The following is a 143,422-nucleotide window of genomic DNA, read 5'->3' as shown; positions in this document are numbered from 1 at the left end:
TTTTTAGGGTTGTGTGGTATTTTTCCATAAATGCACTCGACTATAGGTCTATCAGATTCATGCTCTCTTCTTCCACTTGTAAACTTATCTCCATTGCTTCTTTTTCTGCATTGTTTGTCAGAATCTGTTGCTCCAAAGTCCTATTCTTATTTTCCATGTCCTGTAACGTCTTCTCCATTTGTAACTTGTAAGTATTGTTTCGGCTTATTAGGTACTTTTGATTTTTGACCAGATACTCAATCTTTATGCTCAACAGGTCATTTTGTATCTGGAGGTCCCATTTCGTTTTGTTTTTGCTTTTGCTTTGTAAACGCTCTATTTCTTTGCGAAGGCTTTCAATCAATCCTCTTTGTTCCTGAAACGTTTTCTCCATTGCTTCTTTTTCTGCATTGTTTGTCAGAATCGGTTGCTTCAAAGTCCTGTTCTTATTTTCCATGTCCTGTAACGTCTTCTCCATTACTTCTTTTTCTGCATTGTTTGTCAGAATCTGTTGCTCCAAAGTCCTATTCTTATTTTCCATGTCCTGTAACGTCTTCTCCATTTGTAACTTGTAAGTATTGTTTCGGCTTATTAGGTACTTTTTATCTTTGACCAGGTACTCAATCTTTATGCTCAACAGGTCATTTTGTATCTGGAGGTCCCTTTTCGTTTTGTTTTTGCTTTTGCTTTGTAAATGCTCTATTTCTTTGCGAAGGCTTTCAATCAATCTTCTTTGTTCCTGAAACGTCTTCTCCATTGCTTCTTTTTCTGTATTTTTTGTCAGAATCGGTTGCTCCAAAGTCCTATTCTTATTTTTCATGTCCTGTAACGTCTTCTCCATTGCTTCTTTTAATTCATTGTTTGTCTTGGACAAATCCTTGTTTTCTTTCTGAAGGATTTGATTATCGCTGTTGAGGGTTTTCCTCTCTTGACGAAGAGTCTCATTCTCTTTTGAAAGAGCCTGGAGAGAATCTGACTGCCTGCACTTAAACATTTTTCACTTTCTGTAAAAACAAAAACATCTCTATCAACTAACAACTGTGTTTTTGTTGTTCCAAACACTGAGATTTATGATCTTTGTGTATTTGCTGTTAACTTGTCCAGATGTGTCCGTCTCACGATCCGCCTCCGTCGCTGGGGAATTAAAACACGAGTTGGTTAAGAATTTGGCTGGAGTAGCAAACATTCAAACAGTCATGACATCATTAATGATGTCATGTTTGCTGACATCACACTGATGTGTCTGATCTCATTATGACATCACACTGTGTGTCTGATCTCATTATGACATCACACTGATGTGTCTGATCTCATTATGACATCACACTGTGTGTCTGATCTCATTATGACATCACACTGATGTGTCTGATCTCATTATGACATCACACTGTGTGTCTGATCTCATTATGACATCACAGTGATGTGTCTGATCTCATTATGACATCACACTGTGTGTCTGATCTCATTATGACATCACACTGATGTGTCTGATCTCATTATGACATTACAGTGATGTGTCTGATCTCATTATGACATCACACTGTGTGTCTGATCTCATTATGACATCACACTGGCCCTCATTTATCAAACTTGCGTAAGACGAAAAACGTGCGTAGGTCGTGTGTACGTTCTTTTCTGCGCAAAGGTTGGCATTTATCAAATCCATCGTGAGCGCAGGAAAGATGAAATCGCCACGACAGGTCTGAGGCCGGTGTACGCACTTTTCCATTTTGACTTGCGGTGACTGCAATACAGCAGCGTCACTAGTGCGTGCTCAGGAGTCGCAACAAATCTCTAGGTTAAAATTACAGACTTATCACTTTGAAGAAGGCCCATGTTTTATTTGACTTCAACATAAATATAAACATAAACGCAAATTAAATAAATTAAACAAGTACAACTCCGTAATTGGAAGAGTGATGGCTCATTATTCAACCGTGCACCCTCACACCGAACAGGAGAGGCGCTTTAACACTGCGCATTCGCGCACGCGTGCCACTGTGGAGAGGTGTATAGGACTCCTAAAGCTGGATCTGTCTCTCGGCTGCGGGGGGAACCCTATACGCCCGAAAAGGTATGCAATATTATTATTGCATGCGGGGATCTCCATAACATTGCCCAAAAAAATGGAGTGCCATTTCCAGATGTACATCCAGAGGACCCCGTACCCAGAGATCCCTTCCACCAGCCTGCACAGCCAAGAGCGCTCAGGAGGAGAGAGGAACGTATTCAGCGATTCTGACTTTTGGTAAGCATTCTGTTATTCAAGGAAAAAAGAAAGGAGAACAACGATTTCTTTCAGCATTTATTCTGTGACTTCAGTGTTTCATTTATGTCTTTCAATGTACTGTCGATAGATTGCATGGTGTGTGTTAAAGCCATCATCCACTTCACGATCTCTGTTTGTCTTTCTAGGACCTCTGTGGTTAACACGGCTGGCCGGTGTGACGCTGCAGACCGGGGGGCAGAGGCAGAGGCAGAGGCTTCGGATGTTGACGGGCCGCGTATACAACTGTTTTATTTAAACGTCTTGGGTGTGCAGTCATTCTTACCATTCTCGAGCTCTAGCATGGGCGCATCAGTGTCAAGTTTCCCTGGCACACCGATGAGGACGTCGTTCCGATCACGCCAGCCACCCTCTCCTCCTCCTCCTCCTCCTCCCCCCCCCCCCCCCCCCGTTTGTGACATGCTGAGCGTAGGAGAGCTGCGACCTTCTTTTTCATATCGGACAACTTCTTCCTGATCTTACTGGAGAAACAGTAAAACATCGCTCAATTTTAGATTTAATTTAATCTGGAGTTTATCACATTTTATTGACCATCACAGTAGGGGAAAATACATACCTCGTCCGGTCTGCGATTTACATCGCCAACGCTGTTGACAGCCCTCCCAGCTGTCAACGCTGTTGACAGCGTTTCTTTGCCGCCTTTCGTCTATCCATGTCGCAAATTCTAGAGGTGCGGCCTCTCAGCCCCCTTTTGTAGAAGGCGTGGTTAGGATCATTACGATGGATTTCAGCCACCGGATTTATCAACAGCCGCTCGGTTTTACGATGGGATTGGTGTGGTACGCATGTTCTGTAAATCTCACTTGAGCCTCTGCGTACGACGAGTTCTCCGCTCATATCAACGATGCTTTCTACGACGGCTTGATAAATGAGGGCCATTGTGTGTCTGATCTCATTATGACATCACACTGTGTGTCTGATCTCATTATGACATCACAGTGATGACATTCTTTTGATGACTGTTCTATCATTTTTGGCTACATCACAGTATGTGGGCGTGGCTAAGCTTTAAAGTCTGACCTTTCGCCATCAAACATCATGATGGAATAACTTCAAGGTCGTGGGTTAATGAAACTTTCTGTGTTTATTAACAGACCAGCTGTAATCACATTCACGTCTTTGCTGACGTCACTAAGCCCCGCCCCCTTTGAACAGAACTGTGTTTTACATTACTCCTAAATTCGCTACTTGCACAAACACTTCCGCGTTCAACTTATTACGACTTATTACTACTCAGATGTTTCCGGTTTAAAAATGGCGACATTCTACACCCGGTGTTTACAAGAGCTCCCAAAGTTGAACATCACTGATGTTCACCGGATTTGTAGGACGACCAAAGCCCCAACAAGCAAGTTGGATAAAGGTTTTAAATTATATGCGGCGTCATACATACACAACTATGAAGGTAAGAAAACTACTATCTGACTGACTAACGTTAACTAGCTAACGTCGAATGTCTAACAGTAATGTCGTAAGTGAAAGATGTGTTGGCGTGAGTAATATAAATGTAACGCTAACGACACTTATCTGTTATTTTTATTCAGTGTCCAATAAAGACAGGCTGTCAGGGCAGGTCAGCGTGAGAGCCTTGTGTTACAGGACAATGAGGAAGAGTGAGACACAACACAGTTTAAGTGTTAGCAGGAAGCTGTGTAACTTTGTTCATTCCCTTTCAGTGGTGCTCAGTTCAGTGGAGCATTACTGTATAGCTAAGTTTATTCCTAAAGGCTCACCAACTTGAATGTTTTGCCTGTCTCCCTGCACATTGGTCAGGTAATTTGATGAAGTTAATAAGGATAAGGTGGAAACATGTTTGGGCAATCAGAAACATATTTACTTAAGTTAACACTGCTAATATACACCATCTCTAGGGCATAATAGTTATCAAGGAAGGCTTTTCAAGTTTCTTTGAGTAGGGAGAGTATGTAACGCTAAGCATTCAGGAGGGTAAGCATCTTCTAGGAGCATGGTTCAGTAACAATAACAATAACTGTTCTACTAATAATAACCTAATTGCTCTTCTCCAGAGGTTATATTTCTAATTTTCTTCTCTTTCTTCTTAGATTGTGCTTTGCGATTCATCGCCAGTGGTGTTGACGCACAGCCAATGCTCCTGTGTGGCAGGCACTGTTTTGTGCAATCATATAGTGGCATTGCTGTTCCAAACAGCACATTATTCACAACTAAACATGCCAGTTGTGCCCCCTTTGCATAGCTGCACAGAATCCGAACAGCAATGGCACAAGCCGCGAACAATGGTAATTTAAATTATGTTCAGGTTTTTTTTTTTATATATCTGTTTTGATTAGAAGTGACTCCATCCACAGTAAATGCTTTTTCCATTAGGATGTGAAGCCAGGACCTATTAACTCCATGGTCTTTACCAAGCCGGAACCAAATGGGATGGTACAGACTGGAGTAAGGTAATTTGAGTTGTAACGTTTTGATTCCTGTGTTACAAAAACATATTGCTATTTCTTCATTTGCTGTATTCCTCACCTTATTATGCTTTATCAATGTGCTGTGTTTTACCTTAACAATTCTTTATAGGAGTGGATTGTACAGAGGCATGGTGGGTCCATTACCAGATCCCTGCATGTTCAGAGTAACGGAGGCGTATGCAAACTTTAGTGTTGAGGACAAGCCACTTGTGACCACAATGAACATGAGACCTGACAAACCCCTTGTGGAAAGTGCTTTTGGGTTAGTGCAGAAGGGTAGTGCTCTGTCATATCAGCAGCCTGCTTTGACATCCCAGCACATCACACTACATTATGACACACCACCAACACCACACTTGCCTCTGGAAGGGTACGATGTCTTGCCATCTGATTGCATGTTTGTGTGCTCAGAAGAGGAACTACTACATCTGAGCAGTATGGCTTTAACTTTAGAAATGGCTCACAAAATTGAGGAGGCAACACGTGAGCAAAGCTGTTGCTCTGAATGGCATCTGCTCCGCAGACCCAGGGTGACCGCCTCTAGGTTTCGAGAGGTGTGTCATGTCAGGGGCCAGAGCTCTGCAGAGTCACTTGCAGAGCGCTTCATGAAGGGAACAAGGCAGGCAGCAGACATGAGGAGAGGTGCTGAGATGGAGCCTGTAGGAGCAGCTGAGTACAGTAGGCTACTTAATGTTATTTACTCACCCTGTGGTCTTGTCATTCATCCCACTACACCCTGGCTCGCTGCCTCCCCCGATGGCTTGATTTTGACCCCACTGAATACCCCCAATTTGGCCTTATCGAATTCAAATGTCCCAATGTGCAAAACTTTGTTGCCTGCAAATATCTGCAAATGGAATGTGGTTCCCCTGAACTAAAGAAGAGTCATGCATATTACTGGCAAGTGCAAGGACAACTGCTCATCACTGGAATGCAGTGGTGCGATTTTGTTGTTTGGGCGCAGGAGGACTACCTTGTGCAACGAATACACACGGATCCCCAAGTGCAAAGATCAATTGGAGAAAAAGCTGACCATTTCTTTTTCTACGAATACATGCCAAGATACCTGTCATTGAGAAAAGAACTATAAAAACATGAGCAAACCCAGGTTCTTCAATGAAAGATTGGAATGACAAAAATATGTCAGGAAATATTTTATTACAGTTCATTTTTCATTCATATATTTTTTTCAGCCAATATGTTAAAATGTTCATTTCATTCAACAGTTTGCTTACATTAATGTTTGTGTACATATGATTTACAGAATGTTTAACAAAATTATCTGCCACTGGAATAAACAAAATTCACTAAATGAAATTACAAGAACCTGGTGTTGAATCTATGCTTTACTTAACCCATGCCTTAACTAATGCCTTATTTTGGTAGTTTGACAGCAGGCATGCCACTGTAAACGTTTGGCTAATGTTTCCTGCATGGGAAAGGGGGATGACGCAATCGAACAATTTGTTTTGTTTAATTCTCCTAATGACTCGTTCCACATGTACTCTGAGTCGTGCTATTGATTGAGTTTCAGTAACCTGGTATGCAGGCATCTGATTTTGCTTTGACAAAAATGGTGGGCAGTATATTTTGCACTTTACACAACCACTAATGAGGAAGCCCTTGTCAACCATCACTGCCATTTCTTCCATGAGCAACTTGGCCAACCCTGACTGTTTGAACAGCTCTTTGTCACTCACTGACCCAGCGTAAAGTGAGGAGACAAATGTGGGCTATGCCAATCGGGCCTTTCATGGTGCAGTGAGATTTGTAGGTGGAGTACATCTCACTTTGCAGGAGTGGTGAGGATGGTGTCTGACACTTGAGCTCAGTGCAGTCCAAGATGACCTGGGTGTCTGAGAAATCTCTGAATTCCTCAGGGAGGTAAGCTTGCACTTCTGCAGGTGTGAGCCAGATGCATTGAGACCCCAGTGCAGTGGCAAGAAAACTTGTCCATGTTGCAATAATGCGGCTCACTGTGGACTGATGTATGTTGAACCGATGCGCCAGGTCCCTCTCCTTTAAACCAACAGACAGGAAGACGAGGAAAAGAAAGAACTCGTCGATAGGCTTGAGCAGCTGTCTCTGGAAGGTAAAAAAAAAAAGGTTACTCCTTTAAGTTATAAACTAGTAAGGCTGTGCTATTGTTTGACAACATGTTTTATAATGGTTATGTGTGTCATACCATGGCGGAAACAGTGAGTTGATGTAGTGCACTGGTGTATTTAAAGGAGGCTGAGTACTTTAGTGTAGCCTTCTGTAAATGCAATGGCATCCCACCCCTGGCTCTGTTACCACAAAGCACGCTCAAACCATAACCTACCGTTGATGGTCGTGCAGGTGTGGCCACTTCTTCCTTTCGCCTGGCAGCCGATTGGGCTCTTGAGACCCGAACCATTTTGTAAATGGAAGGCTCAATCAAACCCCAAAACGCCATCAGGTGGTCATAGCTTGGAAATCTATTCACAAAAGACACGTACATCATGTCAGTCATACATTAACATTGTATTTGCTATCATACACGGTCACCAAAATAATGTTAGCTTTAACAACTAAGCCAGTGTCTCATCTCGTATGCTACTTAACATTCAGATAAACTGATTAAGACGCTATTTGTGCTGTATTTTTACTGTAACGTTAGGCAACTTTTTAAACTTTGGTCAAAGTCAGACAGTTAATATTTGCGATAATGGCATACTGCGCACGTTCCAAGACCTCCAACACCAATATGATCTCCCAGGCTCATCCTATTTCCTTTATCTCCAGCTCAGATCTTCGATGAAGGCGTATGGAGTGCCTTGGCAACCATTATGTTCACATCCCCTATCTAATCTTGTCTGTCCTAGTAGCCTTTCGCGAGGCCTGGTAGCAAAACTGTACAACCTTCTGATAAGGAACTCCATGAAACCTCTTTCTGTTGTGTCAATATGGGATAGGGAACTTAAGGCAATGGGTGTTTATCCAGACTGGGAGAAGATATGGGACAATCTACCACTAACATCTAAGTGCCTGGCACATCAATTAATTCATTATAAGATGATCCACAAGGCACATACAACACCATACATACGTTTCAAAATGAATATCTCTCAAAATCCACAATGCATGCTTTGCCAGAACGCCACGGGTAACTTCCTCCATATGTTTTGGGAATGTCCCATTATAAGTATATTTTGGAAATATGTTATTGAGATGTTATCCAAGTTTCTTGACATTACTCTTGTGTTAGACCCCTGTTTTTGTTTATTAAATGATGATTCCACACTTGAGCTCTCTCTAAAAACGTCTGGTGTTTGCTGGCTTCACAGCTGCCAAAAAGTCAATATTCCAGCTGTGGTTCAAACCTGATATTAGTGCAAAATGTTACTGGATCAGATCCTTACTGGACATTGCATCATTGGAGGAGACCACAGCTCGACTGAACAACGCCAGTTTATCTACAGTAAATGCATGGAAAGGACTTTGCTCAAGAATTAAGGACGTTCTAACCAGTTGAAATCTATTGGTATGATGTCCCTGCTAGTTTTTTTTTTTTTTTTCCTCCCTTTCATTTGATCTGCCTTTGTTTTGTTTTTGTTTATTCTTGTGTGCACTATTAAGCCATATCTTGCTTGTACGTATTCTTCTAACAGTGCAAATAAAAAATTATAACAATAAAAAAAAAAAAAAAAAGTCAGACAGTTAGTTAGCTGAATAGCACTACTTAGATCTAACGTTACCATGTATAGAATCGGATGTCCGCGTCGGAGCCAGCAAACCGCTGTAAACCAAACTCTCGGTGGGCACGTAACTCCTGTATCTCCCTTCTCAGATCCTCTACTTCTTTGGACATGTCTTCCGTAACTGATGCAGACATGTCCAGTGCAGACGGTTCAGGGAGGGAGCAGTAGTCGTGATCCTTAAAGGCTCTAGCATGGTTGCCGCGTCTGCTCGCGCGAGCGGTGTTGATGACGTCATGAGTTCGTGCCCGCCATAGGACCCTATATAGTGGCGCAAGTCGTTGCGCGCCAGTAGTTGCAATTTTCTCCGTCACAGAGGTGGCGCTGCTACGTGAAGGTTACCTCTACTCTACAACCACGAAAGTGGAGAAGAAAACAATGCCGCTGTCAAGAGCAAGAATACTGTAATTAATGATACTGCTGCAGTTTTCGGATCATTTTAATTTTTTAATTCAGTTAATAGAGGTGAAGGTTTGAAGCCCCCGGCATCAACAGAGTCTCTGCCCTCTTCTTTGCCTTCACGTATGTGTCCCGTAGCTTCTTCCACACATTCTTACAGAACTCTCCCTCTTTCCCCAAAGTTCTGCCAATCTCTGTGCACCAGTTTGGGGAGTTTACGTGCTCCCTGTGCTGTTTCACTGCAGTTTCGTACAGCTGCCTGTACAAACGCATCTCCTCACTGAGCCTGGTCTCACATCGGTCCATCCGGTTCGTTGTGCTCGGCGCCGCCAAGTTACAAAAATCGACTGGTGCACGACAACGCGCTGCGCCGTCTTTTCAAGGGAAGCGCCAGGCCTGAAACGTCATTTTGACGTCACGGTCCACCACCGCCGTGACAGACGCGGCAACCATGCTACCGCCTTTAGCGATGTCGTGCTCTTCTTGCTCCTCAGGAGGGACTTCATCAATGGGCCGCTCGGTTCTTTCCCACACACTACGGCGTGATATTTCGACGACATAGCCATTCCACTCAAAAAGCATGGGTACAGCCCCTCTAACAAGCCTTCGTCGGCCATCAAGGCTCGTTGGCTCTATCAGCTGAAAGGCAGCAAAGTGTCTGCTGCATACCTTTGAGTGAGAGGTGCTGGTGAAACTGTCCCGGCGTATGTTAACCAGCCACTGTCTTCTAAGGTCGGGATGGGTTGGAAAACCGTGGAAACTTAATATGCCATTAAATTTTGAAGAAGCCGAACAAAGCAGAACACAACAATGTTCAGTGTATTTTTTTTCTTGTTTTTGAAAACGCATTTTCTTATTCATATTGTTAGTGAAAATGAAGTCTTTATTTGTAGTCACACGTCAAAGCATATCAGCGCTGGGCTCAGTGGGAAAGAGTCCCCTCAGGAAGTCTGTCAGACTGCGCCTCGATTTCCGGGTAACATTTGCATTTATAGCCTCATAGGTTGGACTCACACTCGACCGAGTATGATTGGACATGAGTAGGTTCAACATGCTTCGTCATATTCTCTGGATCAGCCCAAAACAATGTGTGTGTGTGAATCTGCCCTCGCTTTCCAAGGCTTTCCCAATTGTTTTGTCTTTCTACTCCTGGATCACTTTAGGTCATAATGGAAAAGTACTGAGACTTATTTCATTCATAATGTCTAAGAACAAAGCCAATTTTTACAATATTCATCGTCAAATTTTACCTCAGTATCTAGCTAGCTAGAGGGTTCCGGCAAGATGGCGACTTGAACAGTCGCATCCGTCTGAGCTCCAACTAAAGTCCTGATGTAACAGTCTTTGAACTTATACAATCCACTTTATTTCCAGTTAAAACGAAAAAATCAGCCCGAACATGGAAAAAAACAACAGTGAGAAACCTTCGGCAGCGAAAAACCTCCAACTCGCAGTCAGTAATGAACATGACTATTCAGCTCCGATGGAAACAGCTAGCGCTGGCGCTAGCAAGAACAAACGTGATAGAAACTCGACAACCCCCGACACTCCAGAAAAAGCACAAATGGAGAAGAAGGCGAAAGGTACGTCTCAGGAAAAGGATGGAAGTACAGACAAGCAATGTGGCCCAGAATCGACCAGACAAGGAAGGAAGGCAAAGCTGCGGGCTTCAGGGGTCCATTTGGTTTCATAGAAGGCAAGCGCATTACGGTTGAGACTCCCGATGTGGGCTGATATATGAAGGTGAATTGAATACAATGTGGATCATTCCTGAAAATGGGACTTTAATCTCAAGGTTTTTCTACTCCACCTCCCTAAACTTTTCTTAAACTTTGTTCATGTGTTCTGTGTTCCAGTTGAAAACTGACATTTCTTTTTTTTCTTTCAATACAAGGGGACTTATAGACTCAATTAAGCGTAAAGCTGTTTTTTTGTTCTGCAAGGGGCAACAAGCAAACTGCATCTTTCTCCAGGAAACTCATTCTAATGAATCTGATGTCAAGTTTTGGTCACAACAATGGGGTGACAAAATCCTCTTCAGTCATGGCACAAACCATTCAGCTGGAGTGGCCATTTGTTTCAACAGATGCCCTGGTAAGATCCTGTGGAACAAGGTGGATAAGGATGGACATTGGGTTGCTTGTGTTTTGAATATTGATAACATTCTCATTATTCTGATTAATATTTATGGGTACAATAGTGATCAAAATAATAAGTGTTTGTTACATGAGATATCAACAGTCATAAGAGAACTTAATACAAAATTTCCTATTGATCATATAGTGGTTGGAGGTGATTTTAATCTAACCCCTGATGAATGGATGGATAGATGGCCTTCAAGACTTTTAAGAGAGTGTAAAAACCCTATCATAGAAAACTTTACTAACAGCAACAATTTGATAGATATCTGGAGAACCTTGAATAAAGATATCAAACAATTTACTTGGTACAAACCCAATGGTCAAATTAGATCACGCATCGATTATTAGTTGATATCTCATTCAATTTCACAGACTGTTACAGAGACGGTGATCTCTAATTGTCCTTTGAGTGATCATTGTACTGTTAATCTGAGACTAAAAAACAAAGATCCAAGTAATAAATTTAAAGATTATTGGAAATTTAATTCCCAATTGCTAAGGAATCTGGAACACTGGAACTCTATTAAAAAACTAATTTTGGATATTAAAAATTATGACATTATTAGCACATCAATATCTAAATGGGAATTTCTCAAATTTAGTATTCGAAAATTCTCAATTTCATTTAGTAAAAAACTAAACAAGCAAAAGAGAGAAGAAGAAACAAATGTGGTTAAAGAACTTATGACTCTTTATAGCAAGTTAGATTGGACTGAGGAAGAAAAAGAAAGAATTAATAACCTGCAATGCCAATTAGATGGGATGTACTTGAATAAAGCCAAGGGTGCTTATGTGAGGTCCAGAGCCAGATGGATAGAAGAAGGAGAAAAAAACACAGCCTATTTTTGCAACCTTGAAAAACGCAGACAAGAACATAATTCAATCTGTAGTTTATTGATCAATGGAGAAGAATGCACAGACTCTAAACGCATTTCAAATGAAGTTTTTAAGTTTTATAGTAACCTTTACAAATCCTCGTACTCAGAGCAAAATGTCACATCCTTTTTTGACAAAATCAAGAATTTATATCCGTTAATTGATGATAACTTTAAAGCTATTTGTGACGAAAATTTGACTATCAATGAATTTGATCTTGCTATTAAAAACATGGCTTCTGAGCGTTCACCAGGGCCGGATGGAATAACAACAAACTTCTATAAACACTTTTGGGAAGATATCAAATTCTTACTGTCTCAAGCTTTAGTTGAATACATTAATCAAAAAGAGCTCATGGAAACAATTAAACAAGGGGTAATAAAATTGATTCCAAAACCTGGAAAAGATAAAAAAAAATGTAAACAATCTTAGACCTATAACACTATTAAATACGGACTACAAGATATTTACAAAAGTTTTGGCTACAGGATTAAAAACCGGTATCTCTAAAATAATTAGCCTAACACAATCAGGATTTCTCAAAGGAAGGTCGATCCATAATAATATCCGTCTGGTTCTGGATCTTATTGATTACAATCATCTAATTAAGGATGATGGTTTTATGATGTTCCTGGACTTCCGCAAAGCATTTGACTCAATTGAACATGCTTTCATTATTAACACACTTAAACATTTTGGGTTTGGTAAAGTATTTCTTGATATGATTACAATGTTACACACTGATGTTAACAGCTGTGTTTCTCTCTCAGAAGGTACATGTTCCAGATTCAGGGTAGAAAGAGGCATCAGGCAGGGTTGCAGTATTTCACCTCTTTTATTTATTATAGCCACTGAACTACTAGCTATTACTGTTTTAAATTCAAACATTGAAGGGTTAGACATTAACAACCACAAATTGATTATAAGTCAGCTTGCTGATGATACAACTATATTTCTAAGAAATAAGGATCAAATTCCATTAGCCTTAGAAACAATAAAGTTTGTTCGTCAGGCCTCAGGTTTGCACCTGAATCTTGACAAATGTGAACTCATGAGTATCCATGACTGTTCTGATTCTTCGTTGTATGATATGCCTGTCAAAAAGGAGACCAGATATCTAGGGATTTGGATAACTAAATGTGAAGAAGGTAGTGAAAAAAAGAAAATGCAAAATACTATTGACAAGTGCAAAAAAACTTTAAATAATTGGCTACAAAGAGACTTAACGCTAGTCGGTAGAACCATGTTAACCAAGGTTGAATCATTGTCCAGATTAATTTATCAAGCATACTCCCTCGCCATCCCACCTAGAATTATAAAAGAAATCAATAGAATAAACTTTAATTTCATGTGGAAAAATAAGCATCACTACATCAAAAATGGAGATTTGATAAAGGATTATGAGGATGGTGGTTTAAAAGCAATTGATTTTGAAATTATGAATGGTATATTGAAGATCCAATGGCTTCGTTCTTTTTTAAGAAATCCTGATGAGATACGGTTCTCGCTACCTTCTCTTGTTTTTAACAAAGTTGGAGGCATTGATTTTCTCTTAGTATGTGAAATCTCAAAACTGCCTATAAAATTATCCAAATTTCATCAACAGCTTTTGTTAAATTGGAAACTGATGTTCAAGCATAATTTCAGCCCTCATAATGGACCATTGTGGAATAATCGGGTAATATTGAGTGGAAGGAAGACTGGATGACTAAACAAATTTGGTCTGTTAGACACATAATGGATGATAATGGAAACATTCTTGAATTGAATTATTTTAATGCTAAATATAGCATGAGTTGTTCCAGTGAGACTTATAGGAAAGTTATACATAATATCCCACAAGTCCTTATCCAATCAATAAAGAACAATATCTTGATCATTCCAACTCCAAATTTACATAAAATAAAATTAGATGATTTGGACCTAGTAAGTGATAAATGTAACAATAAATTTTTAAGACAGTATTCAGTAAACACCTTATACCCAGGTATAGCAAGAAGCTCATTCATTCTTAGAAATTATAACAAATGTGAAAAATCAAATATTCGGACAAAATACTTAAAATTCCCAGTTCCCCCAAAATGTAAAGAAGTTCATTTCAAAAATATAAACAACATCTATCCCTCAAATGAATTTTTAAAAAGAAGATTTAAATTTGTTGTAGAAAACTGTTATAACTGGAAAACAAATTTGGAAACAACAGAACACCTATTTTATGAATGTGAGACTGTCCAAAATTTGTGGAAATCTCTACATGACTTATTATCATCCAGTTCCATAAACACAGATTTTTGGTCTTTTCAAAATATCCAAGTAGGCGTAATCCTCAAAGATAAGAAAACAAAGTTCTTGATAAATAACCTCATCATCATCACTAAATTTTATATTCACAAGTGTCGATATGCCAAATCCCCACCTTCATGGCTTGCATTAAAAAATAATATATCCTCATTACAAAAATGTCTGAAACATATAAATAATCCCCATGCAAATAAATTATACACACTCATAGAAAATCTTAACCTGTCCTAACCTCTTGTAACTGTTTAGAAGTTATTTATTTTATTTTATTAATTTATTTTTATTATTATTATTTATTATCCCCCTTTTTATTTTTTCATCTTGGACATTTAAGATCCTTCAATTTTTTTTTCTATATGTGGAGGTGTGAATATGTAAAGTTAAAAAAATAATAATAACTGTTTACTTCTGAGTATGTCATTGTTTTGTCTATGTGATGTGTTTGAATAAAAAAAAAATAAAAAAATCTAGCTAGCTAGGTTCGAAGTAAACAAATAGACCGGAAATGGCCGAGCAGTATTTATCGGAGTTCTCAGTTCGCAGTTCAGCTGTTTCAAAGGTTCAAGTTCAGTTTGTGCACTTCTGTTTCACCCAACTGGGTATTTTCTGTCGCTTTGCTTCCAACGCTTTGCTTATGCTCAGCTTCTCCAAACACTGCTTAAGCTGTTGAAGCTTTTTGCGCATGTTTTGTTGTGTTGTGTACAGCGTGTCCCAATAATGTATTCACATTTTAAAGCATTACAGTGTAGATGCCTGACAAATCCTGCAGGGAGTGGTAAACCTGCTAATAGATAGGCCAGAGGTGTCATTCAGGTAAGAAAATGACTCCAGGCTGTTCTGTTAGATGATTTAACACTACCTCAGGTTAACATACCCTGCTTTGCTACCAAGATGAATACTCCCCGGTCTCGTAGTGTAGACTTTAGATACAAGCTTGAGAGTAGGTGGTGACAAAACTATAGAACGAGATCTGTAAATTCTGTGACACTAAAATACAGAAATGTAAATAACGTCTGCTTAACATCTTTTAAAAATGTGAATACATATGTGGCACAAAACTGTACCCTATATGCTTCACAGACCTTGCTGCTCCTAGTTGAACACCACTTTTTATGATTCCTTTGAAGAAAGATATCCATGCCAACAAGTCAGTGAGCGCTGTGTTTACATGTGTGGAACAGTGTTCTACAACCAGAGTTAATACTGACACCATTACATTTAAAATCAGAATATTCCTTGCATGTAACAGCGCTCACTGACTGTGTCAACAACTGACAATAACTGACTGGACATTACCATAATAATAACTGACAATGTTGTATTGACAGATGGTGCTCCGGGACACATCACCGGTCGTTTTGGTGCGGTGCAGGTGTTCCTGTGTTGCAGGTGCAGCATTATGCAATCATACTGTGGCCCTTCTCTTCCAAACGGCACATTATTCTCAACATCGAGGACCAGTTGTCCCCCCGTACACAGCTGTACCGAGTGAGAGCAGCAGTGGCACAAACCCAGGACAGCAGTAAGTTTCACAGCAATACATGTTTTGCATATACTCTTTCATATGGATGTACCATACAGTCTATCTACAACTTAAAACTAAGGCCTCAGTGTAATAAATTCTACAGAATTAGTATTTTCAGTAATTTTAAGCCTAGACTCTTGCATCATGTACTTTCACAGGGTATAAAACCTAGTCCAATTTCAGACCTGAACCTGGTAAAGGCTGTTCAGAGTCGAAAGGGGAGAGGAGGATTACGGTAAGTGTAAATAACTAACATATTTCGGTGTGTACCTAGTGAAGGGGGGAGTGTTGGTAGTGGTGTGTGTATAACATACATTTTTATGTGTAATTGCAGGAGCACCTTTTACCGAGGAATGAAAGGCCTGCTGCCCGATGTCAAGTCTCCGCGTGGATGAAGTGTATGGTGTCTTGCCTCCAGAGGATAGGCCCCTTATAACCAAAATGGGGATTGGCACAGACAAGCGACTTGTTGAGTCAGGGTTTGGACTTGTTCAGAGGGGAAGTGTAATGTCCTACCAACAGCCAAAACGTGACTCCCGATCCACAGAGGTGCATCAACATGCTCCATCTCCTCCAGTTTCAAGCTGCCAAAGAGTATGTGCAGTGCAACAATGTCAATTACGCGCCTTGTGGGCTTGTACTCCATCCTCAGGCTCCATGGCTAGGAGCCTCGCCAGACGGCCTTGTTTATGATCCGACTGCCTCACCATGTTACAGTTTAGTTGAGATAAAATGCCCAAACGTGAAGAGCTACATTGACTGCAAATTCTTACACATGTCCAATGGCAGGTTTACACTGAAGAAAAGCCATGCTTACTTTTGGCAAGTACAAGGCCAGCTCCTCATTACCGGACTGGAGTGGTGAGACTTTTTTGTTTGGGCAGAGGAGGATTACTTTTTTCAGCGACTGGAACCCGACAAAGATGTACAAGGCATCATAAGGCAGAAGTGTGATCATTTCTTCTTTAGCATCCACATGCCTAAGTATCTCTCAATGAGACGAGCACAGCAGATTGGCAAATAATAATTCAGATGTTTTATTGTACAGTCACATTTCAAATTTTTTATATAATCAAATAACATATTTTTCAATATCATAAACACAACATCTCTTAATAAAAAAAAAATCATTGTCAAATCACTGTTGAGTTTTCTCTCTATGTAGGAATACATTTGTCAGCATTACTTAGCCCATCTCTTGACAAGGTGTTTGTTTTGATAGTTTGATAGTAGGCAAGCCACTGCAAAAATTTCATTAATGCTGCCTACAATGGACAAAGGTTTGTTCTCTTTAACCCGTCGAATAACACGCTCAACGTGCACTCTTAGACTGGCTATTTTCTGTGTATTGAGGACGCTGGGTGCTGACATCTGCCTAGACTTCTTGAGAAAAGGTGGACAGTACACCTTGCATTTAACTAAATCATTGATGAGAAAGCCTTTGTCGACCATAATAGCCACATCCTCTGTATCCCTGACTTCCTAAAAACCTCTTTGTCACTTATTGACCCCTCATACAGAGAAGAGATGAAGGTGATGGGGCCATGGGGGGCAACCCCAATAAGTGCCTTCATCGTGCAATGAGATTTGTAGGGCGAGTACATCTCACTTTGAATGACAGGAGAGGATGGGGTTTGGCATTTTAGCTCTGTACAGTCCACTATTATCTGAGTATCAGAAAACTCCTTGAAGTCATCAGGAAGGTAAGCTTTCACATCCTCAGCCTCCATCCAGAGGGATGCTGAGCCCAGGAGGGTGTACAGGAAGTTGGTCCAGGAACAGATAATGCGACTTACGGTGGAGGTGGAGATGAGGAATCGGTTTGCCAAGTCCAGCTCCGTGTAACCAGCAGACACGTACATCAGGAAAAGGAAGAGTTCATCATGTTCATGATGTAATGGGTGTGACAATGTATTGACAATGTGTGTGCATTAAAATAAATGAATAATAATTAATGCAACAGGCCTCCCATAAGTACAGGGCTACAATTTTAGGTGCATTTAATTAATAAACCAATGTCAACAATGATAAGACCAAGAACACAATTGCATACCATGTGGGCAGGACGGACAGATGTTACTTCTTCATTCCTCCTCTCAGCAGCTTTGGCCCTGGATGCACGAACCATTTTATGCACAGATGGTTCAATCAGTTCCCAAAAAAGCAGGAACTCTCGATAATTGGGAAATCTAAAAAAGGATAGCAGAAAAGTATTAGTTTACAAAAAGGTTGCAATTTGACCACAAAATCATATTATATACTAATGGGCGGCTTATTTGTTTACCTTGTGTAGAGTCGGATGTTGGCGTCGGATTGGATGAATCTTTCAAACACAAATGTATAGCTTATCTTCCAATTCCTGGATCCTGTTGAGGGCCATATCCAGGAATGCTGCTTCTGGGGCTTTATGGTGGTCGTGATCATCATCTGGGATGGGTGTGCAGTCCATTGCTTGCTCGTCACCTGTTGGCTCTGGCGTGTTGACCTGCACTCTATCCCAAACACTCAACCTCGGTGGTGTAATTATGAAATTGTTCCACTGAAACAGTACCGTGCCAGCACATTTTTGTTTTGTGGGATGATGTCATGTTTTCTGTTGTGTCGATGTATTTTTGTCTGTTCTCAGTTCTCTAATTACTCAGATTAATTTGTTATGAAAGTCCTGAAATGTTACCTCTCAGAAGCGTTATGACTTGAATCAAAAGCATTCAAATCCACCAAACATCTGATTCCAGGCTTAAACCTTTTGTGGACAAATAACAATTTGTCCATATTTAATGATAAATCTTGTCAGTGAAAGTGTTTCCATTTTCTCATGCACAGACAATAATCAGATTGAAACGCATCTTCTGTACATTACAGCAAACATTTGGCTCATATTCCTCCTAAGTGCCTCATTACTCATTACTGCAGCATTTCTCCTAATTTTGTGGTTGGAAACCAGAAGGCTGGAGGTAAATATGACATGCCAGATGGTGGAGCTTTAATGCTTCAGCTCCTGTCACATTGTAGACTCCCAAACCTCCGCAGAAATATTTATTTGAGGCACCATGAAACATCTCAGCCCGTACAACATCATCTCAACTGTACAACAGACCAAATCCAGGCAGTAGAATCAGAAATGCCGATGTCCGTCATCGTCCTTATTCGCATAATTTTGTGCCTCAGAGGATGTCCATTCATATAATAAAATTATAAATCACAGATATCTAGTTGACATGTCCTCCTTTTCTGAGTGACGAGACTAAATATCATCCTGAATAATGACCTTAGCATCACCAGACTGCCTTCTTATTTGTGGAATGGGAAAGGTTTTGGAAACTGTACATTTACAGCAGAGGTAATGATTCCACCTGCATCACACTGAAGTTTCTTTGTCCAATGCAAACTGGTGATTGATAACTGAATATCACTATCATCCAACCATCTGCAGTCCATGACTACTTCTCTTTAGCCCACTGTAACCATTTTATTATGTTTAGATGTCAGAGGTGGTTTACGTTCGAATTTTCTTGATGTAAATCCCATTTCTTTTAGCTGATTTCTTACAATTTGTTCACAAATATTGACTCCCGTTTCTCCTCATTTGTTTCTCATTTCTTTTGTCGAGCATTTTCGATTTGTAAGACATATTTCTTAGAGTTTCTGTCCTGACATTTTCCCTTTTTTTTTTTTTTTACAACCTTCCCATTTCCCATTATGAATTTAGACACAGCTGACTGTGAATAAACAACATCTTTTGCCACACTCGGAGTTGAAATGAAGTTTTATAATTTGTCCATTGTTTCAACTGCCAGCTCTCCTGTTGGGGCCATGTTTCTTGCCAGTCAGTTGTGTCATTTGTTTCAGAAATGCAAATTACAGGGGGATTTCATAAGCTTTTCCTTTACGTCATCTGAAAAACAAAAACAAGACCAAAAGTCAAAGATTATAGCCATTTTACATGATTTTTTTAGGTATGTTTTACAAGCCAGAAGCTGTTAGATTAAATGGTTTGCCACATGTGTTATGTTTATATATATATATATTTTTTTAAAAGCCGAATGAGCGTCCTCAAAGAGTGGTGATTCCATAACTTTTGTCAGTGTTTGTATCTCTGCTCCTCAGATCAGCCTTGAAGACGTCTGTCACATTTTCTTTCCCTTTTTTCTGCTACATTCAGTGTTAGATGAAAATCTAATCAGATTAATGGTGACTGCTTCTGCTGCCGTAATAGGCAGTTTATGTTCTCAGTTTTCAATTCTCAATTGAGCTCAATCACAGTGATGTTTGTAATTGATGATCAGGAAATGGCTGTTGTCCATCACAAAAATAGACCTTTTCGCAATTTCTAGTCATCTATGTTTACACTGTACAGCTCATTTCATACAGTAATAATCCATTTAAATGGATGTAGGTCTGTCAAATCACATTTGAAAATTTTAAATCATACTAGTCCACCATTTTTCACCTTAAGAGTTACATGACTCGTACCATTTTCTGAAAGTAATCCAATACTTTTCTCAGTCTTTAAAATGAACTCCAGTTGACTTACCCATTGATCAGATACTACTTTATCTGAATTATAATCTAAATGCATAATTTGGTCTTTCATGGAGGTAAAGCTGTCGAAGACAAAACCGAAAGTAACCTTGAAGGCAGCCAGGTGTACTCCTTTGATATAAAAACACAACAGTCAGTTATGTCTTGCGGTGCATAGCCATTTAATGATGCTGACAATGTTTGAGCATGGACAAAGCTGTGCAAGAACCAAAGCAGCAAAGGCAATTTTCGTTAAGAAAGTAAGTTGCACGAGGAAATTCAGACTTAAAGGCATTTCAGACTGCAAGTCCAGTATCGACTGCTGGTCCTTAATCACAAGAAGATTGAGGGATTCTGGGTTAAAGTGAAGTTAAATACCACACTCAAGTAACAACACTCTGCTGTCATAAAACATCCGTGAAGAAATCAAGGCTGAAACTTATCAACAGAAGAGCTTGCTCAGTCGAACGTTCAAGGATAGTTCGTTGGTAATGTGGTTTAAATACAGATTTACAGTTTTTACAGCTGAACTCAAGTATCAGAAGTCTTATTTCTGCTCAGACTGCCCTGAAATTAATTTTAAATAATAAAAAAAAACAACTGGTGTGACGGGAGGGAATCTGGACAAATGAAACCAGCACCCAACCAGCAGCATCATCATTTTCATCCTGTTGAAAGAGTTCACACATAAAAATCTTCAGTACGGTCTTTTAATATAGTTTACTGTTCAAGGTGTGCATTAGAGCCTGAAAGATACAGGTCAGGCTCTAATGCAGACAGATACAATCATGACAGATATAACTTGTTTGCACATCATTACTAAAAAGTTATCCAACTGTCCTTTGAAACATGATCGTAAAGGAGTTGTGAACATTAAACAGGACTGTAATAAGAAGGACATTTTGCCTTGTGGTTCTTAATGTAGGACATCAGTATTTCTTTTGCATTTTGGAAAAATATGTCGTTAATATATCAGTTGGGCGTGCCAGACGGTGTATTAGCTGTGAGGTTTGCCTCATGAGATTATGAATATAAAGGCTTTAATGCACATGCTCAGACTGGCAGCTAACTCCTCATACCAGTGCAGCACAGAGAGGGCAACGCGACATTTCACCGAACATCTCTAATGCAACCTGCGCTCCAGGTAATGCACCTGAAAAAACAGCTGGCTGCTGGTCAGAGTGCAAAACACTGCGCACAGAGAGACATCTAAGAGGATTACTTTTTTAAAAACAAGCTGTTGTACAAAGAGGGTACAAGAGTGACAACAATTCCATAGGAATTTAAGATGATTTAGACACATCTCTGCCCCCACACACGTCTATCTGAGCGGACATTTCACCTCCCAGCACCACAAACTGGGCGAGGGGAAGCAGGGTTGCCCCTGTTAATGATTCCTGCATGTAAAAAAGATCCCAGGATCCACAGGTTAGAGTGGAAATCCTGCATCTCTGGGCTTCGATGGAGGCCTGAGTGGTTAGTTTTTGGACGTTTGTGTGGATTCGAGAAGCTCTCTTGCTGCAGACGACAGATTTTGCACCAGCTGTCTGACCACACCCTCCTGCTCTTTGGCCCAGGATAGGCTGTCATCGACTGCAATGTTGATCGGCACACAGATGGCTTGCTTCTGCATGTCGGTCAGCCGGCAGGCGGCGGCGACTCCGGCCAAACCCAGCATCAGCAGGAAGAAGAGCTTGAACATCAGGCCAATGAGAGAACGCCGTGGTTTTGGCAGCGGTTCCGTGACGACCTTTTTATCTGCAGAGATAAAACAAACGGGACATTATAATGATCTTTAAAGATGAAGTCGGGAAGAAAGCATAAAACAGGTTAAAAACTCCCAACGTGGTGTTATTCGTTTATTTCAAACGTTAACTTAAATCCCACCTGCTGCCTGTCCGTTCTTTTTCTTCCTCTCCTCATTCTTCTTCTTTTGTTGCTCCTGTGCTGCCAAGGCTGCCATCTGAGCATTGTACTCTTTCCTCCTCTTTTCCTTCTCTTCCGCCTTCTCCCGTTTACGAGCCTCCCTCTCGCGGGCCTCTCGCTCTCTCTGCTTCGCCTCCCTCTTCTTCTCCAGCTCTGATTGAAGGGTGAAGAAATGGGTTTAAAAGACAGACGTGTTTCGATCACATCTGTTCAGACGCTGCTCATAACTCTGAGCTTTTTTTTAAGGTCACCTTTGATATATAAAACTCAATGCATCCCCTTTTCTACTCATTACAGCAAGTCTTCCTCCGATGATACATTTTGAGAAAACTAAAAAGAATTTTAAGACCGATCAAACTCTTTTGGGTCACAACGCTCACATCTTTCAGTCTTCACTATTAACTTAGCAAACTTTAACCCATCAGGCTGAAAATTACATATAAAAAGGCATCAAATCACCTGTGATGCTAAGCATTCGTGTGAACTGAAGGCGTCTTCATACACACAAATGTATTAATAAAAGCTAAAAAGCCATCTTTCCATCTCTAAACTTTGGACAGGTGTTATGGAGTCGCCCTAAAAACGCAGTGTTTCCTGTCCAAATAATAGATCTTTACACTTGCATGCAAATTCACTTAGAGGTCACATCAAGTCTGAACAGGTTAGTGATCACAAAATACCCGCTCTGATCTTCTGAAGGGAGCCCAAAAGCAAAGACTGATAGTCACCTTTTTCCTTTAGAAGTCGCTTCTCTCGTGCACGATCGACCTCACCCTGAATGGCTCTCATGTGCTGTAGAACCTGAAAAACACCACCTTTAGTTTAGGATGTTTCGCTTTTAATGCTAGCGTGAACCAGCTAACTGATAAATGCGTCTCGACCACCTTGGAGGCACATTGTTTGCACTGCTTCTCATCCAGACAGTCTCCTGCCGCCTTGGCCAGGGTGGGCTCCAGCGGGTTGTCCTTCAGGTCCAACCACTTCAGACTCTGAGCACAGACACACAAAGACTCATTAAGGGACAACAGTTAAAGTACAACGACATGTGTATACAAATGATCACTCACCCTGAGCTGAGAGAAGCTGACAGGCAGCACTATCAGCTTGTTGTTGTACAGGTCCAGATGTTGGAGGTTGACCAGGTTCCCCAGGTCATCTGGCAGGCAGGTAAGCTGGTTTTTACTCAAATCCAGCTTCACTAAGTGGGTCAGGCTGCAGAACTCTGGCTGCATGAAAGGAATCCCAACAGAGGCCAGCAGGGGATTTTAATATCGCTGAATATTACAGTTTGCAAAACACTTTTAAAGAGGATTTGAAAAGGTAGAACCTTGATGTAAATGGACAGGACAGCCTTCACTTTTTACTGAAGTAAAAGACAGACTGTAGGTGGCTTAAAATACCAACATAAAATGATTAGTAATGGCAATTTTATTTATATAGCACATCATTACATGTAAACCCAATGTGCCGAAACAAAGACCAAGTATGAGCAAACCACACACATAACAAAATTACACAGGAAAATACAGTAGCACTCGCACACACACAGAGATCTGCACCACAGTAACTGAAAGCACCTTTGGTAAATTTGGATTTGATTCTCAGAACAAATTAAAAAGTTGCATCTGTCAACCTGAGACACCTGATCGGGTTATACACAGAGAGCGAGTCAGAGATGAGCTGAAGGGCCAATCCATTTAGTGCTTTATGGACGAGTAAGAGGATTTTAAAGGTAATTCTGTATTAAACAGGTAGCCAGTGGAGGGGCTTTAGTATCGACGTGATAAGCTCCAATTTCCGTGTTTGTTTCAGAACTCCGGCATTCAGAATGAGATTTAGTCATCCTTAAATGTTTAGAAAGTGCTGTATAAATAATGAGTATTATCGTTATCTCAATTTTCAAACCCTCTAGTTTAGATTTAAATACAAAGGGCATTAACTGGACACAAACACTGTCTGCATTCATTATGATCATCAAGTAGGATTTGTGTGCGATACTCACAGGAAGGGAGACAAGGTTGTTGCATGACAAGTCCACGACAGTTGCTTTGGGGAATAAGGCCTGTTGGAAAAAAAAAAACAAGAAAGAGTCTGACCTATATTTCATACATTTAGTAATTATTTTATCCCAGAAAATGCAGACATAAACAACCTGAAATGATAGGAAATCACCCTTGGGTTTAAACTGGAAGTACACGTGTATTGCGTAGTGAATGTTGGATATTTTTGAGAGGGTGAGTAACTTACGAGCTCTCTGACTGGCACCTCAGTGAGGTTAGACAGGCTCAGGTCCATTTCATTCCCACTGATTTTATCCTTCATGTTCAGCACTTTGCTGTTTTTACTCATCCTGCAGTCTGTGGATAGAAAACACACCTCGGAGTGACTGTGACAAATAAACATGAGGTGATTTAAACGGTCTTACTGCAGATACTTTTGATTAGCAGACACCAGGAAACCCTGAAACTTTAGCGGTTTGTGTGACTGCTCACCTGTTACGGAAGCTGTAGCAAAACTGCGTTCAAAGTTTGACAGTTGACGTCCAGAAACTGAGCGGTCTGACTGGTAAATGTGGAAAAACTTGGTGAAAAAGCTCCGAAACGTTGTGCTTTTGGCAGCACAGATTGCCTCTCAATGAAAATCCACGTCATTGATAGAGTAACAGCTGGGAGACGCTGAAGTGAGCAGCGCCCCCTGCAGCAGCGGAGGAGACACCGCACTTAAAAAAACTACTCTTACAGTGTCAACATTGTGAAATAAGATATTAAACAAGTCTTTTTGAATTTGAAACTTCATAGGATGGGCATTCTACCTAGAGATCTATCAGACAGACACAGGAACATTTTTGCGTGTACTCTGAAGAACATTTTAGGGAAAAGTTGTAGAACATATTGAGAAATAACAATCACTGAGACTGTGTTTACTGAGGGATCAAGCAGAACTTCCAAATTTATCTTACAGTAATAAATGTTGCTGCTGCCAGAGCGATTTTCAGATTATGTAAAAATACATCACCCCCAGACCTAAAAAAATGGCTGGATTCTATGTTAGAAATAGTAGTTTACGGGCAAATGTTAGCCAAAACTGACGATGATGAAAGCTTAAGGAGGGTCTGTAGTTTGCATTATGTATTGTGACATACTGTCGATGTGCTTTTGTGGTTGCAGAATTTATTGTCAAAACCTGTACAACTCTAATGGCTGGAGTCACTTCTATTTTTCCAAAGATTTTTTTTTTTCCTTTTTTTTTGGGGGGGTAACCATTTTGTGACAACTCAGGGTAAATCGGGGGAATCTGGAGCAAAAGGGGTAAAGAGGCATGTAAAGTGATTTTTTTTCCTTTTTTTTTCCAAATAAATGAGTATAATCTCAAACACAAGATGAATTCTTCATCAACGTGGCATCAACATTCAAAATGTGTACACTTATTTCCAGACTTTGGACATATAATAATGTTGTAAGGGTACTGTCTGTTTTGTTTTATCAATTCAATGTTAAAATGCAATAAAATCTAAATTACAAAGTCATTTTGGATTTAGAGAAGATACTCCAACACTCTGTCTTTGTTTTGACACTTTCTCTCATTGGACAATTTAACCCTTTAGGTAATTTGGGGGCATGTGGAAACAGTTTATACAAAATCCTTTTGGAGCAGCTCTTACAGGAGAGTTTGTGAAAGAACTGCACACATCTTAACATTTCTAATGTTTTTATGTCTTTTTTTTTACATTGAACCAACTGTCAAAACAGACTTAGACTATTACTGTATGACACATTTTAAGTGAAACCTTAAAAAAATGACACCTCGGGATAACAAAGTGCCAATAATGACATATAAATAAAACAAATAAGACTGGTGTAACTGGATATTTCCCTGCCATCTTATGCCTTTAATGAATACTTTAAACTCTGAAATACACATTTCTCCATATATGAAGACGTGAATATCTACATTCATAAGTAACACTTCAAATTACTGCCCATCTGGTCACTGTAACAGAATATTAATTATTTTGACTCAATTGTCCCATTCTTCTTGGAAACCTTTGAAAATCAAGCTCAATGACACTGATCCACAGATTTAAACATAACTTCAAATTGCTATATTTTTGTTGGGACAGTAAAAATCTGTACTTTGAGACATCCAAACAAGCTTGTGATGCAACAGTTCAGTTACAAATATTTCCAAGCCTTTACTCCTCAAGTATTTTAGCAAATAGTAGATAGTTCCTAAGGACTGTACGCTTCTAAAAAGGGATTGTGCAGCCAGCTTTATGTCAGAACACATGCTACAGGCTGGTTTGGGAGTTCTTGTATGTGACAATTACAAAGGAAAATGCATCTCTGTTTGTTGTGGAGTCTCATTCTTCTTCATTTGTCCAGATGGAAAACATACAGATTATGAACAGACTAGCTGCTGTAACATAAAATATAAAGTAAGCTCTGTTGATGGTTTTAGTCGTTTTGGTCCAGTAGCCAGGCTTCCCCTCATTCTTGCTGTTGTTGAGGAGCAGAGTCAGTATCCTCACCACCTCCTTCAGCTCATATGAGAGCTTTTCAAAGGCATGTGGCTCCTCTGTCGATTGGCTGATTCCACCCTGAAAAAGCGATGTAGCTGTTAAATAGCATGATAAAACAAGTGACACAACTAGGTCAAACATGTGATGTGCAGGTTTTTCTGCACAGTCCACTTAAAGTGATGAGGTATAGCCGACTGTTGTGAACTGAGCTCACTTTGCCATCAAACTAAGATGTTTAGAAGTCTGAAAACTCTAACAAAAGCTACTCAAACTATATTCAATCTTTCTTATATCATGATTATTGTAAATACCACCCTGACCTGGTTTCATATTTTTATGTAATTTATAAAGTGAGGAAATGCCTTATTTTTCCACTTTGCAGTGTAATCCCACCTGTAGCAGTTCAGTGGGCGTTTGTTCAGCAGACACACCACAGATGCATGCACATGGAGTCCATTTTTTCTCTTCTGTAGGAAAAGATTCAGCACATGAGTTAAAGGTTTTACTTTTTTTTCTTTTTTTTTTACAAAAAAAGTCAAAAATGACTACTTTTAAAGCGCACGTGTGAGAGCACGTTGGAAAAACAAAACAAATGTCCTACTTAAATACATTACTTTTAAAATGATAACTCTCAGTATCAAACGAAAAGAAAAGCAATTTGTGTCCATCAGCACCAATATAAACATTTATATGCTATGAACAACATTAACAAGTCACTTTTAAATGAAGCCTCCATCATTTTCATTGTAAAATGGCATTTTCTGCAAAACGTTGGATAAAATACATATTCTCATTTTAATCTAACGGTTACTGATGAAGATGTGATCAAACTTGTGTTCAGCTGATGTAAAATATGTCAAACATCTCACTTTATCTTTGGGGATTACGTTGCAAATAATTACATTATATGGTATTCCCCATATCTTTTCTCCGCGGTGAATCTCACCTCCTTCACAGCTGCGGAGGTTTATTGCTCTGCCTCGTTTGCCTCCACTACTCTCTCCCACACTTTGGTTTATGTCGGTCGCATCTTCTTGGGATGCAGAGTCTTTCTCCATCAGATACATCACCAAAATTGTCTCCAGCAAGCTGAGCATCATCAGAGCAAAAATCCCAATGCAGTAGACCGCTGAAGAAAGGGTGAATACAAAGGAAACAATGCGGATTAATGCATAAATCATAAATATGCTGTTATTTTTTTAATGACTTTTGATGTCTTAAGGAGTATGTTTTTTGATCTGGGTTCTTTTCTCTTTTTTTTCACGAGTGCTTCTTTGTCTGTGTACAAGTGAGTGGTCACTCTTCTCTGAGGATCTTTGAATGTCCATCTTCAGGTTGCCTCCTGATCAAGAGACTGAGTGGATTTGAACTGGCAAGGTTTATGCTGCTAGTTGGTTCCTCTGCAGCATTTTGCTTCTTTTCCAGAATTTTTCGAATGACATGTGTCACCATCAGTAGTACCAAGATGCTGTGAAGTTTTAACTGAAATAGCTCAGTAACTACAGGATGGATATATACAATGTGCATCTGTTCTTGTCCCCACAGGATTGATGATTATACCTTTGATGATCCCTTGGGTTTTCTTTTCTCAGATAAAAATATATATCCTATTCACATTTTAGTTCATGAATCTTTTTTTCTTTTTGCATACATCATTCAGGTTTGTTAGGGTAAGTTATTTAAAATTGTTACGTGAATCATGTTGCACTGGTCAGTATATTATGTATCCTTTTGCCTCAAACTGTGACTGGTTGGTTTTCAGACATTTTGCCACTTAGGATTCTGTGGGCAATTGGGATTTGGTTGTTCGAGAGGAAAATTCCCAAACTATCCGACAGTAAACACGTCTAGACAAGAATTTTGAAAAATCACTGACAGGTTTCACCACCTTTCTCTCACAGTGGTCACCTTTCAAGTTTGCTCTCAGACTGCTGAAATCTGGACAGTACAAAGGGGCCTTTTATCACTTTACCTATGAGCGGGACCTTGTCTGATGAAGAAGGTAGAATCTCATTGAGAATAAGTTGCATCACAGTGACGGCAAGCAGCACGGTAACCTTGAAGCTGAGCTTCTCGCCGCCTCTGTCTGATATCAGGAAGGAAGTGAGGTCAAGACACAAGAAGAAGAGGACAGGCACCAGGAAGTTCACGATGTAGAGTACAGATCTCCTTTTCATGGAGATCTGTGAAGAAATGTTAACACAGCAGATGGTTGACATACATCCTCCTGCACGTCGACACCCTTAAATAATAAATAATAAATTAATTATTTCTTACTGTATAAATGATTGTATCTTGCTCATCTCCAAAAGGTACAACGGTTTTGTTGGTGACGGTCATGTCTACAAACAACCACTCGTACTGGGTCCGCATCAGTTCACGCGACCACTCGGCGGTCACTGAAGAGTTCAAGTTGTGAAAAAGCTTTATTTCGTTGGCTAAAAAGAGAGGCAAAGATATAACAGACGTTTCAAAGGATGAATGTATTGACTAGAGCAAGCCTTGTTTTTCAGATTTCTATCACATCCACAGTCTCCTATTCAGAAATATACATTTTATTGGTGCGGATTGTTTCTAAAATACCCACAATGATAGATGTCCACATTATTTATACAGATTTTCCTTGTAAAACTACAGTTATACCTTTCCAAAATTGCATTTTAACAAGCCAAAATCTATTTTTGATATACAAAAATTAGAGTTTTGGGATCATTTTCACATTTTGGTGAAATTCAACGGGCTCACCTGAGTGAATGACAGATTTGAACGAGAGGGTGCAGCTCTGAACGTCAAATGGGAATTTGTAAACCTGCATCCTGCAGGTGCTGACGAGCACCTGGTCGTTCTGAACATAGACTTTACCGTCGTTGTCAATGGTGAGATGAGGACTTGGAGGTGCTTTGTCTCTTTCTGTCCTGTGTGATATCAGAGATATTCACAAACCCGATGGTCACATTAAAGCTCAATTTAATTACTTAAAAGGAAACCAGCACTAGAACTAATGTATTCCAACAAAACAGGACTATAATCACAATAGATAATGTAGATACTGCTATTTTCTTCAAATGTTTTTCTTTCTTCATTCATTCCCTCCTTTCACCTACAATTAGGAACCGAAATTACATATAAAAGATTAGGAAAAGCTCACAATTATTTCATGATCCAGCTCATTGGGTAATGAGAGATAAATACACCATTTAACTCTGTTTATCTTTTGCTGTGATACCAGGCAAACTGCCAACATTACAGAATATTTTGCAGGCAGAGCCAAAACACTGGCTGGCTTTACTTTATACCATATACTATACAATGCTTTCTATATTTGCTTAAGTTTATTGACAGTCCAGCAGGTGGGGAATTTTAAAATCATTTTAAAAATAAGACCGCATACTAAACCACATGGAAAGCTTTAGTTAGACAATATCTCATCCCTTCTCTGTTTTAAAAAGGGAAAAAAAAATTACTAGACCTGCAGGGATCACAACATCTAGTTCTGCAATAAATATATTATTATATTTCATATTTATAATTAATATTTCTTTTTATGCAATATTAAAACCAAGTGGATTGGATGGGTTTATGTGCATATTGTCTTTACAAATAATTTAAATTCAAACTAAGTCAAAGATTTCTTATGGGAAAATGTAATATTATTATTTTTCTCGCCTCCAGTTTCATAATTACTTGTCATTCTCAAAGTAAAATCAAAAGCAAAAGAAGTTAACTGATTTCTGTTGTACTATTCATGTTTAAAGGATAAGATCGTTTTTTTGACTTTGGGCCCTTGATTTCACATTATAACATGATGTTCTACTCACCCCTGCTTGTTGTTGAACATTTGGAGCTGTTCCGAAGATATTCGAGAGGCGTCTGGCTGCTCTCTTGAGATATTCGGCCATGAAACGGTTTCCTATGGGCAAGCTTATACAGGCACAAATTATGCTGTTTATAATTTATTAATTACTGTACACTAGCACTGATAACGTGGAGGTGCGTCGCTTACTTAAAAAAATCCGGGTTACTGTAATTTTGATTTTTTTGTCGTAAAGTGGGTGTTACTGACGTCATCGTCGTGCTACTGCCACAGACAGCCCACAGACCTGCTGCCTATTTATTCATTCGGCTAAAATTCAAAATTAGTAACCCGGATTTTTTTAAGTAAGCGACGCACCTCCACGTTATCAGTGCTAGTGTAGAGTAATTAATAAATTATAAACAGCATAGTTTGTCCCTGTATAAGCTTGCCCATAGGAAACCGTTTCATGGCCGAATATCTCAAGAGAGCAGCCAGACGCCTCGCGAAAATCTTCGGAACAGCTCCGAATGACCAACAACAAGCAGGGGTGAGTAGAACATCATGTTATAATGTGAAATCAAGGGCCCAATGTCAAAAAAACGGTCTTATCCTTTAAATGCTGTTCTATAGCCATTTGGCAACATGTAGCAGTCACCAAGCACTCGCTTCAAATAATTAAAAATATAAAAGATAAGTAGATTCTCCAGCTCCACCTTGTACAGCTACGTTTATCATTTAGTCACATGCTATGGTCTGTGCCTGTCAGGTGAGTAAATATACATTTACACTTACATTTCTTCAATGGTCAGATCTGGTTTCCACAGAATTTCAGTTGGAAGGGTAACACGCTCAATTCCACAAAAATCACTGGGATTCCAGTGAATGTAATCATTCTGCCATATCTACAGAAAACAAAGAGTCTAATTTGAAATTATATTAGAGTTTAAAGGTGATTAAAAGTAAAAAATGCCTGAATAAAGACAAAATGATTCCATGTTAGGGGAATAAGTTACAGTTTCCTAACTCATTAAGGAGAGAGGAGACCAAATTAAGATCTCTACTCACCAAAAGAATCCAAACATAGGGAACAAACGTCTGGTCAATCTCTTTCTATAAACAAGCACAGAAATACATGAGAGAACATGTTCGAAGCATTACACCAGAAATCAAACAGATGGAGAATTTAAACAGTGGATAACAAGAGATTTAGTTGTTGAAAAACGTGTTCCAAAACAAAATAATAAATGAGGTGAAAATGAATTCAATGCGTGAAAATTAACTGAGTGATCATGTATAATAGAAATATGTGGTTTTGCAGTCAGTTGGACGATATGAGGTGGACGACTTCTTTAACGTTGATTCTTTGTCAAGCGCTGTGAGCAACACACAAAGCATGATGGGTTAATGATTTTAACCAACAATACTGAGCAAATAGAATTTATTAATAATACATTTAACAGTTGTTGGTGCTCCTCTTGTTGAAGCATTGTTAGCTGGAAATCCATCTAAATTTAAATGTGCACTGTGAGTAGACAACATATCAGTTCAGCTTTAATGGACTGCAGGGAGAGTGACATCGATCCTTGAGCTAAAATGCATTTATTTAATGCCCCATGTCGTTCCAGACAGCAGTTGTCAGTCTAATCTTTTCAGCGTTTCCATTTTTTCTATCATATAACTTCCAAAACATTTGGATAAGGAGTGAAAACTGTCCAACAAAATGACAAAAAAAAACAAAGACTTGTGAAAAACAACCCTGTCTGAGTTCTTATCAGAACAGGCAAAGCACAGCGATGGATTTCACAACCACAGTGACAGTTGCGTCATCCCTTGTCTGGAGTCATAATTTCATGCGCCAGTCTGTCTGCAATGGTCGGTGAGAACTGGTCTTTCTAAGTACAACTTATGTGTGAGCACCCAGAGCCGAAGAAGCACTGATTCGGTCACACTGTAATACCTCATACTGTATCATAACAGACCTCAGACCTATTGTTCAGAGGAAATGTTACTGTAGTGGAGAGGTTATCTTCAAAAACATTCTTGCACCAACTTTCTATCATAATAAAATGACTTAAAAGGCAACAATAATCTGATCTTGCCGTATCATCTGCATAACTTGACCTGGACAAACTGCCAAACACCCTGTTGCTAACTGTCGTCCACTTTGATCTCACAAACCTCAAATTTATCAATGAATTGAAATATCTTTTGATAGCCTGAATAGCTAAAATGATGAAAAAGCTTCAACCACTTACCACATCTAGAATTGCATACAGTAGAACTTCCAGGAACACCTCTGTAGGCTTTTTGTAGTCTTTAACGGGTCGGGTCAGGGAGAACATCTCGTTGGCTTTGGTCAAGTTCAGGTAGTTTAAAACATCATGATAACTGCACACTTTCTCAGAGGACATCCCATCTCCAGCTTAAAACATTAAGACACAACAAAAATTGCAGAAACAAATGTGGATATATGCAGAATATCCTTTTAATAAATGATCATTTCAGAGCTTTTCTGTATATCAGCTTTGAACTTTTGAATTTAAAGTTCATACATTTTGTATTAGTCTCTCAGTATATTAACACAGTAAATTCAAATGTCAGGAATAATATCTGGTACTTGTGGTGGAAAACCGACAGGCATCTGATTTTTACAGTCCCCTGACTCTGACTCTCATTTCAGATCCATCTCCTACATGCCAACAAGTACATAATGATACTGTAAATGCAAACAAATCAAAAGTAGCAGCCCCCATTATGCAGTGTGATAAGCAGGTGTCATTGTAGCAGGTATTTTTGTATTAATAAACATGTTAAAGATTCTAATAATTAGAATAACTGGCACCCTTTTTACTGTGATCACCTTTTACTGAGACCCGCTCGTTGATATAAATTAGCTTAAGTGAAATCTGTTCACAGTGATGTTTGCTTTACAGTTTATTTGAGGACAAATAGACACCTTACCTGTGAGGAGGAGCAGAAAGAGGAATTCAGTCAGCAACATTAGTGTAAACCAGAGAGAATCCAGAATATGAGATGGGTGCACAGCAAATGTGAATCTCAGGGCTCTCCAGATATGTTTCTGGGGAAAAATCAATATCCTCACACAGGAAGAGGGCTGGACAAATTGAATGACCAACCTCCTTATTTTGATTATTTTTTCACTTTTTAATTTCTGACTCGCGATAAGCTGAACCCAATGATGTCTGCTACAATGTAATGGATTAAAGCTGCAGTCTGCAAGTTTTCAAAATTGCGAGTCTAAAGTCGGAAATTTCGAACTGATACAACTTTCAGGTCCCTCTCCAACCTCTAACAAGCTCCGAATCGCCCCCCAAACCCCTCCCCCTCTGTGGACGAGGTTGTGCACGTGAGTTCACACCAGTGGGAGCGCACACAAGCTGGGGCAGACTCACGCTCAGCAGCGTGTGCACAAGTTGTGATTGACAGGTAGGATTCCTCCACCCTAACTTGATTGGTTAAAAACAGCCGGGAGCGCTCGGTTTTTGCAAGCATGATTACAGGCTTCAGAGGGAGCTACAGAATTCGTTATTTTTCCTAAACAGCCTATTTAATATTCTACTTCCAGAATCCCATGACAGTTCAAGCTAATAGTTGCCAACTGCCGCTTTAATAAAAAACATTATTACACACAAAGCACTCAAGGATAAAGAGTCTTTGTCAGGTCTTAAATTAAATTAGTCATCATATGTCGTTAAATTCATTAATGAGAAGACTCAAATGTCTAAAGAAGACTAAAAATGTTGATTGGACAAGAACTAAATTGGATGGTGAGAGGGATGCTGGAGGACACAGACTGGTGGATGAAACTCAAATATAATACATTAGTTATTACTGTAAATCATATGAAGAAAATCACCTTGTATTTTCTTTTATTATACATCTCTTACCCTTGTTTTATTTTCATTGTAGCTGGTTTAAGTACTTTGGCTTGCACTTGTGTTTAAAAAGCGCCCCACAAATACAGTTGAGTTGAGTACATAAGATAGAAATATCATGGTGCATGTTGAGAGGAGGAGAAGGAACCGGTGGGAACCAGGTGGGTGCAGGATCCAGAAACTTTAACTAAGCAAAAGAGAAAACTCAACCAAAGCGGGGTTCCAAGGACTGAACATTTAAACCACAGAGGACATACTGACATGGGGGAGCAGCCACAATGGTGACAACCTGGCACAAAACATGATTATTGGGATCAGGGATTAGGTTAGTGGATTTCAATAACGAGTGCAAGTGGTAACATTATAATTGAGTAACAATACAAAAGCAACTGATGACATCCAGGGATAATGGCTGGAAACAGCCGATGAAACAAAACTGAACAGACACATGACTGGTTATGAAGAGAGTGAACAGAATACACAAGAAAAAACTCTCAAGATAAAACAGGAACTAAGGTAGATACGAACAGGAGCTGAGAAAAGGCCAAAGAACACCAGCAAACCAATCGACAAAACAATTACAGAAGATTGAATTCAACCTTCAGTTTGTTTCAATGTGCATTTTATCTGAAATTTGTTACATTAGGAAGAGGTGATGTTACTTGTGTTCCTGTTGTCATTATTTCCTGGGTTTTTGATGGTGTCTTTGAGGCCTCTTGACAACACATTCATGTGTATGGCTGGACTAAGACTGAGATTTGTTTTTATGACAGTGGTGTTCCACCACTATTGGGGGGGAGCCAAAGAACCCATCTCTCTCCATCTGTCAAATTCCCACTGATAATGTTAGTGAGTGCCTAAAATTGTAAAACTTTTGATGAATTCAAGTTATAACATAATACTAATTGAATATAAGGTTGTTGTGGTGAATGATCAGTTAATATCATACATGTAATGGTCATAGAACAGCTTACAGTTTCATGTGTTAGTATCCAGAAATACTTAGTGAATAGCACAGTGTACATAATTCTTGTTTGGTGGAGGCCAAAATGGTTGATGGTTTGTTTGTGACAAACAGCCATTCGTACTGTGTGCTCATCAGTTCACAAGACTCCCCAGGCATCCTTTTACTGTTCATATTGTACAGTAACTATAATTCTGTATCTGAGACAGAATACAAAAAAAATAGCTTGTTTTCTTAGAAGATCAACAAAGTCAGAATGTGTCGAGTACACGAGACTGGAAGGAGATGTTATATGTCTGAATAAAGAAACTAGAATTTATAAAGATGCACCTTGCGGGTGCTGATCACCACCTGCTCATTTCTATATTCAACCCAGACGTAACTCTCAACATCGAGGTATGGACTTGGAGAAGCTTTGTCCCTCTCTGTCCTGTAAGACAGCAAATGGCAAAAACATACACATATTATGATGCTTTAAGCTTAAAGACAATAACACATAGTTAAGCATCTACACTATGAACACATATGTATATAGCAAATTTAAATATTTGATATATTCATGTGGGAGTAAAAGTGTCACCCATCTGTTTGGTCCAACATTTTAATAAATGCTTTGGACATAACTTTTAGGTTTGTATTGATAAGATATTGCTTTTATTGGGCAACCACCAACCACTCCAGAGAAGTGTCCCCATACCCAGACAACCAGCACCCCCCATGGAGCACGGAAGAGAGGAACCAGGCAGCCCATCACAGAAAAGCCACACTCCAGCCCAGAGGACATTAGAGGAATGACCCGGGTAGAGTCCCCATGACCATGGAACAAAGGAGCCAGGGAACCAGGGGTGACAGGCCAGGCCCCCGCCAAGACACCAAGAGTCCCGCGTGCCCAAGGACTACACCTCCACCCAGCAGAAGGCCATCTCAGAAATTTGCCCCCAGTGGGCCAGCACCCACCCTGATGCCGAAGACAAAGCGCCCCCAGAACCAAAGATCCACGAGAGCAGCAGGGAGCAGCGGAAAGGAGCAAGCATTCCTAAGCCAGTGGTGGGGTGAAGAAAGATTTGAATAATTAAATTACCACAGCGTTTTCTCATCAAGTTTATTATTTGGGTTTCTTGTACAGATTTTGCAAAGCCACATATTGAATACATAACAGACGTCTTCAAATTGAATCGATGTGCTAAAGTAAACAGGAAGTAACAATAGCTGTATTTCACAAGATAAACAAAACCACCAAGACTGCTGCAAGAATGTACACAAACTCTTAAAGCATATATGTTTGCGCTATAAAAACCATGTCTCACATGGTGAATGCATATGCATCCACTATAAATCATATTGGTATACTAGAGTTTTACAAATGTAAGAGTAGCGATCAGTGTTAATATCTTAAATATGATATGACAACATCTCCTCAGTCACTGGAGCGAAAGGTTGTCCTAAATGTGTCTGGGGAGCCACACACTTCCTCATTAGCTGTGCTAGAACCAGGATGTGGGAAAGCAAGGCTTTTAGGGGAGCACATGTCCGTGGGGGAAACACAGCTCTTTTAACACTCATATAAGCATATTATCTGTGGATTTGAAATATTTATTATGTTTATTACTAATGCAACCTCACTGGCATCATATCCTATACACGTCTGTATCAATGTGTAGCAGCTTGCAAAACATTCAACGTTAATGAAGGGATACTTCTATAGACACAACTCACAAACAACACTAAGTTCATGTCCTTTTTAAATGAACTGTGACGTGCAAATGTTTTTGAACATTTTTCTATTGTCAATTTTAATTGAGGAACCACTCCGCAAAGATGCAAACTAAAAACAGAATGACTGTGGTAACATAAGAAATTGTGAAAACACAGTTTATTTTTTGAGCCTCTTTGGTCCAGTAGCCAGGTTCCTTGTCATCCCTCCTGCTGCTGAGAAGTGTAATCGTTTTCTTTATCTCTCTTGAATTTTTCCAATGAAATGGACTTTTCATGTTTTGAAGAATAACAACAGAGAATTTTTGTAGGGTTTATCTACAATAAAAACACATCACATTTTGAGAAATACAGTGGAATTATTGTAATCCATGGTCGAAGAAATGGAAGTGGCACAGATACAAATTAATGTCTCCCATAATAACCTTAATGGAAGACGCGATCACAAATTGGCAAATGACTTAGGCGGAAGAGCTATGAATACTTGGATAATTGATGAGTAGAGAGACAAGTGAGAATTGAGTCCAAGGGACAAGACTATACGACATCTAGGGGTAACAAAACAGAGTTAAACACAAGATGACACTCCTATTCTTCTAAAAATAAGCTTATGGCAGAATCTAACACATAAGAACTAAAGACTGAAACATAATACACAAAGAATAAAGCTCAAACAAAATACCAGAACTTAAACAGGAGCTGAGCCAAATCACAGAACTGACACTAAACCAAGGCACTGAGAAAGACTAAACCAGAGCGTAGACCAAAAACCAAAGCAACAATGATGGGAAACCAAGAGAATAAAAGGTAAAAGAATAAACTAGGATACAAAAATCAATAAACTGTGATAGAAATAAATACATGCATTGTCTTAGCTCCATACATGGGAAAGTTTTGTATGGTTCTCATGAAAGTTGTTCATAATCTTTAATTATTGTCTGAACTCAACAAAGAACACTGCGAGTAAGGCAGCTCATGTGTATAAAGACTCTTTCGTCTCTCACTACAGTCTTTCTGTGTGACTGACAGACCTTCTTCCAAGAAATGAATACATATATGACGACTCAGTAGTTCTTCTCTTATTAAGACTCACTTAAAAAGATTTCCACAACAAAACTAAAACCCCATGAACAAACACACAAAACCCACAAACCCAGACAGGAAAGGATTTTCATAAATTTTATTAAAGTCTTTGAACAGGTTTTTGAAATATTCTGCTTTATGGGAATTTATTACTTCCTCGGATTATCTCCATGAATCATTCAGGATGAATATCTGGCAATAACAGCATCCTTTTTCAATTTCAGTTTTTCTATTTTATTTTTTCATCAAATGTAATTGTCTCCTTTTAATCCAGGGCTGTGAGTAAGTTTTGAATTTTCATTTTCATACAAATAATACAGAAATGACTGAAAACTAGTTTAAAACTAACCTATTTCATCTTATTCTAGACTTTTGTCAAGACATTCAGTTTATCCAACATCTGAAAGATGTCGTTTCACCACAAAGGTTAACGAGCTAGCCATAACCCCCCCTTCCTTTGCTTCACTTTTTTTTAAAGTGCTTATGCTCATTTAAAAAAAAAAAAAAGACATTATAATATCATAACAGCTCAAGACTGCAAAGAAAGAAAAAGCTTCAAACTTGGAAGCCATCGATACTTTACCCACTTTATTCCTACTTTTTTTAACATTTCAAAACTATAAGACCTAAGGAATTAAATTCAGTCACAGTTTATAAATCGATAATGTCGCTTAATTAAATATGACAAGCAGATTTTCATAACATTACAGGTATGGTGAATCTACCTGCATGTATTATACAGAATTGGCTTATCTGTGAAAAAGAGGAGACAAAAGCACCCTGAAAGCATCATAGCTGTGAGAGGTCAGTGAGAATCTCTGTTGACTCTGTTCTGTTTCCATTTGTACTAATTTCACTTCCTGATCTGTGTTAGAAGGAGGGCAGCACAAACGTAACAACCGCTTATCTACCTCCAGCTTGTTAGATGAACTTATCAAAGTGATTTAAAGCTTTTACTCTTTTCCTTTCAGATAAACTATTTTTCTTTTAGGAGCTGAAGTTTTAAGTTAATGACTCATCTGGGAGAATTTCTAGAATTATTCAGAAACATTAAGGGGATTTTTTAAGGCATCTATTTCAGGAATAGTTTTACTCTTAAATCCATCCTAAAACATGAAGTTAGGGAGATTTTAGTTTTTAAATAAATGTGACATTTTGTTGTTTTGAGCCAGAATCATCAATTAGATTGCATTTCATCATCTTGATATAACAAACATGTCGCTGCAAGAATGTCCACAAACTCTTAGCAAGTATAAATCCACTACTACAAATCATATCAGTATACCAGAATTTTACAAATACAAGAATAGTGTTCTGTGCATGTGTTTGAAATGTTTTGTACACATAAAACACATCTTCAGTCGCTGCAGTAAAAGGCTGTCCTAAATTTGTCTGGGGAGCCATACACTTTCTCATTAGCTTTGCAAGAACCAGGATGTGGGAAAGCAAGGCTTTTAGAGGAGCACGTCATCATTTTCCAGCAGAGAAAGAAACTACCTCATGGCAGCATATGAGTTCACTCAGAACAAGCAGTTAGGATTAGTTCGGACCAGCTGTCTGTGAGTCACGTATTCATGAAAATAAAGATTTTGAATAAGAGAGATGTGCAATTCTTCTCCAGTTATTATCCTCTTAATATGAAATATGATGCAAGTTTGATAGACATATAGTTGTTCCATGAGTTAAACATGCACGGTAAGGGTCAGAATGACTGCACATAGTTAGGTCTAGATATGACAGAGTACATGAGATAGAGTACATTTCAGCTTACACATTTTACTGTTCATGTCATATGAATGCTGTCTTACAGAAAATAACAATCTCACAATTTACAACCATGGACTGTGACACTACTGCATGTGTACCTATTACATTTTTTTCTTTTTGGGACTGGGCCGACAAGGTATTTAACACTCTCTGCGCAGAACATTATGGGGATTCTGAAGCCTGTTGCTCCCTGGTTTTAGAGTCTCTCTACCCTCACATCCATCCAAACAGCGGTTATTCCTGCAGAAGACATTACAAGCTATAATTACATGAATTGTACTTTAGAGATCCTGCAATTCCAGAGTGTGGAGGTCACTGCCTATCATACACATCAGGTAATGCTTCATAACTACAGCTACATGATTCTACTACTTGGTGTGAAATAGGTGTTGGTGGAAACTTGGAGATACAGGGAATAGTAAAATGTGTGTTTGTTTTTTGTCTTTTTTTTTTTTTAAAGCCATAATGTGTAATATTTCACGTTGTCTATTAACAAATTTGAGTCTTATCATTCACAAGTATTACCTCAATCGTTATTAATTACCTCCATCACAAAAGTGCAGTGTTCTTATATTCTTTATATTCAGCATGCGAATGTACATAAGAGTGTTACACCCCAATGAATGTCTCCATGTCGCTCCGCCATTTTAAAACTACGGGATTTGTAGAAGGACATGTCATCAGCTTCGCCCTTTCCGTTTCCACATTGAAGCTGATGACATGTCCCTCTACAAATCCCGTAGTTTTAAAATGGCGGAGCGACATGGACACATTTATTGTCCGTGAAATATTACACATTATAGCTTTAAGGAGGAGGGGGCTGCACAGTGGTGTGGTGGTTAGTACCATCACCTCACAGCAAGAAGGTTCCAGGTTCAACTCCCAGCTGGGGCCTTTCTGTGTGGAGTTTGCATGTTCTCCCCGTGTATGCGTGGGTTCTCTCCGGGTACTCCGGCTTCCTCCCACTGTCCAAAAACATGCATGTTAAGTTAATTGGTGTCTCTAAAACTGTCCTTAGGAGTGAGTGTGAGCGTGTATGGCTGTTTGTCTCGTTTGTCTCTGTGTGGCCCTGTGATGGACTGGCGGCCTGTCCAGGGTGTACCCCGCCCCTCACCCATTGACCACTGGGATAGGCTCCAGCCCCCCCGCGACCCACCGACAGATTCAGCGGTATAGAAAATGGATGTAGAAAGGAGAGGATTTGTTGTTTATTTGTGACCTGGATACACATTTTCAAAGCCAATACGGGGCAGATCACAGAACTCTTCAAACCATAAAACCACCAAAAAGCATGAATTAAGCTAAGGAGAAATCTGATACATAACTAAACAACCTCTAAGAGCATGAGTCATACAGTGTGGCACTACAATTACATAATACACAACACTTGTCCTGATGCTACAAACATGTTTTATATGTACATGTAACACTAAGTAAAACAGCACTCTTGGGAATATAAGGCTTTTAGAATTAGTGAAACAAAACCAAGTGAACAAGGTGCTAATCTCAGTAAGTTAGACCTTCCTCCACTGCGCTGCATCAAGACTGGAGAACGGTCTGGATGAACCACTTTAACATTCTGGCAAAACTTTTTTTTTTAAACCAATAAGAACTCTCTTAGGCAAAGCTTATCCCTTGTGGGGATCATTTCCAAAGTCCAAAATGAAAAAAAATCAACCTTTAATTCTACTACTGTAACAGCACAGTTTCTACCAACTCAACAATATTGTGATATTTTACTTGTAACTTTTAACTCACGACTTTTAGTTACCATCTTCTCAAAGCAGATGATACAAAACAGCGATGGATGGGAAGAGTATTTAGATACATGGTCATACAGAGAACATGAAGCTTCAGTTAAATATAGTGTTCTTTTTCATTTGGCTCAGATGCAATGAAAAAACAGCTTTGTTTTGTTCCTTTTAATCACAGGTAAAAACATAAAGGAAGAAAGTTTGGACAGCGATTATTTCATTATTTAATTCTATGATCTGTCGGATTCCTCTGGACAGCTTAACCAGGTGACTGACCAAGTAAAATATCAGATTACCATCACAAAACACAGCTGTTGCAGGTTCACCAAACAGCAACATATAAGTGTAACTTTGACGTGAATGCAACAAAAAGTCTTACTTTATCCCCTTATCCTAACACCTTTCTCACAATCGTCCTGCATTAAGACACTCAGGTCTATCTAATGATGAAAAAGTAACTTGAAAATCATGTTTGTGTTACTCAGGGACAATCTCTAAACATTGTTCCACTTTAAGTAGATTGCAAGCAAGAACAAAATGGACACTGTCACATAGAAAATCAAGAAATATTTGTTGACTCTTTTAGCGACTCTGGTCCAATATCCAAGCTTCTCCTCTTCCTCATGAGTCTTCAGAATGAGAGATAATGTTTTCTCCATCCTTCTCAGCTCATCTGAAAGCCTCTCCATGGTTTGGTCTTCAATCTGTTTGCTGCTATTGCCCTGCAAGAGTGATTTGATTGACAAATTTACGGAGTTATGGAGAGTCTTCTTGACTGAGACAGGAATTAGAGTGTAACCAGATTCGAACCTCTTTGGAGGCAGACAGTAGCTCAGATGGAGTTTCAACAGCAGACAGTTCGTAGATACAACCGCTCTGAGTCCATTTCTGAACCTCTGAAAAGACAGTTTTATAGAATTGAAAACAAGGTGGGTTTTTTTTCATTTTCAGCCACGGGATACGAGAGAGAACACACATTTACACGATACTAGAAAAACACAAGAATTATTGTGTAAGTCCAACCAAAACTGGACTGAATGTAAACATATTAGTCTGACCAAAATCGGATAAAATTGAGCCTCTCAAAGCTGGACTCCTAGAAACTTGGGGATCAAACAACTGCATGTCTACACTCAACTAGACTCAAAAGGCCTTGTTGCTCCGCACATGCTGTACAGTTCATTTATTTTTTGCATCTATTTGTAAAACAGTAAAGTGTAAGTGTATGTTGAAATAGCAGAATTCCCAATAAAGCTGCTCTCATTCACATATATATAGTTTCTTTTGTAAGACAAGTCAATAGAAAATCAGCTCATTAGTTGACACAAGTTGACACTATGTGTCAACTTCCGATCATTTAAGCATTTCCAGACTGCCGCTCTGCTCTAATAAGATGGTCATTTCATAAGTGCAGCATCATCTGACAGAATCGAGAACGTCTGTGCAGTGAATTCAGCTGTACTTACATGAATGATGATCTCCCTGAAAGAAAGTTCAAAGCAACAGAATGTCTTGAACACTTAAAGGGGAACTCCGGGGCATTTGAAGCGCAATCCCATTGCTAGAGGTTGTCAAATACTGACAGTAGGACACAGACTGGTGCAAATCGGCGCTCCCTGTGCGGCGATTGCGCTGTTTGCGCAGTCTGTCATGCTAGCCAAATACGTGGTGGCTAAGGGGCAAGAGCTAAACCTTCCACGTAAAACAACAACTTGCACACTGCAGAAACGTCACACCACTTTATAAACCATCCGACAATAAAGTCACAAGCCTTACCATCAAAACCATATGCATGGTTCTCACATTACTGGCATGGGGACGTTACAAAACAACTTTATAAACAGCATGTCACTTACCTCTTGTCGGTATTCTCGCGCATGAGAAAGCCCAAAAGAGTCAATGGACGATAATCCCATATACAAAACAATTATCTTCTCTAGAAAAACTGCGTTCAAGTATTTAAAACATTACAACAATACATGCCCAGTAATATTGTTGTAATGTTTTAAATACTTGAACGCAGTTTTTCTAGAGAATATAATTGTTTTGTATATGTGATTATCGTCCATGGACTCTTTTGGGCTTTCACATGCGCGCGCATACCAACAACAGGTAAGTGACATGCTGTTTATAAAGTTGTTTTGTAACGTCCCCATGCCAGTAATGGGAGAACCATGCATATGGTTTTGATGGTAAGGCTTGTGACTTTATTGTCGGATGGTTTATAAAGTGGTGTGACGTTTCTGCAGTGTGCAAGTTGTAGTTTTACATAGAAGGTTTAGAATTTGCCCCTTGGCCACTACGTATTTGGCTAGCATGACAGGCTGCGCAAACAGCGCGATCGCCGCACAGGGAGCGCAGATTTGCACCAGTCTGTGTCCTACTGTCAGTATTTGACAACCTCTAGCAATAGGATTGCGCTTCAAATGCCCCGGAGTTCCCCTTTAATCACACAGTCCACAGCGCTGCGGTGTCGGACATACTTCAGTCAATTAATCAATTACCCTCTCATGGATATTTGGATGAGGACGGTGGTCCAGTTAAATAGTGAGTTGTAACTGTAGCCTCGACTCAACTGTGCATGTAACTGTGCTGAGTGCTAAGTTTTGGACGTGGACAAACTTACCTATTCCATATTGTCCAGTGAGACTGGCTGAATTTGACTAGTGTTGAGGTTAAAGTAAAGTTGTTGTTGTGGCATTTAGCTACTTAGGGCATCTGGATTATTCTGAGTTTACGGCCTAATCAAAAAAATTTAAAGTAGGTTTTACAGTATGTCAGATTGTCAATCATTGTCTGCGAACAAATCTTTTACTCTTATGCCTCAACAAGTGACACACTGTGATACATGTTCTGTTATTTGATGCAGGCACCTGTACAAATATGCATGCCGGTATGAGGTGTAAAACAAGAAATGTAGGAACTAAAAAACAACGAGTGATTACTAAAGACCCTCATGTGGCTGTAACTGGACTAAAATTAAACTCTCACCTGTTTGGCAACTGTGGATGGTACTGTTGTTATGTTTGATACATTTCTCCCTCGGGCTTTGGTTCCTATCTGTCTCATTGTCGTGAGAGTCTTTCTCTATCAGATACATCACCAAAATTGTCTCCAGGAGGCTGAGCATCATCAGGCCAAAAATCCCAATGCAGTAGAGCGCTACGGGGAGCAGGAAGCACATCATTAATTGGGACAAGAAACTGTTCATGTGGATACTGATCATATAACGCATAGTCCAATAAAGGCAAGACTCAGTTTCTTTACCAATAAGTGGAACCCTGTCAGAAGAGGAAGGCAGAATATCATTGAGGATAAGCTGTAACACTGTGATGGCCAGCAGCACGGTGACCTTGAAGCTGAGCTTCTCACCACCCCAAACTGCGATCATGAAGGAGGACAAGTCCAGACACAAGAAGAAGAGGACAGGAAGCAGGAAGTTGACAATGTACAGGAGAGGCCTCCTCTTCATGTTGATCTGTTAAATTAGATTTGAAAACGCCAAAATGCCTCATTTGTCGTTCAGCTTTTACTTAATGAAGTCACACTGCAAATACAAATACATTTTGATTTGTTTGCATAATGTCCACCTTAAAGCTACTTGGGCACTTCTAAAACAAAGAATGAGCAGGTATATGCATTCCATGATTATTGATCAGTCAGCTGACTAATCGGAGAAAATTGGGCCCTTTGGTAGAAAGGAGCTATGATGGAGTTTATGTACTGTAAATGACTTAGTGCAAAAGAGATGTGCAGTATGACAACAATGTGATTTTTCTTTTTTACATTAAAGCATGTCAATCTACTCTAAATAAAATAATACGACATTATGAATCAGCATTTAAGTATAATGTGGGCTCTTTAATATTTATGATACTCATACTACTGCACAATCAAAACAAGGTTAGATAAATGTGGAAAACAACAGAGGTAGAGTGTTTAAAAAGCAACTAAATGTACATTTGTTGCTATAGATCTGAGTAAATTAGGCTATTACACTTACAGTGTAAATGATGATGTCCTGATCAGCTGAATTACTGGCGTTGATGGCAGTTACTTTCATGTTGATGAAGAGCCACTCGTACTGGGTCCGCATCAACTCACGAGACCACTCTGTGGCCTCTGAAGAGTTGTCAGTCGGCTGCAGACGAATGTCCCTGGCTGTGATCGAAAAATGAAAGTAAAGTGACGTTATTTTTGAAAACAACGGAGAAATGGATGAAAGTCTGCATACAACACAACAGTCATGTCACCAATATCCAGTCTTAATCACAAATATCATATATATTTTAAAGACTTCTTTATGATAACAACTGGCAAAAGCTGGGCCTGATAACTACAAGTCCCCTGAAGTTACATTTGATGTTTGAATGCTTCTGTATAATGTGACTAAATCTTAACACCTGTATATTGCCCCACAATGACAAAAATGCAGTTTTTCAGGTGTTCTAAATAGTATTTTAGAGTTTATTTCCGAGAGAATCATTTTTATTCCATCAAAGAAAAAGTTTAATTTTCAAATATGAAATTTCAAGTAAGCATATGCAGAGCAGTAGGAGGGGCTTGATCAGGCCACTGGAGCTGACCAATCACAGCAGAAGGGGGCTTTTTGACTGTGGTTAAAAAAATAAAAATCAACCTTAAAATTATTACTGAGTACATTTCAAATTGAACAAAATTATCACTGTTATCCAGCCCATAGGCCACGCTGACTCCAATGGACAGCAGCAGTTATGGCTGCATCCACATATATCACTTGTTCCTAATTCTCCACTAAGTCCTTTTGAATGCATATCTATTCTCAACATCCACTTTCTGCCAAATGGTTCCCAACATGTTCGACCATTTAAGATATCAGAAAAGAAAGAAGGTCTATCAACACTGGTTAGTTTGTCCATTTATCAAATTTGTAAAGACACAAAGCTCACAGAGGTCTTAAGGGTCACAGATGTAAGGTTGTTACAGTAGCTGTTTTGAGTCATGACATTAAACTGATTTACAGACTCAGATCATCTCTTTGTGAACAAGATTATAAACTTGTACTCACTGGTGTGTATGACAGATTTAAAAGTGAGGTTGCAGCGCTGAATATCGAAGGGGAATGTGAATATATGCATCCTGCAGGTGCTCACCAGCCCCAGGTCGTTCTTGATTTCAACATCTCCTTTATTGTTGATAGTGAGATAAGGATTTGGAGGAGCTTTGTCTATCTCTGTCCTGTATGAAAACACAGACATGTGCACAATAAGTGCTTATGAACCCTTCAAAAATTAGAGGTGCACAGATCAAAACCCAACACCAAAACTTCTTTATATCTCACCGTGGTTGCTTTGGCATAAAATCTTACAGAATTTGCAATACAGTTTTCATGGTGGTAAAATACAAAGTGAATTGATTAACAAAAAGGAATTCATTACATCAAATAGTAGGCGATAATTATGTTGAATATGATTGTTTTTCTTGCAGCGAGACAAAACAATTTTTGCAATGTTCAATTATAATGACATTATATACCAACCTTTAAATATAGTACTTACAAATTATAGATGAAATTGCTTAACTTGTACCACAGCAGGCACACTGATAAAGCTGCCTGAAGATATGCCTGCATTCATTTTCTGTTTATAGGCCTCTAAAATAATCAATGAGGTTCACTAGTCCCTCATAGTACTGAAATCAGTCAGAGAGCAAAAAGAAACCAAGAAGAAAGAGTAAGAAAACAGTTAAGAAACAATGAAAGCTCAGCACAGGAAACTGTATGAAGTCTGTTTAAATTTCTACACAAATACTACCATGTATATATTTACACTTGGATCCACTGATATGAATAGATGGAACCACTTTTCTCATGAATTTAACCACTTAAGCACTGCAGAAAATTACAAAAAAAAAAAAAAAAAAAACTCTTAAATGGTCAAAAAGTCCACATATCTTTTTTGGACAGCATCACAGCAGCAACAAATACTTGCTAAGTTAAGCTATGTGGATGTGTTGGTGTTCTTATCTGAGTGTGCAGCCTGTCTCCCTCTTTGTGCCTCATGTTTCCTTCGTATAAGCTCTTATAAGGCATGTGTGTGTTGGTGTATGTTTTCTGACTGTGTATGGGCTATTTTTTAGCACTCTGTTTGAGTCTACTGTACTAGCGCAAGCTCACACATTACACCTTTAAAAGATGACAGAACTGAAAGAGGGATCGCTATAACAATAAACAAACATAGCAGAGCTGCACCATTTATGTTCATTTGAAGCATGTATCAGGAAAGTTTCCTAATCGAGTCACAGATATTAAATGTTTCTGTTTGCCGTTACATTCCAAAGCATCAATCATTATTAATGCGCATAATTCATGAACAGTCAAATGCTCTAAATGGCATTTAATCTGCATCTGTGTATTTTTTTAAGTATAAAAATGTTTATCTTAGCGGGGAGTTTTCAGGCACAATTGTGTTACGTACATGTGCACCTCAGAATAAGTTTTGTTCAATAAAATACAGCGAAGCGACCTCCAGATACTTGAGTTTCTGTGTATCTAAAGAAAAACACACATTCCAGTACCTTATTTACAAGGGTTTAAAAACAATCAAGATCTTTAATGGAAGGAACTGCGAACAGATCAGAGAATGTAATACAGATATATTTTCCTCATTTTGCTTTGAGATAGAATCTGTCAGCCATTTTCTGTCAGACAGCATAATTATGTCTTTTTAGTTGTCAATTTAGATAACTCGATATATGCACTGAGCACATTAGGATGTGTTCACATCTTCATGTCTGTATGGCAGACATTTTACATCAAACCCTGTAAGGTCATCTCTGCGATATGAGCACATGAATGCCTTTTGAGGGTTCAGACTTCAGCAAAAAGGTTAGAATTATGTTATTCAATGTCTTGACAAAGGTAGTAAGATCGCATGCTGTGCGTTTGTGGATGTCTTATCACTTACATTTCTTCAATCGCTAGATCTGGTTTCCACAAAATCCCAGCAGGAAGAGAAACATTATAAATTCCACAAAACTGATTTGGATCCCAGGAAATATACTCATTGCGAAAGCTCTAAATAGAAAAAAAAGGGACGAAAACAAGGAAAAGTAAAAGGCAAAGTCACAAGAAAAAAAAAAACAGAAACAATATGCAATTAATAGACAATATTTGGCTTTCCTTTTAAAAAAAAAAAGGAAATTTGTTGAAAAGAACTCACCATGACAGTCCAAACATGAGGAATGAATTTCTGGTCTTTTTCAACCTGTAAAGAATTAAAGTGAGGAAAAATCATCAGAATCAAAGCAGCAACTTGCACACACTCAGCACAGTTACATCCGCAGTTGAGCTGGACCACTGTCCTCGTTCGAGCACACAGGAACAGGTCTGACTCCACGACGCTGTGGATTGTGTGAATAAACGTTGAAGATTCTATGCTGTCTCTAACTTTGTCTGTGGGAGATCATTGTGCATGTAGCCAAATTAACTGCCCAGACATGATCGTTCTCGTGTGTAAAAAGAAACATGAAGCTGCGAAACTGGACAAGATCAGTAAAAACTATGCAGGTTTTCTACTGAACATGCAGACGGCAGGGTCTAGATTTGCCTTATCTCTGTAGTCAAGGCTGCTTCTGTTTGTGTCTTTTCTTCATACACTTTGGGCTCTTTAATACCAACAAGTAATGGAGTAAATGTACCGGTCTGTCTAATTGTTGTTGCGATAACCGGCCACTGTCCTCACAGCACCACTGCCACACCATTATGACAAATCTACTGAAATGATGCGACGCAATCACCGCACAGAAAAACCTCACATGGGAATTGAACCTGGAACTTCTTGCTGTGAGGTGACAGTGCTAACCACCACACCACCGTGCAGCCCTTACTGCAGCATAACGGACCTAAAACCACAGATTTGTGGTTTCCTTTGTTTCCCATTGAAGACTCAAAACTGAGCAATTACAATGTTTTCGTGTCTCTGTCTGCTGTCAATACAGGTTAAGTTTTGATCCTTCAGTATGTGTCATCGTCAGCACACTGACGTCCTACTTCTTCAGATGTGATCCTTCATGATGACAACACCATCCTACATTTCTCCAGAACACTTTAATACCAGAAATCGGCTCGCTTAAGACTCATCCTTCACCAGGTTTTCAACAGTCATTGTGCTCTTCTGCTTCTGCTTCCGCTCTGACCTCCAAATAGTTGGAGTTAGAAGATCAATGTACACGTTTAGGTCCCACATGTTACGAGTTAGATAAAGTTAACCATTTAGAAAAATCCATGTGGTTGAGACATCTTGTATATTCACATGCCTTGATTCCTGCTATGTCTCGTGAACCCTGGCCAACAGAAAACAACAGCCTTGTTACTATCTCACAGTTTAAACCGTGGATTTCCGATGACCATGTTTTCTTGTGAGACTGAACTTCCCTGTTCTATCAGCTTTGTGTGTGGAGTCATTGTAATCAGTGTTATATTGAAATATTATTTGTCACCGTAACTGCTTCACATTTGTCTGTAAGGTTACACTGTACTCTTCCTACTTTTATTTCCAGACAGTATTCAGTAAGTTATTACACCTGTAAGTGAGTTTTGATCTGGCCACAACGCCTTGTTGGAAGCCCTCTTTGAGCTCGTTTTCACCGACATTGCCGCTAGCTTTGTGGTTTCATTTTATTGATAAGCAAAAAAAAACAGATCTTGTCTTCCTTATTAGATCAGATACTTGAGATGACATTAGTTGTGATTTGGTGCCATACAAATAAGTTTGAATTGAATTTAACTTAATTCATTTACTTGACAATTACAGTGGCAGTATCACAGGCAGTAACATGGGCAAGCACAAAACTAATGGAAAAACTTCATTTTTACAATGAATAAATAAGTAAAGCAATTCAGAAATGTGCAACACTTTCTGTTTTTGAGAAGCAAACCTAATTTGTTTAAATAGCGAGCATTACATCTGCTGGTTTTGGATTCTGAACATATGTGGAGTCACGCTGTTCAGTCTTTTCTCCCTACTGACAGTCTTTACACTCAAATTTCAACCATCGGCACAAACTTGTATCACAGAAATTAAATTGGTCTTGATCATCAATTAATCATGTAATAAATCAATCATGTAATTATCAGAAAGTCTATAGAAATGTAAATTTCCATAAACAAAGCACAAAATCAACAATTGAACAGAAAAAGTGCAGTGTCTGTGTCTTTTTTTAACCGATATTTTGATAGAAGCGTTTATATCTGGTTGGTATTAGACAACGAGCCTGAAAGCCTACAGTAACAAAGATTAGCAGCACTCTGTTATTTGAAAAACTTTAAAATAAAGACATACTTACCACATCTAAGATGGCATAAAGCAGAACCTCCAAGGTGACCAGTGTTGGACGTTTGTAGTTTTTAACTGGCCTGGTCATGGAGTAGAGCTCGTTGTTTCTGGTCAGGTTTAAGTAGTTTAAAACATCCTGATAACTGCAGTTGGTCTCAAAGGAAACCCCATCTACCGCAAAATAAGGATTAAATGAATTATTCTAATAAAAAGAACCCTCTTTACTTTAATCCAGTCCTCAGAACCATAGTTAGTCTGTGTCACTCAGTCGGTTAATTCATGATCAAACTATAAAAAACCAGCACATAAATATCTTCAGTAGCATGCAGCGATTGTGGTCCCAAAGAGACCATTATGAGATGGGCGTCGGCAGGACTGAGAGGTTTTATCTGATCAATCCACTAATTATTTATTACTGTGAGTATTTCTTGATAAATGAATTAATCTATTTGACAGCATTGAAAAAGAATTTCACTCAAATCAAAGACAACAACGTGTTATCATTATTCTGATGCAAATCTAATGTTTTTGATATTATAAGCTGTTTTTAACAAGGTTTTAATATTTGTGTGCTTCTTTTCCATTCTCAACCCCTGAACTCTTTAATTCCAAATTTACAAAGATGAAACGTGTGTTGAAACCCTTGACAAGACAAAAACACTACACTGGCTAATCAATTCAGGTTCATTTTAACAGTACAAACACCATTACAAGTAACTCTTAAATTAATAAATGACAAGTACCATTAAAGTAAAAATCAGGAAATATGTTTAACTCGTGCAAACTGAAGAATATTTCTTACCCCTCTTGCATCTTTCTGAACGATATTCAAACTTACCTGAAATGAAAAGCAGAAAGAGCAAGCCAGCAAGTATCATGACTGCCACACCGTCCATCAAAATCTGCAGTGGTCATGTGTTTTCTTTTCCTTTCAGAGCTGTCTGGGGCTGCTACAGAATATTTTGTGATAATAATGTCATTGTCTGATACTGGAAGGGGGCTGGGCAAACAGAGCCATCGATTCTTAATGTGAATTTGTGGTTAATTTTTTCATTCCCATTAGTCAGCCATTCGCCTATGGTGGTTACACCCACACGACATGCGTAAGCACAAGTTCTTCCAGACAGAAAAAGGAAATGGTCACTCACTCTATGGAATATATAGAGTACTTTACTAATATCTTGACTCATCACTCAAATCCTACTCAAACATATGCAAATATATATTAATGGTAAATACAGTATATAAGGTAAAAACAGTTTGTACAATACTAACTGGCTTTAAAGTCAATATTTGGTCTGAGCACCTTTATTCTTCAACACAGCCTGAACCCTCTTATACAAGCTTTCTGTCCTTTCTTTAAGGAGTCTTCAGGAATAGTTCTCCAGGCTTCTTGAAGGACATCCCAAAGCTCTTCTTTGGATGTGGGCTGCCTTTTGTTGCGTTCTCTGCCAACATGATCCCACACTGCTTCAGTAATGTTGAGCTCCGGGCTCTGGGGAGGATTCATCCCTCCATCAGACCTGCTGCCACTGATTTTCAGCCCACTTCTTGTGTCCTTTGGCACAGCTCAGCCTTTTCTCCCTGTTTCCCTTCCTTAAGAACGGCTTCCTGACAGCCACCCTTCCATGGAGCCCATTTCTAATGAGGCTTGGGCCAACAGCAGATGGATCAGCTGAAGGTCCAGATGCATCTCTCAGCTCCTGTGTCAGGTCTTTGCTGGATGTTTTCCTCTTTCTTAAGGACATCACTTTCAGATATTGTTCACCTGCTTTAGATATATATTTTTGTAGGCCTGACACTTATGGAGAAGGAAAACCGATTTCAAGGTAAAACAGAAATAGAATACAGACTAGACTACTGATCCGAATCAAAGGGCGAGATTAACACTACAACAAAGAACACAACAAACCCCCGTGGAAATTCAACAAACAAAAATACACTAAAACACAAAAAACAAGGAATTTAAAACCCATCGACAACAAAAAGGTGGCAGAATTTCATAAAAAGAAAATCTCTCCGATCGTTAAACTCTGGGCTGGATCAGCTTTATTTTAGGAGTTTGTACTGCAATATTTGCAAATTCTGAAAGCATAGATCACCCCAAACATAACAATCCTACAATAATAAAGAAATGAGTCATCCTTAAATCTGTGCCTTTAGGAAATCAGTCAATGTCCCACTTGTTTATCCATTGATAATAACAGATAGTTTTGAGAAACTTTTGCCGATTATGATACACAGGATATCAGGCCGCTGATGATGAAGGTGATTGGTTTAACGTCTGAGTGACATATGAGCTGCAAGGTGAAAGAAGACAGAAGCAGGACAGAGTGGAAAGATTGAATGGTAAGATAATGAGAACAGTTACACACGTCGGTGGGGTTGGAGAGTCTTGTTTGTGCATGTGTTTCCAAAATATCCACAAATGTCAAACAAGCTTTTCTATGGAGTGAAGGATTTAAGATGTAGGCTGTACATTTTTATATTCAATCCTCCATGATTGATCAGATTGAGTAGGGTTTAGTAGAGTAAATGTCTTTTTTTAAATGTCAAATATAAAGATTCTTTTCTACAGTTGTTTTATTTCAAGTATCCATGTTTTGCTTGTGAGCCTGTCTTAGATAAGAGATATGTCCTCTTCCGACTTCTCTTGGGATGTCTCTGCCTCCTGTACCAATTAAGCCCAGCCTGTTCTGATTGGTCAGCCTCAGTGGCATGACCGGTTTCTGCCTGTCTTTATGCTCAAATTTGAAAAATCATCATTTTGAGGAATTCATAGATTCCAAAATATGATCAATAATACCTCTGAAGTGTCTTTTTGCTCATTGTTGGGTCAGATACTGTTCTATATACTGTTAATTATAGTGAGACATGAAAACTGAAAATAAAGTCCGCACACCAATCTCCCGTTTCTCAATTTAATGTGACGTTTCGGGCAGCCTGAGGAAGGGCAGGCTGCCCGAAACGTCACATTAAATTGAGAAACGGGAGATTGGTGTGCGGACTTTATTTTCAGTTTTCATGTTACTTTGCTAGTCCTGCACCCATAACTTTTTTTTTTGAGACGGATGTGCGTGTTTTTTCTTTGCTCTACGACAATTATAGTGAGACATACATGTAGATTTCACAGGGACTTTTCTGCTTTGGCAACCTGAGAACAGAGAGAGAACTGTATTAAATGGACTTGTGGATGTAATAAAATGTGAAGTAAAGGTTAATTATCTACATCATTAACTGGTCAGATACAACTCTGCTCTAATTTACAAATTAATCAAACTATTATTTTACATTAATTGACATAATTGAGGTCTTAAATTGTCTGAGTCATGCTTTGATCAAATTAACTCAGGGTCACTACAGCAACTTCTTTTTCTTTCAGTTTTTTAAAGCTCTGTCCTGAAGTGTGACCTACCTGACTCCACTCTGCCCCGATCTTCCTCAGAGCCTGCCCCTTTTATAATCTGTAATACTTAATATCCCTTAGAGCTCATTATTAAAAGGTATGAGAAATGAATGAGCTATTCACACACCAAACAATGCTAACAGCAAAACAAAAACCAAGAGCAAAAGAGTTCTAACTTTCCATTTCTGGGGTACAGCGAATGCAGCAATATCTGAAGTTGAAGCTTGAAGGGGATGCAGAGGGAAGAGGAAGGATAACCTTGTTAAGTTTCCCCCCGCAAATTTGAATGACAATTTTAGATGCAGGGAGCCCAAAACAAAATGCCAGGGTTGTTTTTTGAGTTGGTTGTGACTTCCAACACCTAAATAAATGCTCTCAAGCACAGAGAAAACCACAACAACAACACCAAAGCCACGCGATCGTGACACTGTCCAATCTCTCCACAACATGCCTATTTCCTCGATTAACTTCAGTTTCAACTAGGCAGATATACTGTATTATACAATACGGAATCTGTGTATAACACAGCACAGATTTACAGTTAATTTTACATATCACCTATTGACTTTGCTAATAAAGTCAGCAATGTTACTGACATTAACAAATACTTGAGCAAAACCATGATTATTTGACACAGATCTACAATAAAGAAAGTATGGTCAACACATTTTAGGAGTTCCACTCCATGAAGATGAAGGATAGAAACAGCGTCACGGTGATGACGTAGAAGGTGAAAAAAACACTGTTTATTCTGTTGGCGCAGCAGGCGGACTTCACTTGCTCTTCTCTGCTGCTGAAGTGCAGATTCACAGTTTTCTGTAACTTTTTCAGCTCCTCCAGGATCATCAGCAGGACATGAGAGTCTCCTGTCTGAAAACTGTTGTTCACCTGCACACGATCACAGAGTTGCATTAGAGAGCAAGCCACATGAAGCTTTCTTTCTTGAACTGAAGACAAAGTCACAATAATGTTACAGTAAAAGACTACAAAAAATAAATATTGAATTCAGCCTCAGAAAGACACGTTCTATGTATTTAGTTACTCTAGATGGCATAACCTGGGATTCCAGAAACCTTGATGTTATTTTTGACCAGGATTAAACAGGTTTCTAGGACTGCCTTCTTTCACCTTCGTTTAATTGCCAAAAATAGGAACATCCTGTCTCAGAGTGATGCAGAAAAACTGGTCCAGGAATTTGTTACTTCAAGACTGGACTAAGGTAATTATTCATTATTGGGCTGTCCCAAAAAGTCTCTGAAACGCCTTCAGCTGATCCAAAATGCTGCAGCCAGAGTTCTGATGAGAACTAGCAGGAGAAATTTGCTTAGCTACTCTGCATTGGCTCCCTGTTAAATCGAGAAAATGATTTAAAATTCCTCTCCACTCATATAAAGTTCCATCATATCTTAAAGACCTACTTCGATATTTTCCGAACAGAGCACTTTGCTCTCAGACTGTGACGTTTCATTTGTGGTTCCTAGAGTTTCTAAAAGTAGAACGGGAGGCAGATCCTTCTGTCTTCAGGCCCCTCTCTTGTGGAATATGCTAACAGTTTGGGTTCAGAAAGCAGACACCCTCTCCATCTTTACATAGATTAGGCTTAAAAACATCTGTTTTGATAAAGCTGATGGATCAGGTGACCCTGACACATCCCATAGTTATGATGTTTTAGGCCTAGACTGCTGGGTGACCTCCCATGATGCACTTTTTCTCGCTCTGCTCTCTTTATTCTCCATGTAAATATGATATCATTATTATCAGTAACTTGTGTTTCTCTTTCTCATCGTGATTGGCTTGGCCTGGCCTGGAAACCAAAGTCATGACCTGTGGTATCTCAGCCCCCAAGCACTACAGGGCAGTTTCAGGCCCAGAAATTGGAATTTGGAATTTCCCCTCGGGGATTAATAAAGTATAATTGATTGATTGATTGATTGATTGGGAAATGAGTCAGTGTACGTACATGTGCTTCAATGAGTTAGAAGCACATGTACGTTTCACAAACTATACTAGTGCTGCTGTAACAACACGTGCAGCTTTAATGTCCGCTTCAAATTCTCGATTAGGTTCCATTCTTGCATCGATGGAGAAACGTTCACGTCCACATCGAGATGCATCTTTAGAACTGAAAAATATCTACACCTCTAATACTGTACCTCTTCGATAACAGGCAGGAGCTCATGCTGCTTCTTGCTGACAGACACTGTACAGATGCAGGGGCAGCAAGTCTGTTTTTCATCCTCTGAAAAAACACAGAGAACAAAGCAGATAATAATGCTGCACCAAAATGAATAAATAAATAAAAGTGAAAAAGGTTTTAAAGAATTAAGACAGTCTGCTTCATCCGGACTGTGCGGATGGGGTTTGATCACATATTAAACCAACAAGTTGATACTGCCATCACAAAGCTCGATTACATGTGAAAGCACTACAATATTTATTGAGGGAAGCCTGGAAATGTAGTGTGACTTTTACCTGCATTACTGTTTTCAGTGTTGACTTGTTTGCGTTTGTCCTCCCAGTCTCCCTGCAGCCTGTCCTTGTCTTGGGACTGTTTTTCCATTAAATGCGTAACCAAGATCGTCTCCAACAGGCTGAGCAGCATCAGGGCAAAGATCACAATGCAGTAGGTCGCTGAGAGGAGGAAACAGGGGATAACTACTGTTTGTTTTTGTATTCTCAGTGAAATATGTCCCTTGAGGTGAGAGCATGTACCTATGAGTGGAGTCTTGTTGGACATAGAGGGCAGGATGTCGTTCAGGATGAGCAGCAGAACAGAGATGGCCAGCAGCACGGTGACTTTGAAACCCAGCTTCTCCCCTCGATGGTCAGCGATGAAAAAGGAGGCGAGATCCAGAATCAGGAAGAAAAGGATGGGCAACAGGAAGTTGATTACATGGAGGAGGGGTCTCCTTTTTATGGTAACCTGGGAAAAGGTTCAGAGATTATGGCAATGGTAGAGTCAGAAACTTATTTCAGAGATGAGGGATTGGATTGAATTAAAAAAAATGTTGTCATATACATTACATATATCTGAGCTTAAACTGTTTGATTTGGATTTGAATTCTAAGTTTATTCTTGAAGTTTATGTCTTATTCATTTGAATTCAAGAGAGAGCTTTCAGCCGCTCTGCCCCCCGTCTCTGGAACTCCCCGCCCCCCAGCATCAGGAACTCATTCTCCACTTTCGAATCCCATCTGAAAACCCACCTTTTTAAACGGGCCTCCTCTAACTCTCTTTGCGTTTAGCGATTTTGATTATTTTTAATCATTTTTGTTGTTGTTTTTGTAAGGTGACCTTGAGTGCCATGAAAGACGCCTGTAAATAAAATGTATTATCATTATTATTATTACTGGGACAGCAAACGATTGAATTCGCCGTTTGCAAGTAATGCTACATTGGCTAAATCTATCCTTGCAACTATTCAATTCAAACAAAACAACAATTAAACTTTTATTAGCAGTGAACACTGCATCTGTCATGGGCCCACAATATATAACGACATCATTAAACAATATGTTATATATATATGTTATTTTTCTATTGTTTGAATTGAGGGAACACAAAGCCTCTGAGGAAAAAGACAAATCTGTATTCTGGGTTGATAAAGCGTGCTCGATCAATAGAGTCACAATCTGTTGACAGTTTTTCAAATCTGTGCTCAAAGATTTTTTTGTGTTTTCACCTCTTCCTTTAGAGAACACAAAATAGAGTATTTTGACAGTGGCCGCACTTACTATGTCATACCAGTTATTTCACAATGCAAAGGCTGACTGAACACAACATAGATCTGAGTTTAATTGGTGGATCACTGTTAAAATTTGCCATCTTTTGTTCTCCAAAACCAGAAAGTCCTTCTATGTCTATCGTGAATCTATGTCCCTGTATTTGAAATGTGTGGGCAGGGGTGACAAAAATCAAATCGAGAATTTACAAACCAAAAGTACGTATTTAGGGGGACTTTAAATTAAAACACAAACAGCGGTGGTTCATAAAATATAGCGAAATTTCAGAATCCTAAGCTAAATATGAGCTTCCAGAAGAGCTTCTTTTATAAATAAATATTCTGCAAATATCAACTTTGATTAGCGATGAAAACAATTCAGGAAAAATACTCTTCCGTTTACCGTTTTGATTATATAAAAACTCATATACCTGCTTTTAGGGATTTTTTCTTGTCTGTCCAACAAGTCTGACAACTTTTGATGGACTCAGCTGATGAGAGCTCCGACTGCCATCTACTGCAGATAAGACACTAACAGCTCATAAGTACTTCATACAACCCAACTTTAACCCTACAAAATGTCCCTTTCATAAGGCTGAAATCTGGATACTTATTTACAAACCATTCACGCCTTCATACTCTGTATTCATTGTGTTTCTCTGAACAGTTGCATTGTCTTTTTCGATTTGTTAGTTAGGTTTGTCTCTCCTGTAGTTGCGTACAGTGTATATGAGTTGTTTCCAGTTTTCATCTTCGTAGCTGACTGTGGTATTGTTGACGGACAGACACAGGAACTCCCACTCTCCCTGAGTTTTCATGACCTCTCGGGAAAACTGGGTGGCCCGAGAGGAGTTTGAGAAAGGAAGAAGTGTAATTTCTTCAGCTGTGAAAAGAGAAGGGATAGAAATTGCGAGGGGAAATAAAATCACAGCAGTCACAGCACTGACTGAAATGCAAACATTTCTTACTCACCACAGTATATGGCAGAACCAATGGAAATGTTGCATTCCTGTGTGTCAAAGGGGAACTTGTGGACGTCCATCTTGCAGGTGCTTACCACCTTCATGTCTTCATCGAAAGAGACTGTCCCATCGTAAGACACAAACATGTATGGGTTCTGAGGGGAGTCATCCTTCTGTGTCCTGAGACAACAACAGCAGAGCATGTAGAGCATTTAAACAGCCTGCCATTTCACACTAATCATGAGCTAAATCAACAGATGGAGAACCTTTTGTCATGGCTGCAAGATGATATCTTACTTACTTCGAAAATAGTACAAAAACCGTGGTGTGTAAAAAACTAAAGTAAGCACACAGAGAAGTCATTAATCAGTAAGTATAAAACCATATATGCTGAAAGGCCAAGGTTTAATGTTTTCCACCCAACCTTACATTTCATTTAACTCTAAGTTACCACCTGACATCTGAGACTAATTATTTGCGTTAATTGCAGATGTACCAAATACTGCAACAATTACAACAGTGTGGCTTCATAAATTCATAAATATATAGAGGCCTTATGTATAAACCAGATGTTTCATGGCAACTTTAATTGACCGATATGACAGTGGTTGTCATCTTTTCTCTCTCCAGTGTCTTTCTGTAAAAATCTGCCTCCGTTTGTTTTTCACATGTTGTCTTAAACTATGCTTCATGTCTGTGTGTGTGGTTCAAGCTTACATCTCATAGATGAAAAGATCTGGTCTCCAGAGTAAGTCTTTAGGAATTGAAATCTTGGTGATCCCACAAAACTGAGCAGGATCCCATGAGATGCGCTCATCGTTCCATTTCTGCAGTAAATTAAAGGTGAATTTAACAGAGAAAGACTGAGTCACAGCAAAAAGAATGATGTGCAGCTAACAAATCATGTAAACATTACATAAAAGATAACAAAAAAGGTGTTTACTGGAATATAAAGAATTCAGATAATCAAAAATTGACTCAGCTCACCACTGAGGCCCAGATGAAAGGAACAAAAGTTTGTGTTTTCTCAACCTAGGAGTACAACCATGGTCAGACCACCTGCATGACAGCATTTATCGTATGAATTATATATCTACAATGCAGCACCTACCACTGCCAGGATGGCATACAGGATGATGTCCAACTTCACCACAGTGGTGTGTGTGTGGTCCAGAACGGGCCGGGTCAGTTTGAATGCAAGGTCATTTGTTGTAAGGTTCAGGTAGTCCAAAACGTCGTGGTAACTGCACACTTCATAGGAGGCCCCATCTACACATGAACAGCCATCAGTGAGGTGGTTTTTGTAAAACTTACAAAGATCATTTTTGTTATTGTTAACAGTACAGGGCCTCTTAGTTTGCTGCATGTTTGTTTTATATTTAGTTTATACTGTTATTTTCATTTTGGGCCTGCATAGTGGTGTGATGGTTAGCACTGTCGGCAAGAGGGTTCATGGTTCGAATCCTGGCTGGGACCTTTTTGTGTGGAGTTTGCATGTTTTCCCCGGAGTGCTGCATGGGTTCTCTCCAGGTACCCCGGCTTCCTCCCACCATCCATAAACATGCATGTTAGAGTGACTCTAAATTGACCCTAGGAGTGTGAGTGTGCATAGCGGTTTGTCTCGTTTGTCTGGCCCTGTGATGGACTGGCGCCCTGTCCAGGGTGTACCGTGCCCCCCCCATCCCCCGCAACTCTGAATTTGATTATGCGAGTATAGAAAATGTGGAGGTGTATGAAGGTTTTAGTTTTATCATTTGCCAGGTTTTATTGGGACTCCAGTTTTTGTTGAACATGCACATGTAATGGTAAATCGCTCAATATATGATCACTCAATATATGACTTATTTAGAGATTTCTATCAAAAATCTACAAACACATTTCCAAAAAAAGTTAAAACAGTGAGTAAAATGTAAATAAAACAATGCAATTATTTACAAATCATTCTAACTGCGTATTAAATCAAAATGAGCAAAAACTCCACAAAAAAAAAACAGTGAAAAAAAAGATCAGTTTCTACATTTAACATCTTCTTTGTACTGTTTGGCACTATTTTTTGAAAACTCATTATGCTGTTAGTGCATTTAGCTTCTTTCCCCACATTTTCCAAAGAATCTTTTTTGATAAATGGGGTTGTTGATTCCCTTTATACTCCTAGATGAACCTCTGGAAAAAATCTTTAAAAGATTTTATCTATAAATAGCTACTAAAAAAATGTTTTTGTTCTTAGAGTTTATCATACAAATAAGAACTATGCTATGAGGACGGCTCCTGGGTTTCTGGCCCTTTTAAAATCATTATATTCTTTCCTTGGATCTTAGTTTTGTTTCATATAAGCGGTAAATTGCAAAACATGACAACCAGAAATGTTGTCAGCTGAAAAATTGTACTTTCATCTACAAATATATGATGAAATAGCTTGTGAGAACACTCACAGACAACAACAAAAAAGTTACTGAAATAGATACAAAGCTAATGGAAAACTTTATAACTTATTGCTACTTAAAAAAAAGTCAAACAGAGAAACAGAAATCTTACCTGTTAGGATGACCAGGAGGAGAAAAGCAACACAAATCATTTCTACAGCTGTGAGTTTGTCCCTGCTGCCTGATCTGCAGCTTGGATCTCAGCTGAGGAGGGCTAGGCACGATGAATGAGCTCACCCACAGAGTGAAATGAGAAATCCCTCCCGTGTGGACATCCATGACAGATGCTGTAATTGGCTTACACGAAAGGGGACACAGATGTACAGTATTTGGTATATATCAGGCTTTGCTTTGATTCACTTGACAAGTGAGATTGTGTATGATCCTTTTAAGAAGAGAATAACAAATAACCAAGCTAAATGGGAATCTGGTGGAGGGCATTCATCTGTTCACACGTAGAGATGATGTGACTTTATGGCTTGCTGGCACTGTTAAAAGAAACAAGGCAGATTTTGCTCTCTACATGTGACTTTTAAACCCAGTTACAGAACAGATGCTGTAACACGTGCAAAGCAGCTAACAACAAAGGAGATGGTAAAATGTAATCAAGGCAGAACTTGATACCCAAGACAATGTGGTAATGACATTAGAAACCCACTTGTTCACATCATTGTCTCCTGTCAGTCTCACAGTGGGCGGCCTGGCCTTAAAACTAATCTGATGTTTAGGGAAACACATCTTTCGATACAACAAGGGCCATCACAGAGTCTGTTTTAGTATATATAACGAACGGGTTGTTTGAATTATGAAATGACAAAGATTGTGAAAATGGTCCAAATCTTAGAGGTTTTCAATTTTCACATAGTGATAATTTCAAAAATTTCACATATGATATATATATATATATATATATATATATATACACAAAGATTTGAATGAAATCCAGAAATCTTTATTTATGACACTTTAGCCTCTAATTTAAAAGTTTTCCAATGTTTTTACTAATAGCATGAGAGAAATACCAAGCTGGTATTAACTGAGACATTTAAAAATGCACAGCTATCCCCAGAATTAAACCACTGAACTACTTAATAACTTTGATGTTACTTTTAGTTTACTTATAGTTTATAGACTACTTACTGTAGATAGCTTATAAGTTACCAGTTCATTGTTAATTAAAGGGTTCAGCCTCTTAGGCACCAAACTGTTGGTGTTAGCTGCTGCTGCTACTTTACATTCAGGATATATGGTACATATTTTAGCTTTTTTTTTTTAAATGTTGTGTTGACCAGCTGTTTCCTCACACGTTGCCCTGGTTAGCCTTGCATTTATTAGTAGAAATACAGCATTATACACGTCAAGCTTTAAGAAGTTTGACAAGACAGTTGGCTGTATTTTGAAAAATGGACACAACCGGTGTGACGTCCTACATAGGTTCGAGGGCAGCTGTTTTAAAGACTCTGGTTTGTTATTTTGCTTCATCATCCTTTTGGATTTGGGAGGCAGAAATGACTCGCTAAGGATAGAATGAAAAAACACTATGCAGATCTGTTGGATAAGAGCCACTGCAGTTACCTGCCGATCAAAGCAGTACCACCCGTAATAAAGAACAATTTAAGGCCAAAAAAATAATAATCTCCTTGAATAGAGATGTAATGCGTGGGTGAAAAAGAAGTAGCTGTACTGTTTCTCTGCGTTATATCGGTCAAAGAATGCACAGTTATATCATTATATTGCGCCACCTTGTGAAAAAAAAGGGTATAATATGATCCTTTAAGTCCAAATATACTTTACGCATGTTTTTGCTCAGGACAGAGATGAAGGCTGTAATTAGCCAATTGGAAGTGCTAGGCAGCTTTATCTTCACTTATAGGCTGTGAACATCTGCAGTAAAAAAAAAAAAAGAAAGGCTTTGAAGCACGCAGTCATTTTAGCGAATCACATCAAATTAATCTCATCATGTAGACCCACTGACTGTAACAGTAGACAAACATTTGATCAATCATCATTAGTGTAAGCACACTCCCTTTTAGGTCTTGTTTTAGGTTTTGCTTTAGGTCTGCACTATATCTTGAGGAATATGTGTATACAGACCTAAAGGGTGCAACTGAGAGCAATGTGTTCAAAGCAGAAAAGTACAGAAGTCTCTACAAATACACCGATTCTTGCAGCTTTAAATCAAAATTTTAAAAGGTTTTTGTGGTTTTCTCTTTTGCTTTACACTTCTTTTTTTTTTGTAGATTTCTTGGTCTCTCTTTAACGAGTAGCAATAATGAGGAGACAATGAGACGTAAGAGAAGGGGGTGTTCCATTACCTCTAGTTTAGAGTTGATTTAAGATTATCTGGTGGATAACAAAGTATAGAGGGGTGACAAATTTAAGAGAAAATTTTATCCATATAGTGAGGAGATCTGGTGACTATCCTACCTTGCTGGCATGGTTTCAGACCATGTATTTCCTTAGAAGGAAGGGTCTCTTCAAACCAGTGCAAAGGTTTTCTGATGTCCAACTTTATCCTGTAATTAAACATTTACATTCTTATGGTCCATTTCAGGAAGACAGTGCCCCAATTCAAAAGAGTCACTAAATGGTTAAAGGGGCTTAAAAACATGTGAATCATATGTTGCTGCTCATTGCAACAGCAGATATTTACAGATTTTGGATCAACATATTATACAGCATCACAAGTTAAAGCATTAAATAAGGAAATATGTCTAGTTTTTTTTTTTTTAATCCCATAGTAAGAGTTCAAAAGATTTACAGGTGCACTGGAGTATTTCTGGTGGCTCATGGTGGCCTAAAAAATACACTTTAGTGTATACATTTCCTGTTTAGAATTACAGTTCAATGCCACGCAAATAGTTTTGCAACTTTGTTGTGTGGGAAATGGATTTTTAGCCCTGGGAAGCATTAACTGCTGGGAAGAGAGAGCATGAAAAATGATGTGTACATGTGTGAGGAGAGTTTCAGCAACAGTGACCATGTTAGGTAAGATTTCAGAGAAGCATTTCATGGTCATGGACATAAACCAAAACACAATCCAGGCCTGAGTAATGAATCTCTCCCTCTCTCTCATTTACATCAACAGGAAACCACTCACTGGCTGTTTAGTTGCAAAAACTTTATTGTCAGTTTTAAGTCTTATTTGACATTTTCACTCTAAAAAAAGTGGGGTCTTGCGGATTCTTCTGATATCATACTGTGACTGGTGCCAGAGGAAGGCTCAGTCTGCACGTTCGGACTGTGATCACATGACTGATTGCAGCTTGGTTGTAGTAGTGCAGCAGTCTTGACCTTAACAGTTCGGCCAATGGAATAGGGCGCCAATAACCAATATATAACACTACAGAAGGATATGGTACCGCTTCATGTTTGTGCAGTGATCCATCATCAAGTCTACAGGAGGGTGCAGGCTGGCCTGGACTAACATGCTTACTCTATTATCGCCTCATGCACCACAAAATGTGTCGTCTAGGAATCAGCTGATAGTGCATTAAATGTAGATCTTGTCCCTTTTCAGTTATTTGTTGTGTGAGTCGCATGTTTACCTTTACAAAATTGTTAACATATTTTCATCCACATTCTAAGAAACAACACAGTGTTCTGCAACAAATTAAAACACAGAAACAGAGAGCATCAACAACAGGTGAGATATACATCAAAGTTATACAAAATCAAAAAACAACTAAAAGCTTCACAAACGAGAGGAGACGGGCGCATCGGGATGATTGGAACAGGGGAAATATGAGGATGGACGTCTTTTCAGATTCACCGCACGAGGCTTTTCTCACAATAAATCCCTTTACAATGGCAACATGAAAATACAAAATGACAATTAAACACACTGAACGGTCTGGAATTGAATATAACAGGCCAGTGCAAACTAAGTTGTTCTCATTGTTTTAACTGCAAATGAGCGTCCTAGTGCAGGAGATAAGATGCGGGCTTCGTTATTGCTTGGTTGTACTTGTCGATTTCAAGTTGCACTACAATAATACTGACATGCTAAGATGGAGCGGATGGCAATGGAGGATGGGTGTCAAAGTCTGTGTTTGACTTCAGTTTAGGTGACATTATAGATGTCACGTACATTCCCCTTCTGTATGACCCACAGTCGTCATACATTCTGTGAGGCGACCTTTTCTATTTTTTTTTTTTTTTTACGTCAGTTCATTTCAGGTCATTTTGGACAGCATTTCTCTGCTCAATCACCCACATTTAAGTCCGACTGCCTCTGAATTCACATTCAGCATTGGTTGTATTTGTCAAAAGTGTGGTGGGAAATGAGAGGAAAGCTTGAAAGCTGCATGCGAAGTCGAGACGAGAGCTCCCTGATCCGAAGAGAGGGGTTCAGCATGTTTCTCTTCAGAAAGGTAAGGTAGTCCGGTGAGAGCTGACGTTTAGTGTCAAAGTGTCCAACCACTCATTCTTTATAAGAGTTTATAACAGAGAGGAAGTTAGTAGTAATAAATCCGATTGCCGATCACAGTAGCCCCTGACTGTTTGGCTGGTTATACAGTGAGAAGGATGGAAGGGAAGGAGAAAAGAGGAGCAGCATGTATTTTATAAAGATAATGTCACAAAACGCAGCTCTCAATAAACCTACAGGTAATAAATAATAATGTAGCAGTAAGCTAATCATTCCAACAACAAGTAAGGTCTCAGACAAGAAATGAAGAATCTCATGAGAGGTAAAAGTGCACCGATCACTGAGAGGTGATTCTTCCTTGTTCCTCTTTTCACTCTCACAGGGATTCAGCGGCTGCAACTACAGTAAATCCAAAACATGTGGAGACGGATGGGGATGTGTTTCACTGCTCAGCGAGGACAGTGTCCAGTGATGCAGCACTATGGCAGGGTAAGAAAAGCTGACTCTGGACGGGTGTTTTTCATTTGTTTGTGTAGAGGTGTTACACATTAAGTGGTCCGCGGCGGGGATGTTTAGGACTCTGACCATCCCTGTTCTGCTCCTCCAGGTTGATATTGCTGGTGGAGGAGCGGTGGGAGAGGGGCTCCAGAATAGGCCTGTAGCCCCCGAGGTACATCAGATCTGAAAAAGAAAAGACACCAAAGAAAGAGAAGAGGGTATGTGTAAAACCTTGTGTAAAATGTCAATACAAACAGAAAGCATAGATTTACAAATCTCATAGACCAATATTTTATTCAGATGCTCAAAGTGAGGCATTTTACTGTTTCATGAAAAAATATGACTTAATCTTGAATTTGATGGCAGTAAAACATCCAAAAGTTGGGATGGGCTTTTAAAAAATTAGCAGTACATAAAGGAAACAGCTGAAGGGACACGATGCAACTATTAGGTTAAGTACAGATGAGCAGTGGTTCAGTAATCTGGGGCGGGCGTCGTGGAACAATTTTTTATTTATATCCTTCAGTGTAAAATTGTGTGGACATTGAATATTCCATCATCGACAGTACATAGTAACAAAATATTCAGAAAATCTGGAGACATCTCAAAAATCAGGTTCAGATGTCTGTGATCTTCCGGCTATTAAAAACAGACACTTTTCCATCATGGGAGTCACTGCATGGGCTCGGGAACACTTCCAGATGCTACTGTCTGTGAACACAGTTCACTGCAGGTTAAAGCTTTATCGTGCAAAGAAGAAGCCATATTTGAACAGGATCCAAAAACACTTCTGTCGTCTGTAGTCTAAAGCGTCAACCATTCTTGCTTTTCTCACTTTTAAGTTTTCATGAAGGGGAAAAAAAATCTTCGTTTTTAAAGTGAAAGATGATTTCCCATTTTTACTTGACACCGGATTTCCGCTGCTCAGCCTTTATCACATTTACTCATTTGATAATGGACTAAATATTTTCAAGGATCGACTGTCAGGGCCTCGCTGCTGCAATACGTGCATAAAAAGCAAGGCTTTCCCTAAATACATCTGGATGGCAGCATATGTTGCTCCAAAATCTGTGACAAACTATGTCAGTATTTTCTTTTTTTCCCTGCATGATCCTTCAGCTGTGTGGAGACGTTTTCAGATTCTATGCATGTTTTACGACATTAGGTACAGGAGATGGAGAGGCTTGTATTGAATATTACATAATGCAGTTTTTGACAGTGGTGAACCCCTTCTTTTACGTTTACTTCTTAAAGACTAAGCTCCTTTTAAAAGCCCCTTTTTAATACCCAATCATGCCACTTACCTGTTGCTAACTAATCAAATGTATTGTGAGATTTTCTTTTAACATTACACAACTTTTCCAGTTTTCTGTTGCCCCTGTGTGTTATTCTTTATTTATTTTTTATTTTTTTTAAAAGTGTTGCTGGCTGGTTTATTTCTCAAAAAACAATAAAATCCCCCAGTTTCAACACTGATATCGTGTCCTCAAATAGTTTTTAATGTGATATATGCAACTGAATAATTTTGGGATAGCTGTTGACTGTATTTGAGCCTTAATCGGAAAAACTTTCACCAATAAATTACTATAAAAAAAAAAAAAGATTGATACTTTTACAGTACTGTAGTTTTCATAATGTGAACAATAAACAACATCACAAACTCCCTAATCTGCTTAGGAAAGGATGAGGAGATATACACAAGGCAGATTCTGAGCTGTAAATAAACAGAGATAAAACTGCAGCATTTCCTTTTATCTAAAAAAAATAAAAAACCCTGATGATGAAAAATGAATCACATTTTAAAGATATTTAATGAGTGAAATGTATTGACTTTTTCAAGAGAAAAATGTAATCTTAAGATTCCCTGCATGATAGGAAGCTTAAACTAGAACATAATGTATGTGAATACATAAAATATGAAGCCTCATGTCTGCTCTTTCATCTAACCAGAGCTCCATACCTATTCCTCAATGTGCACTGGGCACGACTCCTCATCTGTCCATCCGAAAGAAAGCAAAAGAGGGAAAAAAGAAGGTGGAGAAGAAGAGACAGAGGAAGAAGAAAGAGGTGGAAAAGGAAATGTCCGGGAAAAGACAGAAGAGGATGTGAAGAATAATGGAGGGGGTGGGAAAGGAGAGAAACAGAGAGATAACAAAACTTTTACGAAACATGTCACAACATCCACCATAAAACACCAACCGGGTCAAATGTGGCTGCAAAGGAATGAGTGGAATCAAGGAGGAGTGGAGGAAGAGAAGAGCTACAAAATTTATAAAGAGCTGAAGGTTGTGAAGGAAGTTAAAACCTAATATTACTCCTTTTACAAGCTAAATTACACCTGGCATCTGAACTTGTTTTATTACATTAACTGAATAGAATATCTCTGGAGACAGTGACAATCAGATGGATTTGTTGTGGTTTTATTTCTGCTATATTTGCAAGCTTAAACAGTGAAAAAGCAACTGTGTTACACCTCATGTATCTTGGACTCATTGCTGCTTTATACTTAATTAAAGAGACCAAATAAGATGCAAGACTTAGAAGGTGCAAACAGTGAAAATCGACCAGGACTCCAATCAAGAACCTTTAGCTCTCATCACAATGATCCACTGAGTTTTGGGAAGCAGAGAGGAGGAGTAGGGGAGGACAGGAGATGGAGGGTGGGGAAATGAGGTGCAGATGTTTGGCAAAGCGGCTCAGAGCTGGCAGACACTGATCATGAACTTCAATATTTGGGAAAGACCGAAATAGTTTCTCTCACACACACTCACCAGCATGCAAAAAAATCAGTCAGACACACGATGAGATGCACTCATACGCACATACAAACACAACAGGGCTTCAGCTAAAGGGAAGAGGAAGGAAAGAGTGCACAGCTAATCAGTGTCAAAAAGAAAAAAAGCAGTGAAGTATCACAACACCAGAGGGTAGGAATGAAGAGAAGAAGAAAGGCTTCGGATCTTCATGCTGGGCCAAGATGCTACATGATATCCTCCGCTCATTAACTGCTAACTTTGTTTTTTTGTCTGTTGAGCTTAAATTGTCATTAGCATGTTAGAACATAAAGCTAATGAGTCAGTATCCCTCACTCCTTTGGCTCATGCACTCCTCACTTTTCATCTCCTCTATCCTCTGCTCTCAGTGGTCCATGTTCGACAGGTTGCCACTCACCGGCGAATCGGCTGTCGGGAGCCTGCTCATTATCCAACCCCAAAGAGGGCGTGTCGCAGTGGGCGACGCCCTGATTGTTATTGGCCAACTCTGGACACCTGCTCCGCCCACCTGCAAGCGAGGGCAAAGGTCAAACAAGAGCAGCCAGGCACAGCAGGAGGGGAGGAGAGGGGGTGACACAGGCAGGGTGAGGAGGGTGGGAAGGAAAGCCATGCTCGAGTGGCAATGATAAAATATTTCGACACTTGATCAGTCTCAAACATCAGGTGCAGAGGGAGTTTGATGATCAGCGATGTTTCTGAAAGTCCTTCCAGAAAACATTCCGCAAACTGACAAGTGTGTGTGGGCTGAATTTAGACATAAAAAAAAGTTTTAACGTGGCCTGTAACTTCATAAACTACTGAGTATAAAACACTATAATCCATTAATTTTCCCTCTGAGGAACACATGAGGGCATAGAGTTGAAATAATTTTGCTAATTTGGGAAGGAACAATGACTAAAGGCTGAAATATTTAACTAGATAGGACAAGAAAATGTATATACGGTGCAATATTGGCACAGAGTTTATAAAAGAGAAAAGAACAATTGATTGTTCTTACTGAGCAAACACATCACTCAGGATCAATAAAGCATGAGAGGTATGACTCCTCTTTGTCTAAAAACTCAAATGAGCCTGTATCTGTCTTTGGTTAAAGCTGCAGTGTGAAACACTTATTAAAAACCTTTCTTTTAATACCTAATAGATTTTCGAATGAGCCTTTTGTATCATCTGCGCAGTGGATCCTACGACACTGGAGAATGGCCATGTTTACCGGTATAAACAGCTCCAGAAGAAGCATACTATTCAGAGAAAGTGGAAGAATTCATGGCTGTAGATACCGCATGAGAAGTTTCAGGGTAAAAATTTGAGAAATGGAGGATATTCCTAATTACTTAAGCCAAGAACAGGCAGCAGCACGGGACTCAACCTGATCGAAGAAGTGAAAACATGGAGGAGGGGAAGTGAATTTGGGATCTGTCAGGACAGAAAAAAGGAATAAACAACGGTGCAGCTTTTCCCAGATGGAAATCGCTGATGAAGATCCTTCTGAGTGACCCTGAAGTTGTTTGTTTTCTCCTCGATAAGTAATTTACCCTTTGACCATTTAGCAATACAGATGCAATGTGCTGCTAGACAGTGGCTGGAGGGAATTGGACATGGTTGCTACATTCAATGTGACCACTGGATGTCAGTAATTCTTGCACTCTTACATTCTAACACACAAGCTGGGGGTGAGAATGCGTGAGAATTGTTGTCATATTTTGTATATGTAGCACATTTGTTAATAAAATAAAGTTCAGTATATATCAAGACTGAGCTGTATGATGGTATTTACTGAGACAAGCAACAATTTTAAAAAAAAGGTGCCATTTTGTTGTGATGTAATTGATCTCCTGTCATAAACTACAAATCAATAAGCAGAAATGTTTGGTTTTATTTGATCTTAGAAGTGTGATGAATTCCTTTTAACTGGAAGACATTTAATTTATTGAAATCAGTAATATATTTACTGTATTATTGCACCATGACTTGCAGTGAGCTACACAGTCAGATACTTTGAGGTTCGAGATTCTTCAAAATTATTGTTCCAATATTTTCTAATGAATTGGATTGCAATTGGCTTGAACTGAACTGTATCTTTGAAGTGGCATGATGTGACATTTGTTGTTATTTGGCGCCGTATAAATAAAACTCAATTTAACTGAATTTGCCTGTGATTCTGGCAATTTAAAGACATTATATAAATCATAAAGAAACATTTTTTTAATTAAAAGTAGTGATTTATTTAAAACAACCTGACTAAAAAATGGCCGCTACTCCTTTTGGAAGCATCCTCAGTTTCTTATCTCTCTCTTCCGGCTCAGTGTTTCTTGCGGCATAAGCAGGACAGAATGAAATAAATGGAATTTGTCTGCTCTATGGATATCTATGACTCTATGGATTGTAATTTTCTGTGTTTTTAATTATATTCAGGTAATAAATAGTGACATGTTTAATATGTGTAATAAATGCGTCATGTCTGTAGTGAGCCTGAATGTGTGAGTTTTTGAGTGTTTGTGACAAAGATGAGTGAATGATTGGCAGTTTAGCACAGCCAAACCGATGGCGTACATTCAGAGGCTGCTGCAGACGCACACACGTGCGCGAGCACGCATACATCCTGCAGTGTGAACAGGCAGCACGGGTCCACTCTTCTCCTAAAGAACTGGAAGGTCATTCAGTAACTCACAAGTGTTTCAGTTTAGCCCGATGTCACAACACACACACACACACACACACACACACACACGCACACACACACACAAACACAAACGACCCTCACAGGAACTCATTTACATGTTTTAAAGTGTTTATGATCAAAGGTGACCCTGTTGTTATTTGCGTCAAGCGCTACTGGAGAATCACACACGTTACGTACCACACTTTCTTTAGCACTACATCACTCACATTTTCACAAACACACACACTCTCACACACACGTGCACGCGCACGCACACACACACACACACACACACACACACACACACTTGGGGATACCAGCAGCATTCAGAAGCAGAGCAGATGGAGCAGGTGGAAGCTTTACAATGCTGCAGATAAAACAGCAGATCAAGAGCTTAAAACACTTCAATGACACACTTCATACACATGCAGTAAAGACAAACAAAGATGTTGTACACGTAAGCTTTGGTATGCAAGAGCAGATCATGCAAATGCAAGTCAGTAGCCTGGTGGGGAGCAGAACCTTGCCTAAACACAGGATGCTTGTGGGTGCACATTTCTTGCTGCGAGTGAAAGGATGCACTGATAGATCTGAATATTTCAGACAAATTAGTTTATGAAAGCCAGAATGATGACAGACTGCTTCTAAGTTACAAGAGGCAAAGTAACACACTCGCCCCCCAAACTTCTTTCAAGCGTGATCCTTCAGCTGTGGAACAATTTAGGTTCTGGGATCTCTGCAGGACGCTGGACTGATGTTTGTGCTGTTAGATGTGAATATAGACAACATAATGACCAAAGGATTTGATCAGTAACTGAATCACATCAAAAGCTTTATCAAAGCATCCCTTGTGAAGACAATTTGGTCTGAAATTGGCTTCAGCCCTCACTGTGAAGCAGTGAGAAGCCATTCTCTGCAGCTGAGATACTGCATATTGGCGTTGGTTTCAGCAAACACTACAGTACATGCATTGTGAAAGAGACTGCCCCATCTAGAGGACTTTATCAGCCATGGGTCAAAGAGATGTATGGAAATATCAACCAGTCAGTCCATACTATATTCTGTGACTGGTTGAATCTCTTTCCTTGTGATCTGAGAGCAAAAGATGCAAAGGGAGATGGGAGGTCTGGGGTGAATAGTGAAGGATAGTCACCATAGCTACCTTTCCCATTAGATGGGGAGGGGCAGTCCTCTTCGGTGACATCATTTCCCTGAAGAAAACAGAAAAAAGGTTTAGTAACACGTAATACTGAAAATGAGCATTGATCGCACTGTTTGTGTGTGGGTTATAGTCACCTCTGAGTCCTGCTCCTCTACAGCCACTGAGTAGTTTTGTTCCTTTGGCTCCTTAGAAATCTCCTGAATCAGAAAAAAAGATCCAGAGGGAGGCAATTCAGTGATGAGATTGCATCATCATGTGGTCATTTTTTCCTCCTTTTCCTCCATCCTCACCCCCTCCTGCTGCGATGGTCCTCGGCTCTCCATGAGGGCGTCTTGGTTCTCCTCGCCCTCCATGTCGCCCCCTTCGTCGCCCTGAGGCTCGCCTTCGGCCCCGGCTAGGTAGGACCCTGACATGGAGGACATGGTGTCAGTGCTGATGTGGGAGTGCTGCGAGTGGGACGAGGCCATGGACATCACTGACTGGGCCAGGCTGCTGCTCACTGGGTCTAGCAGACAGACGGAGACAAACATCACGATCCAGCTCTGGCTTTGGATTCTTTATTTATTTTTCTTTGTTCATTTGTTTTGCTAGCCAGTTGAGGTTTTTACCAGTTTGGGGGAAAAAAAATCTTCTTTTGAACAAAGGAAAACCTAAATAGTGAGATCCTCCAAAGAAAAGAGAATAAAGCCTTTAGTTCCAGCCAATCTCTTTTTCCTGGACTAAAAAGCCTTCCAGCCGATTTCCCATAAATCTGATCCTGTGGCACCAACATAAAACACTGAGGTGACTCAGAACCAGAGGTGTCAAGTAACGAAGTACAAATACTTCGTTACTGTACTTAAGTACACTTTTTAGGTATCTGTACTTTACTCCATTACTTATTTTTCTGCCTACTTCTGACTTCTACTTATTACAGTTTAACACAAGTATCTGTACTTTCTATTCCTTACATTTTCAAAACAAACAGCCTCGTTAGGCTTCAGTTTAATGTTTATGTATTTCACGTCATGTGCGCCATCCAATACAGATCAGTGGCGTCATCCACACCTAGTGAGAACGAGTGTAATTGGATGAATCATATAACGCAACCACTCATTGGTTAGGCTATTCATCAAATTTGTGCTGACACACAAGGAAATCGTCATTCGTCAGAAGCAAGCAGGTGTTCTACAAACTGCGAACGTGAAGCTGCGAGAAGTGTGTGCCACGCCACAATGTGGGATTCAGAAAAAGATCGCGAAATGTCTTAAAGGTCGGACACAGGAACACACAGGACACAGCGTATCGGGAGATGGAGACGGACACCAACAAGACCTTCCTCATCCTTGGCCCCATCTCAAAGAATTTTTCGAAATAGTCGGGTGCAAAAATGACTCGTGGAAAATGCAATGCAAACTCTGCACACCCAAGACCCACGTGTAGAACTAATCAGTTTTCAAATTAAGCTTACAATTCATATAGTGGCATCTACCTTTTTGTGTGGGTTTTAAATAAAAATAAAAATATTTTTTTTATTTAAAGGTTACTTTATACTTTTATACTTTAAGTAGGTTTTGGAGCGCATACTTTTTCACTTTTACTTGAGTAAAGAGATCAAGTTGATACTTCAACTTTTACCAGAGTATTTTTAAACTGCAGTATCTATACTTCTACTTAAGTAACAAATGTGTGTACTTTTGACACCACTGCTCAGAACGCTAATTTATTTATGTTAAAACACTTCATGCAGTGCCAGGAGCTCTTCCAATTAAGATTTCGAGACCAATTTCCAAGAAGCAAAAGGAAAAATACTTTTCTTGACTGAACATCACAGCACAAAAATGAAGAACTTTGTGCTAAATTCATTACAGAGCTCTGAGGATTACACTACAGTAATTACTGTGCATTTTTCATCCTAATCGAACAACTTTAAGTTCAAACTTATGTTGAACTGAAATACTGTGAAAAATATTTCAGGGTTACATATTCACTGTTACATCAAAGCCATTCAGGCCATAAAAGCAAAAACATGATGCACAAAGTGATTCCCTTTATTATTTGAATTCACGCGTATTAATTAAGGTTTTAACAAACTGCACTTCCTTATGGGGACAAAATTTCAGTCTTGCCTTTGAAAAAGAACTAGAAAGTTGCTGGTTCTGTTCAAAACTTCCCCGGATCAAAGCGTCTTTGAACCCAACACTGCCCCGAAACGTATAACGTACTTTTAAGTCGCTTTACATAAAATTGTCTAACCTAAGATTTCCTTTCCCTCTTGTTGACTTACAGGAGCTACTCCTCATCAGAGTCAAGACTTTATTTATAGAGGATGTGGTTTGCTGAACAGGTTGTGACGGCTCTTGAGGCAGATTTGCCGTGTGATAAAGAAATCAAAACCATTGTTGTTTCATCATTATTTTTATTCTGTTTGTCAAGTGTATTATTAGTTTCTTTAAGAGAAATAAAACACAGGGTCATATTTCTGTGTTAGATAACAAGTATGTGGTCCTACTCAATGCGTTATATATATGTTTGTATTCAAATAATTAATTTCAGGTGCCATTTTGTTTCTCTGTCTGTTTACGTTGTGCTCTCTTATAGTATCAATGCTGCTCTTTTGACATATTTTGTGAGTTTTTATAAATGGTCATCACACCTCGTGAGACATTTACAGAAATCAAATGATCTGCGCTGTCCATGTAACCTTAAACCGTATCAACGAAAGTGAATCAATAAAAACATCCTCAAAGAGCACAAAGTTAAGGCAATGGCAGCAGAGGATTCATCAAACATGGACATAGCTGAGAAGAAGCTGCAAATGCAAACACATGCATGTTTTTAAACACCCAAACACACACTACCCACAGTAAATAGGATCAACATCACCACAGTTTTAAGATTAGTGTTACCACTTCAGTGTCCAACCAAATGTCAAATATGGTCCCAATTTCCCCTTCTCTTACAGCAGAGCCATAAACCGAGTTCAAAATGCAAATCATATTGTGTTTATACATCATCTTTATGGTGGATACATGCTTTAATGCACAAAAAGCGCTGGGTTTGGGTAGTGTTTTGAATGCGTGTACCTTCAGGGGAGGTGATGGTGGAGGAGAGCGGGGTGCCGGTGCAGGATGACTGGTCGATGGCTCCAGATGAGGAGAGAGTCAGGTTCTCGCTGTCTGGAGTGACTCCGCTCTAAAACAAAAGCAAAAACAAAGAGCAGCAGTGAGCTGCACGCTCTTAAACACACTAACAAATGTGCACACTCCGACACGCTGATACTGCTTTTCTCTTGGCCTATATCCCCCCCCCCCCCCCCCCCCACACACACACACACACACACACACACACACACACACACACACACACACACACACACACACCTACCTCCTGCTGGTCTACTACCAGTTTGTGGCGAGAGGCATCTGATTCACTGCAAGACTTCTCATCTTCCTCCTCGGGAAGCACAGAGGAGTTCTGGGAAAGTGACCTGAAATAATAAAATGAACTTGGCATCAGACAAAAAAATAACACAAGAGGGTTGGAGGCATCAGTTTGCAGTGAACAATGAAAAAATATAGGATTAGGATTTTTTTTTTTTTTTAAGTAATTTATATACTTTTTTTTAAAAAAATGTAAATAATGCATATATATTAATTTATTGCAAAGATATATCTCTATATTTCTGCGTTTGTGTTGCTGGTTTGAGTCCGACTACACTGTGGAAATCTGAACCAGAATCCGATGAAAGCATTACGTTTCATCTGTTCTGCTCCACTCTTTTGATCTTTTGGCTGAAAATAAATCAAATCAATGCACTAACTGCATCTCCCCTGATATATTTGACTTTGAATGCTGTAGACCTGTATCACAGAGATAAGTGCTCACTTCGAACCACTCTTTTTCAGTTTGAGGCCCTGACTGGAATTCGAGTGGTCAAGAGGGGAGAGGGAGCGGGCTGGCGCCGGATGGGGCTCGCTGCTGTATGGGGGCAGCGCTCCAGAGACGTGGCTGGGACCAGAGTGAAGAGGGGGAGGAGCCACTGAGGAGGTGTTTAAGGGCCCGTTCAGCGCCTCCAGGAGAGACACCACTTCATAACCTGGAGGAATGTGCTCCGATGCCTGCAATGAGAAACATTAGTCAACTATAACTGGGAATGATCATTATTCCATATTTAGGTGATTATTTGTATCTGTTTTGCCTCACCGAGTGTTCCTCTGAGTCGGACGTTTGGGAAGTGATGACAGGGTTGAAGTTTGTAGGCGACAGAGGACTGAGCTTCTTCCTCATTGCTCGGATCTGCAGCAGAGCTCTGAATGCTTAAAAGAAAAGAAAACAAGATGAATATAAACAACTTTTTCAAATTATGCAAATGCTGAATAACTTTGACATCTACATCTTAATTAAAGAAGGATTGAAGATACTTTTCAAGGCAATAATTTGCATAAAATTTCATGTGTAATTTCTACTAATTTGGAAAACATAAAATGTTTTTGGACGTTTATAAATGGCGAGAATATTCAAAAGTGTTTAAACTTGAGAAAGGTTCTTCTCTGCTCAGTCTGATTTGCTGTCGTGTCTCACCATCCCAAGTACTCCTCAAAGCAGTGATGCTAATTTTACACCTGCTGATGCAGTTGGCTCTTCTGTAGTGGTGACGCAGCAGAAGTTGTTCAAATTTCCTTTCCTCCCTGGTACATTTCAGTTTACTGAAGACAGTTATCTGTGCTATATTTTTTTTAAGACTTTAAAGATGACAATTTATTCGATTTGACTGCTTTGGGGCCTACAAAGACCACACAAAAAGATAAGGCCTTGTCTATAATGTATAGATCACACTTAAAATACATTGTAATGCATTTTTTAGGGCTTTTTTTAAAGCTTTAAACTGTTAAGATTTTTTCCTCCATAATTTCTCTAATTTCAGAGACATACTGTGTGTATCAGCTGGCATTATAGCCACCACTTATGATATTTCATGTACCCTATTACTTAGTGGAGTTTTCCATATTTTTTTATATTTTAGACTCATCCTAATATATCCTTTTTTTTCCCTGATCAGTGACACTATTCACCACAACGCAAAAACATGTTGAACAAGCTTTTTTGGAGTGTTTTATTAATCAAGTAAGAAACAAAAAACTGAAATATCACATTTACATAAGTATTCAGACCCTTTGTTATCGAATTCAAAACTAAGCTCTGCTCCATTCCACTTCCATTCGCGGTCATTGTGATACTTGTACAACTTGACTAGAATCCACTTGTGCTCAACTGAAATAATGCTTCAGATTTTTACATGAAAAACAAGCCGTGTGGCTGAGAGAATTATCTGTTGACTTGTGGGACAGGACTGTGTCAAAGCACAGATCTGGGGAAGGATACGAGTGTTGCAGAAAAAAGCACAGCAGCCTTCATCGTCCTAAATTTAACAAGCTTCAAACCAACAGACCACCTCAATCTGACCATCCAGTCAAGACAAAGATCTTTGGTCACGAATGTCGCCAATAAGTCAATCGAGATTTGTGGAGATGAGAAAACGTTACAGAAATACAACCATCTGTGCAGACAACAGTGGCCAGACGACAGCCATTCCTCATTAAAAGGCATGTGACATCATGCTGGGTTTTTGTCAAAGGTCACCTGAATAACTCAGACCATGAGGAGCAAAATCCTCCAAGCAAGAGAGATGTAAGACCAGATCTCAGGTTGGAGCCAAAGTTTACATTTCAACAAAATAAAGACCTAGAGGACACCACCAATGACAACATTTTTTTTTTTTTAAACAGCTGTGGCTTCTGGAAACTCAAAGTCCTGAAGTGACCAAAAACAGAGCCTGGGTCCAAACCTTGCAGAGCATCTCTGGGAGACTCGTAAAAAAGGCTCATCCAACCCGGAAGAGTTTACAAAAGGAAAGTGTTAAAATCTTATAGGATCTTTAGCAAAACAATGCAAAATCCTGCTGCTGCTTTGTCAGCAGAGGTAAAAAAAATAATTAATTCTAAGATGAAACAAAATAAAACAAAATTAAAGATATTTTGGAAAACATTCAGAGATCACATGAAGCATCATGATTTGTGAATGTCTTTATATTATAGATATATGTTATTAATCATAATATATATTTAAAAAAAAGATTTTATATATATACTCATTATTATATCTATGACCATCACAGAAAGTGGTTTAAAATGATTGGCCTCTGTTTAAACAGGACAGAAACCATTATCCACACTTTAAACAATGCCTTTGGTTTTAACATAATTTAAACCTTAAAGGACAAGACCGTTTTTTGACATTGGGCCCTTGATTTCACATTATAACATGATGTTCTACTCACCCCTGCTTGTTGTTGGTAATTTGGAGCTGTTCCGAGGATATTCGAGAGGCGTCTGGCTGCTCTCTTGAGATATTCGGCCATGAAACGGTTTCCTATGGGCAACGTTATACAGGCACAAACTATGCTGTTTATAATTTATTAATTACTCTACACTAGCACTGATAACGTGGAGGTGCGTCGCTTACTTAAAAAAATCCGGGTTACTGTAATTTAGAATTTTTGTCGTAAGGTCTGTGTGTGTTTGTCTGTGGGCTTTCTGTGGTAGTAGCACGATGATGACGTCAGTAACACCCACTTTACGACTAAAATTCAAAATTACAGTAACCCGGATTTTTTTAAGTAAGCGACGCACCTCCACGTTATCAGTGCTAGTGTACAGTAATTAATAAATTATAAACAGCATAGTTTGTGCCTGTATAAGCTTGCCCATAGGAAACCGTTTCATGGCCGAATATCTCAAGAGAGCAGCCAGACGCCTCTCGAATATCTTCGGAACAGCTCCAAATGTTCAACAACAAGCAGGGGTGAGTAGAACATCATGTTATAATGTGAAATCAAGGGCCCAATGTCAAAAAACCGGTCTTGTCCTTTAAGTGGAGCATTTTCTGTGTTACTGGGTTAAGTCCTGAGGATTAATTCCAGCAGTGCAAACTGCTTTTCAAATTGCGGGTGTCACATTTAAAAAAAGACTCACGCAGTCTGCAGATGGGGCAGCAGTTGGCCTGGTAACGCAGCGTGTCTGCACAGGCGTTGCAGAGACACAGGTGTCTGCATGGTAGGATGAGTGTGTCTCGCACGTCCGACAAACACACGACACACTCCGCACTGTTGTCGCTGATCTCATCGTCAGCAACCTGCACGAAAAAAAAAATAAATAAATAAATCAATGAAAGATATTTCACAAGGCTGACAGTTACACCTACACTACTCTGCAACACAACTTCTGATGGAAGAGGGCTGGAAAACCTTTTTTTTATTTCTTAATATCTACCTTTGATTCCTGACTGTTGTATTTGTTTTCTATCCCATAGATCTCTTGCAGCAAGTAACTCACTCCATCCACCTGGGGAAAGGAACACAGTGAAGAATAAAGACTCAAAGGCCAGAAGCAATGTTCCAAGGATAAAAAGAGGCTTTTGTTTTTCAAAGACATAAAAATGTAACACAAAAGAAGGAAGGAAGGGAGGAGAGAAGAAAAACTGATGTATTCACCACTTGTTTCTGCTTCAGAGGCTTCACACAGTAGCTTCCGTCCATGTGCTGCAAAAGAAAGCAACAGTTGTATGAATTATTATTAATCCCCCTCTGGTCACCCTAAAAATAATCTGCAACAGACATGTCACAGTCTTCGTGTAATATTCTAATATGATGTTGATTTGAAGATTTAGATTATAAAAATATTATTTGGCTTAGATATGCAATTGTGGCCTCACTTCACTGGAAGTGGCTATGAGTATTATGAAAAGCGCTATATAAAACCGGTCTATTATTATTACATCCTGAAAGTAATAAGATAATTCCCAAGTGTGTCCACTGAAGCACACTATTTCATAAATAATGGAAAAGTTTTTTTTATTTTTCTTGTTTTTAAATACAAAATACACATTTTAGAGCTGTAATCATAATACTATGAAACCGTGATATTTTTGCCTAAGGTTATCATATCGTCAGAATCTCATACTGGCCCATGCCTAGTCCAGATCTGCCACCCATTCAAAGAAAATCATCAAGAATGCCTCAAACAGTTCAAGAAAGAATAGGAATAGATTTTACCATCCAAAATAAGACCAGCCGGTCTCTGCAGGTCACAAACACATAGTGTTGTTAAAAGAAAGGATGATGCAACACACCTTTAACCTAACTTTTTGAGAGTCACGATTATATTTTCCTAGTTTAACTAAATCAAACTCTTCAGTTAAATTCTACAAGATATCTCGAAGGCATCATTTAATGGCCATTATGAAAATGAAAAATGTTTAAAGCAAGAAAAATCTGTCAAAATAAGTGCTGCATTCTTACCTTCTCAAATGTAGCCAGCAGTATGTGAGAGTGGCCTAACTGTTCTGTAAAGATAGGAAAGGGAAAAAAGGTGAACAAAATTTGCTTAAAATTCTGCTGCCGTACCACCACATCAGGCCAGCAGTATGATAAAGTACAACATCTCACCTTCTCCCTCGTCTACGACAGCCTGCACGACCATTGGGAAGACCTCCTTGTCCATATCAAACAGCAGCTGAGGAGAGAAACCCTGTGGTTATAAGTCTGCGCAAACCGGCCTCACACTCCAACACAGCCTCATACGTGCTTGTGTTTTAGTATCAGCGCACGCACACAGGCGCCCTACCTCCTCATCGGCCCATTCGCTGAGGTTAACGGTGTGTGAGGGCAGACAGAACTGCTGGCACACTCCTCTTTTGAAGTGTACCGTCTCAGACTGCAGCGAGCTGTCCTGTGGCAGGTAACTGCAGGGAGCACACAGAGCGGGAACAAGAGGTCAGTGATCTTATCAACATCAAGACCGACTGCTTCTGTCCGCTGGAGCTGACATGTCCTCAAAACAGAATAATCTAAATGTTGAGGTTAAGGGTACTGCAGAGATCTACGCCTGCTTTCATCTGGACAGAAAGAGAAACAAAGACAGCTCTTTAAGCAGGATATGCAAATACTGACTTTTAACACGAGATACATACTGTATATAAGATATGTAAGATCTTATTGGCATAACTTATGAGAATCTATTAATATTTCTCTTTGACACAACTCTGAAGTCTGCACATTGTTTTTTTTTTATTTGATCATTTTTTCCTGAACATTTTATCTCTAAATAATAATTCTGACTCTGTTCAACCTTGAATATCTGCCAACACTAGTTCCTGCCTTGCCAAAATAAAGCCATTGTGGTTATGTGTATTAATATTCTTTTTAACTGAAAAAGGTCAAAAAAAAAATTACAATAAATCGATTAAAACTGTAAATTTACAACAAAAGAACCCTGATATTTACTCCTTTTAAAAAGGGAAAATTGTTTGCCTTTGCAAGGTTGGATCAACCACAACGTTGTGACTTTTAGTCCAGAGTCCAAGAAAATGTCTTCACCCATCTGGACTTTCAGAGAGTTGGACGTATTCAGAGGAAAACATAGAGGACGAGTTGATGATGCAACCTTGTTTCAATCTTTGATCTCAGAGAATGTCTGAGTAATATTTGCTGCTGAAGGATTCATCATCTAAATCTCAGAAAGCATCATTTTTTTCCTTCAAATGATGTTCATCTTTTTTGTCTGTGTATATGAGCCTCTTCCTTTGGCTGCATAATTATCATAATTTTCTCAATCCTACAGTGGCCCTAATTTTTTGCAACAAATTTCAGATCCAAAGACGCTATTCAGCTGTTGTAGCTGCTCTATCTGGTCAAATGATTAGTCAAAACGACTGATGAGTGCTCAACAGCTGCTCGCTCGTTTTGGTTTTGTCAAATTCGCCCCTAGACAAATATTATGCAAATATGTTTCATGATGATGTGCATGACTTAGAGAACAAAACCTTCGACCACAAATGAGAAATCCTGTGGACTGATGACTTCATCTGTCTTCTTTCTTTTTATGCAAACACTGAATTTATGGCACATTGTACTGTGCTTTCTCAGTTTGAAAATATCACCCCAAAATACATTAAACATTTTCAACAACACTTCCACTTACACTGGAACTCCATTGTGAAACTCCTCTATGGCCTGGTAGTAAATGGTGATGGCCACCTGTGTGTCAGCATCAAAGGTGAACTCTATGTTGTAGCAGGCCCTGTTCTTCCCCGCCGCCTCGTCACCTGGCAACTTCAGGTCCTCGCTGCACCTGGAAAAAGGAGGAAGACGGGTACAAAGAAATCTGCATTTATGATTTCAAACAGGAGAGAAAGACAATTAATTTAGTTTAGGTTGCGATGTATAATCACATCTATCTAACGATACTAATTAACAAGGGAGTTTAGAGAAATCCTGTATAATTCTTTATATTTTTCATGCTTAAAATGACTATTCTTTTTTTCTGTTTCGATTTCGAGCGGGATTGGCATCTCTAAATTGTCCTTAGGAGTGAGTGTGAGCGTGCATGGTTGTTTGTCTCGTTTGTCTCTATGTGGCCCTGCGATGGACTGGCGGCCTGTCCAGGGTGTACCCCGCCTCTCGCCCATTGACTGCTGGGATAGGCTCCAGCCCGCCCGCGACCCGATCGACGGATTCAGCGGTATAGATAATGGATGGATGGATGGATGGATTTCGAGCGGTTTTATTTTTTGGTTTATGTAACCCCAACAAAAATAAGTCAGTGTTATAAATTCAAGCATTAACAACTTGACACTATCTCTAAAATTAGCTGCGGTGGTTTGTGCTCTAAAAATAAATCAGTGGCCATAAACTTGAACAACACTGGGTTAATGGCAGGCTGCGTGAGGATGACGGGGCTGTGTACCTTACGAGCCGCAGCGTGTCCTTCCGAATGTTTATAAGGCTTCGTAACGTTTTCACTGGTTCCTGAGGTGGAGGCGCTGCATACGGGAACTGAAGACAAAAAGAAAACAAGAAATTATAGCTCTAAGATACATGTTATGAGAGTGATGAGCGCAAGTATTCATTTTCTCTCAACTGCCCAACATTCCTCTCTTTACCGCAGCAATTCATGGCTGCACGATGACCGTGGCTGCTCCAGGTTTAAACTCAACACAACAGGGCGTTGAGTTGTCAGCAGGGATCTCGCTGGTGCTGACAAATGCTGAGCCTGAGCAAAACAAACCTGCTCAGATTGTGTCTTTCCAGGGACGAAACTAACACTTTAGACAATGTTTTTAAAGTACATGCACCCAAGTGGACAACAGGGAAGTAAAAAACTCAAGAGTCAAACAGAGTCTGGCATCATTTCAAGCTCCTAACATGACCAAACAGTCTTCTAATAAAAATGGAAAATAACCCCAGAAGCTGGCTTAAATACTCTCTCTTGCCCCCAAGAATAAAAAAAAACCATCAAAAACTCAGTTTGTGGTTAACTTCTCAGCAACTCTTTAACAGTGTTTGAAGCCAAAAGTTGCTGAATGAGCGTAAGGGGAGAGCCAAGGTGGTTTGAAGATCTCTGGAGCAGAAACATGCAGGATGTGGTCGGATGCCTCGACACTACAATCTCTCATCTGTGCGCCCGTGTGTTTAAGTGTGCTTGTGTGGCTGTGAATGGCACCATATTCAGCACAATTACACATCTGGGCTCAGCAGGAGTCACGCCTGTAAACCACACAAACAAGCACACACAGGGCAGCAGAAGCTAAAAGGGTCACTCACTGGAAACTCACTGGCAACACTGTAGATCTTACAACGTATTAACAAAAAAAAAAAAAAAAAAAAAGGAACCGAATCAGTTCAAAGTAGGAATCAGTCGATGTAAAAAATTTCTTTTAACCGTTTTCATTTTCTAATACAGGTGAGCATTGTTCAAATAATTCTTTTTTTCTTTTTTAAATCTCATTTTTGGTAAAGGTAATCCAAACAGACTCATGGAAGTACTTTTCCCCCTTGAAAAAATTCAATTTCAATAGGCTAAAGTTTGAGGCTAAAGGTACTTTCACACACAAACTGGGGAGCTGAAAAGATCTCGAGATAATGCAGCGTGGTGGCATGCAGGAACACGGACGTCTGCAGCATTTACTTCAGACTCCTTTTGATTTTCCTTCCCGTAAATACCAAATAATCGGCTGTAATCAGAATCTAACCATTTTCAGTGTGACCGGCTCGATCGATCAATAGATTTCTCTGTTTTTCTTTCCACTCCGTAAACACGCCATGAGCATAGCACTCATACCACAGAGAAATCTGATTTCTAATGATTTATCATTTATTTTTGTGGTCCCATAATAAACACGTGCTATAGAGCATGTCTCGGGTCTGGAAGTTTCACTGAGAGTAAAGAAAAGTCAAAGCTAGTCATTTGTAATACCTGTGAGGATAAAACTGAGCATTTAGCTTGGCTATGAATGTGGTGAAATCACAATCACACACACTGTCTGGTGACAAGGCAGAGAGCTTCTGTTTGTCTAGAAAAACCTGCCGTTGATGTTAAAGTAATTGCACTGGACTTGAATTTGTTAAAAAACAACCTAAAACGTACCTTGTTTGTAATACCTGCTACATCAGCTTTCATTTCCAAAACTATAAATACAGCATTATATTTAGAGATGATGAAAAAGAGTGAAAGATTTAGGGCCTACAATCAGATGCATGAAGGGGGGATATACTGTAGTTCCCTTTCTGGTGGAGTTTGAACAGATACTTCTATTTTTGGGGTTTCAAGTGACAGAGAACGCCCTATAGTCTGGTGCAGTTTGGGAAAAAATGTTCAATGTTCAAAACGTTCAATTTGAACAAACAGTACAAAAATGATCTTATATCGGATAATTATAGGTTGTAGAAAGAAAATCAGAATCGCCCAGTCTGGACTAAAAAACAAAAGTCAGATCTGGCCACAAAGAAAATTGGAATCTCTGCATTACATCGACAACAGGGAACATAATACCACCAGAAACAGACACAAAAGGTAATCGAGCTTTTGCAGTGGCTGCCCCTAAATTGTGGAAGAGCTTACCTCTTTATATCAAATCTAATCCCACTGTTCAGCAATTCAAACCACGGCTGAAGGCCCATCTCGTTTTTCTCAGTCTTCCTTTCAAGTTTCAAATTTTATTTTCGCATCAGACTTTCATTATTATTATTTTTTTTTTTTTAAGCTGCAGTTGTTTCTGAATGTGATATAGAAATAAAGGTGACTTGACTTGAAATTAGAACCAGAACTTTGAAGATCTACATGGTTCCGTTTGTGTCAAAACGCTGTGACATGTGAGTATTTAGCCCAATCTCAGGTTTGTCTCCAGCATTTAAATTTCTCACCATTGTTTCTTTATACAATATATAGCTTTCAGTTCAGTTGAGGTATCTCTGAGTAAAGCTCACTTTGGTGCATAGCTTTTTAAATGTACCCTTTAGCTTGACAAAAAGCCAAAACTGTCAACCTCATGATGGATTCATCTTGTGAGAACCACGAATACCAGTGAAGAAATTCATAACAATCTACTGAATTGTTTCCGAGATATTTCAGTCTGGAACAAAGTGTGTAGCCAACCAACCAGCATGATGTAGTTATTTGTGTGCTTCAGGCAGGACTTTCGGAGAAATCCCTAAATATAGACCCATCTATTATCATATTTGTCAAGTGGTGGAGGAGACAGAGAACACAACAACTGCGGTTAGGTTTATGATTCTGCAGCACCATCTGCTTGGAAACCACCATGCATTATATAATGCTGGTAAAGCATACAAGAACGAAAAAAACAACAAAAAAAGAAACTGTCACCAGCCTGAATTCTGTGCCCACAGCAGGATTATAAATACCCACGTAATCAAGGGGGAAAAACACACTCCTAATTTTATCCACAGTCTAGCCAAAAACATCAGTGTGACTGAGATTAGCACACAGAGAGATGGAGCAGAGCCTCTCAATATCAGCTTCACTTTGTCTCACTCAACTCCGTCTGTGTCGAATTCCCTTTTTGCTCTGAGCTCCCAATGATCTGCAGCTCTCATTAGTTTGACCTTCAGGTTCGTGATTGTATTCGATCAAACCCTCCAGAAGAACTGTCGCTCATCAGTCTCTCTATACTGGGAGTCAGCAGAAGGTCACTTTGCTTTTAACAGGTTTAATATGATGAAACAAATTTCAATTAGCAACAGTCAGACTGTCTGAGAGACTTTTAATTGCCTTTGCAGGAGTCAACAAGTCAGCAGAACCTTTTGATGCTGACACAAGAAAAGCTGTTTCTGCTTCCTAAGTGTGAAGATTTCCAAGCAAATAAATGAGAGCTATGACTATAAATTCTTAAAATTCGTTAGGGACATTTTTCAACACACCAAAAAATAAGCAGATGTTTAATCCATAATGAAAACAGCTGCAGCTGCCAAGCCAACAACCTTTCTAATTTCCCCTCTTTTTATTAGTCCTTTCATAATCTTTGTACAATGAAGGTGGCAGTCTCACAGACAGCTGGCATCTGTCTAGACATCTGGACTAGTCTGTAGTGTTAGACTAATTCTTAGACTGCCACATGCAGTTAGACTCTGTTAGACAAAGTAAAACATTTAAAAAAGAAGACTAATTCTTAGCCTTAAAAAAAATTGGTTTTCTCAACCAAAGACCTTAAATGTCATGGCAACACAACTGACAAAAAAGGGTAAAAAGGACACAATTTTTGGTCTGCTGATATTACTGTGGAGCAACAAGAAGGGACCATAAATGTGATCACATTGTGATCTTTTATCACTGTGTGTATTCAACTTTTTTGTTGAATTTTTCCAGGAGAATATCCATGTTGACATCAAACTCTTCAAGAGATAAAAGCTTTGTTCTGAAAAGAAGGAAGTTTATGGCCTAATTTCTAAGCCTGCCCAATACTAGAAATAGATCGCTCAGATATCAATGTATGTATCAGCTGATGTTGTTTATGTAAATATAAAAACATAGTGTTAGTTAAAGATAACTTCAAACCAGAAATGGGTGGACATAGTCAATAACCTACCAGAAATGTATTTCACAAAGTAGTTAGCGAACTCGGCTGCAGACAGTCCTACGAGTGTTGTATACAAAAGATGCTCTGCTGAACATACTGGGATGACAACATTACTAAATCCACTGTTATTGGGTTACCGCATTATGTTCTCCCAAAACAAAAAAACAATAAATATTCAAAAAGAATTCGCAGTAATTCAGTCCAACACTGGCATACTTGTGCCATTGTTAGTAAAAAAAAAATTACGATTACAAAACTGGAAAAAAGGATAATAATTTCCTACATTAAAGTAAAAAAGAAAACTGAATACGCTTTGAGATTAAAGTGACCAAGTTATGACATAATTCTGAAGTCTTTGATCCAACACATTGATTTCATTTGCAGTTGTAAGGCAGGTTTATTTGTACAGCTCAATTCAACTACAAGGCGATTCAAAGTGCTTTACAGATACATTAAAACAGTAGAAATAAAAAGTATGATTTAAATTTTAAACAAACAAGAAAGAAATAAGAATCAGATAAAATCAGTAGTTAAAATGTGATTAAGTTTTGAAACTCCAGCTTCAGATTTGGAGCTTTATTCAGCTGAAAATAGGTGTGTCTTCAGCCTGGACTTAAACACACTGAGTGTTTCAGCTGATCTGAGGCTTTCTGGGAGTTTGTTCCAGACATGTGGAGCATAGAAGCTGAATGCAGCTTCTCCATGTCTGGTTCTGACTCTGGGAACTGATAGAAGACCGGATCCAGATGACCTGAGGGGTCTGGAGGCTTCATACTAGGTCAGGAGGTCACTGATGTATTCTGGTCCTGGACCATTCAGAGCTTTATAGAGCAGCATCAGAACTTTAAAGTCTATCCTCTGATGGACAGGCAGCCGGTGTAAAGACCTCAGAGCTGGACTGATGTGGTCCACTTTTTTGGTCTTAGTGAGGACACGAGCAGCAGAGTTCCTTGTAGTCAGGAACTAAACAACTTTATCCGTCAGATAGATTTAAACATCTAGCATAAGTTTCACCATTTCTCAGATGGAAGTCATGAAGTCTTTCTTTGTGGAAATATTGCTCGTAATTGTTTCAGTTATAAAATCTGTGAGAATACCTACCGCCACTGGTCTGGTCCCCAGGAAGTTAAGGTCTGTGTTTTCCCCGAACAGGTACCCCTCTGGATGGGTGGAGTCAAACTTCTCTCCTCCCATGATGAAATGGTTGGCGAAGTAACTCCCTGCACGAATAGAGGTCATCAGAAATCCGATCAGGTCAGGTCAGGACAACACAACACAGGCTTAGTTAGGAGAAATATGTGTCTGTTCAGGAGCAGATGTGAATAACTTTCTGTTAGTGACTTTCTAGTATTTAAAATGTATATTTAGTTTATTTTCTTTCTTAAGTCTCATCATAAATTGTTTGATTTTTAACATTGCAATTGTAAAATCTCTTCAAATAGCATTTTTAATTAATGTTTTCTCTTGTTTCACTCATTAGAAGAAAACAAATTTGAGGATCCAATATGTGCTGACAGGTATATTTGAGCTGTCGAAGTGGCTCTGTCATCTACATATGCATCGAGTCATTGCTGAAGATAAACAATCAAAAACATCCTGCACAAAAAAACAGTCATTTTTTACTCAAATTATTTGATTTGATCTTCAAACTGGCAGGAAGAACTATAAATTGCAAGCAACGGACCTGTCTGCCTGCAGCTTGTCCACCTGTTTCCCGAGACTCACAGTTGACGACAACAAGACTTAATGGATGCTCTGCTTTTTAATCACAGGGTGGACTAATATAAGACTGTAATGGTGGCTCCCAGGCTTTAAATACATGCTGAGTGGCCAACAACTGATGTTCATGGAGAGAAGTCTGGCATTGCTGGTCTGAATCAGGACAGGATGTTTGGAGGCGTTGCTCTTATAGCCATTAGCGTAGTTTTAAAAAGTCCCAGTGACGAAGCTCCCCGTCTTTCTCCTCATCACCTTCTTATTATTTACAGCAGGTGGGAGAGATGAGCCGGGCTCTGGCTTTGTCACCAGATCCCACAGACAGGAACTGCGGCTGACAGATCGGTTTCACTGGCGGCAGCCACTGCCACCACTTCTGCTTCAGGCTGCAACGAGGACGGTTCCTACAAATTCCTTCTGCTGCTGTGGCGAGAGCGGTCACAAGTCAACCCGAGTCTCTCCATTTCATGGCTTCCTCGGTGTGCAATCTCACAACAAATCTTAGATATTAGATATCCGAGCAAAATAAAACTGTTATGATTTTCTTAGATCTGATTTTGGAGCAGATTTTAATCTATTTTATTTCTTTGCTGGCCTCACAAGTGAGAAGTAATAACATTATACCTTTGACAGAGTGTCATATTCGACATTAAAATAGGATTACTGCTAAAGCCGAGTGGGGAGCTGAACACAGTGTAGCAATCAGAAAATGCCACATTACATGACAGGCTGCAGACACACAGGTCTGCTGGAGGTCCAAAGGCCAGTTTGTGTGTCAGGTGGGCTGACTGGAAGAAAGCTGTGCTGGCTAATATTTTCTATCCTCTATAACACCTCCATGGTCAACAGTGAAACAAGGACTTTGCCTTAATGTTAAACTGTTCAAATGCAGTCAAGAGGATGGCAAATGATTGGTAAATGCTTCCCAATCCGATCAGATACAGCGTGGCTTTTAAACAGTTACTTTGGAGCTATCCGATATGCCCAAATTACTTCATTTTACTGATGTTGGAACTGGTTAGGGGAACTAACTTAATTATGCAACCTGGTATCACAACAAAACAGTAACAAAAGGTCCATGTTTTTCCTCTTTTTTTATCCCAATGTACAAGAATTGTGTTGTTTTTACCAAGTTATCCAGTTTAAGTTTAAGGGTATTTCAGTGGTAAATGTCCATCTGGAGCCACGTTGGTTTTAAAGTCCAACATTAGCTTAACTTTATCTCCAAACAATTACTTTCAATAGCTAAAACTTTGCCAAAAGTGAAACTGAAACAACCAAATGACTAATGCAGACTTCCTCATCTGTTAAATCTGATTTTGCAAGTTTCACAAAATGTCATGAAACCATTTGCAGTTATTTGCAACCACATGTGTGTAAAAAAAAGACTTTAATGTTCCAGGACACAACTCAATATATTGTGACCGCTGCAGGAGCTTCCAAGAGCCAGTGTTGAATCATGAAGTCCCGTCTGCACATACAAACGTAAAATATGCTTTTCAAATATGCTCAACAATAACAAAAACTACACCGGCTGACAAGTAAAGCACGCTGTGCTAATTTGTACAGAACATTTTCCAACAAAACTGTAAACTTTTTCCTGATTAAACAAGCTTGAACGGTGCTCATCTTGAGGAAAGCCAGACGACAGCCACACGCAGGACTAATTTTAAGCCATGACAATAGTTCATGCCAAAGCCTTTATTGGCTGATACTGATTTTGTGTCAATATCACTGTGCATCTTTACTTTTAATCATATAATTGAAAAGTCCATCAACAGAAAATTAAGCCAGGCTTTTATCACTTTATAAATCAAAACAACTTATCTCTCATAAACTTCTACAGTCATAAACTGTTTAGCTTAAAGTTTCAGGCATTTTTGACTACAGGATCAGAGGATAGAATAAGACATCATTTGCACAGTCACAAAAAGATCATGTTGTACTCTGAAAAATGAAAATCTCTATAGGTCATAAAACAATCAATTCATTCATTTGTTAGTTGATTCACAGATCAAAAGCAATATTGAATTTTTAAAACTCCTTGAGGATTTTTTCACTCTTGTAAAGCATCACCTACTGTAATTCAACCTTCAACCATGAATCCTGTTTCCCTGTTTCCTGAGATAAATTTTAATATTTTGCATTTAACCATTAAGTTGTGGAAATTCTTATGTTTTCTATTTTTTTTCCTATCTATTCTGACAAACAGAAGGATGAAATAGACTAGCACAAGTGTTACCCTGTGCATGATTGTAACATATCTACCGATGATTGTGATGCTGATCTGTTTATTGTCATCCATCGCGACTAATTCATTTCCACATTCAGCCTGATTAAGTCATGATGTAACCCAGTCCAGAAAGTGCGAAAAATGAGTAAAAGTAGGGGTGTTCCTGTGTGTTTGCTGGCCCTGCTTGGACCCTGCAACAATGCTACCCAGTCGGGAAAAAAAATTAGGATAACCAATCAAAAGTATAAATGCGCGTTTTAGGAAAACTGCAACGTCCATTCAAATAAAAGATGGCTCATGAAAGCACAGGTCTCCACTACTCCAGGTTGAGGGCTGAGATGCCCTGCAGGCCTGTCAGCAAACAAGGTATGATGGTGAAGATTCCCCGTCGTGCGTTTGAAACCCAGAATAAATCATCTGCAATGAGCTTTGGAGCAGTTAGCCTACCCACCCCAGTCCGACCTGCTGTGTGATGACTTACCAGATTTCGGGGGATAACGATACACCGAATTGGACGGAATGTCCACTTCTTCCACGCCTATGTTTTGTCTGCTTGTTAAAGCTCCCATTTCCAGTCAAATAAAGACCACAGGGCTTAAGGGGCATAACACTTCAGGGTCGCTTCGTGCGCTGCGTCTCTCTATACCCTATCATTTAATCCAGTTCGTGCTGCCCTGTCCATTTCTGTCGGGTCCAAGCCCCGCCGTGAATGTAACCGTCCCGGGGATTAGTAGTTGTTCTCTGGTTGCTTATCCTTTCGTGGTCAACAGTGCAGCTGGGTTTGAGGCAGAAAACAGCCGTGGTAGTCGCTTTAACAGCGGGGAAGCGGTCTCATGGTGCGCCGCAGCCGCACAATTCACCAAAGCCAAATCTCCGTGGCTGGTTTTTACTTTACAGGCAAGTGTGTGGCACAAAACAGCTCGTCGACATCTCCCTGCCCTGCTGGATGTTGCTCAAGTATCCCCGGTGCTTGTCGTTGCTGGATCCTGTCAGAGAGGTCTGTGGCTCCCTGTGACGTCAGCCAGGCACAAATCCGGACAGTGTTTTTTGCGCAGTCCCCTTTCTCTCCAGCAGCCGCTAGTGACGAGCCGCCTTATAACGTGACCTCCCTACGCCAACTGTGCGGGCTGACTGCAGTGCAGAGGACAGCTCTGTGGGACAGCCTCACACCGAACCAAAAACAACATGGGGATGAAGCTCAAAAATTTAGGCTAAATAAGGCTATTCTTGCAACAAGTAGAAATCACATAATTCAGACACCAAAGTTGCGTGACGAAGTAATAATCAACGCAATTAGATTTGGAGATTATTAGCAAAGAAAATGCAAACGTAAGTTCAAGACAAATAGCAAGCTTAATCAGAATAATCAAACTAAACGAAACAAAGGCTGAATAGCGCTCCACTCTTGCTATTACAGGTAACTCCACGCCGCCAGGGGGCAGTCTAACGGTTACAGAGAAGGAGGCTGACAGAGGAATAACCAATCAGAGGAGGCCAACGCGGGCGCAAAAAAAGGGGAAAAGGAAGCTTCTTGCCGCCATTTCACGTGAAAACCAGCGCGGTAGAAGCTACGTCCAGGAGAAGAATATTTAGAACAACGACAGAATTTGATCAACATAGAGCATCTGGTGTCTTTGTGGGCACAGTAACCGTTTCTTTAAACGTTAGGGCCTAACGTTTTCAATCTTAATCGATCTCCTCTGTTGCTTGGAGACGAAGAAAATGAGCTACGGAAGGCCGCCGCCAGACGTCGAGGGGATGACCTCCCTGAAAGTGGATAACCTCACCTACCGAACATCTCCTGAGACTCTGCGCCGAGTTTTTGAGAAATATGGCCGGGTGGGAGATGTTTACATCCCTCGGGACCGGTACACCAAGGAGAGCCGTGGCTTCGCCTTCGTACGGTTCCTGGACAAGCGTGACGCCGAGGACGCCATGGACGCCATGGACGGCGCGCTGCTAGATGGGAGGGAACTGCGGGTTCAGATGGCCCGCTACGGACGACCACCGGACTCCATGTACAGCCGGAGAGGGCCTCCACCACGCCGATATGGAGGGTATGGACGCCGAAGCAGGAGGTACTGCTGATTAGGCGAATCTCCATGTAGCATTTTATTTCATATTGCGCCTTTTTAACAAAGGCACAGACGAGCACATGGCATTGTATACGAAACTATGTCGATTTGAATCCCTGCTCGTTTTTTTCCCTTAAGACTATCATCACAAAAATATTGGAGATATCAGCAGTACAAATGCAAGGCTATAGTTTTGCTTTCTAAAAAAAGGTGTTAAGTGAATATATCTGTTATGCCCTTCAAAGTTTAAGTACCAAGAGCTCAAAATAAAGTATTTTAAATGTCTTGGCCTCAAAGACCTGGATTGACATATTTATTATATAAAGTAGAACTATTGATCTATATTGTGAAAAGTACCAAGTTTTGATATTTTCCATCTTTTTTCTTTTGCATCATAGTCGCTCAGACAGTCCCCGCCGTCGCAGAAGAAGCCGCAGCCGCTCCAGGAGCAGAAGCCGTTCCCGATCCAGGAGCCGTCACCATTACAGCCGCTCCAGGTCCCGCTCCTACTCCAGGTCCAGGTCAAGGTCCAGGTCCAAGTCTAAATCCAAGTCCAAATCAAAATCAAGAACCCCCAGGAGGAGCAAGACAAAGTCTCCTTCCAGGTCTCGGTCCCGCTCCAGGTCCAAGTCGAGGAGCCGAACCCCACCTTCCAACAGAGGGTCGAAGTCCAGATCCAGGTCCAAATCCAAGAGTAAATCTAAATCTCCAGAGGGCAACGGAACAGAGTCTTAACCTGAATTTGGACGCAATATGACGGTATACAAGGGAAAAGGGGGGATTATACAGTTTGTTCTGAAAGTATTTATATTTGAAACGATTGAGTCAATTGGGTTTGTGTTCTGCAGTCTTTATGCTACTTTGCATTCATGTGCACTCATGTAAAGTCTGTAGAATCCTACCACAAAATAAAATATGATCGGGACTGATAAGTGGAGTTTTAGCCGTGTGTGCTTTACTTTGCAAGTATCTTTACTCAATTTAAAGCACACACAGGAAATGTGGGTTGATAGTGTGGTAGATTTCAAATTGGTGTACCTAAATCACATTTGTAATTGTGTGTTGGTGGGAGGGGGTGGTTGGGACGTGGGATTCTCACTCAAATCGTTCACCTAAATGTGGAATTTTTTCCTCCAAGCTGCTGAGTCCTGTTTGCAAAGAGAGGAGGAGGATGGGGGTGTGGCAGTGTGAGAGCAGTTAGTGTGTGACCCGCCCATGTGACCTGCCTGTTGCTGAGAGCGATGGCAGTTGCTAAGGAGCAGGTCACCAAGGCAACGGTGGTTGCTATGGAGCAGGTCGTCATGGCGGTGTTTCGAGCTGTCAGTTGGTGTATGAGGTGGTGTGGTGAGGTACGTTCACGGGGACCACGGGCAGATGCACTGAGTGTTCCCACCTGTGCCTGTGGTTTCCTCCGCCTCTCACAAAGGGAACCAACCCCGAGGTTTGTTTTTCAAATATGCCCGAGTGCAAGACTTGTTAGAGCTAGTTTTGGGGGAGAATTGGACCAGGAAAAGGTCTGTAAACACATGTGAAGGTTTGTAGGAATGTTATGTCTATTAAAAAAAATATAATGTCCAAAAACCCAGTTTGATACATGATAGTGTGAGAGGAGAGAATCATACCTGTACTGTATTTAAACAAACAGTTCAGCTGTAGGACTTGGACTTGTTCTGTTTTGCTCTTGTCAACTCTGCTATGTCTTTCCTTCCAGATCTCAGATGATTTGAGCCTTTGCTGAGGACACCAGGAACAGTCTCACATTGAGCAAGTGGACTCAACTATTACCACTGAATGCAGACTGAAAGGTTATTGGAGCTTGGTCTAAAATGTTTTAAATGTCTGATTTGACTTAATCTGCCTAAACAAATTCTGTAACTATGACATAATCATTTGTAAAGCTGAGTACATTGAAAGGGATTTGTAAGGTATTTTTTTCAGTTGAATTTTTTTTTCCTTTTTGATTCAACTTGTACTTTAATAAATTCCTCTGAATTAAAGTAGATTTCTTTCACTGAGGTCCCTTGTTTAACACTCTTTCCAGTTTGATATGAAAGTTTTATTTGCAAAGTTGATGTAGAAAAGGGTGACTTGTTCAATGTTCACAGTATTTACAGCTATGTTATGCCATCCCACGATTTAAAGAGAAATAAATGGCCTACTCTACAGTGACTATAAAAGCCACTTAATTAGTGACTTGCTAATCCAGCAGCATAGCATTTTCTTTTCTGTCAAATCTTTTATTTTAATTTTTTTCTGTCTGGTTAAAGTTGCTTTCCTATGACTCTAACCCTCTTTCTTGTGTATCTTTTGTGCACTAGGCGCAGTTGTGTAGCAGTTGAGTAATGCTGGTTAGCTGTTAAGATGCGGTGCAGTGCGGTGGTGACATGGTGTGGCGTGTTGCGGTGCTGAGTGCCCGGCGCTGTTCCGGGGCTCGACCCTTCGCTGCCGTTTGCCGGTTTGTAAGCTCACAAGTGTGGCAGATCATCCATCCTCTCCTGTCTTGTGACTTCTCCCTCCCTCCATGTGCTGTACATATCCTCTCCTCTTTACTGTTTTTCTTTCCTCCCTTCTCTCCTCCCCCTGTGGTTTATCCACTGTTCAACTGGTCTTGCTCGCTTTGAAAATGGCTACACTGTGACAACTAGTGGAGGGTTTCAAGCAGTTGAGGCTGCTTTTGGGTTTCATTTAAAACATTTTTTTTTTTGTATTGCATTCTGTGAATCTCTCAGATGTCTTGTAATTGCTTCAGGTCAATGCCAATAAACATCTTTGTTGTAAATAAGTTATTGATTTAATGTCTCTTTTTATAAACTTACTGAGCAGTTTGTCCTCATAAATGTGTTTTGTACACGTAAAGGAGCTAGTTTGCAAGTCGTTAGAATAGAAATAATTTATTATACTTTCAGAGTTATGTATACAGGATAATTGAGTGTTGAAGGGTGAAATAGTCTGGTTTGGGTCAGCTGGAGAAAGTGTACTGATGTAATTCAGGAGGTAAAACGGCTTATCCGTTACACATTGAATTATTACTCCAATAGTGTATTTTTTAATTATAATAATAAAAAAAGGTATTGTTTTAGTGCACTTTGTTTACCCTAAACCCAATGCAGTTACAGATTATTGTGTAAACTAATATATTTATATTTGTGTACTAATTCAAAAACTGAATTATCAATATGTGAATCCACAGACACTTTTTAACGAGACGGGTTGGAATACTTGCTTATTTCTAAACTTGCATAAAAATTGAGTTTTCTCTTCCATTAAGTGTAGAAATGTGCAAAAAGAGAACAGTTTCTTTGGTGCTTGATTCAGTTGAAATGAAGCTTTGTGTCTTGTGCAGAAACCTTTGAAGCTATATCAGAAACGGGTTTGACAAAAGAAACGGTGCACAGTTAAAATCAAATCATAATATTGATTGCATGTTTGTGGTGTCTTCGTGTATTTGCGACCATCTGCGTTGCCAGCAGAACCGCTGTGTCGGTGCCATGGACCTCAAGGGCCACAAACATCAGGATTCATCTATCTTTCACAGAAATGTTCTAATTAGAATCCTAAAAGTTAAATGTTCACATGCTTGTTGTAGGGAAATAAGGCTGAAGTGATTAAAAACGGAGCACAACACCAACAATTCTTCAATGTTGTCCATCCTATTACTGGGTAACTGAGATGACTAAAGTCACATTAGTCCACTGGTGAAAGGGCTCCAGATAAGCAGTGGTTGTTTTCTCTCTTTTACTCTGATTACTTTCTTCGGCCCATTCATGGCAGCCAGATTTGGACCAGTTTTATTTTAACTCAGATTCAATTCGATTCAATTTTATCTATATAGTGCCAAATTACAACAAATGTCATCTCAAGGCACCTCAAAGATACAATCCAATCCAATTCATTACATCCCAAATCAGTCCAATTAAAAAAGTAACTTAGCTAAGGAAACCATCAGATTGCGCAAAAATTCACTTATGTTATCTGCATTCATATCAGTAAAGCATTTGTGGCGATCTAAATTATTATGGGGCAGATCGGATTCGGTACCGGGGCCAACTCTGGGTCGTGATTCTTGGGGTCTTGGAGTTGTTTTAGATATAAAATCATGGATGGCAGAGAATTTCTTACAGCTCAACCAGGCTCAACCAGGGCAAGACTGAAGTTTTAATTATTGGTCCTGAAGACAAGAGAGAGATCATTTTACCCAAACTACAAAATTTTAAATCTTCTCAACATGTAAAAAATCTGGGTGTTCTTTTTGACTCTGAGCTGGATTTTATCCAACATATTAGAAAAGTAACAAAGACAGGATTTTATCATCTTAAAAATATTGCCAGAGTCCGCCCATTTCTCTCTCTTGCCAGCACGGAGGTGCTGATGCATGCTTTTATTTCTAGTAGAATAGATTATTGTAATGCCCTGCTTTCTGGTCTTCCCAAAAAAAAGTATTTATTGCCTACAATTAATACAGAATTCAGCTGCACATGTGCTGACAAAGACCAGAGGGCGGGAACACATTACACCAGTTTTAAAATCGCTGCATTGGCTCCCCGTGCATTTCAGGGTTGATTTTAAGGTTCTTTTAGTTGTTTATAAATGTCTTAATGGTCTTGGGCCTTCTTATCTATCTGATCTGCTTTTAAATTATGAGCCCTCGCGGACCCTGAGGTCCTCTGGTACCGGCCTTTTAGTTGTTCCTAAAGTTCGAACAAAAACTTATTGTGAGACGTCGTTCCACTATTATGGACCTCATCTGTGGAACAGCCTGCCAGAGAACCTCAGGGCTGCAGAGAATGTTGATGCTTTTAAAAAGAGGCTCAAGACCTACCTTTTTAGTTTAGCTTACAGCTGAATTTTATTTCATTTATTTATTTATTATTTTATATATATAAATATTATTATTTCATTTGTTTATTTTTTGTTTGTTTGTTTTGTTTTAGTTTACTTTTATCTATTCATCCATTATTTAAAATATCTATTTATTTATTTATTATTATTATTTTTATTTTTTTAATTATTTTATTATATACTTATTATAGGCCTACACTTATTTATCCAGTGTTTTTCCTCATGGGGATCTTCCACACCGGGGACTATGCCCACTCGGTCTGTGGGGTCATTACTGTGGGGATCGCCCTGGTTCGGGGTGGCTGGGGGATCCTGCACTGCAGCCCTGGCTGTGGTGTGGATGCCGGCCTGCCCTGATCTGGGCGGTTCCCCGTGGTGGCGGCCTCTGTGGTCATTGGTGGGCCGGCTCCCGGTGTGGACAGATTCCCAAGATACCGTTTCCTCACTTCAGCGTCAGGCCAGATTTTAATGATGTTGCTCAGGTTGGGGGTGGTGGGGGGGTGGTATGTGTGCAGTGTGGTTGTCAGTGTGATGTTGTGTGTGAGTTTATGCATGAATTGATTTGATTATTGATTTTATTATGTAAAGCACTTTGTGCTGTTTTTTTTTTTTGTATGAAAGGTGCTATATAAATAAAGTTTGATTTGAACTGTTACTCCCTGTTTTAATGGTTCGTCTTCAGGTGAGAATACTTTGCCCTCGGCTGTCTGTAAACCCGGCTTGACTTGACCTCCGGTACACGGGTTCTGTCAGAAACCATTTAAATGAGGCGAGTTTGTCCCTCTGAGTGGATTAACGGCGCGCGCAAACAAATCCGAGCACGTTGCAGCGCACCGTGCCAGCCCACCTGTCCAGTCCAAGGGCCAGTCTGGCGTCATGGGGGGGGCGTAACCAGGGGATGTGACGTCCTGGTCGGAGAGGAGATTGTCCTGTATCCCGTAAACTGCTCGTTAACGTTGATGTTTGGTGGGGATTATCCCGAGCTGCGGGATGGCTGAGTGACAGGGTGCAAGCTGTGCGCTCAGGTGAAGGCAAACGCGGAACAGCGACACGACTCCAATCGACTGACAATGGATGTAACTTTTATACTATCGGCTATCATTTTCACGCTTCTCGCCGTAGTGGTGGCAACGTCGCTGTTCAAAGGCTCCTCGCCTGCAGCAGAGCTCGCAAACGCACGGAGTTATTTCCGACTCCGAGGGGACGGGGCGGCCGGAGGATTAGAGCCGCCCGGGCCGAAGCAAAACGGCCATTTAGCCGAGAAGAAGAAGAAGGAAGTGGACGACTGGAGTCAGATCAGCGGGAGCGCTCACGATCACTGGGATGTTGTCAAATCTGTGCTCTCAGTAAGTAGCCTGTAATCTGCCTGCCATACTGTGCACACACGGGGAAGAGGTGTGGTTGTTAAATGTGCCTTGTTGAAGTGTTTCTTTATGTAATTCTCCCCTAATCTGCTGGAGTTGAGATACCAATCAGATCTCCACATGTCAACACAACTGGGAATGCTGGAATACATTTAACAGCAGTATAGGTGGGTATCAGCATTAAAACAGAGCATCGCAGGATGGAAAGTAAGGTGATTGGATGGTATGTGAGTTTATGCAACAGGGAAGAGCAGGAGAGGGCTACATGAAGAAGAAATACACATTCTCCCTTATTTACAGACAGCCCCCTTCAGGAAATAAGCGTTAAAATCCCTCTCAAGTAATCTGCACAGACATAAAAAAGAACTCATTCTCCATTACTCGTTTGGTGCATGTTCTTTAACTGGATTATTATAATTGATACAGTTAACAAGCAAGCAGTGTTTTCATGTTGTGGCCGCTCCAGTCCAGGTGAAGCGGTTTTAAAATGACTTATGGTGTTACTTTGGATAATCTGTAACATCAACAGCAGTAACCAGCCAAACTGAAGCCGTCTGTCAGCTTACGTTTACACCGATCAGCCACAGCATTTAAACCTTTGATACACTGCGATGTTCTGCTGGGAAATTCTGCATCCTGGCATTCACGTGGATGTTACTTTGACCTTTTTTGAGGACGATTTTTTTTACATTTAACATACAAGCTGTCAGAAGGCTACACGATACATACGGAAATCAAGCTAGAATGGATCATCTTGGGAACATCAGGTGTTCACTGTTTTAGATGACATCAGTGAATAGAAGTAACACATCTTTACATCTGTTTTTAATAATGTCCCCACCCACCACTCATGTCTCGACCTCCCTGATCTGTTTTTAACATTCATAAATGCCCATTAGAGACGGTAAAAAGTCTCCGACTCAGAGTTGGACAAGTTGAACAAAAGACTACAGAGAGAAGGATTTCATATGAGCACGATGGTGAAATCAGTGGTGAAACCTGGAATGAGCAGTTAAGGTTTAGGTGTCACAATCAGATATTTGAATGGTAAAAAAAATACCTGTAGAAAATAATGGTTTGAGGCCATCTGACCCCATAATTGTCTGACAGGAGGAGGAACACTCCCACCTTCACACAAAAGAAGCAGCAACAGCTGAGCACTCCACATCCAGCCTGTCTGTACCCAGTTCTGGATCTAGGCACACAAGCTTAGATGTAGATTCGTCATCCGAGGCCTCGTCAGAGAGAAACCGTAGGTCGCTCATTGGGCTCTCTGATATGGAGCTCCTAAAGTGTGCTTTCTCTTACCCCCAGACTGAAGGAGCCACAGAGAGCCCAGGGATCAATGGTGAGCACTTTTACCCACTTTGAAAGACTTATCAGTGTAATATTTTAATTCATTCTTCATTATTTAATATGTCAAGATTTGATTGTGGATTTTTCTGTGTTCTGTTTGTCTCTTAAAGCAGAGAAGACCGACTCGGATCAAAACTCCTTGAAGTATGTTCCTGGAAGGGCAAGATCCCACCACTTAGAAAGGATGATGTCCAAAGAGGAGCTAGAGGAGGAGCAAAGGTGGGTTTAAAAACGACAAAAACGGGTGCCGTTTTTCAGTTGAAAACACATCTACTGAGAGGCCTTAAGCTGCAAGGTTGATCGTACATCAGTTATCAGTCATTACCAGGAACAGCTTTTGGGCTGCCAGCTTTTTGGAAATGTTGAGGATCACACCTCCAAGTCACGTGATGGAGGAGGATTTTAAACAAGCCCAACAACTCTGCCTACAACTGATCTGTAAAGTGTTTATTAAAGCTTATAGACTAGTGTGAAGTCCCTCTTTATCCTCCCATGTTATTTCAGAACCATGCAGACATGCCTCAAAATGGGTCTTTTGGCTACATCTCTATTGAAAATGTCAGTGTCACTGCCACTTCGTCCTCCCTTCCTTTCGCTGCTTCACGTGTGCTGTATGTTCATCTGCTGTCTCACCCGCTCAGCTTTAGTCTTGACTGAGTCCAGTGAGATTGGATCTCTGCCAGGCATTAACTGTCTGAGAGGAGGCTTAAATAAAACACTCAGTGTTTGCTCGCTGCTTTGTGTTATGCATCTGCACATCTTATCGTTGCAGGATCCATTCCCACACAGACTTTAACTATCTGTGAGCATGAAAAAGAAGCAAACATGTGGTAAAGTATAAGTTACTGTAAGCTGTTTGTCCCAGAAGAGTCACTTTCTGGCCATTGCATGAGAAGAACAAAGAACAAAATAATAACCTGGGCCAATTTTTATTCACTGTCTTGACCTAAACAAATATTTTAGCATCAGCAGTTCTTTATCCTCATGTGGCCATGAAGCGACTGATGTGGCTGTGGAGTGTTGCTTATCCGATCCCACTTTTCCTTCCCTTACTGCCATATTATTCCTCATTAGACCTGTGCGCCTCAGGTGTGACACACAGCAGGTGTTGATTGTATCTTTAATCGCCACCTTTGAGCAGTAGTTAATTCTTTGAGGGCGTCTTTGTGTTTTGCCACAAGGGGGAGCCAGTGTAAGACAACACTGAGACCCGAGCTGACAAAACATCCATTGTCTAAAGCCTGTCAGTCGCTTCGGAACAGAAAAGATGAAGGGAAAATGGGAAATGTATGCCGTGATGAAAGAAATATGTGTTTTTATTAATCAATTCTAATAACCTGCCTACAGTCTAACAAGTGTGGCCCAAAGAACAGCTGGGAATATGTAAGCTAATACAATTATAGAAAACACGAGTCCTTGTTTCATTGCTGACACTTGTTGGCCTATTTTTATACTGATATTCCAGCAATTAAACCCAAAGCCAGAGTGACTTTTACACCTACTATGTTTAAACATAGATATTGTGCAAAATGCTGCATTGCAGTTCCTTAAATCTATCAGTTTCTGAGACTGTTAGATAAAAACACAAGGGAGTTGTGTTTCTTTGTACCAGTTTGTATCAGTTTGTTTGTCTGCCAGGAAAAATAAAACTTGTGACCTCTACTTAATGTGTTTCTGCTGTTTACCAGTAAAAATGTATTCATAAAATTTGCACTTGATGTGTGCAGGAGCATATAGGTTCTTTTTAACCTCTCAGTATTTCTTTGATGCTTTTCTCCCCAGGGTGCAGCGAGAACAGCTGACTGCCATTTTCCAGCTGTTAAAAGACAACAAGGAAACGTTTGGAGAGATGTCCGAGGGAGACTTAGAGGACCAGCTCCGACTTTATTCCATCTGAGAAAGCTCCAAAATGGGATCAAACTCATCGCCTGTGCTCTTATAAACCCGAGCGCTGCTGACGGACTAATCAAGCGTACCAAATGCATTAATAAACATATTCTCAGTGTTCAATTAATGTGTATACTCTACTGTGACAACAACTGCTCATTTGGGTTTCAAATCGTACGGTTTTTGTCCACGTGTCATATGAAGACTCACCTGCACAGATTAGGTGAATATGCAAATAAGGGATAAAGGATTGTATTTCTATTAGTTTTGTCAGCATATTCTCCACCCATGTTTCCTATGTAATAAAAGAAATTATTGTGAGGCTGTGCGTGTGTATTACTATTTGTCTTGGTTGTACCTCTTTGTTGCCCAATCGGATCTGTTTGAAGGTATGAAATACCTGAAAATGTTTTCAGGTTAAACCCTTCTGAGGTAATATAAATGGGGTGTGGTAAAGTAAGCACTGGTTAGAAACGTTTCTGTATAACGCTTCCTTTAAGCAACACTTGCCACTAATCTCCGACCTGCCCGTGATTATTTCAACAGCAAAGCCTCCTCTTCTCAGGGATGGCAGTTCAGACTGTCAGTGGGTTTTTTTTTCTCATAGTGATCTCAGTCACTGCTACGTTTTATCTTCTGACATGGGAAAATTCAAAAAGCATCAGGTAAGGTGTGTTTTGGTATTTTCTGTTGAGAAACAGTTAAGATAAAGTTTGGAACGAACGACTGCTTTTAATCTGAACGATTACATTGTAAATGATTTGCTAAATCCTTTTTATATTGAAGGATACATTTATCCTGCCATTTCAGCTTTATTTTTATCAACTTTATTTCTTTTCCGGTGTTTTTAAAAAAAATGTTTTTTTATCAACTTTCAAAAGCATCTGGCCAGCCTTCTCAGTAAAAAACGGATCCAGAGGAGAAGACGGCTTGTTTGGCCATTATATATTCTGGCAAGAGGAAAGGAACTTGACTCCACCACACGCATTGTTTATCTCAGCACATTTACCAAAAATCAACGAAACAACCCAAAGCAGCTCTGTGACGAAACCAAAAAGGGATCAGACGATGTCTTCAGTTCCCGAGACTCCTATTCCCGTCCTATCAAGAGAATCCTTCAAGAAGCTTCCACAGTGGGATTTTGAGGATGTTTATAACCAGGATGCCTCACCTAGACAAACAGTAAGCATGTTAGGACAAAACAGGACAGAAATCATGTATTACCCTGTATTCAGGGTGTGGCAGGAGGTCCGGGCACAATATCTTATCAATGTACCTTTGGTGTATCCTGCATGCATATCATATCAAATGTCCTCATACCATGAAATTAGTTTATGAGAACAATGGTACTGTGTTTCTGCCTTGCTGCCCGTTTCCTGAGATTTCAATAAATCAGTTGTTTAGCCCAATTGGCATTTCATTTCAAGGCTTATCTCATTTTGGAATCTTTTATTGTGCTCAGACTTGTGCCCAGTCTCTGCGAAACTCCAAGGATGAGTTCCTCCAGAAGGCTTTTCTTCCCAACATTCGTTTGTTTCTGCACAAAGATAATATCAACATGAGCGAGTGGAACCGACTTTCACACTTCAACAATCCTTTTGGGTTTATGGAATTCAGGTACAACGGTGGGTATTTCTTTGTGTCTGTGTGAGACAGAAATTCTCTCCGACAGTATTTTGAAACTACAGTGTGGGGTTGATGACTAACGTACAGGTATTTCACTTCAGTCCCTCATGCTGATATTGCAAAACAGTCTCCACTTGTTTGAACAAAGTCATTTCTTCAGAATTAACAAGGAAATGTCTCTCCCCTTAGAATAGATTGTACAAACTTTCTCATTTGCACTACTCTTGCATTATCAACAGATTATAGTGAACTTATGTAAATCAAAGTTTTTTTTACAATTCAACAGGAACACTCTCTATGGACAAAAAAAATCATGTTTTATGCCCATATATTCTTAAATGAACTGATATCTAACTGGAATTTAAAATCTGTTGATTAGACAATGAGGTACTTTTACTATTACATTTTCATAAAATGGATATGTTTCTCTTTGGCATATGGCAACCAAATGGAAATAAAATATAAATAAATGACTCAAGATTCATGATATTATACAAAGTATATAATGTATATTTATGTATGTATAAATAAATAAAACACCTAATATATGGATGCCCACGCATTCAACAATTATTTGTTTTTGTATCTTCCATGGTTTTATGATGGGATGAGCTCATAAATGTTTTTTTATGAGCTCATCCCATTTGTTTCATAGACATAAAGTTAAATAACAATTCTAATATTCAGTTTATTGTTGCATTATTGTAATTTTCCACTATCAAGAAAAGATTGAAATACACAGACTGACACTATTCAAATTCAAAGATTCAAGTTTAAACCTAAAGAATCCTTTAATTAATACATCAAGGTAGTAGCCTATATTGTGATAAATTAGAGATTAAACAACACATTTATTGCGACACAAAGCAAACAAAAAGGGAAGCAGGGGGGAAAGAGAGGGCAGTTTTGGCTAAGGCTGACAGTTGTGCAAAGGTAACATTTTTTCTCAAAAACATAATACAAGGTGTGTGTTGCTGTTTCCGCAAAAAACAGTTCAACTGATAGGTTTGCATTATAAAGGCAGGTCAGAGACGAGTCATAGATGAACAAAATGATATGGAACAAGGAAACAAATATGGGGAAGTTCACGAGCACCAGTGCAGTCAGGCTTCTCCATACAGTTTTTGTGAGTGATCTAATTTCAGGAAACTCCACACACATTATTAAACTGAGCAGTTTATAACAACTTCAGAGGTTATTTCAGTGCAGTGATGGTTATCTAAAAAGCTGATCATTAATAATTTTATATGTTGTGGCCTCTATTTTCTAAAAAATCAGAGACAAAGCCTTTCCTCAACTGATGTGGTGGCTGGAGGCTCACACATCAAAGACTACATGAGCCAAAATACATATATGCACATTTATTGTCTACTCAGGCTACATTAGATGTTAAATAGCTTATTTCATGGTTTGAGAGAGTTATTGCAGTTTGTGTTTGTTCAGTTCTCCTTCTTACTTTGGAGGATCTTTGTTATGTTCTGCTCATTGATGTCTAACCAAATAGAATATTTAGATAAAAGGCTATTTTCAAAGGGTGGGTAACACACAGCACGTTTGTGGAATTCATTCTAGTTAGTCTTCATATCAAGCTTATCGTTATATGATATGATGATATGATAATGTGTTTTTTCACATACCAGTCCATCACCAGATATGGGTCACTGATTAAACTTCTGTTAGTTGTTTTCCATAGTTGATTTGAATTTGCATTGGGGTCATTGTTAAACCTGAAGCCAGTCATATATGAATGAGAGCAAAAACTGTCAGCTATTTATTCTACTCTGTTGTCACTGGTTCTTTAAATAGAAATTAGTTAAAAGGCTATTAAAAGCCCCAGAGAAATACCAGTTTTTTAAAGTTACAATCGAATGCGAATTGCTTCACATTGTTAAAAAACCTTCAACGATACACATTTAAGAGAAAGTGACCTTTTTCTAGCTCTGGGTTTGAGTAAACATTCACTCTTTTCAGGTCTTTTCACACCGGACCTGATTTTTTTTGTCTTATATCACTGCTTGCAGATGTAATGCCTTCACTGAAGCTGATTCCAAAGCCAAAAGAGCCACTGCTCCCTCCGAAAGGTGGTGATGGTTGTGTGCGCTGTGCGGTGGTAGGCGCCGGAGGAATCCTCAACGGCTCAAAAATGGGGGCTGAGATTGATGCTCATGATTATGTTTTTCGGTAAGGAAGATAGGGAGAGCAAACCTGTTAGTCGATTTTGTTTTGCCATAGGGTTTTAAAGCAATCACAGTTAAATACTGCAAGAGATGACATTTCTGTCACAACCCTGCTGTATAACATGGGGCAGTGAAGCACATTAGCCATTTTAAACAATTTAAACAATCAAAAGTTTGAACAAGGTTTCATGAAAATGATTTGCTTGTTCTCACGAAGTGGGACAAGTAAATAATAATCTTTTATGAAACAGTGCCTACAGATAAAAGGCCAAATATTCATACAACACCACATGGAAAGTGATCTATTTATATCATCATTCCCCAAAATATCAATGTGGCAGCCTGCTACTTCCTCATATAAAATTCTCTCCTGTGCAAAATGTCCATGGGTTTTCCTGCACATAATGTGAATTTAAAATCCTTCCCACAGCATTTCAGTGGGATTTAATTTCCATAAATGTCAATTCCTTATTCATTTGCGACATTGTATGACAGATTTTCTTCCCGTTGAACAGTCCACTTCTGGTTTTGCCTTCAAACACTTGGAGTAATCTAGGTAATTTAAGTAATTTAGTAAATTTAATCAATTCATATATCACGCAAATGAGTGTAGACATGTACGATGTAGGAAGTAAGTCTCTAAATCTTGCTTAAATCTCTGAGAGCTCCAGCAGCGACTTCAACATTTAGTTTTGGCTGAAAATTGGTTTACTCGTGGTCTAGAAGTCTGAAAACTTTTTCCTCGTGTGTGATCAACGACCGTATGAAGACGTTGGAAAGAAAACAGTCACTCTTGTAATTAATTTAGCCAAACTTCAACTTAGATTTCTATCGGCAATTTATGTGTTTCAGATGTTTTTTCAATCAAAAAATACTGTGAGTTAATTCACATATATGAAGAAAGTTACAGAATACTTAGCGAAGCCAACAGAAGAAATATAGGATGAGATACAATAAACTAGGTTCAATGATGTCAAATGAACAAGATTTCTTAAAAAGCAACTTAGATACAGGCTGATTGTTAGTCAGCATCTTTCTTACTTTCCTTCTGCAGCCAATGCTTGTAAAACCAAACATCATATGTAACCAAAATAAATTAACTGCATTGTGTTTGAAAGCATTCAGATTTTAACATACCATCTTATGTTTTTACTTCTGGCCTCCACTGCTCGGTTTCTTTTTGATGCGAATAATTATGGCATATGCATGGTTTTACCATAATTAAAGACATTTTCAGAGTCCAACAGTGCAATTTTATCTCTAACAATAGCTCTTTGTCAACTCTTTGCTGACACGTTTCCCTTACCCCCCAATAACCATAATAAAGATACAACATAATAACCTATAATTGCATATGAAAAGGTAATGCTTCACTTCACAATGACTAAATTCAATCTTCCAAACGCAAATTATTATTGACACAGTTCTACTGCCTGAACATGCATATGCAGTTTTGGTTTTCCATTGTAGGTAGTACCGTGTAGCTGATCTGTCACGGACTGTGAAAGAGAGGACCCAAATGCAGACAGGAGAGGATAGAGGCTGAGCTGGCAGATGATCTTTGTAGGTTTATTAAAGGAGAACTGAAAAAGCTACAAGGAAAAACAAACTAACAATCCACAGGAAAATTACTCGGAACAACTGAAGAAGCCACATGAAATGATCTGACTGATCTTTTCCTAAATAAAAACTAGTTTGTTTGACAGCACAGACAGATTTACAAGGTCAAAACAATACCAGTTTAACTGTCAGAGCCAGTAATTAAAACCAAAAGTAGGCGAAAACCTTGCTTAGACGTGAGGTGTATGACAATTGTACAAAATTGGGGGCAGTTTGTGAAAGAGATAGTCAGTATCAACATCTGGAAAGTAACCTGTTCTGATTTGTTTGTGTGACAGGATGAATGGTGCAGTCATCAAGGGTTATGAGGAAGATGTAGGGAACAGAACATCGGTGTACGTTCACACAGCCCACTCCATCACTGCATCCCCTTATTTTTTCCAGCAGTATGGTTACACATCTGCCCCTCACGATGAGGTACTGACACTACAGCAGCAGTTTAAGATAACCTATACTTCCCACACAAGATAAAAGATTACTTTTTTTGTTCTCCTCTTCATTTTTTCAGAGTATAAAGTATGTCATGATTCCAGAGGGGATGAGGGATTTCCAGTGGCTCGAGGGTCTTCTTAAAGGAGAAAGGGTCTCTTCAGGGCCATACCTCAACAAAGAGTGAACATTAACTCAATTTAATATTTCATTCAAGCGTTTCATATGTAGACTATGAACCTTTATCAACACCAAAACATCCATCTATCTATTTAACTTCCTTCAACCTAAAGATTACCATGTTTAAAAGCACGTCTTCGATTCAAATTTATCATAATAAGTAGTAATAATTAGAACAACAACACACTCTATCAAAGCTTAAGTATTTATGTAGTCTGTAGTATATTGTGTTTTTTCTTCCATTCTTTCACTGTCCCACTGTGTGGGAAGCACAAATGAGCTAAATAATCTGTAAAAGTAGGCAGTTAGCTAACTTGATGTTTTCAACTTTACAAGATTTTTTCCTTCTAATCTAAGGAGTTTGTTTAAAGTTTGTGTTGTTCACCTCCTACTCGGGATAGTCTTGATGTCACCATAAGCGTTGTCTTCAGTGATTTAAATATATATATACTTTTAGGGAAAGAAAATTGCCAGGATTTTACTATTAGATTTCATGATGGATGTTATTATTCCGTTTGACTGTTAGGTAGTACAGCTCATTGTCTACGCACAACCCTCCGCATTTGTGATTGGTGTCAAGGGAAACAACAAATCTCAGTTCATTACTTGTGATTGGTCAATATGATATAGTAAAAACATTTTAAAAAGCCAAAAGTCATCATGTTGTTCTTACATAATCACCACTGTCCTCCTTGTTTGAACCCTCCAGGCCCAGGACTTACTATTCAGGGCAGTACAATGAGAGCCGTTTCTACGTTCTGCACCAGGACTTCCTCCGATATGTTCGAAACAGGTCAGCCTCCAAACATTTTATGGTTTAAAACTGAGAGCGTTAAGAAACTGCAATAATCTTTTCATAGCAGCTGACAACCAATGATGCTGCCCAGCCTGCCTCATAAAACAGGGTTAAAAACATAAAGAACAGGTACAACAGAAACAGGTACAGTACAAGTGCTGTAATTTTAAAGGAAAATGAAGACAACATCAGTTGGCTGGACAACGCTTTACTTGGCATATCTAAACATGCCATTTCAAAACTCTCAGAATACAAATAGTTTTTGTATGAATGTAAAACCTAAACTCATTTCACCTGTAGCGTCTCCCTATAGATCAATAATTCTTTCATAATTTAGCTTTTCTGTTTGAGAAGTCTTGAACTTTTAAAATGGCTCATTGTCAGATAAAAGTTACTGCGATGAATTTATGTAGAATCAAACCTTTAATAGTTACTTCAGCCATAAAAATCTAAATTTTATTGTCATTCATATTATTGAATTAATTTGGAAAAATTGGAATTGCATGAAGAATCTGTCCCAAATAACACTTTGTTTCTCTTAAAGATCACAAAAGAATCTCAATACCAACAATTGAGGTGCGAAACACCAGCGAACAAACAGGATTATTACGGAAGATCCTGACTTTTAACTGAAGCAATGCAAAGTTTGTTTTAATTTGACAGGGACAACACTGCTGTAGGATCAGAGATAAATAACATAAAACATAATCAATAAATAATAAAATGCTGAGCAAAGATATACAGCTTAAAACAACTGGCGTACTGGGATCTGCCACTACTCTAAAAAGCCCAACTTTTGAGGCAAGCACCACAGAGAATTTAATCATTCAAAAGACTCCACCGCTTTTAGGCCAGGGACGCAGTTTGTGTACCCAAAGATACGCAGCCACGAGACAGAGCTCAAAATCACTGGGACAGAGCCGAGACTTACTATGATCCAGGAAATCCCTGTGTTTGACCACACGAGATTTGGGTATAAACCAAATAACAATGCTGCTCTTGAACCTGGACTGGATACACCAGCAGAGTCAGGATACATGGCAGAAAACCACTAGTATCTTTATAATCAGCCATCGTCGACATGAAACATTGTTTAGTGTTGCAGGAAAATGCTCAGCTCAAATTCAATGTTGCAGAGTCAGAGATCCTGAAGTTCAAGGCACTGCTGGAGCATGTCCCCAAGCATTAGGGCAATGCAGAGTCTGTGAAAATGCTCAGAGAAGAGCTGAACTGCTACATACGGAGAAAAAGGACTAAAAAAAGGAGAAAATATAGGTTGAAAAGTCTAAAAGTAAACTGAGGTCGCAGTTGGAAGACATTTGAAAGCTCTGATTTGGCCTGTGTGTAGCTCGTGCTGAGCAGACCGACAGTGACACCTCTAAGTGTGCCGTTGAGCCACCCAAAATTATGGCTGGATACAGATGTTTTCAAACCTAAGTGGCTCCAAACAAAGTGGAGGGGCTTTGTTACAACTGAGATTTTGAATTGGTCATCGTCTCAGACAAAAATAAATTTCTCAGGCACAAAGAAGCTTTTGTTTGTTTCATAACATATGCCCTGTAAGTCCTGTGTTTAATGACCTGAACAATATCATTTCAGATTTATCCAAAACCTGTTCAGCCTTTTAGACAAACTTTTACTGCAGCTCTGAGCATTTATCATCTTGAATGAATCTATATTAACATAATGATCACTTGTCTCGTGTATATTTGACAACTTCTTTTTGTCCACAGATTCTTAAAGTCACAAAATCTGAATGCTACATTCTGGGCGATTGTCCGACCAACCAATGGGGCCTTTACTCTCTTCCTGGCCTTGCACACCTGTGACACAGTAAGTTTAAACAACTCCAACTTTTCCACAACACTTTCAATTGTGCAAGTATATTCATTTATTTTGGATTGGGTTATTCTAGGAATTAGCTCTGAAGGTAATATTGAATTTTGGATTTTTTTTTCGAAATGGTGACAAAGCACTATGAAGGAGACCTTAGAGGAAGTATCAAAGCAGTCTTGACCAATTCAATAGCTGAAAGATGACCACTCTCTTGACATATTCATGCAGGTATTGACGGTAACTGCCAAAAATGTTTCCAGTCACACAAAAAAAGTCCATGTCTGCTATATATATATATATATATACACATATATATGTATATATCACTTGAATTATATGAAACATATACATATATATATCATATATATATGTCATATTATTGTCACGATGGGAGATACCATATATTTTATATAATTATTTTAAAAAAACCATGTGCCATTTATTCATATAGATAGATAGATAGATAGATAGATAGATAGATAGATAGATAGATAGATAGATAGATAGATAGATAGATAGATAGATAGATAGATAGATAGATAGATAGATAGATAGATAGATAGATAGATAGATAGATAGATAGATAGATACTCTACATAACAGCCTTCAAATCTTTTCACTGTTTTCTCTGATTTTGTTATCCACAGGTGAGTGCATATGGATTCATGACTGAAGACTATAATAAGTACTCCAACTACTATGTTCAAAGGTTCATTAAAAGCAATGTCATTTTCTACAGCAACCATGACTACATTATGGAGAAGGATTTGTGGAAGAATCTACATGACAGAAAAATAATTAAGCTTTATCAAGGAAGAGGCAGAAACACTTAAGATGCAAGGCTGATGATTTCTGTTATGGCATCAAGGTCATTATATAGATATATAAGATGTGAATACCTCTTCCACTACTAAAAACTGCATAAATACAAGACTGCAGGATATATGCACTATGAAATTTGCTGAATATATCTCCTTTATGCCATGTACTGAAATGTCATCATATACAAGTCATGCAAACCAAAAGAAGTGTAAGCTGCAGAAATGAAGAATATATACCTTTTTATGAATGTATTACCCTGAAATGTTTTTTAAAAAATTTTTTTTCAATTCAATTAGAGTTATTAGTGTACAACATCCTCACCTGCTATAAAAATCACTTGAATTATATAACAACCATAGCGCAAATTCATGAAATATAAAACAGTTAAATATGCACTTTGAAAGCAACAGTCATTTATTTTCTTCCTGTTATATTAATTGGGATTCATGCAAATAATCATGGGGACAGATGGGTATGAGCAACTTTTCTTAACATTGTGTATTTAAATTAACTTGAAGTCGTATTTTTTCTGGGTTGCCCATTTTGTATACTCAGCGTGAGACAACGTAGCAAAACTGTGTAGGTTTTAGTGTTACCTTTTTTCATCTGGTTCACCGGTTCATTTACCCATCGCAGCTACTCAAATATTAGTTTATTGGGATTCTCTGTGAGCCATTAAATACTTTTTCTTATAGGTTATAACTCAACTTGACCTGGGAACTGGACCACTCTGCTGTGTCCCAGTATACATGCACAGTACGGGGGTTGCTTTATTGGCCAAAGTGTGTTTGAATGACACGGTGCTGTGAACCATGTGAGTTACTCTGTTATTCTGTCAGATAACGCTTTGGTCATCCAATCAAGATTTTAGTAGAGCAGAAGGACAATCTACAAATGTTTTAATCAGCAGCGAGCTGAAACTTGTCCCACTAGTCTGAAGGAGTTGAATGCACATGAAGAAGTAACTTAACTCCCACCTGCATTATCTGGGCGTGTTAGTCCAGCTTTGAGAAGTTCAACTTGGTACGATTTCAGTTAGACAAACATATTTGTGCGTATTTTATGTCTGTTTTTGGTCACATTAACACAATAATGCAGTTTTCTAGGGTCATGTAACACACTGAGTTAGTTGAATGAATGTATGTATCACTTAACTTACTCTTACAATTTCTTTTGTCGTCTGAGTTTTGACATCAGAACGTTTGCTTTCTCTGTCCTGGGCACAATGGTTTGTAGGGAAAACCGCTTTGGAAGCCAAACGGTTGGGGTTTCTACAGTTTCACAGTATCAAGTCAGGCAATGTGTTTAAACTGCTAATTTGGCAAAAAAAAAAAAAAGATCATAAAGTTCCCAGTAAAAATGTGAATGTGAATGTCAACATGTAGAGCTACACTCAACATGTTGACATTTAATGAACCAAAATACGTAAATTCCATGAATGTAAGAAGATTAAAGTGATCCCACGGCGTAACCAAAATTCAAGCTGTGTTTTAAATTTACTTTGTTTATTTTCTGAAATAATTTGTTGAAGAATGTACTTTTGTACTTTTATATCTATAAACCAAAATAAATTATCTTTTTTATCAACTTTTAATGTTTCGGTTGGTGTCTTTAATTCCTCTTTTTGCTGCTAAAAAATTTAAATTAAGGTGGAAAGTAGTCAGGAAATGGCTGTGAAGAAGAGAAACTGGCACATAATCTAGATAACAACACACTTTTGCGATAACTATTAAAGTAATAAAAAGGGAAAAGGACACTGTCATCGTTACAAAAAAAGTTTCCAAAAATTCCAAAAAAAAACTTGCTCGGAGAGGAAGTGAGGAAGACGAGATAAAGTGTACTAGCAAGACAGGGGACATAAATGATATTACCTTATTTTGTAATCTAGGTTGTGTCTGTGTTTTTTTTTTTTTTTTACCTGGTTTCTAATCAGATTAGTAAATACAGTCAACAAGAACAAGCCAAACCATAGAGTAGTTAGTCTCTGTTGCAGAACCATGTCATTCTGCAGAGATAGCCCTCATGGAGACACTAAAAGTAAAAGGCTTTAACTGGTCAATAAACTCTGAGACTCTTTCACTGTCCATCCACATATTTGAGTTTATTTGTTACGACCAAATCATTGTATTTTACGGTGGACGACACATGCAAACGCGTTGCAAACAAAGTACACATGCAAGTGTAAAAATAGTTGTAGAGATTTGAAAGATTCTCCTGATTGTTACCTGATAAATGGCTCCACCTACTGCCTCATCGGAGTTACGACTACAAAGACTTTCGTGTATGTGTGTGTAAAACCTCGATAAAGGAAAACTACTACGTAAGTAAGAGAAAATATAATCATACACAAAAAAACGTACTATTTGAAACAATATTCCAAGTTATTAAATTAACGTAATGCTCCTGAATCCACGAATGTGGATTGTAAAACCGTAACTCAGGTTTATGAACTGAGACAACGTATTTACGAGTGAAATTTCGTTGAATTACGCAGTTTAGGCATTCTAATTGAACAATCGTGCAATAACACAAGTTATTACATTGTAGGGTTATTCAAAGAGTGCTCCCCCTCGAGCTTTGTAGAGGAGGCGGACCGTCTTGGAAATACATTAAAAATGCGGGTATATTAACAATACCGGGGGGAAAAAAGCTAGAATGTACTGTGAGCTATTGAACATTAGATTAATTAACAACCTAAGCATAATTTAATGTGAATAATAAGACTGCTTTGAACAATTTTGGTTCATCCGGAAACATAAACCAATGGCTTCCCATGATGCATTGCAACTTGATCAAAATGGTAATCAAAACCAAATTAAAGAACTTTCCTCAAACTGAAACACTCAGATGTTGATTTCGTCGTGCTTCTAAATTGAATTAAATCATTTTCTGTTCATTTCCCGTGTTTGTTTGTCAATGTTCCTGCTAACAAACCGTCACTTAAAATAGTACTGCCGCACCTATAGTATGCCCGTTTTCAATGTGAAAGTCAGATCACTCATGTTTCTCTTCAGATCGTATAAATCTTTCGCCTTTTACTAAAGATTTCCGTGGAGAGGAACAATATGAGTTTCAACTAATTTTTTGATGCCCGGCGCAAGCTGGGCTTTCTTTCTTTGTGAAAATGAAAATATAACCAGAGAGTCTCTATTATAAGGAGAGGTCAAACTGGCGGCTATTTCCGGGTGGTACTGCACTCTAGGGGCGCCAACAAAACAGTGCAGAGCACGCCGAACTCTATGGTGGTACTATGAAATCCACCTTAGATGCAGCCATTGCTTTTGAGAGAATTTTTTATATTTTTTCATTTTAATTTTCCTAAAGGCAGGATAAATTATCCTTTCAAACGGCGCTTGGTTTGATTTTTTAGACTCACTAGATTTGTTTAAAATACACATTTATTGTCAGTATTGCATCCCGAGTGACGTCACGCATGTGGCATCACTTTACGGCATGGTCAGTCCTAGCGCTGAGCTAGCAGAGAGGTGTTAGCTCAAATAGTTACAGCCCTTTTGCATACTCTCTGACTAGCCTCTGGTTTAGCTTTGGTTGTTGTTAGCGGCACCAGGTTAGCACTCTGGCACAGTGGACGAGTGCCGTAAAGCAGCCGGTCGTAATCAGCCGTGCGTTCTTCAGATTCCGTTAGCTAGATGCTAGCGGATACTGACTCGCAAATGCCAGACTTGTAAGAAAACAGAAAGCTATAACTCCCAGGTTATTGTACTTTCGATATAAATCCACATCCCTTTGTCAGAAATCACAGTATTATTTTCAGGTTTCAGCCGCTAGCGGGGACATTTTTTGAGTTATTAGCGCCAGCCCTATGGAAAATAGTCATTCTGCACTCGCTCGCCAGCGCCCCCAGAGAAAATCAACTGAACTGCAGCCAAATTTTTTATAATGGGGCGAATAGGAAGTGGAACGGCTGTCTGTAAAGGGGCTGTGATATAACGCCAGAAAAAACGGTTGAGTCAACCTTATTTTGAAATTGCACACGGATTGAACAAGTAAACAGTTAGTACAATAACTTTATTGATATTATATTCGATGTTAAGAACATGTAAACCTTTTTTGCATGATCTTATTTTAATCGTGATGTGAGGTTCGGTTAATCAAAGGCTTTTCTCAAGGATCTGTCTGCTAGCTTTATGGAGTAAGATGTTTAAATATGAAGTAAACTTGGGAAAAAAATTACAGCCAGCGATTAAAACAATTTTGCTCATTAAAAATACAGAAAAAAAGGCAACAAAAACAGTGTTGATGAGATAATAAAATGGAGCTGGTTACAGGAGCAGGAAACTCGAAATATAAAATCATAGGTGGCAGATGCAGAGTGTGGCCCCTAGACGGCTCCAGAAAATATAGAAAAAGAAATGTATACAGTATATAACTTTGTGTGTACATTGGTTAAAACCTTATTTTAAAGGCTGTGCGCCTATGAAAAATGGATTAATTGTCATTTCTTGCTCAAAATTGTAGTCTTACTTTGTCTTTTATTCACCCCTATTTAGTCTGTATCTGTCTGTTACTGCATATTTAGCTAACTTGTCCAACTAAAGGAGTTTTTCTTTAGCGTGAAAATATCTTGTAGTCATCAACCAATGCCATCTTGTGTGGCTGAATTCCCCCACCTTAATGTTCCCAGAATCCCTCTGATTGTTTTCATTGTGTGTTTGCAGCCTCCAGAAGGCCTCGATCACCTGCATTGAGAGCTACTAGGACTCCATGTTGTGGATTCACAGAAGCAGCAGCAATTGTGCACATCACGATTAAAGGTTCTCAAGATAAATTAAGAGGACTCTGCAACAGATTTAGCTAAAAGATACCAAAGACAACACAACAGGAGGAAGCCAGGCGATAGAGATAAAGTGTATGAGCAGGACAAGAATAAACATCAGATTGGATTTTACTGCTAAAGAGAAAAAAAACAGAATTATATACAGTTGCAGAGTTAGTTTCATTGTAGCTATCGCAAAGCAATAGCTAATTAATTCCCTTGTTCTGTCGCATTTGATTTATTTGGCTTATTATGGTGTAGTTGCTAATATGCAAGTTTGAGTTTGTGAGAAGACTCTGTTCTGTGGAGGCTGTGAATCAGTGAAGACTGAAGCTGTGGTGGACGTATTAAACCTGCAATAAAAATGATGAAACAGGTTTATATACTTAAAACTCCAGACATTTACCCTCTGTATCATGACTACCGGCAAATACAAATCCTCACAACAGCAGCCTTTTCATCTGTATTATTCTATAAGAGGTTTTAACATAACTTAGAACATTATTATCTCCACCTCAGTCAGCCACTTTCCTTCCACCGTCCAAAAAACATGCATGTCAGGTTAGTTAGTGACACTAAATCGTTCACAGGAGTGAGTGTGAGCGCGTGCATAGTTGTGTATCTGGTTTGTCTCTGTGTCCCCCGCCTCTCGCCCAATGACAGCCGGGATACACAGCCCCGCCCCTACCCTATGCATTGCGACTCAGATTAAATCGGTAAACAAAACCAAATTAAAGAACTTTCCTCAAACGGAAACACTCAGATGTTAATTTCCTCGTGCTTTTAAACTGAATTATATCATTTTCAGTTCATTTCCCGTGTTTGTTTGTCAATGTTCCTGCTGACAAACCGTCACTTAAAACGGTACTGCCGCACTTACAGTAGGCCTGCCTTCCGTAGAGGAGGCAGATCACTCATGTTTCTCTTCAGATCGTATAAATCTTTCGCCTTTTACTAAAGATTTCCGTGGAGTGGAACAATATGAGTTTTAACTAATTTTTTGATGCCCGGCGCAAGCTGGGCTTCTTTTCTTTGTTTAAAAGAAAATGTAACCAGAGAACCTCTATTATGAGGAGAGGGAGACCTGGCGCTCATTTTTGGGGGGTGCTGCACTCTAGGGGTGACAAGGAAGCAGTGCAGAGGAGCACACCGAACTCTATGGTGGTACTATGAAATCCACCTTAGATGCAGCCATTGCTTTTGATAGAATTTTTTATATTTTTTCATTTTAATTTTCTTAAAGGCAGGATAAATTATCCTTTCAAACGGCACTTGGTTTACTTTTTTAGACTCACTAGATTTGTTTAAAATACACATTTATTGTCAGTATTGCATCCCGAGTGACGTCACGCATGTGGCATCACTTTACGGCATGGTCAGTCCTAGCGCTGAGCTAGCAGAGAGGTGTTAGCTCAAATAGTTACAGATTTCAGCACAGCCCTTTCGCATACTCTCTGACTAGCCTCTGGTTTAGCTTTGGTTGTTGTTAGCGGCACCAGGTTAGCACTCTGGCACAGTGGACGAGTGCCGTAAAGCAGCCGGTCGTAATCAGCCGTGCGTTCTTCAGATTCCGTTAGCTAGATGCTAGCGGATACTGACTCGCAAATGCCAGACTTGTAAGAAAACAGAAAGCTATAACTCCCAGGTTATTGTACTTTCGATATAAATCCACATCCCTTTGTCAGAAATCACAGTATTATTTTCAGGTTTCAGCCGCTAGCGGGGACATTTTTTGAGTTATTAGCGCCAGCCCTATGGAAAATGGTCATTCTGCACTCGCTCGCCAGCGCCCCCAGAGAAAATCAACTGAACTGCAGCCAAATTTTTTATAATGGGGCGAATAGGAAGTGGAACGGCTGTCTGTAAAGGGCTGTGATATAACGCCAGAAAAAACGGTTGAGTCAACCTTATTTTGAAATTGCACACGGATTGAACAAGTAAACAGTTAGTACAATAACTTTATTGATATTATATTCGATGTTAAGAACATGTAAACCTTTTTTGCATGATCTTATTTTAATCGTGATGTGAGGTTCGGTTAATCAAAGGCTTTTCTCAAGGATCTGTCTGCTAGCTTTATGGAGTAAGATGTTTAAATATGAAGTAAACTTGGGAAAAAAATTACAGCCAGCGATTAAAACAATTTTGCTCATTAAAAATACAGAAAAAAAGGCAACAAAAACAGTGTTGATGAGATGATAAAATGGAGCTGGTTACAGGAGCAGGAAACTCGAAATATAAAATCATAGGTGGCAGATGCAGAGTGTGGCCCCTAGACGGCTCCAGAAAATATAGAAAAAGAAATGTATACAGTATATAACTTTGTGTGTAAATTGGTTAAAACCTTATTTTAAAGGCTGTGCGCCTATGAAAAATGGATTAATTGTCATTTCTTGCTCAAAATTGTAGTCTTACTTTGTCTTTTATTCACCCCTATTTAGTCTGTATCTGTCTGTAACTGCATATTTAGCTAACTTGTCCAACTAAAGGAGTTTTTCTTTAGCGTGAAAATATCTTGTAGTCATCAACCAATGCCATCTTGTGTGGCTGAATTCCCCCACCTTAATGTCCCAGAATCCCTCTGATTGTTTTCATTGTGTGTTTGCAGCCTGCAGAAGGCCTCGATCACCTGCATTAAGAGCTACTAGGACTCCATGTTGTGGATTCACAGAAGCAGCAGCAATTGTGCACATCAAGATTAAAGGTTTTCAAGATAAATTAAGAGGACTCTGCGACAGATTCAGCTAAAAGATACCAAAGACAACACAACAGGAGGAAGCCAGGCGATAGAGATAAAGTGTATGAGCAGGACAAGAATAAACATCAGATTGGATTTTACTGCTAAAGAGAAAAAAACAGAATTATATACAGTTGCAGAGTTAGTTTCATTGTAGCTATCGCAAAGCAATAGCTAATTAATTCCCTTGTTCTGTCGTATTTGATTTATTTGGCTTATTATGGTGTAGTTGCTAATATGCAAGTTTGAGTTTGTGAGAAGACTCTGTTCTGTGGAGGCTGTGAATCAGTGAAGACTGAAGCTGTGGTGGACGTATTAAACCTGCAATAAAAATGATGAAACAGGTTTATATACTTAAAACTCCAGACATTTACCCTCTGTATCATGACTACCGGCAAATACAAATCCTCACAACAGCAGCCTTTTCATCTGTATTATTCTATAAGAGGTTTTAACATAACTTAGAACATTATTATCTCCACCTCAGTCAGCCACTTTCCTTCCACCGTCCAAAAAACATGCATGTCAGGTTAGTTAGTGACACTAAATCGTTCACAGGAGTGAGTGTGAGCGCGTGCATAGTTGTGTATCTGGTTTGTCTCTGTGTCCCCCGCCTCTCGCCCAATGACAGCCGGGATACACAGCCCCGCCCCTACCCTATGCATTGCGACTCAGATTAAATCGGTAAACAAAACCAAATTAAAGAACTTTCCTCAAACGGAAACACTCAGATGTTAATTTCCTCGTGCTTTTAAACTGAATTATATCATTTTCAGTTCATTTCCCGTGTTTGTTTGTCAATGTTCCTGCTGACAAACCGTCACTTAAAACGGTACTGCCGCACTTACAGTAGGCCTGCCTTCCGTAGAGGAGGCAGATCACTCATGTTTCTCTTCAGATTGTATAAATCTTTCGCCTTTTACTAAAGATTTCCGTGGAGTGGAACAATATGAGTTATAACTAATTTTTTGATGCCCGGCGCAAGCTGGGCTTCCTTTCTTTGTTTAAAAGAAAATGTAACCAGAGAACCTCTATTATGAGGAGAGGGAGACCTGGCGCTCATTTTTGGGGGGTGCTGCACTCTAGGGGTGACAAGGAAGCAGTGTAGAGGAGCACACCGAACTATATGGTGGTACTATGAAATCCACCTTAGATGCAGCCATTGCTTTTGATAGAATTTTTTATATTTTTTCATTTTAATTTTCTTAAAGGCAGGATAAATTATCCTTTCAAACGGCACTTGGTTTACTTTTTTAGACTCACTAGATTTGTTTAAAATACACATTTATTGTCAGTATTGCATCCCGAGTGACGTCACGCATGTGGCATCACTTTACGGCATGGTCAGTCCTAGCGCTGAGCTAGCAGAGAGGTGTTAGCTCAAATAGTTACAGATTTCAGCACAGCCCTTTCGCATACTCTCTGACTAGCCTCTGGTTTAGCTTTGGTTGTTGTTAGCGGCACCAGGTTAGCACACTGGCACAGTGGACGAGTGCCGTAAAGCAGCCGGTCGTAATCAGCCGTGCGTTCTTCAGATTCCGTTAGCTAGATGCTAGCGGATACTGACTCGCAAATGCCAGACTTGTAAGAAAACAGAAAGCTATAACTCCCAGGTTATTGTACTTTCGATATAAATCCACATCCCTTTGTCAGAAATCACAGTATTATTTTCAGGTTTCAGCCGCTAGCGGGGACATTTTTTGAGTTATTAGCGCCAGCCCTATGGAAAATGGTCATTCTGCACTCGCTCGCCAGCGCCCCCAGAGAAAATCAACTGAACTGCAGCCAAATTTTTTATAATGGGGCGAATAGGAAGTGGAACGGCTGTCTGTAAAAGGGCTGTGATATAACGCCAGAAAAAACGGTTGAGTCAACCTTATTTTGAAATTGCACACGGATTGAACAAGTAAACAGTTAGTACAATAACTTTATTGATATTATATTCGATGTTAAGAACATGTAAACCTTTTTTGCATGATCTTATTTTAATCGTGATGTGAGGTTCGGTTAATCAAAGGCTTTTCTCAAGGATCTGTCTGCTAGCTTTATGGAGTAAGATGTTTAAATATGAAGTAAACTTGGGAAAAAAATTACAGCCAGCGATTAAAACAATTTTGCTCATTAAAAATACAGAAAAAAAGGCAACAAAAACAGTGTTGATGAGATAATAAAATGGAGCTGGTTACAGGAGCAGGAAACTCGAAATATAAAATCATAGGTGGCAGATGCAGAGTGTGGCCCCTAGACGGCTCCAGAAAATATAGAAAAAGAAATGTATACAGTATATAACTTTGTGTGTACATTGGTTAAAACCTTATTTTAAAGGCTGTGCGCCTATGAAAAATGGATTAATTGTCATTTCTTGCTCAAAATTGTAGTCTTACTTTGTCTTTTATTCACCCCTATTTAGTCTGTATCTGTCTGTAACTGCATATTTAGCTAACTTGTCCAACTAAAGGAGTTTTTCTTTAGCGTGAAAATATCTTGTAGTCATCAACCAATGCCATCTTGTGTGGCTGAATTCCCCCACCTTAATGTTCCCAGAATCCCTCTGATTGTTTTCATTGTGTGTTTGCAGCCTGCAGAAGGCCTCGATCACTTGCATTGAGAGCTACTAGGACTCCATGTTGTGGATTCACAGAAGCAGCAGCAATTGTGCACATCACGATTAAAGGTTCTCAAGATAAATCAAGAGGACTCCGCGACAGATTCAGCTAAAAGATACCAAAGACAACACAACAGGAGGAAGCCAGGCGATAGAGATAAAGTGTATGAGCAGGACAAGAATAAACATCAGATTGGATTTTACTGCTAAAGAGAAAAAAACAGAATTATATACTGTTGCAGAGTTAGTTTCATTGTAGCTATCGCAAAGCAATAGCTAATTAATTCCCTTGTTCTGTCGCATTTGATTTATTTGGCTTATTATGGTGTAGTTGCTAATATGCAAGTTTGAGTTTGTGAGAAGACTCTGTTCTGTGGAGGCTGTGAATCAGTGAAGACTGAAGCTGTGGTTATTAAACCTGCAATAAAAATGATGAAACAGGTTTATGTACTTAAAACTCCAGACATTTACCCTCTGTATCATGACTACCGGCAAATACAAATCCTCACAACAGCAGCCTTTTCATCTGTATTATTCTATAAGAGGTTTAACATAACTTAGAACATTATTATCTCCACCTCAGTCAGCCACTTTCCTTCCACCGTCCAAAAAACATGCATGTCAGGTTAGTTAGTGACACTAAATCGTTCACAGGAGTGAGTGTGAGCGTGCATGGTTGTGTATCTGGTTTGTCTCTGTGTCCCCCGCCTCTCGCCCAATGACAGCCGGGATACACAGCCCCGCCCCTACCCTATGCATTGCGACTCAGATTAAATCGGTAAACAAAACCAAATTAAAGAACTTTCCTCAAACGGAAACACTCAGATGTTGATTTCCTCGTGCTTTTAAACTGGATTATATAATTTTCAGTTCATTTCCCGTGTTTGTTTGTCAATGTTCCTGCTGACAAACCGTCACTTAAAACGGTACTGCCGCACTTATAGTAGGCCTACCTTCCGTAGAGGAGGCAGATCACTCATGTTTCTCTTCAGATCGTATAAATCTTTCGCCTTTTACTAAAGATTTCCGTGGAGTGGAACAATATGAGTTATAACTAATTTTTTGATGCCCGGCGCAAGCTGGGCTTTCTTTCTTTGTTTAAAGGAAAATGTAATCAGAGAACCTCTATTATGAGTAGAGGGAGATCAGGCGGCCATTTTTGGGTGGTGCTGCACTTTAGGGCCGACATGGAAGCAGTGTAGAGGAGCACACCGAACTCTATGGTGGTACTATGAAATCCTAGCCTGGAAAACCAGCGCCAACTGCTGGACGGCAAAATGTTTTGCCTGCGGTTGGGTCTGGCCTCGATCCACTTGTCATTTTGAAAATACTGCCCTGAATCTGGCAGATGGCAACTAAACCAATCACAACGCAGAGATGTGTTTTGAATCAACGCGGGCGGGCCAGAGGGTTCTGGTGCGGGGTTTTGAGGGAGTGACGACAGAGCAGTGCGACGTTGGGCAGTGGAAGCGAACATAGACAAGCGAAAGCACAACAAGAAAGATGGCGGCGGCAATGGAACAGTGCTCGTTTGATTCAGCCTTGGCGCACAGCCATTATAACGAACAGCCTTGCCACTCTGTATTAAGCCCCATTGTACCGGCTTTTTGGCTGCAGTTCCACCAGAATTCCACTGGGAGCGTCGGTGGAGACCAGAATGAATGGGGCCCAATGGAGCTAGATGCTACAAATGGTCAGTGTCACCTAAGTCTCCTCAAGAGCGCTCAGATTTGAATGTAGTTTCTGAGAGCTCAACATGGGTTTCAAGTAAAAAATCTACTGAACGAGTACATATATCCCTTTGATTTCTTACTGGTTGGCTTCTTGTTGTCCACAACGCGCTAGCATTGTGCTAATGACAGCTGGTCGACCAGCTATGTATGACGTCATATACACTTCAAATCCTTTTTTTAAGCAAATGAGTGGCTCTAAAAATCTAAAACTCAGCCATGGGTATTTTCTAAACACCCTCTTTCGAAAACAACATTCGAATTACTAGAGAAAAAATTATATCTTGAGATAAGGGCACGAAAGGGTGTATAGCTCCATAGGACTCCATTCATTCTGGTCTCCAAAATTGGGCGCCCCACGTGGAAAGAGGGTGGAACTGCAACCAAAATCGCCTCGTTGGAAACCGGAAATGCACCGTGAGTGGCGTATCTGTCCTATTATAGAATCTTTGCTTGGCATCAGTTTTGGAAGAGTCCCCTCCCACCAAAGCTTTCTGTCGCGCTTACTACGTCACAGTCAGTTGCGCTGATTGGTCAGAGCGTTGGCCTATAGGCACAGACGCGGTTTGAAAGACAACGGGTTGTGCTCATCAACAATGTTCCGTTGTATCCATTGATCGGTGCCAGACTAAATTAGACATCCAATCCATTTAGGCTGGTTTATCAGGCTAATGAAATCCACCTTAGATGCAGCCATTGCTTTTGATAGAATTTTTTATCATTTTTCATTTTAATTTTCCTAAAGGCAGGATGAATTATCCTTTCAAACGGCACTTAGTTTGCTTTTTTTAGACTCACTAGATTTGTTTAAAATACACATTTATTGTCAGTATTGCATCCCGAGTGACGTCACGCATGTGGCATCACTTTACGGCATGGTCAGTCCTAGCGCTGAGCTAGCAGAGAGGTGTTAGCTCAAATAGTTACAGATTTCAGCACAGCCCTTTCGCATACTCTCTGACTAGCCTCTGGTTTAGCTTTGGTTGTTGTTAGCGGCACCAGGTTAGCACACTGGCACAGTGGACGAGTGCCGTAAAGCAGCCGGTCGTAATCAGCCGTGCGTTCTTCAGATTCCGTTAGCTAGATGCTAGCGGATACTGACTCGCAAATGCCAGACTTGTAAGAAAACAGAAAGCTATAACTCCCAGGTTATTGTACTTTCGATATAAATCCACATCCCTTTGTCAGAAATCACAGTATTATTTTCAGGTTTCAGCCGCTAGCGGGGACATTTTTTGAGTTATTAGCGCCAGCCCTATGGAAAATAGTCATTCTGCACTCGCTCGCCAGCGCCCCCAGAGGAAATCAACTGAACTGCAGCCAAATTTTTTATAATGGGGCGAATAGGAAGTGGAACGGCTGTCTGTAAAAGGGCTGTGATATAACGCCAGAAAAAACGGTTGAGTCAACCTTATTTTGAAATTGCACACGGATTGAACAAGTAAACAGTTAGTACAATAACTTTATTGATATTATATTCGATGTTAAGAACATGTAAACCTTTTTTGCATGATCTTATTTTAATCGTGATGTGAGGTTCGGTTAATCAAAGGCTTTTCTCAAGGATCTGTCTGCTAGCTTTATGGAGTAAGATGTTTAAATATGAAGTAAACTTGGGAAAAAAATTACAGCCAGCGATTAAAACAATTTTGCTCATTAAAAATACAGAAAAAAAGGCAACAAAAACAGTGTTGATGAGATGATAAAATGGAGCTGGTTACAGGAGCAGGAAACTCGAAATATAAAATCATAGGTGGCAGATGCAGAGTGTGGCCCCTAGACGGCTCCAGAAAATATAGAAAAAGAAATGTATACAGTATATAACTTTGTGTGTACATTGGTTAAAACCTTATTTTAAAGGCTGTGCGCCTATGAAAAATGGATTAATTGTCATTTCTTGCTCAAAATTGTAGTCTTACTTTGTCTTTTATTCACCCCTATTTAGTCTGTATCTGTCTGTAACTGCATATTTAGCTAACTTGTCCAACTAAAGGAGTTTTTCTTTAGCGTGAAAATATCTTGTAGTCATCAACCAATGCCATCTTGTGTGGCTGAATTCCCCCACCTTAATGTTCCCAGAATCCCTCTGATTGTTTTCATTGTGTGTTTGCAGCCTGCAGAAGGCCTCGATCACTTGCATTGAGAGCTACTAGGACTCCATGTTGTGGATTCACAGAAGCAGCAACAATTGTGCACATCACGATTAAAGGTTCTCAAGATAAATTAAGAGGACTCCGCGACAGATTCAGCTAAAAGATACCAAAGACAACACAACAGGAGGAAGCCAGGCCATAGAGATAAAGTGTATGAGCAGGACAAGAATAAACATCAGATTGGATTTTACTGCTAAAGAGAAAAAAACAGAATTATATACAGTTGCAGAGTTAGTTTCATTGGAGCTATTGCAAAGCAATAGCTAATTAATTCCCTTGTTCTGTCGCGTTTGATTTATTTGGCTTATTATGGTGTAGTTTAGCCTGATAAACCAGCCTAAATGGATTGGATGTCTAATTTAGTCTGGCTCCGATCAATGGATACAACGGAACATTGTTGATGAGCACAACCCGTTGTCTTTCAAACCGTGTCTGTGCCTATAGGCCAACGCTCTGACCAATCAGCGCAACTGACTGTGACGTAGTAAGCGCGACAGAAAGCTTTGGTGGGAGGGGACTCTTCCAAAACTGATGCCAAGGCTGAATCAAACGAGCGCTGTTCCATTGCCGCCGCCATCTTTCTTGTTGTGCTTTCGCTTCCATAGACATCATATAGAACACTAGACTGAGCAACGCACGTAACCGCTCTTGGGCCGAACGTAACGCAGGGCCGCCATATTGGAGTGGTGATTCGCTCCATTCAGTATAGAGCTTGAAAGTCCCGCCTCCTTGACGTCATTCAACTTCCTCCCCTCGGGACCACGGAAGTGTAATAATTTGACATTCAAGTCAATGACGGAGCCATGACGGAATAAAACTATTTTTGCGCTTGATGGAATTGAGTCTTGCATTTCACATATGTTGTGTAGGACATTTTTTAATATTTTTTCATACCAGTAGCGTAACAGTTTAGCGGGCATAAGTGTTTCATTGTTAAGTTATTTTTCTGAGCATTTCTCAAACTACAGCATGTAGCGTTTGGCACGGAAAATAAACGTCATCACGTTTGGGCGCGCGGAGGAGTGGAAGAAGAAGAGCAATCATGGCGCTGTCGTTGGCCAGTTTCACTCAGTTTTTCGAGGGCGAACGAAAACTTGTGAGCCGAGGAGAGAACCACTACCAGTCGGGGCACGTGGAGAGCTTCTGCTATGCTGGTGGTGATATGTCTGGCTTCGTCCATGGTGGGAAATATGATCAGTGACGTAGCATATGCGACACAATGTAGTCTTTTTACCCTAACTTTTTTTTACAACGTTTAACCAGGCACTCCTACGACAAATCGCCAATGTTTTTGCATGAACTCATCCATATTTAACCCCAGAACATCATGCGTGTACTGTAAAAAGGCATATAATGACTGGGAACAGAAGACATCATCCTGCCCATGTCAATAGATCCAGGCATGAGGTCCCATGGGGACGACGGAAGTAGGAAAAAAAAGCAAAAAAGGGGGCGGGACTTTCAAGCTCTATAACCGGGTTGATAGGAGCAATGAACAGTCAGCGCATTTAATTAATAATATATCGCTGAATAACACTCGTGTTTATGCGTTTTAAATGTCATCCGTGAAGCACTGATAAAAAAAAAACATGGTTTGGCGGGATTTATTGTTCATACTTGGCATAACGTAACACAATATAGGCCTACATGGTTCTGGGTCCGGGTACTAAAGTATAATCCGTTTTTCTGTCAAAACGAAAAAACGGAAGTAGCTGTCCTTTTTCCTTTTTTCGTTTTAAACCAAAAACGAAAAAAACGGCAAAAAAAAACAGATTTTGTTGATTTCATAAAAAAAAACGAAAAACCAAAATCAAATAACGACCCAAATTTGGTTTTTGGAAATTACTTTTTTCATTTTTCGTTTCTTACGTTCGAACATGACGGCAGGCAGACCGGAAGCGGAAGTAACGCCAAAATAAAATTAGCGTGCTAATTTAATATCAAACATATTTTCCGCTTTTTATACACCCATTGTAGGTAGTAGGCTGCATTTATTTTAGTTAAGTGAAACTACAACAGCTGGTTGTTTGGGAGAACGTGATAGCCTATATAAAATTATAATACGCTTAAAAAAAGTGATCACAGGCAAATATGACAAAAGATGAGGCTAGCCTTTCATTTCTAGCTGAACATTGCATCTACAAACCTTAAACAAAATAAACAACCGTCTTTTTTTTTTCTTAAAAGATGTTTTATATTGTTTTCATATAATTTTCTGATGGCAATTATAGAATGCGAGTGCGTCTGTTATATTGAAAGTGAGGCTGTCTATGAATATAGACAACAGTGAGTTGTTTTTTTTTAAATGTGTTTAATTTTTTCAATAAGCAGACATACAAAAGACAAGACTAGAAAGAATAATAAAACGACGACAACAACAACAAGCTGGGAACAACAACAGAAAAATCAAAAACTCAAATGGAAGGATCAGTTTCAGATAGATGTGACAGGTACATTATACAGTATAAAGTGAGCTGGAGATACAGCGGGAGCTGAAAAAGAAGAGAGACACCCCCCTCCACATGTCTTTATTAATATTTTGTTTACTTTGTTTACTCCACTTTGTCCGCACACCTGCAACATTTTGGCTTCAAAGGAGCAAAATGCAAGGTCACATTACAGGGTCTGACATGTTCACTCTTAACTGTAGGCTATGTCAGGGTGTATTTTACTGTACTCTCCAGCAATCCTGGCATGGGCCCAACAGTGAGGAGGACCACCACATTGTCCAGATTGAACAATCGAGACACCAAACTGCTGAAGACCTTGTATTGAGAGCCCGCTGGGACCTGCACTGAGGCAGACAGGAAGAGGCTTCAGTGGGTAATCAAAGCAGTAGTAGTATTAGCTAAATGAAGGAACAACATGAACTTGAACATGAATAAGAAAAATCAGTGGAACTCTGTTATTTTATGTCAGGGACACTTCGTTTCATCCATTTCTCAACATTCTTATTCCGAATCATACAAGGCTGTAAGACAAAACATAATAAATCCCTGGAATAAGGGTGAAGCTTGTCCGCTGACATGTATACATACACAACTGCCATTAGCAAAGAGCAAAGCATATTTGTTTATAGTGTCGGCTACAGCGCTTCATTCAATACACTGATTCGGAAGTTAGGGTAGTTCAGCGTATTACATGGTAAGTGAGTGATGGCATCTTATGCTGTAAGAGTGGAGAAGGTGGGAATTGGCCAGGAGTTAGGCTACACTGGAAGTCCGGGCAAAGTAGGACATAGAGTAGAGAGTAGAGTATCATTTATTAATCCAGAGGGAAATTAAGGTGTCCAGTAGCAAACATACATCAATAGAAAATACACAAGGCAATACACACATCATTACACATATATCAACCATATAGCTCTTCCATACATTCAGCAAAACGGCAGATCTCTCACACACACACACACACACACACACACACACACACACAGTATGTGTCTATTGTCCTAGTGAAAAAGCGCAGAGTCCTAGTGCAGAGAAGTTGTTCCTGATTATTGGGGGGGGGGGTGATTATGCAGTCCAATCACCTATGGCAGTCTCTTTCTGTGTGGTGTTGGATAGCTGGATTGCCCTGGGGACAAAGGACCTCCGTAGCCTGTCTGTCCTGCAGGGGATGGCGCAGAACCTGTAGCTGAACAGGCTTCTCTGGCTGGCAAACACAGAGGGTGACTGTGGTTCTCCAGATGTACCCCTAGGTACTTGTACGTGCAGACTGTCTCCACTGTCTCCCCCTCGATAGAGACAGACACCAGGGGCGGGGTGGTTCGCCTGAAGTCAACCACCATTTCCTTTGTTTTGGTGGTGTTCAGCTGCAGCTGGTTGGTCCTGACCTGCACCATCCGGCAAAGTTCTCCACCAGTCCCCTGTACTCCCCCTCCTGCCCATCCTTAATGCATGCAACAATGGCGGTGTCATCTGAGAACTTTTGCATGTGGCAGGTCTCTGAGTTGTAGTTGAAGTCAGTGGTGTACAGGGTGAACAACACCGGGGAGAGCACCGTTCCTTGTGGAGTTCCAGTGCTACTGACCAGAGTCTCTGACAGAAATTGGTGATCTTACTCACTGTTTCTGATCCTGTGTTAAAATACAAATTTATTGGAGTAATATCTTATTTGAAATGCAAAAGATTGTGAAAAAGGACCTCGATCTCGACCCGGTCTCTCTCCTTCTGGGCCTTCCCAGTGAGCGTGTGACTGATAAGTACCAGAAGAAGCTGTATAATGTTATGTCATTCTACAGCACTGGATTTCAGATAAAGCCCCCTCATTGAGAGGATGGCACAGGACATTGGGGGGGGGGTCTCTCTTCTCTCTCTATAATGTACCTGTCACATCTATCTGAAACTGATCCTTCCATTTGAGTTTTTGATTTTTCTGTTGTTGTTCCCAGCTTGTTGTTGTTGTCGTCGTTTTATTATTCTTTCTAGTCTTGTCTTTTGTATGTCTGCTTATTGAAAAAATTAAACACATTAAAAAAAAAACCTCACTGTTGTCTATATTCATAGACAGCCTCGCTTTCAATATAACACATGCACTCGCATTCTATAATTGCCATCAGAAAATTATATGAAAACAATATAAAACATCTTTTAAGAAAAAAAAAAGACGGTTGTTTATTTTGTTTAAGGTTTGTAGATGCAATGTTCAGCTAGAAATGAAAGGCTAGCCTCATCTTTTGTCATATTTGCCTGTGATCACTTTTTTTAAGCGTATTATAATTTTATATAGGCTATCACGTTCTCCCAAACAACCAGCTGTTGTAGTTTCACTTAACTAAAATAAATGCAGCCTACTACCTACAATGGGTGTATAAAAAGCGGAAAATATGTTTGATATTAAATTAGCACGCTAATTTTATTTTGGCGTTACTTCCGCTTCCGGTCTGCCTGCCGTCATGTTCGAACGTAAGAAACGAAAAATGAAAAAAGTAATTTCCAAAAACCAAATTTGGTCCGTTATTTGATTTTGGTTTTTTCGTTTTTCGTTTTTTTATGAAATCAACAAAATCTGTTTTTTTTGCCGTTTTTTCGTTTTTGGTTTAAAACGAAAAAAGGAAAAAGGACAGCTACTTCCGTTTTTCGTTTTTTCGTTTTGACAGAAAAACGGATTATACTTTAGTACCCGGACCCAGAACCCTCTGCCCCGCCCGCGTTGATTCAAAACACATCTCTGCGTTGTGATTGGTTTAGTTGCCATCTGCCAGATTCAGGGCAGTATTTTCAAAATGAAAAGTGGTTCAAGGCCAGACCCAACCGCAGGCAAAACATTTTGCCGTCCAGCAGTTGGCGCTGGTTTTCCAGGCTAGGTGTAGTTGCTAATATGCAAGTTTGAGTTTGTGAGAAGACTCTGTTCTGTGGAGGCTGTGAATCAGTGAAGACTGAAGCTGTGGTTATTAAACCTGCAATAAAAATGATGAAACAGGTTTATGTACTTAAAACTCCAGACATTTACCCTCTGTATCATGACTACCGGCAAATACAAATCCTCACAACCATGGGCGTCGCACCCGTGGGGGATGGGGGTGTTTCAACACCCCCACTTTTACAGCAAGATGATTTCACCTTTTTGAATTTTCAATGACCAAATAAAGTTTTAACAAATCATAAAATATGTTTTAAAGACTCTGTACCCTCTTTAGAATAATCCCATCCAGATTTGAGCAGTGTAACCATTGTAGTTTCCATACAGGACCTAGTTTAGGGCGATCAAAATGCAAAAAAATGCAGTAAATTGTCCCTGTTCTGCATTTTCACAAATCAGAAAAAGGTTTCACAAATCCCAAACAAGGTTTTAATGAATCTACAGCCTCTTTAGAATAATTCCATCCAGATTTGAGCAGTGTAACAGTTGTAGTTTCCATACACGATCTAGTTTAAGGCGATCAAAATGCAAAAAATGCAGTGAAATGGCCCTTTATGCCCATCCATTTAATTCGCAAATCTGATGCCAACTTCAGCGTTGTGTCTATGGGCTTGATGTGGCGCTCATGTGCCCCCCCTGTAAGACCCCCACATTTAAAATCGCTGCTCCACCCCTGCTCACAACAGCAGCCTTTTCATCTGTATTATTCTATAAGAGGTTTAACATAACTTAGAACATTATTATCTCCACCTCAGTCAGCCACTTTCCTTCCACCGTCCAAAAAACATGCATGTCAGGTTAGTTAGTGACACTAAATCGTTCACAGGAGTGAGTGTGAGCGTGCATGGTTGTGTATCCGGTTTGTCTCTGTGTCCCCCGCCTCTCGCCCAATGACAGCCGGGATACACAGCCCCGCCCCTACCCTATGCATTGCGACTCAGATTAAATCGGTAAACAAAACCAAATTAAAGAACTTTCCTCAAACGGAAACACTCAGATGTTAATTTCCTCGTACTTTTAAACTGAATTATATCATTTTCAGTTCATTTCCCGTGTTTGTTTGTCAATGTTCCTGCTGACAAACCGTCACTTAAAACGGTACTGCCGCACTTATAGTAGGCCTGCCTGCCGCTGAGGAGGCAGATCACTCATGTTTCTCTTCAGATCGTATAAATCTTTCGCCTTTTACTAAAGATTTCCGTGGAGTGGAACAATATGAGTTACAACTAATTTTTTGATGCCCGGCGGAAGCTGGGCTTCCTTTCTTTGTGAAAATAAATCAATAAAAACATAATTTACAACATTCATTAAATGATTTGGTGGATGAGTAACGGAATTCGCTGCCATTGTAGTAGGATAGACTCATGTTGAACCGCTGGGAATGTACCTACCGTACTTATATTTTACATAAAGTTACTTTAATCGTGATGTGAGGTTCGGTTAATTTAACATATAGTTAATTAAAGGCTTTTCTTAAAGATGAACTGAAACGAATGTTCATCTATCATTCAAATGAAATTTTTGTCTTTTTCTAAAACCATCAATCCAACTTGAACTAAATTTTCCAGGCATAACTGGTTAAAACGGCCATTTAAAAGTGTGAATTATGTGGCCTTTGGTGCGAAATTGGCCAAGTGACCGTGACGTCATAGGGTTGACTCCCTTATTTGCTAGTATGGCTGGCTGCGATAATAACATACATTTGATGGACTTATATCTCATAAAGGAACCAAAATTCTGATACAAACATCAGCAGGTCGAAAGAACACACCTCTAACATTATGTGGAAAAGCTTTCGTTGAATTTAAGCCACACAAATCGATTTAATATCTATATTGTAGAGGCTCTCTGCACCTCCGTATGGGTAATGGAAATGAAAGAAAGTTACCATTTTCGGCACAGGATCGGCGGGCACAAAACAGCCATCGCTCCTACTACACGCTGATTATTATTAAGATGTTATCAATCAAATGACACAATAATGTATGTTTGCTGTGGTAAACTGGAAAAGATTTGAACATGCCGGTTTGGCAGATATGGCATTCTGCTGCGCTGTCTTTGACACGTTGAGACCTAACGAAGTGGCACTTTGAAATCCAGCCACTTAAAAAAAACGTATGTGATAATAACATGGTTTTAATGTAAGCTTAATAAACAATGGCGTGGATTAACGGGTCGGAGATCCTCCAGTGCGCGGCCCCGTCTGCGGATCCTCACGGGTCGGCGGCAGGGAGATGGGCACCCGGCCTCGGCACGACTGACAGCAGCCATCGGTAGGACTGATCCACGGAGCCTCGGATGTCGTAGCCGGCGCAATCACCGGAGAGACCAGACAGCAATTCTAGCTGGATATGTGTGTAGACCGAAGAGCAAAGCGAGCAGTCCCCTGCTTCCGAGCAGCAATTCAGGTGCAGCTATCGGCAGGCGGCAGCACGCAGTGATACGATCCACCGTGCTCTCAGCCAATAGCAGTGGTCGACACTTGCCTCTCAGAAGCGAACCGTAAGCGAACATTATTATATATAAAAAAAACAAGTCCAGTAATGTCCGATCTGGAAATTTCAGACTCACCTAGCTGTCTTCGCGCCCGAGCAGTAGTTCGAGCAGGGACAGTCTCCGTCGGCACACCAGGTCCAGCGATGTCAATAGTTGGAACAGCTTCAGCTAAAAGACGTCTCCTATTCCCAACCATTCCCGCGATCTCCACATTTTTAGTGAAACAGTTGTGATGGAAATGTACGGAGCACAACACGGATGTTGAGGACACTTCAAAATCACGACGATGCCTCCGTACAAACTGTATCCACCGTGCTCTCGTCTTTGCCTTCTCCTTGTCAGCCTCAGTTCCAGTAGTTTTTGGTTTGGGAAACATGTGCAGAGAGATGCCTTCAGTGAAGCTGCTATTTTTGCAACTAACACCATTTGTTCTTCCAGCAACACAATATTTTCTGCCGTGCTGTGATGTCTTAGCCATAGACGCCACCATTACAGTTAGATTGCTGTGTCAACCCTATGACGTCACGCATTAAAGAAAGAATTCGCACAAAAAGACAAAATGTGGCTCCTTTTGAGCCCGTTTTAACATGACTTCCCGGATAAATTATTATCCAGACAATATCTCATTTTAATCGCAAGGCTTGGAACCTTTAGAATCAGCAGCAAAAACTGTGAAATTCCAACAATTAAAATTCGTTTCATAAGCACTTTAAGGCTCTGCTAGCTTCATGGAGTAAGATAACCTTATTTACGCGACCTTAAACTGGATTTAGCGAGTATAGAAAATGGATGGATGGATGTTCCTTACTTTCCTGGCCTCGTCTTCATTATTATCCTAAAGAACACACTTTATCCTCAGCTGATAAGGATAGTAATCTGAGTAGCTGTTAACACATGTGGAATTAATATGTTAGTGAACAACAGGCTGTTTAAGTGGACATCATCGTTACTATTTTGTGCTAAAAATCCTGGTAACTTGAGTATTCACCAGACTTGTTTCATTTGGTGTGTGACAGACCACATTTCTTTTTCTAACAAAGGAATAACACCATCCCCAGGTGTTGTAAATCCATTTACCAAAACTGTGAGAGGCATCACTACATTATATATATATCATTGTGCCCTGCTCCTCAATAATATCAGGAAGGTTTGATTTGTAATCATAGTAGTTCCAGTTGTTATTTTAGCCAGTTTCTTCTTATCATTATTATATATTATCATTGATATTATTCATTGTTACATGTAACGTGTATTTTTTGTTAATATTATGCAAACTACAGTGTTTGTTGTTTGTTATTTTGGCCTTGGTCCATCCTGCTGCATATTAGTTTATCTCCAAGTGGACATTACACTTCTTATGAGGGATAAATATACTTTTGTTAAATTCTAAATCATGTCTCCGTGGCTGGTTTAGCAAAATGGGTCACATTTATGTTGTGCCCTCAGGTTTCTCCTACTCGGGGCATAACACTCGTGAAGATACTTCTTGGTAAAAGTAAAAGGCTTTAACTGGTCTATAAATCCTGAAAGTGAGGGCTGAGACTCTTTCACTGTCCATCCACAGGTTGGTGTGTTTGCTACCAATTATTCAAATCACAGCGTGGACTGAAGGTTAGATTACTGAAAAATATTTGAACGATTCTTCAGAAAGTCAGCAAACAAATGGCACCACCTGCTGCTTCATTGGGGGTTACGGCTTCAAAGACGGGTGTGTAAAAAACGTTTTGAATGAGCAAAATGATATACATACATTTTACCATTTTAAACAACCTTCTGGGCTGTGAAATTATGAAATAGACTTGTATCACCGTGAGTCAGGTTTATAAACCAATACAGTTTATAAACAGGTTTACAAACCATGTGCAATTTCATGCGTCCACTGATAGACTTCTTTGGTTTCCTATATGAAATTGAATTATGGAGAATGTTTAAAATAACAAACAATCGGAACTGATCATCTCTTCCAATTCTCTTAAAATATAGTGCACTCTTCACCTTTGTAAATAGGACAGACATATTTGGGGATGTTTCCAAAATTTGGGGGGATTGCCTTTGTGTTCATTGTTCCTAAAAGTATAAGGCAAATTTGTTGCATGATTACAAATTAAACGCGAAAGACGGCATTTTAAAATGATGGATTTGGGACATCCAGAAAAAATAACACGATAAGATCCCATGATGCATTGCGGCTCAGTTTGGAAGGGTAAACAAAACCAAGAAAAGGAAATATCCTCATACTGAAAAGCCTTGTGTCCTCGTGTTCATCTGTTTGATTGCAGCCTTTTATTTTATTTGTCCCTTGTTTTCTTTCTACATTTGTTTTAGTGAACCGTCACTTAAAATGCTATAGCATCAAAAAGTTTTTTGCCCGTTTTTCGTCAATAACTGGATGTCCAATCGTTGATTTTCACCGAGTATTTACGGCTTTTCTCGTCTGAAAATCGTAAGAAATGGAAGTAATTCATGGATGTCCAGTTCAAGGTGGTTTTGAGTTAATACTGAATATATTAAACAGCTAATTTATTGGTGTGAACATAAAAATGATAAAGTAACAATACGCCTGTTGCGTTAAACAAGTAATTTAAATGTGAAGTTGACTTGAGGAAAACTACAGCCGGTACTTTTCAGTTTTTTAGTTTTTAAAACAACCAGTTAAAAGTTTAAATGGATGGTTTTAAACACTGGGAAAATTAAAGAGACAGAACAGAAATTGAATTGATTCATGTGGCTGATGCAGGAACTGACCACTAGATGGCGTCAGAAAATATTGAGACAGGAAAAGAAGAAATGTAACCGTGTGTAGCAGGACTGCACAGTCTTGTACTCATTCAATAAGTCCTGAATAAAATTTAAATTGTGTGTATACATAAGTAAAACCTTTTTTTTTTTACATTGCATGCTATTTTTGCTGTGAGTGATGGATTAGTTGTTGGTCTTTTAGTCCACATTTATGTATTTATCTCCGTTTAGTCTGTTTAGTTGCTTTAAATTGGACTCTCCTGTGCACCTCTTGTTGTGGTCTGGATGACAACAAAGCTCACTTTAACTGGTTGATTGAAGACGTAGATTTAAGGACTCTGGTAAGACTTTGAATACTATCAATTTGAGAAATGCAGGAAATGAGTACAGCATTGTCCTTCTTACTTTAGAGCATGCATTTGACAACTACAATTTGGAGATTTTACTCATAAAACGTGGTGAAAATCATTATATGTTCAACTTTGCATCACCAGAGGTGATTTAGGCCATTGACACAATTATTTGTCCTTTCAACTAGTTATCGAAAAAAATCCAAGTTGCAGTTATATATAACAAATATCAGCCTAAAGTGCAGACTCTTCTTTAATTTGAGGGTCTTTTGGGGCACAAATCAGTTACTTTGTACAGGTGGAAGCCGTACATGCCCATCTCATCCTGCTCTACAATCTTTCCTCATACTGGTACTCTTCATTGGTTCACTATTACTACTAGGACATCCAGGCCTTTTTAATGTTGCTAAGCTCGCCACTGTTTGTTTTTATTTATTTATTTATATATTTTCACCTTGTTCATATATTTCAGAAGCAAACGTCACATCTTTTGTACCACATTGGATTTTTTTTTTTTTTACCGAAGCTGCAGATTTTCTGAAACGTTGTCATCATCAACATGCTACTACATAAAAGCAGCTCCAACTCATCAAGCTGCCATGATAGAAATGCTTTTTAAGAATATAGACAGAGGTGGGAGAAAGTCCCTATGTTGCAAGTCCAAGTAGAGTCTCAAGTCTTTGCTCTCAAGTCTCGAGTAGAGTCTCAAGTCTTTGCTCTCAAGTCTCGAGTAGAGTCTCAAGTCTTTGCTCTCAAGTCCAAGTCCTAGGATTTTAGTTTTTGAGTCCCAACCAAGTCCTAGCAAATCGATTATAATTAATGATACGGATTAGCCTGGGAATTCCCATGCTGCTTTGCGCGTGATTTCATTCTCACCCGAAAGGCAGCCTGGAAACCACCGCCGTTATTTTTGCCTGAGTTAGGGAACCAATCACAGAACGGGGGGGGGGGGGGGGGGGGGGGGAGCAAGGCGATGACGACGTCTATGCGCGACACCGAAGCTTGTAGAGTGTTAATCCAACATGGCAGCGGACACAACGTTACCGTTCGATGCAGCCTTAGAAAGTGTTTTAAGTAGCTTAGAACGCAAGTTTACTTTTAAAAAAGAGCAACGTTTGGCGTTGAAAGATTTCTTTGCCTTCTTCCTCGTCGAATTTCTGTCGCTCTACATACGTCATCTGGTATAAGTGATACAATTGGCTATGAATCGCACGCAAAGCAGTATGGGAAGAACCAGACGCCATTTGATAGACATTCGTAGCGCCCAATAAACGGCTCTAGGCATTCGTAAACCACGCCTCAAATACGAGAAAATGCACACCTAGTTCCCAGACCACAGCCAGCCAGGCTAGATACGGATCATGACCACGCCTCAATTAAGTTGTTTCTATTTTATTGTTAATGTTCTGCCACTAGTTCATTTTTATTAATATTGTGTTTAGATGCTTCATCAATATAAGTAACCTCTGGTCTGTTAGCTGTGCGTAAGGTAACGTGACGTGGCGGGCGGCGTGAAGTTCAGGCGGCGTTCAGGTGTCACTGACAGCTGGGATTTCTGGCTGGTTGCTACAGTATTGATGCGACACTTTTAAAAAATATTTTAATATTTGTGCTTGCTGCATGTGACTTGACTCGAGTCCAGAGGGTTAAGTCCAAGTAGAGTCTCAAGTCTTTGCTCTCAAGTCCAAGTAGAGTCCAAGTCTTTTTTTGATTTGGTCAAGCAAGTCTCAAGTCATCAAAATCGGGACTCGAGTCCAAGTCAAGTCTCAAGTCTCGAGTCCAAGTCCCCACCTCTGAATATAGATCAGTAAAAACCTCAAATTAAACCGTACTTTTCAAGGGAAACGTTGTCCACGAAGTGCTCTAAGTAATGATTACGTTGAATTGTAGTTATTCTTTCAGTAAAGCAATTATTTGGAATAAAAAGTGAGTAGAAGTGTTCTTTATAGTTTTACCAGATCACGCGGTGACCAACCGAACAAATATTTAATGTCATTGTTCATAAAACAGAAAAACTGCTAAACGTTACCACTTGTGAGGATGGAAGCAGGATTTATTTTGCTACTTCTGCTTCTAAAATATCTGCAGTGATAAACCCAATATCAGAGTAGCTGCACAACTAAAGGTACCAGCTTTGTTGTTGTTTTTTTGGCTAAATGAGTACTTTTAATTAATGCAATTTCATTTTTCTGATAATTCCTCTGTGCTTTGGTTTAGGTGGTATTTTTAATGCAGACGTTTTCTTGACGTATTCTATAATTGAGTTTTCCTGCAGGTGCATGGTGAGCGTCCAGGCCCATTAACACACGCAGGAAACCCGTTAAAATGGGATTCCTGAGCCTTTCCTCCCCTGTTCGGCCCTTCGCTCCTCCCGGTTTGAACGTGACGCACTCAGTTGTGTGACAGGTCACGTGACGGCCGTAGCGTTGATCCGGAAGGAGGGAGGGTGAGGTGGTGGAGGGAGATGGAAAGAGGGGGCGGCTGATGCTGCCGAGAAACTGGCGTCAGGTCAGCCAAAGACAGCCTGAATCAGACAGGAAGCTCTGCGAGGAGGCTTCAAAATAATGCTCGGGACTAGCTTTGCAAACTGGTCTGTGCTTTAAACAATTTTAAGAATTCAGAAATATGCTTGCATGTGCATTACACATGGATTGGAGTCACAGAGAAGGATTCCTTGCTCACACCGAGCATTCAGGCGGGAGAACTGTTGAAGCTGGTGTTTGAAAGGGTATTTTGATTCAATGATAAAATAACTCCATCATAAAATGCTATTTCAATTGGTTTTAACATAAAAATTGTGTAAATTGTCAGAAAACTGAATGACGGTTGGTTTGATTTTGGTTACTAATGCTCTCCTCGGTCCATCTGTCCATTTTCTGCAGATTATTCAGGACTGGGCTGCAGGGAAAAGACATTCCATGTTTAAATCCCCAGACCTACATCCTCCTGGATCCTGGATGATCCTGGATCATTATTGTTCCCGATAAGATCGTTTACCCAGCGAGTCCTGGGTCTGCCCTGAGGTCTCCTCTCAGTGAGACATAACTGAAACACCTCCCCTGGGTGGCATCCGGAAAGGCATTCTGACCAGATGCCTGAACCACATCAACTGGCAGCAACTCTACTCCAAGCCTAAACCTGCCCCTTAGGGTTCGCCCAGTCCCCCGTCGTTGGAGGGTAATTTCAGCTGCTTTTATCTGCAATGTCATTTTTCGGGTCACTACCCACAACTCGTAGCCATGCTTGAGGGTTGGAATGTAGATCGACTGGTATGTCAGTAGCTCAGCCTTTCAGATCACCTCTTTTTTTTCACCCCAACAGAGCATCAATCTCCCTCTCTCCATATCACCGACACTCATGAGCAAGACTCTGAGATACTTCAGCCTCTCACCACCAACGCAGAGAGCGCTTAAACATTGAGTTCTGACTTACTGCATGCACTGCAAGCCAAGCTCTCGCTCGGCACAAAAGCTTCAGTACCCCACACATGGAACACTCATGTTCGAATGGTGCAGTGTGCTGCACAACAGCTCCAAGTTGTGTCTCGTTATAGGCGCTTCGTTAGAAAAGATGTGGCAGGAAGAGCTCTGCTTTATGCCTCCTAGTCCATCTATATACCTTTATGTTCCTATAATGATAAACTGAGCAAATCTAAATAGCCCATTTCCAAATTCCTGAAATAAGCCTTATTATTGATCTTGTACCAAATGACCGGTGAAAGAGTTTTCTTTAGAAATAATTATTACACACCTTAAGTAGAATTTTTATTTCTTGTCTTTCTTGTCAGATAAGGGTAAGAAGTGTTCTCTCTACCAGAAGGAACAATTTTCATTAAAATAGATAAAAATCATTAACCTAAACCACCACACAACTCATGCCGGTACTGACAAGTAGATAAAGTTATCAAAATTAAGATTTGAATAATGATTGTTGCCTTTTTATTGGGAGTTGGTGGACACTTAATCAAAGCTGAAAACTAAGTGAATCATCAGAACATATCTACAGGCACGAGAGTTTGTTCTCAGTCTGCTTCTGGGTTTGCAGCCAAGGGCATGCCTGTAGTTGTTGGTAGTGTTTGCTTTGAGGTTTTCATACTTCTCCAGTAGATTAGTATATCTAATAAAAGAGGTATTCTTTATATTGGCATTTCTACTTTGTGAAGGGTATAAATTACAGCTTCATAATTTGTAGATCCTTCTCTCATAAGTGGTTCAAATGTAATAGCCTTCCCCAGGTGTTGAGCAGATTACACTTTTACAAAAAAAAAACAACTAGACAAGTTCTGGAACAGTATTCTTTGGACAGATCAATATGAGATCAACCTGAACTAAAATGATGGGCAGAATAAAGCATAGGGAAGGCTCCTGAGCTGAGGTGTACAAATAACTTGCAGACATTGTGACATGGACATATGTAACCACCAATGGCTCTAAATTAGTAATGTGCATTAAGGATATGACAGGAGGCAGATACATTTAGATTAATTCTGAACTTTATTCTGTCTGCTCACACTCAGTTTAAAGCAGTAAAGTTAAGAAATAGTTCATACAATCACCTGATCCGAAGTTGCATTTCACTAACTCAGGGCAAAACTAGATGCAGAAAGACCCATAAACACATAGCAACTGTTGTAAACATCTGGCAAAGCATCACAAAGGCAGAAACACATTCTATGGTGATGTCCATGTGTCCCAGACGTCAGTCATTTCATTGCAAATTATTGTCAAAAAAGTAGTTTAATGAACATTTAATTTCCACTTTGTGAGATCATACCTGGTTCACTGAAAATAAGAGTTCAACATATTTAATGTATTTTCTTGCCTTCGATGACATTTGGATTACTTCCTTTGGTACATTTTGTATGAAGCAACCACCAGCAGCTGGTTTGCTTGAATTAGCACTGGACATGGAAGACAGCTGACTTTTCAAATGTAACAGAAAATGCCAACTGTCAGCAAGCCAATGAAGGTTTTCCTGTGGCTATCATACAGCGTATATCTTTACAGCAAAGGCTGTAATGTTGAACTTGTCCTTTAAATCAAATCAAATCAAATTTATTTGTATAGCACATTTCATGTACAAACAGTTCAAAGTGCTTTACATAAAATAAAAGCATTGCAGCAGGGAGTGCAAGAAGCATTAAAAATACATAAAAGAATATAAAGAGAAACAAATAAAATCATTTAAATGAATTTAAAAACAGGCAACAGTCTAGATAAGTTAAAAGATATTTCATGCATAGACACATGAGAAAAGAAATGTCTTTAACCTGGATTTAAAAATGTCTACATTTGGTGAAAGTTTAATCTCCACTGGCAGTTTGTTCCACTTGTTTGCAGCATAACAGCTCAATTTTAGAGCAGTTACATACCACAGTGCAGTTATCTTAAAGACTAGGACAGTCAATTATTAATTAATTATTTATGTTAGGTGTTCCATGTAAATAACTGGGAACTGAGAAAAATCAAGACTTATACGTAATTGTGTTCACACTGGATTAAACATCAGGGTCAATGTGGTGTACACATTTTATGTCAAAGTCATGATTTTTTAATGACTTTTTCTACTTTGCTAGGGGCCAACTAAAGCTGGAAGATAAATGCACCGTAAAAAGAAGATTTTCCTGTGCAACATACTGGAACAGATATATAAAGTATTCAAAATCGAAAATACTCAATTACAATACATATATGTTGTGCTTCATCAC

The 143,422-nt window shown here is 39.4% G+C and overlaps 7 protein-coding genes, 5 non-coding genes and 1 pseudogene across 21 annotated transcripts; 8 read left to right on the top strand and 5 right to left on the bottom strand.

Moving 5' to 3' along the window:
* Window positions 1–20,358: 20,358 nt before the first annotated feature.
* Window positions 20,359–24,774, bottom strand: lrrc59 (leucine rich repeat containing 59). Its single transcript, XM_075457013.1, has 8 exons — window positions 24,608–24,774; window positions 24,363–24,472; window positions 24,118–24,177; window positions 23,183–23,341; window positions 23,000–23,104; window positions 22,844–22,916; window positions 22,077–22,268; window positions 20,359–21,947 (listed from the first exon to the last, which is right to left on the bottom strand). Exons 2-8 carry the CDS (start codon window positions 24,462–24,464, stop codon window positions 21,667–21,669), a joined length of 972 nt encoding a protein of 323 aa, XP_075313128.1. The 5' UTR covers window positions 24,465–24,472; window positions 24,608–24,774; the 3' UTR covers window positions 20,359–21,666.
* A 1,701-nt stretch (window positions 24,775–26,475) lies between these two features.
* Window positions 26,476–36,324, bottom strand: LOC142374504 (5-hydroxytryptamine receptor 3A-like). Its single transcript, XM_075458223.1, has 11 exons — window positions 36,248–36,324; window positions 35,621–35,720; window positions 34,588–34,615; window positions 32,686–32,852; window positions 31,496–31,540; window positions 31,223–31,332; window positions 29,380–29,549; window positions 28,912–29,072; window positions 28,607–28,817; window positions 27,581–27,763; window positions 26,476–26,729 (listed from the first exon to the last, which is right to left on the bottom strand). Exons 1-11 carry the CDS (start codon window positions 36,322–36,324, stop codon window positions 26,476–26,478), a joined length of 1,506 nt encoding a protein of 501 aa, XP_075314338.1.
* A 6,039-nt stretch (window positions 36,325–42,363) lies between these two features.
* LOC142374503 (5-hydroxytryptamine receptor 3A-like) lies at window positions 42,364–53,641 on the bottom strand (annotated as a pseudogene).
* Window positions 53,642–54,996: 1,355 nt separating this feature from the next.
* Window positions 54,997–61,585, bottom strand: LOC142374362 (5-hydroxytryptamine receptor 3A-like). Its single transcript, XM_075458009.1, has 10 exons — window positions 61,546–61,585; window positions 60,122–60,279; window positions 59,998–60,042; window positions 59,728–59,837; window positions 59,021–59,190; window positions 58,771–58,931; window positions 57,040–57,250; window positions 56,800–56,958; window positions 56,481–56,566; window positions 54,997–55,215 (listed from the first exon to the last, which is right to left on the bottom strand). Exons 1-10 carry the CDS (start codon window positions 61,583–61,585, stop codon window positions 54,997–54,999), a joined length of 1,359 nt encoding a protein of 452 aa, XP_075314124.1.
* Window positions 61,586–64,539: 2,954 nt separating this feature from the next.
* Window positions 64,540–93,787, bottom strand: rnf157 (ring finger protein 157). 6 transcript variants are annotated; one of them, XM_075458120.1, is made up of 20 exons: window positions 92,239–93,785; window positions 88,910–89,028; window positions 83,680–83,768; window positions 82,915–83,064; window positions 81,559–81,676; window positions 81,381–81,447; window positions 81,234–81,277; window positions 80,427–80,474; window positions 80,206–80,277; window positions 79,909–80,068; window positions 77,081–77,193; window positions 76,763–76,995; window positions 76,262–76,364; window positions 75,961–76,069; window positions 73,186–73,400; window positions 73,030–73,092; window positions 72,887–72,944; window positions 69,472–69,582; window positions 68,261–68,295; window positions 66,394–66,483 (listed from the first exon to the last, which is right to left on the bottom strand). In XM_075458120.1, the coding sequence occupies exons 1-19, from the start codon at window positions 92,324–92,326 to the stop codon at window positions 68,261–68,263; spliced, it is 1,995 nt and encodes a 664-aa protein (XP_075314235.1). In that variant the 5' UTR covers window positions 92,327–93,785; the 3' UTR covers window positions 66,394–66,483. The 6 variants fall into 6 exon arrangements, with proteins under 6 accessions (XP_075314234.1, XP_075314232.1, XP_075314233.1 ...); XM_075458119.1 differs by lacking the exon at window positions 68,261–68,295 and having other exon boundaries at window positions 64,540–66,483; window positions 73,186–73,301; window positions 92,239–93,787; XM_075458117.1 differs by lacking the exon at window positions 68,261–68,295 and having other exon boundaries at window positions 64,540–66,483; window positions 92,239–93,784.
* On the top strand, window positions 93,261–95,829 carry srsf2a (serine and arginine rich splicing factor 2a). 3 transcript variants are annotated; one of them, XM_075458125.1, is made up of 3 exons: window positions 93,261–93,835; window positions 94,231–94,591; window positions 95,544–95,829. In XM_075458125.1, exons 1-2 carry the CDS (start codon window positions 93,480–93,482, stop codon window positions 94,565–94,567), a joined length of 693 nt encoding a protein of 230 aa, XP_075314240.1. In that variant the 5' UTR covers window positions 93,261–93,479; the 3' UTR covers window positions 94,568–94,591; window positions 95,544–95,829. The 3 variants fall into 3 exon arrangements, with proteins under 3 accessions (XP_075314240.1, XP_075314238.1, XP_075314241.1); XM_075458123.1 differs by having other exon boundaries at window positions 94,231–95,829; XM_075458126.1 differs by having other exon boundaries at window positions 93,264–93,814; window positions 94,231–95,829.
* Window positions 95,830–99,461: 3,632 nt separating this feature from the next.
* Window positions 99,462–103,600, top strand: mxra7 (matrix-remodelling associated 7). Of its 2 annotated transcripts, none has more exons than XM_075457096.1 (4): window positions 99,462–100,017; window positions 101,146–101,383; window positions 101,505–101,610; window positions 103,174–103,600. In XM_075457096.1, exons 1-4 carry the CDS (start codon window positions 99,742–99,744, stop codon window positions 103,286–103,288), a joined length of 735 nt encoding a protein of 244 aa, XP_075313211.1. In that variant the 5' UTR covers window positions 99,462–99,741; the 3' UTR covers window positions 103,289–103,600. The 2 variants fall into 2 exon arrangements, with proteins under 2 accessions (XP_075313211.1, XP_075313210.1); XM_075457095.1 differs by having other exon boundaries at window positions 99,463–100,017; window positions 101,502–101,610.
* Window positions 103,601–103,716: 116 nt separating this feature from the next.
* On the top strand, window positions 103,717–114,351 carry LOC142374202 (alpha-N-acetylgalactosaminide alpha-2,6-sialyltransferase 1-like). 2 transcript variants are annotated; one of them, XM_075457747.1, is made up of 9 exons: window positions 103,717–103,943; window positions 104,160–104,460; window positions 104,741–104,903; window positions 106,926–107,085; window positions 108,980–109,118; window positions 109,210–109,313; window positions 110,020–110,103; window positions 111,840–111,939; window positions 112,590–114,351. In XM_075457747.1, the coding sequence occupies exons 1-9, from the start codon at window positions 103,846–103,848 to the stop codon at window positions 112,773–112,775; spliced, it is 1,335 nt and encodes a 444-aa protein (XP_075313862.1). In that variant the 5' UTR covers window positions 103,717–103,845; the 3' UTR covers window positions 112,776–114,351. The 2 variants fall into 2 exon arrangements, with proteins under 2 accessions (XP_075313862.1, XP_075313863.1); XM_075457748.1 differs by lacking the exons at window positions 108,980–109,118; window positions 109,210–109,313 and having other exon boundaries at window positions 103,718–103,943.
* A 1,408-nt stretch (window positions 114,352–115,759) lies between these two features.
* LOC142374648 (U5 spliceosomal RNA) lies at window positions 115,760–115,872 on the top strand. The gene has a single exon (XR_012768768.1). It is a non-coding gene; the product is annotated as a U5 spliceosomal RNA (small nuclear RNA).
* A 2,579-nt stretch (window positions 115,873–118,451) lies between these two features.
* Window positions 118,452–118,565, top strand: LOC142374649 (U5 spliceosomal RNA). The gene has a single exon (XR_012768769.1). It is a non-coding gene; the product is annotated as a U5 spliceosomal RNA (small nuclear RNA).
* Window positions 118,566–121,156: 2,591 nt separating this feature from the next.
* On the top strand, window positions 121,157–121,270 carry LOC142374646 (U5 spliceosomal RNA). Its single transcript, XR_012768766.1, has one exon. It is a non-coding gene; the product is annotated as a U5 spliceosomal RNA (small nuclear RNA).
* A 2,585-nt stretch (window positions 121,271–123,855) lies between these two features.
* On the top strand, window positions 123,856–123,969 carry LOC142374644 (U5 spliceosomal RNA). Its single transcript, XR_012768763.1, has one exon. It is a non-coding gene; the product is annotated as a U5 spliceosomal RNA (small nuclear RNA).
* Window positions 123,970–133,275: 9,306 nt separating this feature from the next.
* Window positions 133,276–133,388, top strand: LOC142374645 (U5 spliceosomal RNA). Its single transcript, XR_012768765.1, has one exon. It is a non-coding gene; the product is annotated as a U5 spliceosomal RNA (small nuclear RNA).
* The last annotated feature ends 10,034 nt before the right edge of the window (window positions 133,389–143,422 follow it).

The sequence above is a fragment of the Odontesthes bonariensis genome, chromosome 23 (assembly GCF_027942865.1).
Source record: "Odontesthes bonariensis isolate fOdoBon6 chromosome 23, fOdoBon6.hap1, whole genome shotgun sequence".
In the NCBI taxonomy this organism is placed as follows: Eukaryota; Metazoa; Chordata; class Actinopteri; order Atheriniformes; family Atherinopsidae; genus Odontesthes; species Odontesthes bonariensis.
Note: the sequence above shows the minus strand (reverse complement) of the source record. Positions and strands in the feature narration are given on the sequence as shown.

Coding starts and splice junctions, on each gene's coding strand:
- srsf2a (XM_075458125.1), top strand. CDS start 93,480: ATGAGCTACGGAAGGCCGCCGCCAGACGTCGAGGGGATGACCTCCCTG. Junction 93,836..94,230: donor TATGGACGCCGAAGCAGGAG/GTACTGCTGATT, acceptor TTTGCATCATAG/TCGCTCAGACAGTCCCCGCC.
- lrrc59 (XM_075457013.1), bottom strand. CDS start 24,464: ATGAGTAAAAACAGCAAAGTGCTGAACATGAAGGATAAAATCAGTGGG. Junction 23,105..23,182: donor TCAGCTTCTCTCAGCTCAGG/GTGAGTGATCAT, acceptor GTCTGTGCTCAG/AGTCTGAAGTGGTTGGACCT. Junction 22,269..22,843: donor GCGACTTCTAAAGGAAAAAG/GTGACTATCAGT, acceptor CCCTTCAATCAG/AGCTGGAGAAGAAGAGGGAG.
- LOC142374202 (XM_075457747.1), top strand. CDS start 103,846: ATGGCAGTTCAGACTGTCAGTGGGTTTTTTTTTCTCATAGTGATCTCA. Junction 110,104..111,839: donor CTCCGATATGTTCGAAACAG/GTCAGCCTCCAA, acceptor TTTTGTCCACAG/ATTCTTAAAGTCACAAAATC. Junction 111,940..112,589: donor CCTTGCACACCTGTGACACA/GTAAGTTTAAAC, acceptor TGTTATCCACAG/GTGAGTGCATATGGATTCAT.
- mxra7 (XM_075457095.1), top strand. CDS start 99,742: ATGGATGTAACTTTTATACTATCGGCTATCATTTTCACGCTTCTCGCC. Junction 100,018..101,145: donor TTGTCAAATCTGTGCTCTCA/GTAAGTAGCCTG, acceptor ATTGTCTGACAG/GAGGAGGAACACTCCCACCT. Junction 101,611..103,173: donor GAGCTAGAGGAGGAGCAAAG/GTGGGTTTAAAA, acceptor TTTTCTCCCCAG/GGTGCAGCGAGAACAGCTGA.
- LOC142374362 (XM_075458009.1), bottom strand. CDS start 61,585: ATGATTTGTGTTGCTTTTCTCCTCCTGGTCATCCTAACAG. Junction 57,251..58,770: donor GGAAACAACTCATATACACT/GTACGCAACTAC, acceptor ACCTTTTCCCAG/GTTACCATAAAAAGGAGACC. Junction 55,216..56,480: donor TCCTGCCTGTTATCGAAGAG/GTACAGTATTAG, acceptor GATCGTGTGCAG/GTGAACAACAGTTTTCAGAC.
- rnf157 (XM_075458117.1), bottom strand. CDS start 92,326: ATGGGAGCTTTAACAAGCAGACAAAACATAGGCGTGGAAGAAGTGGAC. Junction 73,093..73,185: donor GACCATCGCAGCAGGAGGGG/GTGAGGATGGAG, acceptor TTTCTGATTCAG/GAGATTTCTAAGGAGCCAAA. Junction 69,583..72,886: donor TAATGGGAAAGGTAGCTATG/GTGACTATCCTT, acceptor CCTCGCTTGCAG/GTGGGCGGAGCAGGTGTCCA.
- LOC142374504 (XM_075458223.1), bottom strand. CDS start 36,324: ATGCTTGCTCCTTTCCGCTGCTCCCTGCTGCTCTCGTGGATCTTTGGT. Junction 34,616..35,620: donor TGGTGATCAGCACCCGCAAG/GTGCATCTTTAT, acceptor GTTTTGTGCCAG/GTTGTCACCATTGTGGCTGC. Junction 31,541..32,685: donor TGTATGCAATTCTAGATGTG/GTAAGTGGTTGA, acceptor GCTTGTTTATAG/AAAGAGATTGACCAGACGTT.